A 144,179-nucleotide genomic window follows, 5' to 3' on the forward strand; every position below is an offset into this window, starting at 1 on the left:
CCATTGTTCTAATTTCACACGCTGTTCTTTGCACAGCCAGGGGCCCTGGCCGGTGTGAAACAAATCTAGAGAGCTTTGGGAATTTGCCCCGGAGTGACATGAAGATCGGGGCGCGGTGCGGCCTCTCGTTGTGACCCATCGCATTACTGAGGACATTTTGCTACGATGGCCCCTCGGCTTCATCGCTTCCCAAAGAACCCATGCATTCGGGAAAACAACAATTCCACCGTTGTTGTCTGGACATTTTAAAGCTCCGAAGATTTGTCCCTCGCCTTATTGTGCCTAAATCCGCCATCAAACATTCTTGTCTATGATAACAATCGCTTTTATAACGTACTGCCTTCTTCAGACCATCAGGACCGCACAAGTGTAAAAGCGCATGTTCTCGGGGGTCCGTAGAGACCCTCCTCCGACTCCGACTCTAGTTCGGTTTCGTATTTCGAATCGAGTCGTGGAGAAGGGAAGTTGTTGTAGCTCGAGTATAACAGTGTAGCTCTCTAACTCGCTCGCTATGGCGGAAGTCGGCAAGTCATTCCGACTGTAAACAAGGGGGGGTTTTAAATCGGGAGTGTTATTTTTCAAGGATGACGGTAGAGTCGGCGGTTGATACGCATAGGGGCGATGGTACGCTGATTGTATGATGAAGGTGACTGTGTGTTTTGGGAGTACGCGAGTTATTGTACCTTGCGGAGATGGGAATTTACCGGTGCGAGATCTGGTGGAGAAGGCCATTACCCGCTACAAAAAGGCCACAGGAAAGGTAAAGTAGAATTTATCGATAATCGACCATACCTGGACCGTTGTCTGATATGTTAGTTAGCCTGTGTTTTAATCAGCTATCACCTCTCAAAGGTGTGACATTTTTGTGGGTAGCTAGCACGGCCTCTCCGCCATGTTGGATCGTAACTGGGTGATCCCCCCTTTTCTACACAAGAAGAGTTTTGACATTTAAAAACTTGGGCTATTTTTGTCGCCCGACAATACGTCTAAATTGTTTTCGCACAGCCAAAAATAATTGCTTGGCTGGTAGGGTTGTAAATTATTTCTTTAGCCCCTACACCAGTAGTTAAATAGCATGCAGAATGCAGGCTTGTTGAGTGAGCAATATAGCATCTGTGATATGTTTACATTCATTTGTGGTATCTAGGTCACAGGTTGTATTGACCCTTGACCTTGATTTAGCACCTGGGTGTGTAGTGCAGGTAATCTGTAGTTGGTAATCCTGTGTGTCATTACATCATTGGATTTAAAGTTTATTTACTTATATGTACATAGGCTTAGGTTTGCTTAGTCTATAATGACCAGTAATTTGTACAATGCATTTATCCAGATCAAAGTCTGTGCCAATTTTACCTGACAGGTGTTAATTAAATACGTGCATTCAGGTGTCATGACAGTGCCATGACTTCAGAAGAGGGTGCACAGAAGTTTAGCAGGGCTGTCCTCATCCTAAGTAATACCATCCTTCTGAAACTCTGCCGTTGCATGTGAACTTTAGGGATAACAGTACCTGTACATGTAGCCTATACAGCGATTATTAGGCTTAGTTGCTGGCAAACAGTGTCACCAATAAATCTTCTTTGCATCTGAATTTGGGACTGCATGATTAGCTCCATTTTGAAGTACTTATGTACTTTCTTCTTCATACATGTATATAATTTATGCTGAAGACACCCTTTTTTGTGACAAGCACACATACTGTTCATGTACATACACTGCTGTGGATGTCGGCACATGGAAGTTGTCTTCTTGCTGTAGACATTCATCAGGGCTGAATCTCCCAACCCATCCATATCATTTTGAGACCTGTCCATACTCATATGTAATTTTCACAAGATTGATGATCCTGATTTTGAAATATGGCTACATCTGTGTCACGGTACCTACCACCCACTGGACCCACCCCAGCCCCTGACCTCTTCTCCCAACCCTTCTCTCTCTCTCCCCTTGTTTTAGTCTGACTAAGCACCTTGGCCTTTAAGATTCCTGGCATGTGGTCATTTCCTCTGCCAAGGCTGGCTGTACCATTAACCCTACAGCCTTTGGATGTTGCTAATTTGTTCTGCAACTCCTGAATGAGATATGAAGAATACATAATAACATTTGGGAATTTTACGTAACATGTATGTGTAAGAAAGACAATAAATCACTGTATTTTCCAATGTAAAGAGTGCGAACATAGTTAGCCAATACCTGATACCCCTGTCAATTCACTTATTTTTTCTTTACTGTACATGTACATCTAGCTGATATTGTCCTGTTGTAGCAGGACCGATGTAGTAGGAACAAAATTTCCATCCCCCAATTTAAATACGTATACATGTAGTGTGATTGTGTTTCGGGTTCAGTCTGAGAGTTACGACATGACTGTTACAGTTACATGTACGGTGTATTTTCACTTTGTCCATATTGTTACAGTTTGTCCATATTGCTACAGCTACATGTAGAGTGTATTTCTACTTTGTCCATATTGTTACAGTTACATGTACGGTGTATTTCCACTTTGTCCATATTGTTACTGTTAAATGTAGAGTGTATTTCCACTTTGTTCGTATTGTTACAGTTACATGTGGAGTGTATTTCCATTTTGTCCATGTTATTACAGTTACATGTATGGTGTATTTCCACTTGGTCCATATTGTAGTACTTATTTCTGATGTACGTGTTCATACACATGGAATGAACATCAAACTAAGCTTTCCAACTCAGTCTTGTGAAACTGTCGTGGTCAGCCCCCCCCCCCCTCCCCCCCCAGAAGTTCTGCTCGTTTTCCTTCCATTACCCTAATGCTGGGCGGTGTCATATGAGTAAAATATTCTTGGGTAGGGTGTAAAACACTTAATCAGATAAGTAAATATGAAACTGTCTGTCATGCTATGTACAAGTACAGGTTAACAAGCTGGCCCATGCATTGTACAGCTATGTATCTATGTCTGGGCATGCAGACTGTAATTTACATGTATATGTACAGACAGTGCACCCTGTTTGAATTTGTGTTTTATACATCAGGACACTTGCAGTATCTCTGTTGTGAGTCATTTGATTTTTTTAACATTCATGTAAAGTCAGAGTAATGGGGAAAGTTAAATGTCACATCTGTGTCAAATGGAAGCTGCACTGTTTCAATTACTGTGTGTGGATATTTAAGTATTATGCATTTGTACATGTAACTACATTTATATGGTGAAACACTTTACATGCAATGTAGTTATGTACAAGGCCTATATTGGATTAAGGTATTGCTGACAGATATTGCTGTACTGTGGTTAATTTCTAACCTTGCCAGCACTCCAAATCAATGAGCGTTGTAGTGCTGTGGTGAAGTGGGCTATTAAATACCTGACATATTCTAAATAATTCTCCTGCAGTGATTAATGATTTGTGATGAAATATGCACGTACATGAATGTGTACGGCTACAGGAGATGTTTTCTCAATCTAGAAAGAGCATTTATATGAAATACATGTGTATCATTCATTTTGAGCGAGTTTTCTCATATTATAAAGTCAAGTGCGTGTATAATATACTGCTTTCGGCATGTGTAGATATTTATCATTTAATACATGTTATGTACGTGAGGGTGGAAATACATTGAGTAAAAGAAGAACTATTTTTCATATAGAGCAGTATTTTTATGGGTTCAGGAATTTTGACAAAATTTTCACAAAACTAAACAAATCAAATTTTTTGGTAACTTTTCTCAGAAATGACGTCACTTTATGGCAACCTAGACAATATCTTTTATGAAAAGTTATGTGAAGTGTGACTTACGACGTTTTGTGAAAGCGGTCTCGGACCTTTTATTATTATGCATGATGATTAATATAATTAATTATAGTGTTCAGGTATGTGCCTGTTTAGAAAGCTAATAACGGTACAAACATAGAAAAAAACAGTTGATGCTGTAAGTGGAATTATCCTGATCATGCTTCAGAGTAGATATTAATAAGACTGGTGAACATGCACACTAAAAAGCACAGTGAAAACACCATGAGGCGGAAGGATTAGCATGTAAATATAGTCAAGGATGCTTGAGCAGTGAAGGGGAGAAGACATGTAGTAAGTTTTTCCTTATTCAGAAGACACAGGTGATTGCTGGATGAGAAGATAACTCAGGATTACGTCTGTAGTTATACACATGTACATGTAACCTGTGTGCGAGACAGCCTGTGACTTTAGTACTGCATATGTACCAGTACCAACAGAGGTGCGAGTAAAATCATTGAGTGGCATCGGGCAGGGAGGCTCCATGTGTCACCGGCTGTTATGTGTTTCCTGCGTACCCTCCTCCGCTGGTTCTCCACAGGGATTCATAGTGTATGTATAAACACACTAACAGTAATATGATGACCTTTGTGCCAGGTGTTTTTCTCTCTAGTGGGATGGGGAGCAGTAACTGAATACACCTGTACATGATAATGCATTAAATCTTAGGAGTAACAGTAACACCTCCATGGTCAGCTGTAGTTGTCTTAAAGGTCTGTTTCCTGGGAGAATTAATTGTGAAAGGACTAAATACATATAGTTTGCTGATCAGGGATTTGATCTGGGTGGACCTTCATGTGATCGTTTGAATATTGAGGGTAAAATTTGCATTCATGACCTTGGCAGCCATGGTGTCCATGTACATGCAGCCTAGAGCTGCTTGAAAAACAATTTTGACAAGGATATGATGGACAAGGTCAAGTTGTATCCAATTGTCTGAAATTGATAAATAGATGGATTTTGAATTGTCATTTTTACAGCAGATACAGGCACATGTAGACGTTCTAGTCTAATAATATGTCATTTGTTGTTCTAAAGTACAGTGCCTGTTAATGTTTTACATTTAAATGTAGAACCACATGTATGCATGTAAATGGAGAGGTCTCATTAAGAATCCGAAAAAGGTCAAAACTGAAATGTGGATATATCTGTTTCCACAAATCCTTGACTTTGATGACATTTGCATTCAAAACAGACGCACCTCTATGCAGTGTCAAGAAAACATGTATCCGCTTTTTGCAGTATGCTGCTGGTGCGTTAAGATGTAAAAGATGGTGATGTTGAAGATGTGGAAAAACTGCACATAGAATTCAGTGATGTACAGATACAGTACCTAGCTGTTATCAGGCAGTCGTGTGTAACAACTGCACTAACTTACACTATCATCAGAATGAATTTCCCCAGATGTTTATGATGTGACATCAATATACACGGTATGAAAGATCATGTAGGCGCGGGTGCATGCGTTGTGGACACAGTCCTGCTAAATTCTGAGGAATGATAGATCTGCACATGAAGTGGATTTCTACATTTATCACCCCAGACAAGTACACGTACATGTGTGTATGCATGTGATGACTTCCACAACATTATGCACATTTTAAGGGCTGCAATATCCTGTGCATATTTTGTAATAAAATGTTCTACATCATATGAACAAAACTGTCATTTGCTGATCATTTATTTAGAGAACTGCGCAGAATTAATGTAAAAGTGTTAACATTGCCCTGAAAATAGAATTAAAAGTAAAGCTCCATGTGTACAGCTATTCTTGTACATGTGAAGATATTTTAGATTTCCATGTGCAGTTTGTATATGTACTTGTATGCCATGCTGTAGGTACTATATGTACATGTACACTGTGCTGAAGTTACTACATGTACATGTATGCCATGCTGTAGATATTACATGTACATGTATGCCATGCTGTAGATACTACATGTACATGTTTGCCATGCAGTAGATATCACATGTACATGTATATGTATGCCATGCTGAAGGTACTACAGGTACATGTATATGTATGCCATGCTGAAGATATTACATACATGTATGCCATGCTGTAGATATTACATGTACATATACATGTATGCCATGCTGTAGATACTACATGTACATGTTTGCCATGCAGTAGATATCACATGTACATGTATATGTATGCCATGCTGAAGATATTACATGTACATGTATGCCATGCTGTAGATACTACATGTACATGTATTTCATGCTGAAGATATTACATGTACATGTATTTCATGCTGAAGATATTACATGTACATGTATGCCATGCTGTAGATACTACATGTACATGTATGCCATGCTGTAGATACTACATGTACATGTATGCCATGCTGTAGATACTACATGTACATGTATGCCATGCTGTAGATACTACATGTACATGTTTGCCATGCAGTAGATATCACATGTACATGTATATGTATGCCATGCTGAAGGTACTACAGGTACATGTATATGTATGCCATGCTGAAGATATTACATACATGTATGCCATGCTGTAGATATTACATGTACATATACATGTATGCCATGCTGTAGATACTACATGTACATGTTTGCCATGCAGTAGATATCACATGTACATGTATATGTATGCCATGCTGAAGATATTACATGTACATGTATGCCATGCTGTAGATACTACATGTACATGTATTTCATGCTGAAGATATTACATGTACATGTATTTCATGCTGAAGATATTACATGTACATGTATGCCATGCTGTAGATACTACATGTACATGTGTGCCATGCTGTAGATACTACATGTACATGTATGCCATGCTAAAGATATTACATGTACGTGTATATGTATGCCATGCTGAAGATACCACAAGTACATGTATGCCATGCTGTAGATACTATATGTAAATGTATGTCTGTTGTAAGATTGCAGTTATGCATGATTTGCTTGAATGCATTGCAGAAATGTTATTTATGAAATAACTGCTTTGTACACATGTAGAACGTGCCACCAGTGCCAAGATATTATGTACATTCTGCATAGTTTTCCGTTAATCTGATAAAACATTCAGCCCTTACCCGTCAATCCGACCATATTTATCTGACCCCCAGACATCAAGACATTGAGTAGATATATTTATTTGATCGGTATTTTACGCAGTACTCAAAAATATTTCACTTATTTCACCACGGCGTTATGGTGAGAGGAAACTGGGTAGAGCCTTGGGGAAACCCATGACTATCCTCAGGGTGCTGGCAGACCTTCCCACGTACGGCTGGGGAGGAAGCCAGCATGAGCTGGACTTCAACTCACAGCAATGGACATTAGGTAGAATTTAGGGGGATACATTTGTATAAGTGTTATCCCTCATATATATATATATATATATATATATATATATATATATATATATATATATATACATGTGCATGTATTTGTCATGTTTTTATATAGTGTGTACAACATTCATGTTGTCTGTTGTATACAGTGCACATCGTTATGTTCTCATGTCCATAGATTTACAGTGTATACTGTATGAATCAGGTTGTCATTACTGTAAAATTAATACCGCAATGTATATTTCATTAATTTTATGTTTTTTTTTTAATAAAGAGATAGTAAAGGAAACAAATAAAAGAAAATTGAAATGTTGTGACAGTGGAATTTCAATAATAAAGCAGACGTTTTATTGTTGTTGTTTTTTCCCCCTCAGCAATCTCATTATTCATTTTCCTTCATTTTAACCTCTCTATGGGGTTTTAACTCCATGCCTCCCGGCCCCTACAGCAGGCTTTGGGTACACAAGGCCAAGAGAACTACTAGTACTTGTTACCTAGTTTCTCAACAATTTCTATTTTTACTCTTGCTTTGTATGTTTCATTGGACTTTTGCGAGAAGTTATTTCAGTCCCAGCCTTTTAATTTTTTTTTAAATTCCTATCTTTTTCATTAACTAGAGTAAAATAGAGAACCATGTACAAGTAATTTCCGTACCACCCTACCCAGTTTTTTCTAATAGTTTTGGGTTACCCCAACAAAGAATTCCTTTTAAGGATGGCCTGAGTTAAAGTACTACTATTCTAAACTGAAAACCTGCTATATATTCATGGGTGACAGAAGTGCCCTTTTCAGCACTTTTAAACACAGTCACATATTATGCGTAAATGTGTACATTGAAAAGATTCAGTATGTTAGCCATCTGTAATAGAAAAACCATCACAATATTTACATGTCATTGCTGTAGTAAAATCCAACCATCTGTAAAATTCATATTTTACCGTACTTGCTTTTCATGTGGTTTTACATGTAGGCCGGCTCTGCCATGAAAAATTGCGCAGTGAGTAAAGACAATACCATCTTTATTTTGTGTTTCAAGGGCGAGCCAACCTTGAAAAAATTCATACAAGTAAAAACCCACCTATTTACTTTGTTCAATCGTTATGGTTTTGTGGATTTTCTGTTTTTTCAAGACTTTCTGATCACATGCATGTAAATGTGTGCAATAGGAGGCACATTTTTTATGACAGTCCACATTTCCTAGCAATTAATTGATTTTTATTTTTATACCCTCCGATGTTGAGGAAAGATGCATTCTTCACATAAAACAAAGATTATAATTGATGTGGCCTATTAAGCACTAAAGGCTGTGACTAAGTTTGAGAACATACATGTAAGAACAACCATTGTATAAACATACAATGTAATGAGTGCATACCTAGGTGTATACGTAAATAGTTTACACTATCATCATGGAGTATGTTATGGTGGTGAGTCGTAGACGTATTAGATCTACTGTGCATATACACATGCAATACATACGCTGTAGGTTGTTAAATACAGTACTACAGTGTATGTATATGTATTATTAAGCAAATGTTGTCATATTACATGTACAATGTACATGTGCTTTGTACAATTCTACCCAATGTCCATTGCGGTGAGTTCAATAAGCCATAAGTGGGAAGGTCTTTCAGCAACATGCGGATGGTTATGGGTTTCCTGTGGGATCTGCCCGGTTTCGTCCCACCATAACGCAGGTCGCCGTCATAGAAGCGAAATATTCTTGAGTATGGCGTGAAACACCAATCAAATAAATAAATAAATACATGTGCTTTGGCAAGACCAAAGGAAAAATGTAAGCTTTGGTGAGGGAGGCGGGTGGGTGAGGTGGGATGCGGGTGGGTGAGGTGGGGTGTACATCCTGTCAGAAGTAGAGTATTCGTGTTTCAAAAGACTTCCTTATATTGTAAGGTATTTCAGTATACATGTATAGATACATTTTAGTCGTGCCACAGTGGTACAGTGATATTGTGGTATGTGGCGGAAAAGACCTACAATGCCCGTTTTGAAGGAAGGAAATTATTAAATAGCTTTCGACAAAACACTTGAAGAAACAATAGGTGTTTTTAAGTAGGGGTCTGGCACCTTGCCAGGGATGGGTGATATATAGGCTGGTATTTACTGTAATGTTCTGAATTAATTACATTTTACCACTGAAATTATTTTATGATAAAGGGTATATTTTACCCATGGAATAGTTTGGAATCTGATGAAGGGCATTTGCTAAGGTGATGTTTTGTATTAATTTTGCTATTTTGCGTGCATGTCATAGATGTTACACCAGACTGAGATTGTGGCTTCTTTAGTATACGAAAACACAGATACTGTACATTATATATTCGCTATTTCCATCGTTCATTTTGTAAATCAGATTTATGTGTGTAACCTTTTTACTGTTCAAAATATTTCGTGTTACCAATTGTTCAGAAGAGCAGCTAGATTGGACGTACATGAATGTGAACACCTAAATGGTGTACTTATTAAATCAATAAAACAGATTCACTTTGGAATAAGTCTGTGTATGCACGGTTAAGTACACTGTAGTAAGTGACATGAATGACATTTACTTGTAGCAGCTAGCTGATAAATTCTGTCATTCAGTTTCAGGTGGTTCTACGCTTGAAATAAATCCTTTTTCTAGGTTTGTAATTTTGTGATTCATTTGGTTTTCTCTTTCATGCTTGCCCCTTTGCTGGCGTTATTTTTGCCTAACTTAGCATCAAAAAGCCACAGCATGTAAAGTCAAATGAGCAGCAACAACACATAAAAAACAACAACAACACATATACAATACTTAACTAACAAATGCTGTTTGATGAAAGGACAGTCTGACTGTATTGATTAAGCATTTCATTAAAAGGAAGATCTGATTAAGCGCAGTTTGCCATTGTCAGCCAGATGTGGTTTTACCCTAATGCATTGATGTTTTTTAAGTAATTACCCATGGTGAAAAAAAAACATTTGCAGTATTAAGTACATGCAAGCAGTTTGCAAGGTACAAGGCACAGACCTACATTGTAACTCGATTGTTACATTTACTGTGCTGGGCCCAATCATTTGTCCTACTCCGATCTATACATTTGTTGTTTTGTTTTCTGTCTCCAATTTTTGGTAAACACTGAAATATCTGAGCTAGAATTTACACAAGGTGTCTTGTTAATCTTCTGGGGGCTGTTTCTCAAAGAGGCCTTGATGTCATGCCTCCTTGGTATGTATGACTTGCATAACGTTACGACCCCTTTGAGAAACAGCCCCCTTACTGACAAACGGCATTGGTGAAGAAAACAGTCCTCCCAACGTTATTGCGTAGGAAAATGTCTATTTTTGATTCACTGTCAGCGATGTTGTATCTCTTGGATTGTATAATTTAGAACATGGCTACTCAGAGTGAGTTGTTCATTAGTGTCATATCCCCAATTTTTACATATGTTTCTGTGGTAATTGTGTCCTGTATCATTATTTCTATATATATATATATATATATATATATATATATATATATATATAGTGGCAGACTTTATGTTCAGTTTAAACTTAGAAATATGTGTTGAGGTTTTTTAGAAGGAAGAATAATATACCACTGGGAAAATGACAGCTTCAGCAGAAAACTAATATATTGTGACCTTTATTTGCCTCTAGAAATGCACTTTCTTAAGGCTATTTTTAGGGAATATACAGTAGATGCATCTACATGTAAATATACATTCACTTGGACAGAGCTGTTCACATGCATTTAGGGCTTTTAGAGAGTTTCTGTCTTCAGGATAAAATTACTTCCTCAAAACAGGCCTGAATAAAACACCATGCAGGGACGAAGCGTGGATCTTCACAGGTGCCGGTGGGTTTGGGGGGTTGGGAGTGGAGATGCGAATTCAACAAGAGTGGAAGGACTATCACAGTCTGTTAGGAGAGGGTGCAGGGGCCACCTAGGCCCCGGAAGCTCCGGGATATTAGATTGCCGGAGAAAGAATCTGAGGGATTTTGAAGTTTTTCAAATGCAGATTTGGCCAATGTGTACACATTCATTTCCACGTTAAAAAAACAAAAAACAACTTATGTTCAGCTTAGGTGGGGTTAAAAACAGGCTGTCCCTGAATGTATAGTATTTATTGTCATGGGTTGCAGAGTTACAAACAGTACAAGTAAAAGTGCGGTATCTGTCTTGTCCACCAGACAGAAGTCGCTACTGCTGTCTGCACGGTACGATTTTAGAGAGGTAATTCTGTAAAACACGCCGTCTTTCACAGGCCACAGTATGGAATGGTTCACTAAATAGGCCTATATACTATTTAGAAATTGAAATATTGGTCTATATAGGCTACAGCAAATATCTGTGGGATGAATGTTAATGGCTAGGTAAGAGATATAGGCTAAAATATTTTTTTTGTCAACGTGAGCAAAACATTTTTGCCTCACATGGGGGGACCACCCTCCCCCCCCACCCCCTGCCCAGCCTATGCCCCTGCCCTTGCCATGGCTTGGCATTTCAGTATTACCCTAATTCTTGTAATTTTTAGGGCAGATATTACATCTAGTTGTGCTGAAAGCAAAGAATTACATTTCTCTCTTAGTTTGTTTTAAAAGTAAAGATATGAATTCTTATATGTTGTTCATTAAATAGGCTAACCATGTGAAGAAAAAAAAATAAACTAAATATTGCTGCTGCAATTACAATTGTATTTGCTGACCGGGTGTCCCAAAAATTTAAAAGAATTTGGTACACTGTCAGGTTTTAACTATTGAATTAGAATCCGTGTAACTAGATCTGGCCTATCAGGATACCGTTATCAGAATCCCAATATCCGGATCTGGATCCAAGGGGTTCCAAATCGTGAGTATTAGCATCCAGATTTTTACCATTAGAATGTGAATACTCCTTCATAGCCATGTTGTTTTCAGTAAGGTGAATGAACACAATTTACAAGTATGCCTCCTGGTGATTTGCTTGTATGGATCTTCATGTATCAATACACGTGCGTACATTGTCTGTGTTGTTGTTGTTGTTGTCAGCAAATGTCATTAGCCCTGCACATGAAAAAATCCTTGTGACGCACAAGCAAGGTAACACACTGTACATGTGGGGTAGACGTTTGTGTATTTTAAAACCCTGGGGTTATATAAATAGACCCTGAGTGATAAGATTAGGTACATTGATAGAACTCGAGTACTACACTTAAAACTTAAAAGGGGAAGGAAGTGGTAAGTGAGTGTTACAGTCCACACATACATGTAGTTGTACATGTGTACATGTTATATATAGTTTAGTCAGAAGTACTGGTACATGTAAATATATGTAGCTTGCATCACATGTACATTCGTAAATTTATTTTCACATCATTTTTAGTGGGCTTTTGTACATGTAACTTGAAGTAGTGTGGTGAAACTGCATACATGTACATTGAATTGATATTTTACTTGGAAAAATACAGTACCATGAAAAACATGAATCGTAGAATTGTAAACATGGAGTTTTATTTCATCGAACTCTAGATCTTTAGCAGTCGCTGTGAGTTAATTTTACAGTAATGACAACCTGATTCATACAGTATATACTGTAAATCTATGGACACGAGAACATAATGATATGCACTGTATACAACAGACAACATGTACACACTATATAACAACATGACAAATACATGCACATGTATATATATATATATATATATATATATATATATATATATATATATATATATATATATGGAATAACACTTACACAAATGTATCTGCCGAAATTCTACCCAGTGTCCATTGCTGTGAGTTCAAGTCCAGCTCATGCTGGCTTCCTCTCTGGCTGTATGTGGGAAGGTCTGTCAGCAGCCTGCGGATGGTCATGGGTTCCCCCCGGGCTCTGCCCAGTTTCCTCCCACCATAATGCTGGCTGCCATTGTATAAGTGAAATATTCTTAAGTAAGGCATAAAAACAGCAATCAAATAAGTAAATAAATCTAGATCTTTACACATGAATCTTCACCATCATTTATTTTTTACAAGCATTTTTGCATCCCAGGCCTTCACATGAATGTGTCATATGTTTCTCTGAGATCTTTGCGCAATTTGCAACAAGGAAAGAGGATCATTTTTGAATGGTGATAAAATTTGAGTTTTGATCACTTGCTGTCTTTGACTTACGAGTGTAAAATTTCATCCAGGATGTTAAGTTACAGATTGAGATCCTTGTTAATATTAAAAAATGGTTTTGATTTTTTTTTTTTTGGACAGAATTTAGGATGATATACATATACTGCTGACAAAATGTAAGTTCCAGCACCAAAAATAATATTTTATGACCCTTACTTGCCTCTGAACATGCACACTTCCTTATTTGGGGGAAATTTGAGGTGAAATACAGTGTATTGTATGCTAGTTAATTTTTGCCCCTCCTGTTTGATCAAGGGGTCTGTTCAGTCAGGCTTGATCTTCCTGGCCTTACAAGTGTTTCAGATTCTACAATCCTGCCCAGCTCTGCAACACTCACACACATTCCCCAAAATAGCAGACCTCCCTCCTAACATCAAACAAAAGTCTGGAGTTTGGCTATAAACAACAGTCAATTAATCAAGCAAACATCAAACCACCAGCAATTAAGGCAGCATCCCATACCCCCTCCCCCCCCCCCCCTCCACCCTTGTGTATACATGTCATTAATCAGTCAGGGTTTTACCCTAATGAAAAACACCCCTGATGTACTGACATGAGTTGTGAAGGGCAGACTAGGTATAGGCCACCATCTGTCATCACAATGGCTGGCATGGGCCCTTGACCCAGGGGAATCCTGATAAGGCTTGTTGGTCATCCCCTAGGATTGTGCTCGCTGTTGAACCATGACATCAGACCCCTGGAGTTGGGGTGGTGCCAGGGTGGGGGGCTAGAGGTCATGTGGTTGCTAATGAATATTGGATACCCCTTGCAGATTTAATCCCATTACACATGTTGGAATGTACAATACTGTACCATAAAGCAAACATGCATGCATTATTAGTTGAGCTTTTGTGTCAAATAGTACAATTTTGGGAAATGACTTTAAAATTGACAAAAGAATGTTGATAGCATTGTCAGTGCACATGTACCAACACACGTGAATTGTTCCAAGTTTGCTTTGACTGCATGACCCAATGTTCTCATGGAAGCCGATCCACCATTGAGGTGTAAGGCTCACTTTAATACACGTATCATTTTTAAAGTCTACAGACAAAAACTCTGCATCTTCACCACGTTTCTAACACACATGACATCATTACTCGAATCTAGCATTTGAGTGTGCAATCTCATTGGTCAAGAATGGATCAGCTGAGGTGAGAACATAATTTTACGCTTGAGGCAAATGAGTCAGTGACAACCCCAGATTTGAAATATGGATAATATATGTATGTATTTGTCTGCTTGTGCATGTAACTCTACAAATACAGTGTATTTTGATCACATGTAACTCTACAAATACAGTGTATTTCGATCACATGTAACTCTACAAATACAAATGTTACACAATATTCTGTTTTTAAAAATTTTGGTCTAATATCTAATTAACATGTAGGGCCCACCATGTGAGCCACATTTCATATTTAGACTTCAGCTTTCGGCTTATTCACTAAACCTGTCGATGACAAACGCTGACTTAATGCATGTATTTCATGGTATGTCAAATTAATTTGCTACCTGCTCAGGTCAGTGGTGCATGTCAGCTTAATTTGTTGAAATCTTATGAGAACAAGGGGAAACAATTATGAACTTACACGGATGTATACTGATTAGAATGAGCCATGGGCAAACTGTTCATGTAAGTCAAAAGTAAAAAACTTCCTATACATGTACAAGTATGTGTTATTTACCTCTTAGATTTCTGGTCCTAAGATTCATACTTGTTTTTTTTTTTTTTTCACATTTGGTGAAATTGTTATTGTAAGTAATTTCACCCACATCAAAGAGGGAGTGAGTGAGTGCTTGGTGTTAAACATCATACTGTACAATTTTTCCGTCATATGACGATGACCCATATACAGGAAGAGCCAGTTAATGTTTTGACATCTCCAGATAGGTTGTACATGTTATTTTGCATTTTATTATGGGATTAAATTCACTGAACAATATCTGAAGTCTGTAAAGTATCTGACCTGATAGGCAGATGTAAATTTCTTAACATTTGCTCTCCATGAAAACAGTGTTGTAACTTTACGCATGTAATTTGACAGACAGGCATGTGGAACACACAATTAGGGTGGTGAGATAAAGGTTAATGGAGGTTATTAACTGATTAAATGTGTCCATGCACTTTAGAGATTGATATTGTGTGCATTTAAATCTTAATTAGAACTTTAGAAAATTTCAGTTTTACATTTTATATTATTCATGTATTTATACCGAGAAGCATTGACCCCTAGAAAAAAAGCGAAGTAGTTGTGTAGGTACAAAAGGTTAGGTTGGTGAAATCATGTTATCAAATGACACGCATTGAACTCTGATTTCTGTGTAACATACCTGTACTTCAATCATGTGATTTCTAACGGAGAGAAGTTGACAGTTGATCGAAAGGAACGCAGAGAGTTCGCAAAACTCAGTGTTAATCGTAAGTCTTTGCTTAGTAATGAGGAACAACCATTTGGAATGCGGAAAGACACAAATTATGAAGTTGTGGCTGATTGTAGAGCTCGTTCAGATCCTGGGATAAGTTGTGGCTGATTGTAGAGCTCGTACAGATCCTGGGATAAATTGTGGCTGATTGTAGAGCTCGTAGGGATCCCAGAATAAATTGTGGCTGATTGTAGAACTTGTACGGATCCCGGGATAAGTTGTGGCTGATTGTAGAGCTTGTACGGATCCTGGGATAAGTTGTGGCTGATTGTAGGGATCCTGGGATAAGTTGTGGCTGATTGTAGAGCTCGTACGGATCCTGGGATAAGTTGTGGCTGATTGTAGAGCTCGTACAGATCCTGGGATAAGTTGTGGCTGATTGTAGAGCTAGTATGGATCCCAGGATAAGTTGTGGCTGATTGTAGAGCTAGTACGGATCCCAGGATAAATTGCATGTGCAGTTGGCTAAGAATGTGACATTAGACTGAGTGTGGGTAAAAAGCTACCTGCACATTTGTAAATGTGTATTAAGAGAGCATGTCTTTTGCCCAGGTAGAAGCCTGTTTTACATACATGTTGACGGCAGATCTGTCTGTATATCCCAGCATGTGGTGTCAGTCTGATCGGCATGTGTAGAATCTACACCTACATGTACATGTATGTACAGTCTGCCTCCCTTCCCCGAAACCAGATTACCCAGGTCATGGCTAACAAGCTCTGTACGTTAATTGCGATATAATACAATGTTTCCTGGGCTGTGGGATCACAGGTTAGTGCTCTATATGTTCTGAGACTCCAAGCAAGAACCGCCCAGATTGTTTGTATGTACAGTTCTAAGCTGTTGTTTTGGGACATTGTTCGCGACTACACTGTTCATACATGCTCGTGTATGAAGAGATTGCTTTACCACAGAGTAGAGATCCCCCAGACTACAGTTATAAGTTACAGTTGTTTTGGAAAAGTTTTCGAGACTACGTTAGCTGTTCACGTGTTGTTCTACCACAGAGAAGAGACTGCCCAAACTACAGTACTGAACAGTCAGGTTGGGACACCACAGTGTTAAAGACTGCAGTGTTTATGTGTTAGCCATCGTTTTACCATAGACCATAGGCCCCCCGATCTACAGTTCTTAACCGCCACGTTGGGACACCAAAGTGTTAAAGACTGCGCTGTTCACGTTTTAGTTTTTGTTTTACCATAGAGCAGAGACCGCCTAAACTACATGTACATGTACAGTTCTAAACCGTCACGTTGGCACACCAAAGTGTTAAAGACTGCGCTATTCACGTTTTAGTGTTTGTTTTACCATAGAGCAGAGACTGCCCAAACTACATGTACATGTACAGTTTTAAACCGTGACGATGGGACATTACAGTGTTATAGACTACACTGTTCACTTGTTTTACCATAGAGCAGATCATTTTTTAAACCATCAGGCTGGGACACCATAGTGTTATAGACTACATGTATGCTGTTGACGTGTTAGCAGTTGTTTTTACCATAGAGCTGAAGCCGCCCAAACTACGGTTCTAAACATTCAAGGTGGGACACCACGGTGTTGTAAACTACGCTCTTGACGTGTTAGCTGTTGTTTTACCATAGAGCAGGGGTCGCCCAAACTACAGTTCTAAATAATCAGCCTGGGACACCACGGTATTTATAGACTATGCTCTTGACGTGTTAGCTGTTGTTTTACCATAGAGCAGAGGCCGCCCAAACTATTAAACATCCATGCTGGGACACCACTGTGCTGTAGACTACGCTCTTGACGTGTTAGCAGTTATTTTACCATAGAGCAGAGGCCGCCCAAACTATTAAACATTCAGGCTGGGACACCACTGTGTTGTAGACTACGCTCTTGACGTGTTAGCAGTTATTTTACCATAGAGCAGAGGCCGCCCAAACTATTAAACATTCAGGCTGGGACACCACTGTGTTGAAACTACGCTCTTGACGTGTTAGGAGTTGCTTCATCACAGTGCCCAGCCTACAGTTCTAATCATTTAGACTGGGACCAGTCAAGTTTCAAGACTATTCTCAGTTCACGTGTAGGGGTTGTCTCTACCACACAGAAAAGACAACAGTTACAACAGGAACTCTGTGGTTTTATATTCGTGTTGCTGTCAGTTATATATATATATATATATATATATATATATGTACTTGTTCATGTATGTATATATATAAACAGAGGGTGTTAAGAGAATGTGCGTGTACATGGATGTGGAGATTAACCGTCACTTCCTGATAGAGATGGCACGTTCAGTTGTGACAGAAAACTGACCAGAAACAACGATTGTTGTCGTGGTAACAAGCACTTAAAGTCTGTGTAAATGTAGTTTATGTACAGCATGCATAGAGTTGCAGTTGTTTCTTGACCTGGACATTCAGAAGAGATTTTGACTGGACGGTTCAAGTACATGTGGGAGAAAGTGTCCATACTTTAACTAAATCAGAGCAAGCGTATGTGGATTGTACTAGTCATTTCTAATGTGGATTTTTCTCATTCTTTCATGTGGATACTTTGCAGAGAAAAGGCAACTTGTGGAATTTGGGAGGTAAAACCCATTGGGAATACCCTTGTGGATGAGAACGTATTACAGAGTCCTATTCAGTTTGATCTTTGGTTGATTCATGGAGTGGATGTTACCGTAGCAGAGAAGAAAGGCCACAAACTAGAAAGCTCAACAAGTGTTGTTGTTGTTGTGCATAGTGTATTCAATTCCTAATGTCGAATTTGTTCATTTCGTGAAAATTAGTACATGAAAAAAAAAGTAAACGGCAGTTGTGGAAGCAAGTCTGTGGATAAATTCGTTTTATGGAAGTCACTTTCTCTTGTATTTCATTTAATGAATGTTAATTGCCTGGAAGAAAGACGCATGCATTTTTTTTTCTGCGGGAATTTTGGAATCAAGACATCTGTACATGCCCATTTGCATGGTTTGGACCTCAGTTTTGTGTCCATTTGAAACTGTCAGATAATGAAAGTTGTGTTGTTGTCGTTCTTAACATGTACCACAAAACTTTTCTGTCAACCATTCTGCGACAGCCATCATTCTGTGTGTGTACAGTACTCAGAGGTCACAGAAGTCACAGAAGTCACAATGGCTGCTTTCGGTTGTTGACTTGTTCCGTACAAGCACAGAAGCTCAATTGTCTGTAGCCAATTTGTGTCCAGGGGAGAAAAAAACCTGTGGTAGGATGACCTTTAGGAAGCTTCTAGCTAGTTAAGGATCTCACCCAGTACTGGAACTCATTTGGTGAGTGGCAGACAACATGGCTGCCAGGTCCAGCTTACGGGCCTACTGGAAGTCTTTACAAATGGAGGTAGGTTTGTGTGCTGTGTTATTGGCAAAGTGTTGATCTTTAGCTCTCAAAGCCCATGTGTTGATTAAGAGAAACAATGTTATTGTTTTCCTGAAATAGGTCATAATGACTGTTTCATCAGTTGATGTTAATGTAATCTACATTGTCAGGATTACCCCCTGGATATGACGGGTTAAAATCACTCTACACTCAACTGTGTGAGCTGTTCAAAAGCCGTGTTTAAAGTGTTTATTATTTTGCACACAACACCAACCAACTACATGTATAATGTATATACTGTACCGTACATGTTGTTGAGTGCGTACTTGTAAACATTGACATGTACACGTGTGTCAGATGGCAACTTTTTTGTGAGGAGATACAGAAGTGCATAACAAAGGTATGGTAATGTGTTTACATGTATGGTAATGTGTTTACATGTACATTGACTTGTACTTGTAAATATAGACCTGTCATAGTTCTTTTAAGACGGTTATGTCGGTCTGTCTGGTGGTCGGTTGGTCGGTCGGTCACACTTTGCATGTATGTCATCCACGTACATGTATCTAAAATTCTTTAAAACATGGGCCGTTAACTTCAATAACGAGGAGCCTAAACTTTGAAGATTGGGCTTTTTAGCAGGATTTTGCAGGTGCTGTGAATTTGCTCTTCACCACTCTCTACGTGTATACATGTACAATGTAATTCACCAAACTGTATCAGTTGACACGTACAGGTAAATTTGTGTATGAGTTTGGTGTACATGTATGTGTATACATGTGTACTATGGTCCACATCATGTACATGTATTCTTGAGTATAGCGTAAAACAACAATCAAATAAAAAGATAAACAAATCATATACATGTACAGGAATCAGGTGTACATTTATACACATTATGTAGGACATGAAGGTGTGCTTCCGTGTACCTGTGGACATATAAGTGTGATGTGTAGGAATCTTAGAGGACATTTGGAAACGATGTATGTTTTAGATGTCCATGCATGTGTATGTGTTAATTAAGTGTAAGAGGGCTTGGGTGTGTTGCTGGCAGTGATTAGGGCAGCCTTTATTAGTATAAGAATCTGAGGTATTTGACTTTTGTAACCAGCGGACATTGCCCTACATTGTTCACATTGTGGACTTCAGACTCTACAGAGAATACTTAATCCCACAATCACAGAGCACTGGCCTGGCAGATGCTGAACATGTAGACTGTATCTGTATTATTAGAGACCATTGGAAATTGTGAGAGTTAATATCACTGATCAAGGAGATGTACGTACTTAAGATTTAGGTACATAGTACATGTAGATATATATATATATATATATATATATATATATATATATATATACACACACAAAATGTGTTTAAATCTTAATAATACCTCAGATTTCCTAGTTTAGTGTCATAGAAGGTCAAGAAATGTTGTTACAGTAGTGTGGGAAGCAGTACGGCCATTTTTCATTCCCTCATCCCCCCCCACCCCCGACAACAAAAAACAAAAAGAACTTTAGACATGTAATACAATTTAATGGCGACTAACAAAATGAACGCCCATGCATACACATGTGCACTGCAGACTGTTCAGCACATAAAACTATAATGGATCTATGTGAAAAATAATAAAACCCTAGTAAAAAATGATTTCAGGGCATCTCTGGCCGTCCAGCATCCCAGAGCTGAGGGGCCTAGACAGGCCCCTGTACCTTCAGCTTTTTGTGCTGGGATAGTCTGCGGACGACTGTATCAGTTTCAAATTGCTTCCAAGGCACCTGTGTTCTCATATTCTCAAAACATTGGAGGGAAGGTCTACTAGCTACATTTACCTGCAGATGGTTGTGGGTTTCCCCTCTGAGCTCTGTCTGGCTTTTTACCACTATAATGCTGGCCACTATCATATAGTATAAGAGAACTATTCTTGAGTACTGCATAAAACTCTAATCAAATAAATAAACACTCTCGAAAAACCATTATAGTGTAAGTGTACATATATACTGTATGTGCACAGTTTTGAGTCAATTTTTTGTGACATATCTCTTCTGTTGTGTATGTGTCTGGTTAGAATTACACTATCAGCTTGTCATGCAAGCAGGTTTAAGGACATTTACAGGTATCTCATTAACCTTTGGTGTTGTCTCAGTTTTCTGACTTCTAAATTCCACCCATCCTGCCCATGATCATGGGGACGCGATTGTCGATGTCTGGCATTTTAGTGATGTCTAACTTCTTTTCCCCCTTCGTTGTAATGATGGACACCATGTCAAAAACAGAATGGTGTTACAGTAGAAACTGATAAATTGTGACATTGTGCAATGATCAATTTTTGACGTAGCAATGGCTTGAGGTCCAACTTTACATTGGCACCACCTCACGGTGCAATGGCTTCTGTCTGGTGGAAACGCTACACTTATATGTCTACAAGCCTGGAAATAATTTATAACTTGATGCAAGACATACATGGAATTTATTTATTTATTTATTTGATTGTTGTTCTACGAGTACTCAAGAATGTTTCACTTATACAATGGTGACCAGCATTATGGTGGGAGGAAAGTGGGCAGAACCCACGACCATCGGCAGGTTGCTGTCAGATCCTCCCACGTACAACCAGATAGGAAGCCAGCATGAGCTGGATTTGAACTCACAGTGCCCACGTTGGTGAGAAGACCCTGGGTCATTGCACAGCATTGGCATGGTAACCACAGAGTCGATGTAATGGCAAATCCTCCAGGTGTTCACATTATCAAAAAAGTTACAATGTTATTTACGTGGCAGCTTTGGCCAGCACCATTTGGTGCAGGAGGTGCTAATAGTCCCTGCCCTGCTGCTTACATGTGTTTCAAGGCTTGGTACTACTTCGTATATACTGCACATGTGTGGTGTTTCAGCCTTAGAGTGACAGTTCGACTTTTTACATCGATTCATATCATTATTATTAAAGATCTACTGTATGTCTGGCCTTGTTCAGTTCAACTTTTTTCTATACTTTCTATACTGTACATTTATATGTATCAGTGAATATTTGAAGTCCTAAGGCAGTACATGTATCAGGTGATCTGACTCCACCCCCCCCACCCCCCCCACCCCCCTTAGCCCTTAAGCCTCAGGTTGTACATGTACCTGTTAACATGTTACTGAATACCTGAGCCCTGACTCCCCCAGGTGAGAGTCCTTTAACTCTGCACAGGTCTCTCTTTGAACTAGACAATGCGCATGTATAAAAACTAGTATGCTTTTGTTTTGTCATTTTGAAAGAATTTCAAGCACCTGCCTTGTTAGGTTTACATGTTGACATGTATGTGTGTGATGCGTATGTAAATTTAAGCTGTGATTTCTAGATTTGAAGAAGCTACTTGGGTTCAGTATGTTGTGTTTTTCCTCTAGTTCTGATTGGTTTCCTCCAGGCTCTGTCTGGTTTCCTCTAGAGTATGTCGGGTTTCCTCCTGATTGTTTTCCTCATTTCAGAAGCCTGATACATGTATGTTGATAAGAAATGTTCTAGAAAATGGTATAAATTTCTGATGTAAAAGGTAATTATATGTGTATGTACATGGCCACTAGATTTTCTGCATTGGCCAACTTATATACTGAGAGTACATGTGTTGCACGTAATTAAAAATACATGTGTTCTAGATAAAACATTCCTTGAATGACATACATGCATGCCTAAGTAGATGAAGAAAGCAGTAACAGTTACACACTGATTATGAACAGTAGACTCAAAGCTTGGGCCATAGGCCAGTCACCACCAGCGCACAGGTGAGCATGGTGCCATCCATCAAGCTGGTGTCACACTTACCTGTGTGTGTACCTGTACACTGTGAGTGACAGGTGACCTCTTACTGTAGGATGATACTAACATTACTCAGGACCTCAAAAATGGGGTCAGCTGCCATTAACTTCAGCTTAGCAGCTGAGGCTCCACACGGGTGGGTCACACTGAGGTATGTGTAGTGAACTGGCACACACATGAACATGTTTGGATGTTTTTTCTCTGTAATGTGTTATGGATTGTGTAACTTTTGGCAATTATTATGACATGTACAATGTAAATGCAGTACTGGGAGCTTTTGCTTATAATATACATGTATGTATATATAAACAGTGTGTGTGTGTAAAGTTGTACATCAAACTGGAACATACACAGAATGTATAGAGACCAGTTGTTAGCTCTGTGCTCTAAAAAACAGTATTGTTTACAGTGTGTATGTACCAAGCTAGAATGCGGATGTGCGCGTTTTGACAATTTTTTTCTTACGGGTATTATTTACAAAACAAAAATCTTTGATCAGATTGCTAACAAATTAAGATAAGGGAAAACATACAGAGTATATACATGTGTATATATGTATGTGTGTGTGTGTGTGTATATATATATATATATACAAACACACAAAGTATTTCTCTCCGGCCGTAAGTGGGAAGGTCTGCCAGCAACCTGCGGATGGTCGTGGGTTTCCCAAGGGCTGTGCCCGGTTTCCACCCACCATAATGCTGGCTGCCGTCGTATAAGTGAAATATTCTTGAGTACGGCGTAAAACACCAATCAAAAAAAAAAAAAAAAAAAATCACACAAAGTACATACATGAACATATGGTGATTGTGTGAAATTAATTCATTTCTACCATGCACTAGGTGCATGTTGTGAGTAATCACCCCAGTTAATCATGATACAAGTACATTTGCTGTAAATGGGATCTAGTTTTAATTGAGAAGTGAATAGCTTTTCTTCGATGAAGTAATAAATGTCGTACACCCGTTATATACTAGTCCAAATATTCTGACTCATACTTGCAGCATCAGCGTAATGACCTAGGAGCCTCTCACCAGTACGGTCGTTGCGAGTTCAAGTCCAGCCCATGCTGGCTTCCTCTCCAGCCGTAAGTGGGAAGGTCTGCCAGCAACATGTGGATGGTCGTGGGTTTCCCCCCATGCTCTGCCTGGTTTCCTCCCACCATAATGCTGGCCGCCGTCGTATAAGTGAAATATTCTTGAGTACGGCGTAAAACACCAATCAAACAAATCAATCAGTCAAACTTGCAGCAGCTATTGTGACAGGCCTAACGGCATCCTGCAGACTTAGAGTAAGAAGGTGTTTCATTTGACAAAATTAAGAGTTTCCAAACAACGTTGCTGATGCTTAATTATCCACTTTGTCCTCTTGTTTTAACTACATTTGAGCACCTGTAGTTTTTCTCTCCTCGTCTACAGTCTTATTTCTCCCTTGTTTATCCACAGTCAACGATATTTTAACAAACAAAGTCTCCCACACTTCCTCTCTGTTCAGGCTTTCACTCTTATCATGATGGTTGCCAATGTGTACGCACGAAGTGCTTACATCACACGCGTCGTGGACATCTTTAAGTCTTCAGCATGCCATTAGGCCTATCACAATATCTGCTGCAGGGGCCTCCATGGCTCAGTTGGTTTGCGCGCTGTGTGTTCAAGTCCAGCTCATGCTGACTGTACGTGGGAAGGTCTTGCAGCAACTTGCGGATGGTCGTGGGTTTCCTCCAGGTTCTGCCCGGTTTCCACCCACCATAATGATGGCCACTGTCGCATAAGTGAAATATTCTTGAGTAGGGCGTAAAACATCAATCTAATAAATAAATAAATAAATAAATATCTGCTGCAAGTCTGAGTCAGAATATTCTGACTAGGTGTATACATGTACATGGTTACGCTGCATTTAATACCCTCTTACATACATATACATGCCTGTGTTTATTTTTCCCAACTATTCTGTGAACAATGAAGGCACTTTTACCCACATACATTTAGTGGGGGTACAAAAAATCCTATTTTCATAAAATTTTTGAACAATTTTAGTTTTGCATTTTGTTTTCTCCTGTTTTGAGGCACTCTATGCAGAGAAAATAGACAAGGGAAAAGGTAATAGGTTCAAAATTCAACAGAAAATAGAGAAATAAAGGAGATACCCAAGTTTTTAAATCAGGCTAATGTGATTTAGTATTTGACACGAAAAGAAAGAATCGCCCAGTGTCATATTAATGCATGTACACTCTGTATGTGACTGTGCATGATCAGTGAGGCTCGAGAGTGGGTTTCCACCCACCATAATGCTGGCCACCCATGTACATGTCTATGTGACTTCACATGGTCATTGAGGGTGGAGAGTGGGTTTCCACCCACCATAATGCTGGCCACCCATGTACATGTACATGTGGCTTCACATGGTCATTGGGGCTGGAGAGTGGGTTTCCACCCATCATAATGCTGGCCACCCATGTACATGTGTATGTGACTTCACATGGTCATTGAGGGTGGAGAGTGGGTTTCCACCCACCATAATGCTGGCCACCCATGTACATGTCTATGTGACTTCACATGGTCATTGAGGGTGGAGAGTGGGTTTCCACCCACCATAATGCTGGCCACCCATGTACATGTGTATGTGACTTCGCATGGTCATTGGGGCTGGAGAGTGGGTTTCCACCCATCATAATGCTGGCCACCCATGTACATGTATATGTGACTTCACATGGTCATTGAGGCTGGAGAGAGGTTTCCACCCACCATAATGCTGGCCACCCATGTACATGTATATGTGACTTCGCATGGTCATTGAGGCTGGAGAGTGGGTTCCCACCCACCATAATGCTGGCCACCCATGTACATGTATATGTGACTTCACATTGTCATTGAGGGTGGAGAGTGGGTTTCCACCCACCATAATGCTGGCCACCCATGTACATGTATGTGTGACTTTGCATGATCATTGAGGGTGGAGAGTGGGTTTTGACCCACCATAATGCTGGCCACCCATGTATAAGTGAAATATTCTTGAGTATAGAGAAAAACATCAATCCAAAAAAAAAACATGGGCCTGGGAGTCAAATCCAGCTGTTGGTGTACAGTACATGTACTGTACATGTACTTAAACTTAGTGAAGCTGGTTTGTTTCTCCACCCCTAGTGGTCTATCTGTGAGATGCTAGTACAAACTACAGTCTACAAGAGAATCACATTGTACTTGGGCCCTTCACTACACAGTTAAATTGTAATTTACAGTTAAAAAAAAAAAATAAACACCTTCCACCAGTGTACATGTACATGTGAACTGGGGAATTTGCATATTTGTTGAACTAAGGCAAAGATATTGTATGGGCACATTTTTCGTATTTGAGTACATACCAATGTTGTACCAATGGTTACAGTTTTTAGGATCACATGGCCCTGTTGTTTTGGTGTACTTGTATACATGTGTGAAGTCTGCCAGGCAAACTATTTCACTGACCTCTGACCTCTGGGGTTAAGCTGACCTTAAATGTTTTTCTGTTGTTGATGTAATGATATGTACCAAAACAAAATGGCAGCTTGTCTGGATTTTTAACTGACAGGTGATAAATATAGCTGGTAACAGGCCAAACTGGCTTAGCAGTATCCTGGCACATTCCAGCAGAGGTCAGTGCAAAGAGACAATCTTTGTTATTGGATAGAAACAACAGGGACTGGAGACAAAATTCTGTCTTTACAAACACTACACACAATGTAGATACCTACAGTATAGGAACAGCTGCTGATTAGACAATACAGTAGAATTCAGCTATTAATTAAGCCAGGGTTTCATGTGTGCATTAGAGATGTAGTTTGTCATGAGCATTTATGCAATGTGCAATAGGAATTAGCATCTTGAGGTCAAAGTTTCCAGCTTAGTGATGGAGACAGAGAGGGATATTAGGGACAGATTTCTGCGTTAAGAAGCATTTAAGAGATAGGAATAGTAACACAACCAGAAATTACGCAGTGGACCTTGTAGACAGATTTCTGGTGAGTATTGATGGTCTCTTGTCCTTGAGGAAATAGACTTATCTATAACAGGTCAGGAAAGTTCACTATGTCCTGGCAAAGAGAGATCAAGATTTTTGGACTTTGAAATGAACCAGCAATTTTTGCTCATCCACAGTCTGACTTCTGGCCGTTATTACATGTGCGTGTATTCTGGCCTAACGTCTATACATGTATGTGTGCAAAATTTCTATCTCCAATAGTTGTTTATATTCAGGGTATTGCCTGGCATTGGAGACAATGTAATACTTTCAATACTAATGCTTATAAATGTCTGTGTACATGTATGTATGTTATAGTCAAAGAATTAAACTGGGTCTAGGTACAAGGTACATGTATAAGATGTTATTGCAGAGAAAAAAAAGGCTTTGGATTTGCATTCTCATTGAAATGTACCACACTGTACAGATGCTAATTTGCAATGTAAGATTTCATGTCATTTTACACTAAGGTCCAGCTTGAAGTTAATGACCCATGTTAAATGTTAAGACATCAAAAATTTGAACAAGCGACAAAACAACAAACTGACAAACTTTAAACTGTGAGAGTTACTTTGTCAAATTGTAAAACGTTACATATGAAACAAATAATTGTTGGTGTGCATATGTATACTTGTGAAAATGGCAGAAATTTACTGAAACATGATTTTACCATTTCCTAGGGAAAACTTTCCCAAGAAAGTATAGACAGTCAGGTCAACAGGTGTGTGGAGATGTTATTTTTAAGATATAACTACATGTAGGTAGTAGAGTTGAATAAAGTTCTGTTGGTTATGTTTTTATGTTAGGAGTATTAAGCTTAATTAACCTAATTAAATTATTTAATGCAGTAACCTTTTTTGCAGTATAAGCCATTTACACACATTTGATCCGTATCAGACTCTACAGAGCTAATAACGTTGTTTGTGTGGCTTCTCATAAAGTATTCATACGGCCTGCTGTATTTTGTCTGTGCTGTAAATTTTCTTCCCTGGACGAGCTGTGCCGTTCATTAGTACATATAGGTAATCTTACATGTAGTGTCCCTAGTGACAGAAATATTGATTTACAGGTAAAGTATAAAGTTACCTGTACTTGTTCTTTCTTACCCGATTGTATTACGCATGTAGGTTCTTGTGGATGATATACAAGTACATTTGTACCTGTGCGTTTGTGTACCTGGCCTTTATACAGGTGTGTTCAGCATTTACCTGTGGAAAATGATAGTAGTTAAGATTCCAGGGATGTCTGTCCTGGTCCATTAGAATTTTGCATACTTTCCTGAGGTATATAGTTGTTTACATCTACAAGTCTGTGCATTATACATGTAGAGTGGTTCAGCAGAATTTTGAGTGAGCGAGTGAGTGAGTGAGTGAGTGATTGGGGTTTAACGTCTTGCTCAACAATTTTTAAGTCATATGACGATAAAGGAATTCTTACGGTGTACATAATGTACCTCCTTGTCGCAGGACGCATTTCCACCACTCTTTTATGTAGTGCTGCTTTACTGAGACGAATTACTGAAGGCAAGTAAGCCGCTCCGCCCGAGCCATTATACTGATACGGGTCGACCAGTCGTTGCACTGTCCCCTCCATGCTGAACACCAAGCGAGGAAGCCACGAGGATTGCGAGGATTGATCCTGGATCTACCGCTCCCGAAGTAGACCAGCAGAATTTTGATTGTCACCGTCCATTTAAAAATTATTTTATGCAATCACAAGCCAGCAAAAGCAGTAAATTTTGGTGATTCTCTGTTCTGTAAGAAGTTGCATGGAGTGGTGTTGAGTCTCTAATAGACATTTAATCTGTTAACTTCAGTCTGCATGTGTTTGCCAGCAACCCAGGGATGATGGTGGGTTTCCCCTGGGTTCTGCCCGGTTTCGTTCCACCATAATGCCTGCCAGCCATCATTGTATAAGTGGAATGTTCCTGAGTATGACATAAATGACCAATCAAATAAATAAACACGTGTGACAGACTTTTTGCCAACTATGAATGATATGTTGTGATGTTCTGTCTTCAGCCTACGGAGTACTGGGTAACTGTACACAATGTGAAGACGAGTGAGGATGGGGGTATCCTGGACCCTGACGACCAGGTGTGTGCCGTGGCAGATGATCGAGAACAGGTTAGACAATCAAACATTTCCTCTTTAGTTTGACAGGTGACACTGCAGTGTTTCACCTGATGCAGAGGTTAGTTTGAGCTTAAACTCTTTTATCGCTAAAGGTAAAAAATATCCAACTGTATCAAGTGCTCTGTCTAAAATGTTACGCAATGCAGTTTGATCACATTGACAACAGAATAACATGAGCATCTGTCATAAAAAAAAAATCGTGAAAAGTTATTCAGAGTGGACCAGCGATGACAAAAAGTAGAGGAGCTGTAAGATAACCTAAAAAGTTCCTTTATTTACGAAGACTTGCCATTTATGCCGCAGGAAAACAGCGAGACATGTGATCGATGAACTAATGTCAGCAAAGGTTGCCTAACATTTTTGACCTTTCACAAGATGCATTAGGACTGTTTTTACCTTTAGGGATAAAAGAGTTCGAACTTGAAACTCCCCTATTGTCAAAATTCCCCCAGGTTCCTTCAATGTTTTAAGGCTTTGGCGGCAAGAAGTTGTGGACAGGGCTGAAATGGTCATTTTGATGCACTTACATGCAGTTCTTTGTTGATCACTAGCCGTCGGTCAATATCACATGTAAATATTTAAACTCGCTCAGAGAAATTTTATCTCCCATTTACAGTCAAAAGCCAGTGATTTGTTCTTGGCAATAATCATCAGAATAATTTACACGGGGGAAAAGTTTTCATGTTTTTTCCATTGGACACCAGCACATATGTGTTTATCGTGTATGTTACTTTCAAGTTTGATAAACATGGAATAAAACATTTGCTGAGACTGTGTATCAACTATTATTTGCCAAGTACAGTATATGCATGAATGCACATCTATACCATGCATACCAGTTCCTATGACCTTATTCAAAAGGGGCCACTGTCACAAAGATGTCATGGATGTTTGATATTGCACATGTAGGACAATGTTAGACAATGTTACATTAAAAGACCATATTCTGGTTGTGTTTAGCCCATGTGTTAAACATGTGTGTAAATCAGCTCATTGGCTGTCATCCGAGGTCAAGAAGGTCACTCAGAGATCAAATTCCTTTTCCCTCATGCCAGTGTGGTTTTTAGAAAACATTTAGACTTTCAACAATTTGACCATTTCCCCCTTTTTCATAGGAAAATTTTCATTCTGCTTGAACTATGACAAATGGAAATGTGGAATTTCAAAAAAATTTAAGAATTCACTTTTACCAGATAACACCAACAGAGTTGCATCAGTGCATTAATCATTGATACAGCTGTAGATCATATGTAAATGAATTTTCTTTTAGGATTTCAGTTTTTAATGTACATGTGTACATGTAAAATTCCGCCTTAGTGTGAAAGACAATTTATATTACTAGTACATAAATTGTTGTAGCATATTGACCACTTACTTTGCATCTCTGCAAAGTCATTAACTAGTACAAAAATTGTGGTCATGCAGTATTGTCTATTCCTTAACATACATTTAAGGAATTTGAGTTTATTTATTCGATTGGTGTTTTACGCCAATCCCACGACCATCCACAGGTTGCTGCCAGACCTCTCCATATACGACCGGAGATAAAGAATTTGAAAAAGTGTATACAGAGCATATGCAGTAAATGTACATGTACATATAAGAAACTACATGTTTACAAGCAAATAAATGTCATAAAGTATTCCTTTTGGTGCTGGAACATTATTTTAACAGGATTTCGTCCTACAGGTACATCTACTTTCCAAATTAACATTAAATAAAACATTCTGAGAGCAACAGAGCACTAAGAATCAGCCATAAAGTACAGTACATATTTATAACTTAAAGTCATCTTAGTACGGTATGCCGTTCTGTGATACAGAGTAAAAACCTGTAAGAATTTCAGTATTACGGATGTACATGTACAAGGAGAGTTAGCCCACACCCTGTTGTAAAGGTGTACTTCTGAATCATTCTCCTGGCTAAGGGCATGTCTACAGGACCCGGGGGTTAGGACGTGGGATAAACTGAACAGGAGACATATCCTGAACCAAATCTGATAGAGGTGTTAGAGCTCAGGTAGAGCTCACCTCAGGTGCACATTCTTCTTTGAAGTCTACATGTACGTTACCTGGTTAATGCCTTTACCTCTCTGTCCCTGGCAGCTCTGTCTACTGTAGGGTCGTGTTTGATATAGACAGTCCACTCTGATATGATGAACTTTTTCACCTTTCTCACCTGACAGTGATTTCACGAATGAATTCACACCTGACCATATTGATTTCACACCCTGTACCTTCATAGATGTTTATTTTCTCACAACTCTCCAATTACATGTGTTTGTGAAGATCCATACGGAAAAGATGTATTTCACACTGAGATGTAAATTCATTCTTAGAGGTGCCATTTTCTGTATTTATTATTTGGTGCATTTCACACTGCATACATGTAGCACATATAAATGGGCATTTTCATGTCTACAATGCATCCAGCATGCATTCTTAACAGCCATGTAAGTTTACATCTATGTATTTATGTATTTACACTGACGTTACCCTTTTTGGTTGAGACATCCAAGGAGCTTTATACTGGAGAATTTTAAACATGAAAATTTTGGCTTCTTTGGGCAATTGATTGATTTCAGCACCTAATTGATTGATTGATTGATTTATAAGAATGTTACAGTTAACACTTACTGTAAAAGTACATGTGCAGTGTAGATAGATATAAATACTGTCCCAGTTCTTCAAACATTTCAACCACCATGAGGTCCACTATTATGAAATATTCTGAGAGAACTACGGGGTGTAGAGAAATAATCTGCACAGTTTTATGAAGTTTCCACAAACCCAAAATTTTTGGCGTAATTTTTGTAGTATTTATATGCATAAATTCCACGGGGAAAAGTGCTTTAGAGGTCAAAAAGGTTGAAGATTTACAGTACTATGTTATTTGTTTGCCGTACTTTATATCTACCCCTGCTACTGTGACAGACACAGTAAAACCGTGCACTCGGCATGACTCAGATAGTGTTGAAATCAAACGTTTCTGAAATTAAAGTTTTGAATTTCTGCCACTCTTTGTTTTTTAAGATAATCGCATACTTTGAGGAGCAGAGTGGTCCACCAGTTCCCCACAACGGAGGTGATGGTGCCAGTGCCAGTTCGGTTGGTACGTCCAGCCCTGATATCTTCACCGGAGGGGAGATAACTGTGATCCACTCTGATGTAAATGATGTCGTTGTCACACCGGGAGACCTGTCCACAGGTAAAATGCACTTTGTTTTTGTAAACATTCATGTAACACGTATAATAATCTCACAGATAGCATCAAGTGTTGTTCAGGTGGCGCATTATCTCTACTTAAGCCATCTGTACGTCCACATGTAAAACAGTTCATCAGTCACTTGCTAAAGGTCTGGGGCCACATTCATATTTCTCACAAGTTTTTTCGCAAAAGTCATTGTCTAGTGTCTGGTGCCATGAGGCGATATCATTTACAAGGAAAGTTGTCAATAATTGATTATGAGGTTTTGTGAAAGAGGGCCTCGTACTTCACACCTGGCACTCTGGTTTCCTCCACCAATGAAAATGGACGTCAGCATAAAATTGAAACATTCAAGTATGGCATTAAAATAACAATCAAGTATATAAATAAATAAATAAATAAAGCTCTCCTCAAGCTTATGTAGTTTATATGCTGCGTATGAACCAACCCTAGCGGTTTCTGCAGTGGTGAAAGCGGAAAATTTCTCTTTGATGATTGGCTGATATTCGCAGAGATAACTGCATGGAATTATCAATTGTACTATCCCTATCATAACAGCTGGTACATGAAATGCAGTAGCCTTATGTTTATGTCAGATCAGATCAGTGAGGGTCAGTACAATTGCTGGATAACCCTGAAGAGTAAACGAGTCATTGTTAGTGGAGTAGCCCCACATGTTGTTGTAGTTTACTAGCCATCTTATACTGACTGTAAAGCTTGCACTTTTATGACTTTTTAAGTTTTCTTCAAAGATTTGCTGGTTGTACATGGACATTAATTTATTTGCTCGCGTACAGGTGTAATTATGTATGTATACTATGTTGTAGCAGTAGAGCAAAAAAAAAAAAGTAGGGCACAATAATTACATGGTCTATGGTAAAAAAAAAGTAAAAGGTCAAGGTCATGGATATACAGGTTGGAAAGCTGCAAATAAGCTGATATCTTTTGCCTTCAGATTGCATTGCAAATGTGTATCTTTTATCTCACATCTGTAGAGTTATAAATTCATGATAGATTTTTTTAAAATGGCATGTACGGAAAGAAAACCGGTATGAATCCCTACATGTATTTTAAATGTGAACAAACAAAAGTAGATGAGACAGCAGTTGTCATTGTCTGACACCTTTGTCTGACCACGAAGTGCGTGTTTGTACCATTGTTTATTGAAGGCTTTGCTCAGTGATTAATGATCTCACATTCCCCGCTGTAATTTGTGTGTTGTTTAAACGTAGAAGTCATGAGATTTTGACCTTAAGAACACATAGTATGTCCGCATTTTTGTTCATCTTGCAATAAAGTACACAAAAGTGTTTCATTTTTTTTTTTCATTTGTGTTTCATTTGGTTTCTCACTTGATGGCATTTCATTCTTTAACCTCATTGTTTACATCATGATATTTGTGCAGTATGTTATACTGGTATTTCCTACAGAATTGCCTTCTTCAGGACAAAAAGTCTACATGACATGAGGATGATATAGGCTAACCCAATATACTGGTCATCACCTCTTTTTTTTTTTAAAGTAATTCTTCTAATCTTTAGGACATCCAGTCTTCCTGTATTACCCAATACACATGTACATGCACCAGGAATACACGGTTTTTCTTTTCCTATCTGGTTAGTTCATCCAATAAACAACATATACGTATCTTTACTATTCTGAAAACACTGAGAGAGAAATGTAAGTTTTTGCTTTCAGGTCTACTTATATGTGTCCTAAAAATTCAAACAATTATGGTAGTTGAATTAACATGCTGATGACAGTACAACTGCAGAACTTACACAATAATGTTTTTATTAATGGCCTAATGTTAATTAATGGCATTGTTAATGATGTACATGTATGTGTACATATAAATGTACACATGTACAGTGATATTTATTTATTTATTGGATTGGTGTTTTACGCCGTACCCAAGAATATTTCACTTATACGACGGCAGTCAGCATTATGGTGGGAGGAAATCTGGCAGAGCTCGGGGGAAACCCATGACTATCCGCAGGTTGCTGGCAGACCTGTACAGTAATAAAGTAAATACATGTACATGTAGTACATACACAAGTGTACAAAGCTGCACGAAAAATTCTCGACTGCAGAGTTAAGGCAGTCAGTCAGTCAGTCAGTTAACCAATATAATCTTTTAATATAAAATATATATATTTTACATGCCTGCTTGACAATTACAGAAAACGTTGTAGTTTAATATGTGCCTAAAGTTAAAGTTATTATACATAGAGAACTCAGATGCAAATGGTTGTTGGTCACCCAGTCCAGTATAGACTGGCAATTCTTGTGTATATTCAGATATCAAAATCCTTTTGAAAGTTCTGGCAGTAATGTAAACATGTACGTGTATATAGATTTACAGTTACCATATGAAAGAATATATACATGTAAAATAGATTTATTTATTTATTTGCTCGTTTACGCCGTACTCAAGAATATTTCACTTATATGATGGCGGCCAGCATTATAGTGGGTGGAAACTGGGCAAAGCCCGGGGGAACCCACGAGCATCTGCAGGTTGCTGGCAGACCTTCCCATGTACTGACGGAGAGGAAGCCAGCATGAGCTGGACTTGAACTCAGAGCGACTGCATTGGTGAGAGACTCCTGGGTCATTACGTTGCGCTAGTGTGCTAACCAACTGAGCCATGGAGGCCTTGTAAAACAGAATTCAACTATGTGAATTTTGGGGGATTTATTGAAAACATTCCTCTCTGCATATTGTCCAATCATTTACCTGCATGACCATTTTTTTTGTCGTGTCTATTACCAGGGTCAGCGTTGACTGTCCGCCGTGGGAGCGAGCCCGCCCTCAACAATATCGGTCAAGACGAACCTCTCCCAGATTACTCGGACACGGCTACATTCCCCAGGAAGGCCAAGAGGTGGTCAGCCATCGTGACTCCGTCCTCTGGGGTTCAGTTCACATCCACTCCTAAGCGGGTTAGTCTGTCTGACAATATGCACATTCATCTTTGTAGACATTCACATATTACAAGTTACATATATGTGTTGCTTCTCAGAGGGATAGTCGTGTGAGTCTATATTTTAACAAGGCACAGCACTTAACATTTTCTGTCTACAGTCAAACATGTCGTTTGGACTTTTTTTGCAATGCAATTTATGCATACAATTATTACGAAAATAATAAAGACACTAAAATGATGTTGTTTTGTCACTAATGGTGTGGGTTTCATAATACTGTGCAAGTCATGTCCTTACATCCCATAATCCTCGCATAAAATGTTGCAAAATATTTATTGCAGAAGCAGTTGAAAAGGTTGAAGAATTATTGTCAATAACAATTACAATGTCCATCTCATTATAACATCTTTCTCTATCAGGAAAACGAGTCTTCTGCTGACAATAGCACTCGCAAAATTCCTCTTCGAGTCAGAGGAAATGGCGAAGAGAAAAACTTATTTAACCGATTTGCTCGGGATTCCTGGAGGCAGTCGCTTAGCAACCAACCAAATATGTTCAAATGGTTAGAGGCTCAGGGCAGGCAGGAGGACAAATTTAATCAGGTAGGTTGACCTTTGATGCCTACAGGAAATTAGATTCACCTGACTTGTATGGCACTGGAATGCAAGGTGTTTCAAAACAGAGATGCCGTCTGAATATTCTCTGCAGGCCCCACCAACACAAAGTAGTATTAGATTTCAGTCACACTTAGTCTTAACTTGTGGAATAATTCCTAAACTTAGTTTTTAACTTAATTGCTAATTTTTCAATTTGTCAGGAAAGCCTTGGCCAACTCTAAAAGTATTAAAATAAAAAATTCCTGTAGTAAATAACAACTTCACAGCAGGGAATTGTTTTGAAGTTAACACGAAGTTTGATGTGAAAAGTCTAAGTTAGCTTGATTATCCTGGAGTCAGATCTGATACCCAGCCCTGTTGAGTAGTTGCTTCCTGGACCAGAGACAACACCTATTCCTTGCCCATCTGGCTTTTGTCCAATGAAATTTCTGCGTATTTTGGGGGCATTAGGTCAGATATTTTAACTCCTCACATTTGAAGTGATGATTCGGAGTGGTGTAAGAAGGGTTGACCTCTCCAGTCCAAGTGAGATTTAGATGCTTCAGATCTAGAAAAGTACAAATCAGATTTAACCACTTCTAAATCTGACTTAAACTTAAACCTGGGTTAAACTACACAAGGTACGCAAACATGTAGATGTTGTACGGTGAAGTAATTTTAGAGAGATTTTAAAATTTGCACAAGCTTAGATTGCCTAATGACCCAAGACTCTCCTCCCCTTTTGTTTTTATATTTTTTTCATGATAAAGGCAAGTTTGGACGAAATTTGGAAAGCCTGAACCTCGATTAATTATTTGATTATGACCAAACTGGCAAAATTTCTAAAGTTTGGAATGTTCAAGTATATTACTGACTAACATGTAACAGAAGTGGTTAGTATGCTGGCACAGCACAGTGACCCATGAGCCGCTCACTGGTGAGATCACTGTGAGTTCAAGTTTGGCTCATGTTGGCTTCCTCTCAGGTTGTGCGCACAAGTCTCTGCCAGCAACCTGCAGATGGTCATAGATTTCTCCCTGGGCTGTGTCCGGTTTCATCCCACCATAACACTGGCCACAATCGTACAAGTGAAATAATCTTGAGCATGGCGTGAAACTTCAGTCAGATAAATAAATAAATAAAGAAAAGAAAAGAAGAGACGCTTTAAAGAGAAGTCGATGAAGCATATAATTTTCAATACTATTCCGCTCATGTTTATGATTCTGAGAGTTTTACTAATTTTAGGTGTTTTGCGATTTGTGTGGGAGATGGGATGAAATCATGAAAGTTTTTGCATCAGTTCAATAATTTTTTTAATATTTGATATTTTATGAGCTTGATTTGCTTCTTCAAATACACTGTTTTTAAGGGCACAATATCAGTTTAGATACAGCAATTCCTTTGGATCATACATGTACGGTCTTCATTCATGTAGTTATTTCTGATATTGCCAGAATCTGTTCCTCTCGAGCTGAATGTGTTTGTAATTTCATACATCCCAGGGGTATTCATTTTGTCTTTCACAAAATCTATAGTTTGTGTTTTTCTATGGGTACATGGGTTCATGTGTCTCATTTCTGAAAGTAAAGGAGATGGGAGGTGGCATCCTCTGGAGCCTCACTGAAGACATGTTCATGTGCATCTGATTGGTTGACACTGACATAAGGCCAGCACAAGATCATAGAAACAGCTGTGAGTCCAGAAACCAGGCAGATCCTTACTTTGTAGTCATTAGTAGCCAAATAAACATGGCTTCCTGAGTGATGCTGCCCTCAGGCTCTTCAGGGACTCATTAGAGGTGTAAAAATAGAAACATGTGTAAAGAGTGAGAAAGGGTCTGGTTCTATAAGACCAGTTCATTAGCCAGCCCTGTCCCATCTCTAAAAGATATCCCCCTCCAACCCCCCCCCCCCCCACCCTGGTGCCCTTCCTCATGGTCATCCTTCACTTTCCCTTCTCCCCTCACTGTGTTCTTACTTTATGTACTCAAACATAAAATGACATACACTTTCTCATTAGTTCATCCATAAAGACAAATTTAACCAAAAAGTTGTGACAAAGTGTTACATAGAACACATCTAACCAATATGCCAAAGAGCAGGATGTAAAATGTGCCAAGTCTGTCCCTTTACTCACTGTTTAATGTTTTCATTGAATCATTGAAAGTACATTGACTTTGTTAAAAGGTTTTCAAATCATGGGATAATAGTCCTGAAAAGGGTTTTTAGGTGTTGAATATCACATTGCATTATAGTTGAAATGGATTCATAAGCTATCAAAAAATAGTATACATTAGTGCCTTAAACCTGAATAGCCCTTGAAAGTGGTGGAAAACATAAGATATTAGGTCCTTGAAAGTGCTGGAAAACATAGGATATTAGATCCTTGAAAGTGCTGGAAAACATAGGATATTAGATCCTTGAAAGTGCTGGAAAGCATAGGATATTAGGTCCTTGAAAGTGCTGGAAAGCATAGGATATTAGGTCCTTGAACATGCTAGAAAACATAGGATATTAGGTCCTTGAAAGTGCTGGAAAGCATAGGATATTAGGTCCTTGAAAAACATGTTCTGTCCTTGGGTGGAAACCCTGCTTGCATATGTGAGAAATATGCGAAGAGATAAAAGAATTGTTATACAATCAACTTTGTTGGTGGGAGAGCCAAAATTGGGGAGGGAGCTTTCCAGTAGGTTAATGTTTCTGACCATTAATTTAAGATATGCATAAAACGTAGGGATTATTAAGAAATATAAAAACATATATCCCTCAAAAATAAAATTTTGGCTTATATTTCTTCATTTTCCTTACAAGCATATTCTTGGGTGTGCAGCACTTTTTCACTTGTAGCTTTTAAAATCGTTCAGGAAATACAATTCTGCGCTACTTCTAGCTGAGAGATATCAGTCTGTATCAGCCTGTTGACCTTCTTGCCCCTCTCTTCACCTCTACCCCTCTCCAGATGCTTTTCATGTACCCCATGGACTCCCCTGCCCCAAGATAAGGCCCACTGACAGTTGATGGGGTGTGGTCACCAAGATGTTGTTCAGTACTCACTGACCCCTTGGGTATCTGATAACAGACCTAACACCTCCCTTTATACCAGAGATAACAAACACAGGGTGCATGTTTACCAGAATTGACTTGGTATCAGTGTGAAGTTCTGTTTGTGGGATCTGTGGTTTTCCCCCCAGATCTACTGATTAGAGAAGAGAGGGCAGAAAACTGACTGGACCTTACCTGTATTAAGAATCTTGTTTACTTAGGAGAAATCAGCCTATTGAGGCTAAAAATCAAAAGTTTATTTTACAGTGAATGTCTCGGAGATAAAAGGATGCACTCACACTTCTACAGGAAAGTGTTTTTTAAGATAAAGAGTGTACTCACTGTGTAGGGTATACAGCATTGGATGACACCCACGCTTGCATTTGGGACATTTTTCCTCTACATGTACCGTATACTGATTTCATAAAAAAAACTTTATTCCAGCTATGGCACAGGTACATGTGTTTTCATTTGTGTTCATCTGGGGTGTTAATGAAAATTAATTCTAGGAAAGAATTGCGTAACTTAATCTTTCTCTATTCTCAGCTCATTCGTCCTCTCTGGCCATATGTGGGAAGGTCTGCCAGCAACCTCCAAATGGTTGTGGGTTCAAAGCCCCCCCCGCCCCCCCCACCCGGGCTTTGCTCAGTTTCCTCCCACCATAACGCTGTCGGCGGTCATATAAGTGAAATATTCTTGAGTACGACGTAAAACACCAATCAGATGAATAAATAAATACACTATTCCTCTGAGACCAACACACCAATCATAAATTAAATCATGGAATAGTTTAAGTATAAATTTTGATCTCCAGACATCTGACAAGTCTGATATCTCTGGCATTGTGATCAGCATGCTAGAAGAAGGCTGGTGCAACGCATGCATTAAAACACAGTTCTTTTGAAGCAGTAGTATTAAAGACCAGAGTTGTAGAATTCATAGAGTGTCCTTAAGGGCAAAAATCGTGCAGATACACTGTAATAGTGAAACCTGTTTTTTCTGTTTCTGAAAGATACCTGTCTTTACACATGTTTCATTTGTGTGTACATGTACTAAAACAAATTACAGAAAGGACTGAATGACTCTTTAATTATCCAGCAATTAATTCAGATTCAGTTTCCTGTCTTCTGCCTGGTGATAAAGGGCAGTCTGTATTAAAGTTCTCTTAAAGCCAGAAGCTGAAGCCTCTTTAAGACTAGGGGTCCAGTTAAACGTGGACCAGATGTTACGGTTTCTATGGTAACTGCCTGGTTTGATGGGGAGTACAGATAGTTATGATGATATAAGTATGTGTATACAATTTAGATGTAGGTATACATGGTCTTAAGGTTGTATGGTTGATATGCTCACTACTATCCATAAGCTACATATAGTGTAGTATGTACATGCGCATGTCATGTGCAGGAATTCGGATGAGCTGTTAGTCCTTTTTTTTTTTTTTTTTTTTTTCGTAAGAAGTCAAAATTCTTGGATTCAAGTACCAATTAAATATTTAGACTATGCTGGCAAAGTGTCATACATTTCGTACATGAATGGACGAGGGATAGAATTAAGGCATAAATATTATTGCTAGCATTTTTAGCAGTGTTCTATATTTAGAGACTGGTGATTCCCACTGCAGCTCTGTCTTTAAGCCAGTGACGAACTGAAAAATTAATCAATTAAAAACAATTATTCCAATAACTGTTACTGTAAAGTATGCAAAATTTTTGCCTTTACAGAATCCTTGAACTAAGTGACTGTGTTGACCACCTTTCTTTTCATTCTAAAGTGTGTGTGTGTGTATATCTGCTCAAATTTGTATGATTTAATATGCTATATGAAGATGCCAGGTGAGCTCCTAAATGCCAGCGTCTATTACGTTAATGTATATTATCTACATTATGTCTTATGAATGGCTAAGAAGAGTATGTTGATCCAATAAATATGCTGGCAATGAAAACCATTCTGCCGAAGACCACAGCTCTATAATATGAGTAATAACTTTATGTCTTAAGCAGGCTTTATAAAAGAAAAAAAAAAGCGCAAACATAACAATCCTGAACGTAATTCCAGCCCAGTGCTCAGATTAGGATGATACATGTACATTTAGATTTCTTTCTATGTTTTCTTTATAATGTAAATGTAGGTAAAAGGTCGATTATTGGTTGACCAATGGATTATCATGAATTCCATTGGTACACCCACTGTAGATTCATTGATCGGTTGATTGATTTTCTTATGTAGCGATGGCACCAGTTTTATGCGTGAGAAATCAAAGTCTACCAAAGCCTACCTGTGGCTAATAAGTGACAAGCATTCCAAATGAAACACACTTTTATATCATAATGTTCACATAGGAAAGTATCTAGCAAACTTCTTGTATGCAAGACTATTCCACTCTGATGACTTGCTTTTTAGCAGTATTAATAACACTAAAAGGAGAAAGACAAGAAAGCTCACGGATTCCTTGGAGTTATGCCTATTTTCACTGAAGTTTAGCATTTTCTAAGTCACACATTTTGCTTGAGATAATAATTGTTTTGTGTTTTAATAATTTTTACAGAATGATTAATGTTTTATCAGATTATGTTCGCAACTATTTAAGGATTTATGATTAGTAATGAAAGTTACTTGTTACAACCAACCAAACATTACAGTATAGGTGAGGTACAGTATTAGTGGTATAAGCTCAGGATGTGGATGAGCTAAGCTCAGGATGTGGATGAGCTCAACACATTTTTACTTTACATCTGGCAAGGAACAAGCTAGGGTAGTATATTTATGTAATGGCCCAGTTCTAGTTGAGAGAAAGTTAGTGTTAATGTAAATACCTGCACAGCTTGATGAACGGTGAAGTCCAGAATCTGGGTAACCTGCCAGAGAGTGAACAGCATGATGTGCCAGGGAGAAAACAGTGGTACTGTCAGGACAAACCATTTACACACCTTCTCACTGTCAGAGGTGTGGGGTAATCTCTTGTGGTACCCCAAGGGGAGGAGGGAGGGGGAGGGGACAGTAAAGTCAGAATATACCCATTGGCATCCAGAAAATTACTTTGCCGCATGAACATTAGAAAGCTGTTAAATTCATTAACATAGAGCCACAAAGTCTTGTAGAAGTTCCCTTGCCTATGGAAATAATGCAAAAATTTTTATGTTTCAAAAGAAAGAGAAGCCTGCAGGAGTGGATGATGAGAACAATTACCGGATTGTGCAAAAATCTTGAGCTGCTGCAAAGTGAAATGTTTACCTATCTTTAGAAAAACAAACCTCTCGGCAATTGGCCATTGAACATTTTTTTCTGTTTTGTATGCTAGTGAAATGTGTCAGAGTTTTCTTGCCTGGACTCCAGGGGTAGTACCTTCACAGAGGCCCCGCGGTAAACTGTCTTTGGTGTCAAGTTTCTAGCTGTCCAGGAAGTCAAGGCTTGTTGGTTACAGTAACAGCAGGGTTTTCGGCTCTGATACCTGTCTTCTGCTAGAGGCAGAGTACAGGGTACCTCCATTTAGATTTCTTCATGTTGTATCAGCAGCAGTACCTGTACTTGGTAGATCTGCTTGCACCGCTGTAATAACGCACGAATGGACTTCAGTGAAGGGTGCTTCAAACAAGCTTTGGATTGTGGTGAAAACTTCTGTAAGCAAGCTCTGGGCAGTTTCTGGCAATTCTTGGAGCAGTGAAAACCCTGTTGAAGAATATTATCTGCATTTCCTCTCATATGAACAGATGGAATTCAGGGCTAGTTACTACAAGTTTAGTACAGGGAAGATGAACTGGCCCGCATTTCAGAATCAGCAGTATTAAACCACAGAAAGAATACGATTTGTATCTCTGGGAATGGAACATCTTGAAGAGAGCTGAAAAACAAGCTTTGGATATTGGTTGTAAAGATATTGCTTCTAGAGGACAGGTTAAACCAAGTGGCTACAGAAGGTTTTTTGTGTATGTCAAGGGTTCACATATATAGTGGTCTCTACCAGTGCATGGTCTTTGAAGATAACTTCAAACAGTCTTTTGAACTAGAGTTCAAGGAAACTTTGACGAAGAAGAGCGAGTGTTTAAAAGGGGCTTTGGACTTGCTGGAACCATGTTGTGGAAGGTACATGTACATGTATATGTATATATATGGATATGATCAGACTGCTGATTCACCAGTAGCAAATGTCTATGCTTGCGTGGCTATTGAAATAAATCATGAATTAAGAAAATCAGGGTTATTGTTTTCAGGTAATGCGGTTTCCGTTATTGTTTGTGTGACTTTCAGAATATGTTTGTGTAGCAATCTCAGAATAACTACACCAGTTCTTCGGCAGGTTTTTTTTCCCCACAAGTGTGATGTGCTGTTTTGCCTTTTTTTATGTCCTACGAAAGCACACCTGTTACTTTGAGTATATCGGTATGTCCTGTCACAGTTTTGCTTTCTGTGCAATAATTGCTCCAGATATTGTTTAATTGTGATGAAATCTCATCTGCAGATTGTTGTTATGGGCCCTCAGATCAAGCTTTACAACAGACAACTTTTGTACACTTAACACTGACCATAAATTCTGAATCTTCTTCCAGGGTCAGGTTGAAAGGTCAGAACCTGTTGGAGGTCTGGCAACTTCAGGGAGCAGCGAAAGTGACCAATCCCAAGAGAGGCCGTCCTTGTCTCAGAATGGTACTGCGGAGGACGGCAGCATTTACATCGTTCTCCCAAACAGCGGAGGTCCCCTCGGTATACATGTGGTGCCAGACTTTGATGAGAATGGGAGGTGAGATTTATGGGAATCTCTGTAAGGTTTCATTGTCTTGCATCTAAGTATTCGTCTTCGTGTTAAATTTCTTGCAAACCTCTTTGCCATCATTTATGTTTTTGGGGGTTTTCATAATGTTGAATTGTATGTGTTATTATTTATTAGTATTATTATTATTATTATTATAGTGTCACATTTTATTATATTTTTCAAGCTCTTGTGAGGTTTACTCATAATGGTCATAATACTGCAGCCAATCCCTCAAAGACATAGCTTTAACACTAGTTAATTAAGTCAAATTTCAAATATCTGTGGCTGACTTTTTGGCACTGGAAATTCTAACACATTGGCCTTGAGATAACATGGAAGAGACGGTCAAAATGTTCATTTTTACTCAGGAGAAGACTCTAAAATCATATTTTAAATTTTGACTTATATCAAATCTGGCTTTTTGGAATCGGCACCTGTTGTTCATGTTGATTCTCAATTTAGCATCACTTGTCATGCTCCAAACTCTCCATCTCTCCACCAGTGATATGGGCCTCATGATACAGAGTATAGAGAAAGGAGGACGAGTCCACAAAGATGGCCGAATGAAAGTCCAAGACAGAATCGTTGAAATCAACGGAACTCCGCTCATTAATGTCAATTTCGCAAAGTAAGATTCTTCTTAGTCATCAAGGACTTCTTCTTAGTCATCAAAGATTTCTTCTTAGTCATCAAGGATTTCTTCTTAGTCATCAAGGATTTCTTTTGGCCTTTTTAGATATAGGGAGATTTTATGAAATAAAATGATTCTTTTAATGCCAACATGAAATCTTTTTTTGGATGACAAATGAATCAAACTTCACCAACAACTGAGCCTGTATGATGGGGGAATAAACCTTGACTTTATAAGAAGTGATAAATTTCCGGTTAAATACTGTAAACAAATCTAGCAGGGCATTGTATATGTAATTTGTACTAGATAACTTACATGCATTTAATCTGTAGTTTTCATGATTCCTGCTCAGATTTTTCTCCAACATATATGAACATTTGCTGTTTGTATATTAACATTTGCTGTTTATATATTAACATTGTTTGGTGGCACTGTTTGTAAGGAAAATCTGTATGAAGATGGAAAAGCATCAGGAGTCATTTTTCTTCTCTGTTTTTGGGAAGATATATCCATATACATGTTTTGTGGACAAAAGACTTTGATCAGCATGCACAATTCTCATGTAAAAATGAGAATTCTCAAGAATTTTCTTGAGAATAAAAAAAGTCTCAAGAAAAATCTGCCTTTATCTATTTTGACATTTGTCATTTCTTTGTGTTTCAGAGCGCAATCAATATTTAAAAAAGCCATGCAGTCTGATGAGATACGGTTACGTGTTTTGAAGCGTGATGCTCCACCCCTTCCTAAACAGCCGCCCCCAGTATTACCAAAGGGAAGGTCGTCTTCAAGGAACAGTAATCTTCCTTTACGACCTTCACCTTTGACCTTGCCCAATACGACAGCGCAGGAAGCGTCGTCGGGGAGGTCAACAGACTCTAACAGTGATAGTGACACTCAGAGGACAAGTTCCTCAGCAGAAACCGTCAATGAGAGAACACCAGCTAATTCGGGGACAGACAATACTGTGTATAGTAGTGATGGAAACAGCCAGTCCAAACCCAGGGTGCCAGCGCCAAGGCATTCTGGGAAAAGTGCTCAGAGCGTTAGTTTTAACACGAACTCAAACGGGAAAATGTCCCAGCAGAGTCGGGCGACTATGCCAATCAAACCGGGCCCGCCTATCAAGGCAGGGGGCGGGGGTCCAGTGGTGAATGGGACACGGAAAACGCCCCCTGTCCCACCCGTCCGTCATCCATCCACCTCATTATCACCGTCATCATCGTTAACTTCCACGTCATCCAGCCACGAGCGCGTGCTGACCGCTCCCACGAACACTCGCAGAATAGGCAAGAAAATCAATATACAACTCGTTAAAGGTACGTTTGCAATCATGTATTCTGAGTGCTTTCTGAGATTTATACAAATAATGTCACAAAGGGGAAAATTTGTCAGTAACTTATCAAGGTCAGTGGTTTACCCCACTTGCTCTCCTGTTTCCTCCACCGCTAAAACTGACCACCACCGTAGTAATGAAAAATTAGTGAGTATGGAGAAATAATATTTAATATAAAACAATATAAATATATAATAAATAAATTTACCCTCAGTGTTTGCAAACAGAAAGATTTTTTCATGTGCATGTTCCGTTAGGTGCTAGGAAATGTATGAAAAAATAAGACAGATTTTTTTTTTTTCAAAATTCTGTTAATAGTTAAACAGGGAATAGATGTGTAAAGATAGTAAGTGAACAGTTTATGTCTTACCCACTTTTGGTAATTAACTAATAAAAGTGAATTTGTGTCTGTATTTTGCTTAGTTAACAAGAAGCTGTCTTGTTTCAGGTCCCCTAGGGTTGGGATTCAGCGTTACCACTAGAGACAACCCTGCCGGAGGAAACTGTCCCATTTACATTAAGAATATCCTTCCTAAGGGTGCGGCCATCATTGATGGGCGTCTGAAGTCAGGAGATCGACTCCTGGAGGTGAGTCACACGGGGAAATGTGTCATTAGGTGGTGACCATGCATACAAAGAAAATGTGTACAGGATATCACACAGTGAAGGTTGAGTGAGTGAGTGCTTGGGGTTTAACGTCATACTCAACAATTTTTCAGTCATATGACGACGAAGGAATCATTAGGGTGCATGCACGTGTAATGTGCCTCCTTGTTGGAGGACGGATTTCCACCGCTCTTTTATTTAGTGCTGCTTCACTGAGACGACTTACCGAAGGCAAGTAAGGCGCCCCGCCCGAGCCATTATACAGATACGGGTCAACCAGTCGTTGCACTATCCCCTTCATGCTGAACGCCAAGCGAGGAAGTTACAACTTCCTCTTTTAAAGTCTTAGGTGTGACTCGATCAAGGATTGATCCTGGATCTACCGGTCCCGAAGCTGATGCTCTACCAACTGTGCTATCCGGGCCGGTCAGTGAAGGTTGAATACTAGAAATATTTTATGAGTGAGAGATGAAAATGATAACCCATGAGAGACAAAGCGCTATCATATCCAGATTTCTGGGGTATTCAGTCTTCACTACGCAGTATTCTGTTTATTGTTTATATTTTGACATTATCATGGTTTTGTGTATTTGAACAAGTTAAGCAATATTTTTAGCTAAAGACCTTGTATATAGCACGCCATTGTACATTGTTGCTTGACATAGGAATAATAAAGCTGATTAAACTTTTGATATTTTGATGTCATCCCGCGGAACTCCGATTACTCCGAACTCCGTCATAAAGCAAAATGATTCTTTCTTGATGTCATGGCATCTAGCTGTGAAATATTAAAAGGGAATGAAGAGAAGTGAGTGAAATGTCACTTTTATCAGTGAAGCACGTTTCATCTTGATATGAATAATGGTATCCACTTTTTTAGCTGTGATCCATAGATCAATAAAAAAACAAAAACAAAAAAAAAGACAAAAAACAGAGCAAACTGTTTATCCCTGTTTATCTTACTCTGGTGAATTTGAACTGAAATGTTTTGCTTTTGTTACAAAGTTGTAAATAGTTTCATAGTGGAAATATTCTGCTTAAATGTATACCTTCAGTGGAACGTTACTGTCTGAAAGTTGAAGACATGAAAACTGAAGCAAAGAAAATAAAAAAAAAACCTTTTGGGAATGATTTACACATACATTGACTTCAAAATGATGTCCCTTTTTTTTACGTTTTTTTTTTTTTTTCAGTCATTTATTTCATCACCTTTGTGTTAATTTCCAGGTGAACGGCGAACCGATGACCGGGAAAACCCAAGCAGAGGCTGTGAATATCTTACGTAACACCAAACTGGGCAGTTCAGTCCATATCGTGGTCTCCAGGCAGACAGACACTGCAGATGACATGTTCAAAGTTCCCAGAGAACTGGTCAGTGGGTCTCTTTTGCTCTTATCAAAGATAGGAATAGATTTGTGTGCAATTTTGACGCTCATGCCTTACTAAAATTTGTTCCATTGGTTGGAAAACTGTAATAATGGCCTTAAAAAGCACTAATTGGTTTGCAAGGAACACTTATGACTAAAACTGTTAGTTTGAAATGAACACCTGCAACATACATGCATGATCACATAAAGTCATTTGGCCAAGAACATAAAATAAAAAAGTCACACCAATGTACTAAATGGTGATAGTGCGGGTCTCACCCACCATGTCACAGAGTGCCACAAATTTAACGGCGTGACAAAATGTACCAAAATAAACAGCTTATGGGCCATAGTTCAAAAAACGGACATTCTGTGATGAAATTAACAAACTCAGATTCTGTCCAGTGCATTGCTGTTGTTAACCCTAAGTGTACACATCACATGATGATGTACTGTTTGCATTGTCTGGAAGTTGACACTCCACTTCCTTACCATGTGTCACCATACATCACCTACATGTAGGCAAGGGTGTAATTCGCATTTGTTATGATCTGCTCACTTAGTCAGAATCACTGAAGCAGAACATTGGGGGGAGGTTATTGGTAAACCAATATGTCACGTGATTTTTCTCATGGTATTATCACAGTTAATTGAAGTGTACCCAGCTGTGAATGTGATACCAATCCAAGGTCCCAAACAACAGGTTAATTCTTTGTGGGTATAATCGAAAAAGCAATATTTGCTCAGTAAAACTGGGAAAAGTGTTGTAAGAACATTTGCCCCTGGGGCGTTGGGTTTTGTTGTACCTGAAAGTGATTCTTAAGCTTGTAGTGGCGGAAATGGGGCCTGTTATATTTTGTTGTTATCTGTACGGTGTAGTACTCTGTTGGTATGAGGAAAACTGCACGTGTTTTGACAGTGTCAGTTGTGCTATATACTATTGTTACCACCCACACACTTCGTTTACTCACGCCCTCCAGCTGTGTCCTGGTAGTGGAACTAGCAGGTCATGTCAGATGAAAAGTTGGTCGTTTTACCAACAGTTAGAGATGTACACATGGCAGAAACAGATTGAGAGACGAAAATATTTTTTTCTCTGCCTGAATTTTTAGTGTTTGTGGTAGCTGGAATAATTGTGTGTTTCTGAAATAAATACATTCCCATTCCTTTCTCAAAAAAATTTTGAAGAACAGAATTGGATAAAGAGACAGGCATATTGTATTTAAGTAAATGTGCTCTGTATTATAGTACACATACATTCATGAAGTGAAAATATCAATACAGGTCAAAGGTTAAAAACTGTCAATGTAGCTTAACATTTTAGACTTTGGTCTACTTGTAGCCAATATGTTAGGTGGAGAAATTTAAAATCAGAACAACCAGGGCGTACTTCGGTAAAAAGTTAAGATGGAAATGTGTTCACACCATGCACATATAAATTGTAAATTGGTTGACAGGTTTACATTGCACGCTGTGTCCGTTTTGAATGCCTCTGTTACATGTGTATTACAACAGTTGTGTAGAAGTCCGAGGTGGTTATTAGAGCATTGTGTATGTCAGAACGTAGTAAGTAAATGTACAGCGAATAACTTGACATTTTGTCTATTATAAAGTTGGACATATCCTACTGAGAAAATTTAAGCGCAGCATTAAAAGCAATAGTTTCTGACATTTGTTTGCCTCAAAACAATGCAAAAAAATTTTGGGAAAAACATTGAAGTCATTTACGTTAATATGTATCAGTAGTGTTTCTCACGACATACATGTAAACATACACATGTAAACATACACATGTAAACATACACATGTAAACATACACATGTAGCTGTCCATGTTGTATTCTGCATGTATGCAGTTTATTTCAGCTTCTAAGTACACTCAACAAAAATATAAACGCACAGACCAAAAAATGCCATGTTAAAATAAATTCTCATGAAACATTCTAAATGTTAGATGAAATACAGCATCACCTTGCTGGGTGTGTATTTTCAGGTGTTGTTTAGTTGCTTTTAAAAAGGAACATCTAAATGATATTGATGTTGTACCTTTTTATTTATTTATTAATTTATTTATTTTAATGTTTGGCGTTGTTTTGAGCTTGTCGTCATTTTTTATTTTTTTGGACATAGGTGCGTTAATTGATGTTTTAATCTTTATTGTTTACTGTTAGTTTGACAATTAATGTGTCCATCTTTTTTTAAAACGTAGTCTCTTTTCTTGGCTTGATTGACTAGTATACATAGAGTGTAGTATGTTTTATGTGTTTTTTGTATTTGTGTTTTATTTTCATGCACTATATGTACCTGTAGCACTGGCAGAACAGTGTGAGTGCAGTGTTTGTTTTATTTTAATTGAGCTTGTAAAATGCTACATTTATTTCACAGATTTATGTTGCTTTTGTTTCCGTAGCAATGTTTTACTGAGGGTGATCAACATATAAACACTGTAAATCTTCAACATCTTCACCTCTAAAGCCCCTTTTCCAGTGTAATTTATGTGTACAATTATAAGGAAAATGTGTTTGTGTCACTAAAGATGGAAACTTCATAAACTGTGCAGATTATCTCCCTGCACCCCATAGTTTTCTAGGAGAGGCTCAAAATGTATGAATGGTAGTGCTGTTAGGTACTGTTGTAACATACATGCTTACCATAACTCTTCAGTCACCACTGAGACTGAGATCGGTTTACACACACAATTAATTTATTAAATTAATTTGGCCGTTTATTTGAAAAGGTATTCCATACAGTACAGTGGTCAGAATTTTCTCATAATACTGTTAGCGAGCTAAAATTCACACGTGGCAGTGTTGCTCATTCTGCCTCACTCTGAGAGTTTTGTTGATCTTAAAAAGATGTTTTGAGGTTTGTTGGGAAGGATTCCTTCTGGAAATATGTACGTTTCTGCACCAAAAGTAATATTTTAAGACTTTTTATTTGCTCCAAAAAATGCATTTGTTTGGATGAAATTATAGATCACTTGATTATACTACATGACTATGATTCAGTTTATGGTTAAAGGTACCTGGTTGAAAGAACCACCTCCATATTTCACAACCTGTACTAGATAAAGCTCCTGTCAATAGTGATTGCTTCTTAATCAAGAACTGCATTCTAACATTCCTAATCAAGAACTGCATTCTAACATTCCTAATCAAGAACTGCATTCTAACATTCCTAATCAAGAACCGGATTCTTACATTCCTAATCATGAACTGCATTCTAACATTCCTAATCAAGAACTGCATTCTAACATTTCTAATCAAGAACTGCATTCTAACATTCTTAATCAAGAACTGTATTCTAACATTCCAAATCAAGAACTGGATTCTTACATTCCTAATCAAGAACTGGATTCTTACATTCTTAATCAAGAACCGGATTCTTACATTCTTAATCAAGAACTGGATTCTTACATTCTTAATCAAGAACTAGATTCTAACATTCTTAATCAAGAACTGCATTCTAACATTCCTAATCAAGAACTGCATTCTAACATTCCAAATCAAGAACTGCATTCTGACATTCCTAATCAAGAACTGATTCTAACATTCCTAATCAAGAACTGCATTCTAACATTCCTAATCAAGAACTGCATTCTGACATTCCTAATCAAGAACTGTATTCTAACATTCCAAATCAAGAACTGGATTCTTACATTCCTAATCAAGAACTGGATTCTTACATTCTTAATCAAGAACTGTATTCTAACATTCCAAATCAAGAACTGCATTCTGACATTCCTAATCAAGAACTGCATTCTAACATTCCTAATCAAGAACCGTATTCTGACATTCCTAATCAAGAACCAGATTCTTACATTCCTAATCATGAACTGCATTCTAACATTTCTAATCAAGAACTGCATTCTAACATTTCTAATCAAGAACTGCATTCTAACATTTCTAATCAAGAATTGCATTCTAACATTCCAAATTAAGAACTGCATTCTAACATTCCTAATCAAGAATTGCATTCTAACATTCCAAATCAAGAACTGTATTCTAACATTCCTAATCAAGAACTGCATTTTAACATTCCTAATCAAGAACTGTATTCTGACATTCCTAATCAAGAAGTGCATTCTTACATTCCTAATCAAGAACTGCATTCTGACATTTCTAATCAAGAACTGCATTCTAACATTTCTAATCAAGAACTGCATTCTAACATTCCAAATCAAGAACTGGATTCTGGCATTCCTAAACAAGAACTGCATTCTAACATTTCTAATCAAGAACTGCATTCTAACATTCCAAATCAAGAACTGGATTCTGGCATTCCTAAACAAGAACTGCATTCTAACATTTCTAATCAAGAACTGCATTCTAACATTCCAAATCAAGAACCGGATTCTTACATTCCTAATCAAGAACTGCATTCTAACATTTCTAATCAAGAACTGCATTCTAACATTGGACCTCACTGGTCAAGGACTAATTTTTATTCAGGACAGCAAATTGGAAGGTAGTGACAAAAGCATTATCTGTTATCCAATGGACAGGCCTTTGAGCAGTGATGCTGCAGCTTGTTGAGGTCAGGTGGTTTGTCAGGTACTTAGGGAAGGGCAGTGGTTTTCATGAGGCTCTGACATCTTTTACCTATATATACCCGATCATTGACATAAAATGAAATATACTTGGATATCACACAAACCCAAACCAGATGAGTGAATGAATCATCATGCAGTTAGATCCATGAGTTTGCAGTAATATTTCAGTTTAAGGGAAAGAAAGATGTACAAAAATGTGAAAACCCTTTCTAAATCATTGCTGTGGATTATGGACCCAGGAAGAAATGCAACTTTTCAGTTGTACATTTAGTCAAGTATGCAATAAAGTGAAAAACTTTTCACATACAGTTCCTCCAAGTGAAAGTTGTTTTCATTTTATTGTACTTAATTACAATTACTATACGTGTAGTTGCATTTTTATGGGAATTTGCTTTAATTTTATTTGAACGCTGCTTTTGTTGTTGTTTTGTTTAATTTTGCTTTGTACATTGTGGGCTTCTCTTTTCTCTCTATCCTTGCTGTTGATGCACTCCTGTCTGCGCTTACCTCCCCTTGATGGCAGAACGATCAGAACACCTGTGTTAATCTGCAGCCTCCTGACAAAGTGAACAACAACGATGACACGGTGCCAACGCCACGCAACCGTCAGCTGCTGGAGCTCGATATCCCACTGAATGACACAGGATCCGCAGGGCTGGGCGTTAGTGTGAAGGGCAAAACGCAAAACCTCAACGGAAATGTCTCAGATCTGGGTATCTTCATCAAGGCTGTCATCCATGGTGGAGCAGCATCAAAGGTAAAACCTGCTGAGTCATCAATATGGCTGACGCACATCGGTGGTAACCTTGACATAAATATACCTTTGTGCATTTTAGTTCCATTGGCTTGTTTTTGTTGATTAATTTTTTCGGTCAAAATTTCTGCATTTGGTGTACAGAAGTTTATCTCTACCAAACAAATAAGATGTAATACTTGAACATGTACATGTAGTGTACTTTATGTTAGGCCTCACCAACAAAGGGAGATAAATATCATAATACTTGGAACTTCAGTGCCAGCTGCCTGCTTCTTAGATCACACTACCAGCTATGGTTATTCATGATTTGTACTTGTATTCTCTTTGAAATCACTCTTACTGATATTGAAGTATGTACATGTAGGTACAGGGCACTGTTGTTGTGTGATTTACAAGAATTGCTTCCCTTTGTAGAGGGCAGATGAACCCATCATTGGTGTCATGTGATTTTTGTTGTGCACCAGAAACTTTAAGGGGGGATAACTTTGTTTATTGGAAATGTTACATAGCCTTTTTTTATTTTTTCACGGGCTGTGTGTTCCTGTAGAATGTGTTGATATATGGTGTCATTTGCCTGCTGTTATACAGGATGGCAGACTGATGATCAATGACCAGCTTCTGGAAGTGAATGCCAAGTCACTGGTTGGTTTGTCCAACACCGATGCCATGGAAACGCTCAGGAAGGCCATGCAGTCGGAGGGCATCACACCCGGATTTATAAACATTAAGGTGGCTCGTAAAATCGGTGCCCCATCCCCTTCCCCATTCGGAGAGGAGGAAAGAGAACTGAAAATAAGATCTGTATCTGAGACGTCGGAATCATCAAACGTGTCCCGTGTGGAAATGGAAGCAGGGCATGATGAGAGTTCGGACAGTTTCGAAGTGAGCAGTCTAAATGACTCTCAGAACCACAGTAGTTTACATTATAACAACAAAGCGCACCAGGACTTGAATAGCTCCCAAAATGTGTACATAAACAACAACAACAAACCTCTCAATCCCATGTTAGATCGGTTACGTAACAACGGAGGGAATCGTAACGAATCCTACAACCGAGCCGTACACGAGAGTATGAATGACAGCAGTCTCAGTAAAATATCCTCGCTGGACGGCAGCATGTATGGCGAGCAAAGGCCACGGTTACCACGTAGCAACAAGCTGACCTCGCCCACTGTTAACTCTGTCTCCAGGGAAACGGTCATTATAGAACAGGATGACCCCTATGCTCAAGTTCAGGTAAGGTGTTACCACCTTTAATTTCTCCCTTCCATTTGTCTTGGTTTAGAAAGTTTGTCAATTGTGTTTGTCTGCTTTGGATTTTAGTGTAATGGCAGTGTCTCCTCTCAGGCTGGTTACGACCCCTAATGACTCATTGTCGTCAAATGATTGAAAACTTGTTGAGTACAAGGTATAACCCCTTGCATACGTATATACTCGTCTTTAGAACTGGCAATATCTTGGTGATTTTCATTTCTCATGGAGCCTCTGGTCAAACGTTTGCTAGAAGGCCGGTGGCTGACACTGGTGTCCATCTATCTGTACATAACACGTCGCGGGAAAGAACGTCCGTAACTTTCTGTGGGTAGGTTGTTCATCCAGGTATCCCCCAACAAAACTGATTGTCATCATGGATGAGTGAGAAATTATGAGTTACCCTATTTCTTCGACCTTTTCGACCTCCACAATGACCAATATTATGTAGGGTGTAGAGAAATCACCTGCACTGATTTATGAAGCTTGCATTTTAGTGACAAAAAGAAATCATTTTTGATTGTCAAAAATTGGCTTATTGGGTTAAACTATTTTCTGCTGTTTACACTGTCTGGTGTGAAGCTCCTTGTTAAACCAGTCGCGTCGCGGGCTCCTGTGGCACGACTCATGAGTTCTTCGTTAGCCACAGTATCTGACATTGCAGTCGAATATTTCAGGTCATTATGATATTGAAGTAACAATTATACGAAGTCAAATCAGTGTGCCTACTGAAGCCTTTTACAGCCCTTTTTGACAAAATACCAATATGTATTCATCCACTCCATAGCACTCTAAAAGAGCTTGCTGTTTTGTTTTGCAGAAGTTTCCTCAGGGCTCCAAACTGCGTCCTCACTCCACCATTGGCATCATGAGGACTAATTCCTATAGCTCAAGCTCTCAAAGCAATGAAGATGGTCCAGAGGGCAGGGCACCGTCACCGCCCGAGTGGCTAATGGAATGGGATAGGAGACGTAGCCAGGCTAAGGAAGACCCACTGTACGTGAGCTAGATAAGCATTCATTCTTATAAATAAATACAGCTGCTGTGAGTTCAAGCCCAGCTCAAGTTGCCTTCCTTTCCAGTCGTGACTGGAAAGGTCTTGTCGGCAACCAGCGGATGTTCGTGCGTTCACCTACAGGCTCTGCCCTCTTTTCTCCCACCATAATGCTGGCCAATATATCCTTGAGTACTGCCTACCACACTTCTATCTTTGTGGTTTAATATTTATTTTTAGCGAAGGAATCATTTTTTTTTTTAACAAAGCCAATGTCATCTTGGATCAACTTTATTAAACAAGATTTTCATGTGATCTACTACAGAAGTCCTGGTGTCGACCCAATGAGAGCCTTCCAACGAGAAGGGTTTGGCCGACAGAGCATGTCTGAAAAACGTAAGGTGAAGGCAAGCATCGACCCCCGAGGGAGCGAGTATTATCAACGGGCTAAACAGGCTCAGATGAATCATCATAGAGGTGAGAAGAATGATAGAGGAAAATTATTATAAAATTATTATTATATTAATTATATATATTATATATTATATTACTGGTAAAATTATTATTACATTTTTTTTTTCTGAAAACAGGGTTTCTTTGACCATGAAAAAACCTAAAAGGTCAAGAACTCCTTTTTCATAAAAAAAAGCCATGAATTTTCCTTTCTTTCAACATTTACAAGAGCATATGTAGAAATGTTATTATGACATGATTAAATCTTGATTTCCCTATTATACCATTCCTCTTCGGCCATACATGAGAAGGTCTACCAGTAACCTGCAGATGGTCATGGGTTTCCCCCGGGCTCTGCCCGGTTTCCTTCCACCATAATGCTGCCCATCGTCGTATAAGTGAAATATTCCTGAGTACGGCGTAAAACACCAATCAAATAAATAAATAAATTATACCATTCTGCTGGCAAAACATGAAGGTAGAAATTTTACTGGTGCAATATTTGGTCTTCAGAATTTGTCATCTTATGTGGTAAAAGTCATGGATTATTGTCAGATTAGGCCCTGAAAAATCCTGAATTTGGCCAACCCTGTGAAATGTTACGTTATATCTGATGATCGAAATTTTCTTTTTGTCCGCATTGGCATAAAACTTTGTTACATATAGCAATGAAGGTGATCAAGTGCATTTTGTGTACTGTGAGTCTTTCTTAAGGATCAGGTGATTTGTGATGTGTTTCAGTGGAAGGTCCATTTTTTTTAAAGCAGAATTTTAATCAGTAATACAGAATAGACTTTTGTTGTTGTTGTTGATTCCTTCCAAACAACTGTGGGACTTTATTTGAATGGGCCAGATTATAGCGGTTCTACCGGACACTGGGATAGGCTGTCATGCACCTGTTACTGTGGGTCTACAGGTGTAAGCTGTTCAGGTACATGTAAAGATATGCACTGTAGTGCTAAGACCCTGCCTCCCAATGGGGGTCCGTCTACCCCACACCTGTTGTCCTAAGCTACTCTTCATATGGTAGTTTGTGAACAAGTATACTGATGTTCTGTGAAACGTATTCCTGGAATTGCACTCTGAGAGATGTAATTGTATGTACCGTATGGCATTCTGTTCCTTGTATCAAGTTGTTGGCTTCAATCTTCATTGTTTGGAGTCAAGTATATGAATATGTATTGTTTGTCTGTCAATTTGTTTGTTTGGCTGTTCATTGTCATGTTCCAGCTTATTTCCAAGAAGGATACAATCTTTCTATCTGTCTCAAAGACTGAATCTCAGCATTGAGTACTTTCATTTGAGCACTGAAAGACTCTGAGTCGAGCATTGAATACTGTCATTCAAGGATTGAACTCTCATTTGAGAAGTGATGCATACACATATAGCGGTTCAGTTGAGTTAAATTATGGGACTGTCTGTCTGTCTTTCTCTTCAGAAGTGAAAGTTCTTGGTCTCATTGATTACAGCTGTTTTGTCATGTTTCGTGATAGGATGAAGATTTGTGGTTCTTTATGTCTGTCTGTCAGTCTGTCTGTAAGTTTGTCATAGTTTACCTGTGTATTACGATGTACTTGTTCCAGTGGATTATGGGTATTATAATCCATACGCCCTCCAGCAACGCCAGTACGAACAGCGAGGTCCGTACGAATGTCGACGGTCCGCCTCCTTCCACGCTCCAGGTCAGCCAATCAGAGCATGAGCAGTGATCTGTGTCATTTTCTGCATCCCCTCAATTTTGGATTTCATTGTATTGACTTGATATTTTTTGAACTTCTATGTTTCTGATTTCTGAGTTTCGATGTTGTGGAAGTTCAGCTCGTGAAGTTTGCACGCGTGTTGTTTCTTGGCATAATTATTTCTTTCAACAGCTTGACTGGATTTGAATTTTTAAGTTGTATTTTAATCAGCTGCATTTGGAGATCATCAGTTTTACTTTACAGCATAAAGTATTTACAGCCACTCAGTTCCCCCTGCACGATAAAGCCATTGTCACTTCTTGTCAATGTTATTTATGTATTAAACCCTCTAAATAGAAATGTTTTTGTAAAGACCTGTAGTCACCTTTTGAAAATGCCTGTGGTTTCTCAACTTGATATTTTACCATGTACTTCCTCTGATACTATAAAGATCTAAAACACAGAGAAAAGATCCATTAGATAGATACAAACAACAACAACTATCCAGGACAGTAAATTATGACCATTGCAGTTAATGTCTGTCTAACTGTATATCTACATATACTTTTTTCAGTGTGTTCACAGTTCTGATAAATCATCCCTGTCAATCAATCAATCAATCGATCAATCAATCTACATGTTAAGTCTCATGATAAGTCATTCATCAGTTTTCTTCGTGTAAACTTAACTTAGATGTCTACCTGTAGTTACCTAATAAACCCAGCTCTGCCATCTACCATGTTAATTATTGAAGTAGCTAGTAGAAATTTGTTTTTCCCGTGATGTGATTTCCGGTCAGAACAGCTAGTGGTGGGAACACTTCACCATGTGTTAAACGCTGCGGGAGCCGCGGCGGGAAAAATCAGCATACTGCTCATGTAGTCTGGCATTTCTGTACATGCCACAGATGGATACAAATACAGTGCCAACCAAAATAAAAGGTCTCGCTGACATGATACCAGCTCACCTCTAGCACACTTGTAGCAGGTTAAGAGCATTCTACTGACATGTAGCAGGCCTATCATTCGAATGTAGGACATCAACCCCCCCCCCCCCCCCTCCCCACCCCCTGGGAATTTTCCCCTCTAGACTTTTCCCCTCCTGGACCTTACCCCTCCCTATGTATCTACATGTATATATGATCAGTGGGAAATGTAAATATGATCTTCTGAGTAAGGTCTCTTGTAATGAATACATTCACAAAATTCAGGTATTTGTCTTCATATGGTGAAGATTTTAAGGCCTCTGTAGCATGTCAGGGGGTCAAAACAGTCGGTTTTTTATTTTCTTATATTCACAAAATTCAGGTAGTTGTCTTCATATGGTGAAGATATTATGTTGATAATCAAAGTGAAACTTCCCATAAAAATGCAGTAACAAAACAGTATTGTGATTAAAGTCTTATGAATAGACCTGTGTTCTCTAGAATCTGTGTTAAGTCATTAATCTTTACACTTAGGCTAATCAGTTCTCTGTCAAGGGATTAACCCAAAAGCCAGGTATACTGGCCCCAGTCATTTTATTTGCATTGGTGGTTTACCCCTCGAGACACAATAATCTCCTGCCTGTTGTTTCAAATGATAAAACATCTGTTTATCATGAATAAGCTGTCCGTTTATTTTGTCTACCGTTTTTTTCCCATATAAGACCTACGTTGTACCAACTGATTGCCTTACAAAGTGTTGATTTAATTGAACTGAATGCCACACATGAAAAAAAAACTGCTGCAAATTTGCCAAAACTCTCCAGTTTGTAAATTTTTTAAATGTTTTAATGACTAAGATCCATTGTGACTATGGATAATAGAGGACGGACCACAGATTTTATCAGATACATTCTTATATAGGTGGGGAAAATGCCCAGAGGGGAGAATGTCGGGGGGGGGGGGGGGAGGCGATGTCCAGATGGAAATGTCTGTACCCCATCATTCACCTTCAACTGCTATGAGTGTGGTTAGTGCAGTTGCGTGTGTTTATGGAGGCTAGCCACAAGCCCACTTGTAGCAGGATTCCACGTATAGGTATCCATGTATATGGATGCCAACCACTAGCTCACCACCAGCCCACCACTAGCCCACATGGGGCTGGTGTCAAGCATTCCACTACCATTCATCTAGCCTTTAAACTGTTGGTCTTGTCTGGGGGGATACAAATGTATTAGCCTGACCTGCTAACTGGATTATTCTTTTAGTGCTACACTGTTTGTTAATGCCTTGTAAATGTATGTAATCTTCACCGTTTTTATACATACATGTACATATTTGATGTACTCAATATATTACCTGTAGCTCTTTTTCTTTTTTTTCTGTTTTTGTCACATGTATGAACTCTTAGCATGAGGGCCCTAGACCCTGTATATATATATACACTGCACCCTATGATTGACAGTCATGTAATGATATGCATATTTTGCAGGCACTACCCTCCCTAGTCCCGGGCCGCTGACACGCGCGGGCTCTGCAGAATCTTTGCTTGGTCGCACTAACACCTCTTCTGTGCATGAAGACAGTATGTAAACACCTGGCCTACTCAATTAACACTCACCTGTTCAGATGACACTAACGAGCTTGATCACCTGGCCATGATTTCTGAAAAAACAAAAAAGAAATAGATAGAACAAAGTTTTGTGTACAATGTACCGAATACCATCTTATCTCCTGCATTTATTTACCCAGCCTTTCACAGTCACCCTGAGTATTGCATGCTCTAGAACAGACGGGTGATAAGTTGGTGAGAAATGATCTGAAGTTATCTATACATTGTGAGTGATTTTGTCTCATGATTTTTCATCAGTTTATGAAAAATTCTATGAAATTATGGATGATTTACTGTAAATCTGCAGAATTCTGAATCTGTTAAATGTTCATGTAGGACGGTTGAAACAGTCTACACCACCTGGATTAGAAAATAGCTGTAGGTGGGACTTGCTAATCAGAAATCGTGGCCAGATTTCCGGTTCATTTTAAAGTAAAAATGACTAGTTACCCCCTTCTGCATCATGCGTCACTATTAAAATGTATGCCATAATGTATTGCATAAAACTTTAAGATTTGTTTGAATTCCTAATTTTCACCTTCTGCATCATGTGTTACCATTAATTTCATTTTCATGTTTTCTTCTGTTTTTTTTGCTCTCTTTATTTTTCGTGCATCATACTGCACCTGTATATTGTAAAGAGAACGACAGCATGCACTTTTGCATTTGTTCAAAATATTATCATCTGAAGTCGTGAATGTTTCTTTCTAAACTGAAACTTTGCCACTCAGTCGTGTGAACTGTATAACATACATATGCACTGGCATTTTTCAAATATTTCCAGGCACTCTATCATTCCTGATTAAACCACTACAACGTTCACGTGTACACCCATTTATCATGTGCAGTTTTATATCTCAAATTGATATTTATTCACCACGTGTGGTTGCTTCTTATATTTAGTAAACACATTTTATCACCCTGTGGAGTATCTTTTTTGAGCTATTCTTAACATTTTAATTCCTCTGAGAATAGACTGGATTCTAGTAGCTAATGCATCTTTAATAAGTCAAGTATTTCCAATAAGATACATTCTATGAAGAATACATTGTAGGTTTCTCATTGCCCAATGTTACTATATGCTCCTGTATGTCAATATGTTGTCATTCTTATGAAAGGGGACATAACTTGAGTAGTTTAGTTATACATGAATGGTGTTGAGAGTGACCTCCCTTTGTCCTTTCATCAGCCACATACAACCCAGCAGTCATGGGCCCGACACTAGGGATGAAGAAGTCCAGCAGTTTAGAAAGTCTAGAAACGGCCATGCAGGACGTTGGCATGGACAATGATGATGACCTCTGGGGTAGAGGGCGCCACATGCGTAACCGGGGATGCAATGAGAGCTTCAGGGCTGCTGTGGACAGGTCATATGACCCGACCAAACTGAATATTCAGATGGATATTGGTGAGTTTATGCAAATTTGACTGATATTGTAGATACATAGCCTCTCCCCACTTCACATTGTTTCACATTAGTGATGTTAAAGAGACTTGGAACACAAACTTGCTTTCAAAAATTGGATTGTAAGAGGGCTTTGTGAAACTTATTTCTTCTGTACCATCCAAAAAGTTTGTTATATGTATATGTATTTTTATATATATTTATTTCATAGTGTGTTCACACAAATTTTGTGAAAGGTTGATCTGCCCTACCTTAGAAATGAAGTAATAAAATGCATTGAAATCTGGAGAAATGTTTTTTTAATAATTGAAGGTGTGTTTGATTCAGGTTTTCAACACGTATCTGATGATGACAATTTTCCATTTAGAGTTTAAAATGCAACAACAAAATAATTCTTCAGTATGTTGACCTGAGAGCATTTTGATGCAGAACAGTAGTCATGCCTGGTGTTAAACTTTAGATGGATAATGGCTAAATCATTTTGGTCGATGTTACCCTTTAGTCAGATGTCAGTCTTTCAATCATTTGTCAGCCTTCCTTCTCCTGTCTGGGGGCCTCCCTGGCTCAGTTGGTTAGCGCGGTAGCATGGCATAATCACCCAGGAGCCTCTCAGCAATGTTGTCCCTATGAATTCAAGTCCAGCTTATGCTGGCTTCCTCTCCCACCGTACCTGGGAAAGTCTGTCAGCAGCCTGCAGATGGTCGTGGGTTTACCCCGAGCTCTGCCCGGTTTCCTCGCACCATGATGCTGGCCGCCGTCATACAGTGAAGTATTCTTGAGCATGGTGTAAAACACCAATCAAATAAATAAACAAATACTCCTGTCTGACATTGTAAGTGGGAGAGTCTCGCACAGAAACTGTAGGGTGCTTAATTAGGAGTGTGCAGTGTTGTATGCATGTACCTACTTGTTTTGTGTTACAGTTGAGGAGGACTCCAGCGAGAATGGTTCTCTGCACCCGGGCAGAAGGACAGGGTCTTCGCGATCCTCCGTTAGCAGTGAGACGCAGGACGACACGCTTAAACGTAAGAAGAAAGACAAGGAGAAAAAAGGAGGAATCTTCAAGGGTATTTTTAAGTAAGTAATGTTTGTTGGTCATGTGATGTATAGATATATTCTCGAATCCTGCAGACAACGTCAAATATGTCTGCTGAGTAGGTTATCTCCCTTTGTTGAGTTGTTATTACAATGGTCATATCGCCTGTACTTCAGTCTTCTGTGAGCACCGGCCCGGATAGCACAGTTGGTAGAGCGTCCGCTTCGGGACCGGTAGATCCAGGATCAATCCTTGATCGAGTCACACCTAAGACTTTAAAAGAGGAAGTTGTAACTTCCTCGCTTGGCGTTCAGCATGAAGGGGATAGTGCAACGACTGGTTGACCCGTATCAGTATAATGGCTTGGGCGGGGCGGCTTACTTGCCTTCGGTAAGTCGTTTCAGTGAAGCAGCACTAAATAAAAGAGCGGTGGAAATCCGTCCTGCAACAAGGAGGCACATTATACGTACATGCACCCTAATGATTCCTTCGTCGTCATATGACTGAAAAATTGTTGAGTACGACGTTAAACCCCAAGCACTCACTCACTCCCTCAGTCTTCTGTGCTGTATTGATGGATCTTTGCAGGATAAATTCATTACATGGTGACTCAGTGATAGGATACGCAAATATATGGTGTCATTAATCCACATATTGTGCGAGGCATCTGTGACGATTACCATATATTTGCGTAGTCTATCCCTGAGTAACCATGTAAACTGATAATATTTGTATATTTCTTCATGAAAGAAAACAAAAAGAAGTATAACAGTTCTTCATTTAGATGTATGTATGTTTCAGTCTTGCATTACCTGGGGGCGCTTCACTTTTCTCCACCCACAGATCTGACCTGCATTGTAGAAGTGAATATTCTTGGGTATGCGGGGGCAAACAACAATTAAATAAATAGATAAATAGATAAGCATGTCTTTGACTATGATATATACATTAACCCATTCTTTTAGTTCATGAAATACCTTTAAATGTTTACAGCCTTGTTTGACAGTGTTCACCATCATTTGAATATTATTTTTCTGTTATAATCGCAGATTTGGTAGAAACAGAAAAAGCGTAGAAAACCTGCGCGCGTCTCCATTTGAAAACAATCGTCCTCCCTCCACCACTGATCATGAGTGGCCGAAACAGACAGCTGATTCAAGAGAGAGAAATCCCGCAGCTCGACCCTCCCATCAAGAACAGGCCAGGTTGGTGACGGAAACTAGTGCTGTATTAGACGTGAACTGTACTAAGACGGGTTATAAAATACACAATCATTTCGCTGAATTCACATGAATCTGATTGATATGATATAAATTCTGAGTGTTTTAAATTGCTCAGTCTAGCTCTCACTGGTTTGGCTGTGGTCTTCAGCCAGGATGTTTCTGATATGCGTACCTGGGGAAAACCAGTGTCCGATTTCTTTGCCCAGTTTCCTCTACCTTCAGACAGAAACCTCAGTTGTACAAGTGACAAGTTGTACATTGGTGGGCCTTGACCAATAAGGCTTCATCTGCTAATCTACAAATCTGCCTGGTTATCTCCCACCATAATGCTGACCATATCAGTGAAATATCTTGAGAACACATAAAAGTGCAATCAAATGAATAAGTCTAACAAACATTTATGCTTAGCTTAATCTGACTCAGCTATAGTCTTGTGTTAAGAGGTTTGTCAGGCACCTAGCAAGGCTTTCTCCCACCATGTTTCCTCTAAGCAAGGTTTCTTCCCACCTCTAAGCAAGGTTTCCTCCCACTATGTTCCCTCCCACCGTGTTCGCTCTAAGCAAGGATTCCTTTCACCATGTTCCCTCTAAGCAGTATTTCCTCCCACCATGTTTCCTCTAAGCAGTGTTTCCACCCACAATGTTCGCTCTAAGCAAGGTTTCCTTTCACCATGATTCCTCTAAGCAACATTTCCTCCCAACATTCTCCCTCTAAGCAATGTTTCCTCCCACCATGTTCGCTCTAAACAAGGTTTCCTTTCACCATGTTCCCTCTAGCAATGTTTTCTCCACTCAAAAACCTGACCTCCATCATGTACATATAAATATTTTAGGTACATGTACAACTACTGTATTTCAAGTTTAGTATATAAAAATGAACATTCAGATCTTAAAATGATGCTGTTGATTTGAATTTTTTTGACAAGAAATTAATTGAACTTAATTTCTTGTCAGCTTGACAGCCTTATGAGATGGATGAATCAATCAGAATCAAGCAAAGTGTGCAAAAAAAATAGTGAAAAATGCTAAACTTTGGGTGAAGTGCAGTATAGGACATAATTGGCTGAACAAATAACCAAATATGTTAACTACATGTATGCTATAATATCAGTCAAGCCTCATACGTAATTGAATCCTGTTAATGACATATGTTTTCCTGTTTGTTTCTTCATCAGGCTGGAAGACCATTATCGCAAACTTCAGGACAAACAACGTCACAATGGAGCATGATATACAAGGCAGGGATCGCCATAACAACTACCACTACAATCAACAACAACAACAGCACCACGAACAACAACAACAACAACATTATGGTTACCATAGCCACCGGGAAGGGCACGACCAGGAGAACCGTGCGCCAGAGTTCAACCCTGACCGAAGCCTGCAGGAGCTGCCAGTAGGAACGCGCGCTGAGCGTATACAGCAGATCCGCGCGGAACACCAGCGCAAACATCGGGAGCGGCACGGCCATTACCCCCTGGAGGAACAAGAGGAGCTTTATGAGCAACAACTGCAGAGAGAGGAACGCAGGGTACCTATACACGACTGGGTGGGCTCACACTTTATCATCCCAGCATGCTCCTGCGGGGTAGACATGGGGTTAGAGCATGCATGGGTAGTGGGTGGGACCTGGCCTTGATGTCTTGAAACAGACTTAAATTTGAGCGAGAGTAAAAGACAGTTTGTTTCTTTCAAATGTGGTCAAGCCACTCAGCTCTGACATTCTCTTTTGAACATTTACAGAAGAAGTAAAGTATTTGACCTAAAATTTCATCTTAAAAATTGGTTTGACCTAAAAAGTTCATTTCTAGTGTCAGATGATTCATTTATTTGTCTGATTGATGTTTTATGCCATTGTGTCAATTGAAGGTCATAAAATATCATTTTGAACTTCTTTTATATGGTATGTGACCAAACCTTCAAAGGTTAATAGAATTTTAAAAAATCTAAACTATATTTCTCATCTTTTTAATGCTCAAACTTAAGTGCGTTTCGTGAATCAGGTCATGTTGTGCAAGTGTATTGAGAGCCTCTCCAATATTAAAGTGTGGTTATCTCCCCCTGACAAGTCATGACATGTTTCTGACTCTAGGGATGGGAAAGATATGACAGCTTCTAAATCATTTTGTTGACTTTTATTGAGGGTATTTGGGAAGCATAAACACCTTAAACAATTTAATGTTTTGTCCAAAATGATGTCAAAGGGAGAGTCTACACAGGGATTTGTTTAGAAGTCAGGCCTAAAGGTTACATTTGCCAGCGGATCTAAGGGAGATAACCACATTCTAGGAATGGCTGTATGTATGCATGTAGTTGCAGCTTATATGTTACATGCCAGAATGGGCATGTAGAGGGAGCTGTCATTATTTCACCCAGAGGCAAATGTGATTAGGTGATGGTCCTTACGTGTGATTATGTATATTAAATTATAGTTACCTCTTAATTAAATGCACAGTGCTACTGCTGTAACTAAACTGGCAAGACTGGAGAAAGTCAAAAAAAAAAATAAATAAATAAATAAAAAAAATAACTGTAACGTATAACTCATCTGCATGCTTGGTAGGCTAGTCTCTTTGTGCTTGCAGTTTGTCCTTTTATTTGTGAAAGTCTTCAAATTGAAAGTAGTTTTCATTAGCAATATATCAGGTGCTAGGTTTTTAATTGCATGTGGGTTTGATTTGTTTGTGGGGATTACATGCCAGATTTCCTAAGGCCACAGTTGCATGTATTTTGCCTGTTTTGTTGTGATTGCGGTGGTTTATTTATTTATTTTATGTACTCAAGATTATTTCACTTGTACGACGGCGGCCAGCATTATGGTGGGAGGAATTCGGGCAGAGCCCAGGGGAAACCTACGACCATCCGCAGGTTGCTGAAAGACCTTCCCACTTGTGGGCGGAGAGGACTTATGCTAACCCTCTTGACTGCTGTGGTGTTTGAAAATGTCAGCCATGATATCTTATCTTTATCGTTGGCTTGGCTTGATAAGTACATATAAATGTATAGTACACCAGCACCAAAATTTCTTGCAGTGGTGTGTCAGATTTGTGTGAAGTGACTTTTCATGAGTGTGAAGTTTTAAGAGCTACCCCAGTCAGAATGCACTTACTTTCAGGCTGTTTTGCCTGAGTAACATTTATGAAAAACTTGTCCATGTAATCGGTACCAATTCGCAGTGCATTCATACTTATAAGGCATAATGCTATTTTCCAGCTATGACGAAAGAATTGCCTGAATTTTCAATAAAACACTTGATGTTCTATTAAAACTTTTCTGGGGGCCTCCATGGCTCAGGTGATTAGCGGGCCAGCACAGCGTGATGACCCAGGAGCCTCTCACCAATGCGGTCGCTGTGAGTTCAAATCCAGCTCATGCTGGCTTCCTCTCCGGCCATAAGTGGGAAGGTCAAACAGCAACCCGCGGATGGTCGTGGGTTTCCCCCGGGCTCTGCCCAGTTTCCTCCCACCATAATGCTGGCCGCCATCGTATAAGTGAAATATTCTTGAGTACGGCGTAAAACACCAACCAAATAAATACATAAATTAAAACTTTTCTGTAGGAATTTCAAAAAAGTTAATGCGGCTGTCAGTCTATCTGGTTATCCCAGCAGAAAGTATGCATGATGGATTTACATGTACAAATCAGATTTTGACATCTTCCTGTAACCATAGTAGCCAACTTGTTACTGTGCAGTATTTTCTGAGTGCAAATCCAGCGGTTGCTGTCTCAGTCATGATTCTAGGAAAGGGGGTTGCCAGGTACTGTTGGCTGTACCATTCTTACAAGTTTCTGTCTCGACTTAAATATTTAAAGAATTTTTAGAAGTGTATTAATGTAATCTGCTCTGTTCGGTTTCCTCCGCCAATAAAACTGACTGTAAATTAAAAATTCTTGAGTAGGGCGTTCAACAACTATCAAGTAAATAAATAATCGTGTAATTGAAATAAATAAATATAAATAAATGAATGGATAAATAAATGGATAAATGAACACCTGTGATTGAAGCTAAAGTTATGCCAGTGAATATTGCACAACTAGTGTTGTGACGTGTGGACTGGCACAAACAGCATTTTGTGTCACAGGGTTGAGGTCTCTGTTTGTTTGGTTTCAGCGTTATGGAGAAACTAAGGCCCCGGTGAACGCCCTGGAGGTACCCCCCAGGCAGAGACATGAGGAGCCTCAAGACCACAACTCTACCAGGTATGAATACTCCAGTTGGAATTTATTTATTTGATTTATAGCGTTTATTATTATTCACTTATACAACTTAAACTCCAATAAATAAATATATCAAAGTTTGATCCTAGCTGAGCTACATGTATGGAAGAGCTTGTCGGTAATAGAGTGAGTGAGTGAGTGAGTGCTTGGGGTCTAACGTTGTACATGTCTGTAATAGATACATCAACTTCTGTTCAATACATAAAGTATTGAAACATATACCTAAACATGGATTCTAACACAAAATAAAAAGGAATGTGAAGAATGCCTGCTGCTGGATGGTCTTGTGTGTTTAGATTGTCGACAGGAAACCTAATGGGATGGCCTGCTACTCACTCTGCCTTGACAAGTATATGCATATCCTGAGATTCCAATACATTCACCAGTGATGATAGTGAGTTGGTACATGTACTCTGGCTATTTTTCCATATACATATATACTCGTTCAATCAGTCAATCAATCAATCTTGTTTTTCAGCAGACCATCTAGTCGACTTGGTTTCTCAGACAACATCAATTACAGCCATTACCAAAACCACGATGAGATACAAGATCAGCTGCGGAGACACGACTACTATGTGGATCAGTACACGCGGCATCAGCGCCCCAACCAGCCCCACCCACCCCATCCAGGCCACGGCCGACAGCTCCAGCCAATCGGACCTCCTCTCTCAGGTCGCCATGGTGAGACACGCAGGCAGCCTCACTCCACATCTAACATGCGCGCCTACACGCCGATACCACAGATGTACACCCAGTCTCATCACCAAGGTTACAGTCAGGGCGGAGTCCACCAGAGGTCAGTGTCCTACGACGATTATGACGACCCCAGGAACGCGTATCGGGACCCTCAGCCGGCTGGGTACGGCTACACTCAGAATCGACAGCTCAATCCTAGCTCAGCAAAAGTCTGACGCTTTTTTGACGTGGTTAGTGAGTCACTGCAATGTGACATCACATGTGTTGTTGCATTACTAAGTTGGCACGGAGTGGCTTTCAGAGAACGCTTCCAGCACAAACCCCGGGAATACAGTACGCAGAGTGAAAGGCTCCACCATTGCTTCAACTGTATTATACTGCTGGAGTAGTGGTGATGTTGTTGTCTTACGGTGTCATCAGCAAATTCCCGGATTCTGTGCAAAAAGGCCTGGTTTCAAGAAGGCACCAACAACGGATTGTACTAATTCATCAAGCGTTAAAGTTTGCAATCCTTGAGATTTCTGCCTTCAGTCTTCTCCAAGAGTTGAACACTAGCTAGCCCTGCAGTACATAGATATAAGTAAGCTGTTATTATCATGCATTGCTGAAAAAAGTGCCCCAGCCATCGTGTTTGCTAGAGTAAAGTGCGGCTTTCTCCACAGCACTCATCGCCACCACAGTGCCACCTGAATAGTGCCTTAAGAATGTGAGGCAACAGTTATGCAGTAGGTTTATGTAGTCTGACTAACTGTGTTGTCATGATTGCAGTAATGACTGACAGCCTACGACATGAAACATGCTAATGGCTGCCTTCAGGGTTGTGTCAAGGTCAGGTTGTGTTAAACAATGTCATGGTCATGTCATGCCCTTTGACCCCAGTGCTAATCTACAGGGTTGATTCGCGGAGTGAACCTCCGTTGGAAAGTAACAAGACCTGTTTCAGTGTGCATTGGTTTCACTTTCGTTTTCATCATATTACGTGTACTAGTACCGCTTACATTAATAATCAGTGTCTTATTTTTCACACAACACAAAACATTAGCAACAAAATTGAAATTAATATATTACTGAAATCATGCAAGAGAAAGTTGCATTAATTAACAAATCAAGGCATTGCTGTTACCTATGCTTATGTAGATTTTGTACAATTCGATACATATCAAATGGTTACTTAATCATGTTTTATCATGCATTGCAACCTTGTACATGTAAGTTTAGCATGTACAGTTCACAATCACTGTCTAGTACAAAAACCAGTCATACATATACATGTAGATGACTATAGTTTAAAGTATAACTGTTTGCGTGCTAGACACAGCTTGAAGTGATACATTTTAGTTACATGCATTAATTACAATACATAATCAACAGAACTGGCCATTGTAGATTACTCAATTAATATCTGTCTCTGATTTGTCAGCATAATAAGGATGATACATGCACTTGTTCCTGTTACATGTAACTTGACCATAACAGGGAAGATTGTAGGATTGCCTGATAGGAAATGATTTTAACGTGGAAATGCGCGTTATTTTTGAAGAAATGAGAATTTTCTGACTACTGTACATGGAGCATTATAGCAATGCAGAGATACATTCATTTGTCACATACATCTATATGTAAAGTAAATTGTATGAAACTACTGACTATTTTGTTCTTAAAATACTTTGGTTTCCCTGTTAAATAGTATTATGCGTATGTTCTAAATCCCTTTAAACCGTAGTGTGAATCCCAATAGAAATTACAAGTTGAGTCCACTAGAGAAATTGTATATTTCAATCCTGATAGAAATTAAAAGTTAAGTCTACTAGAGAAATTGTATATTTCAATCCTGATAGAAATTAAAAGTCAAGTCTACTAGAGAAATTGTATATTTCAATCCTGATAGAAATTACAAGTCGGGTCTACTAGAGAAATTGTATATTTCAATCCTGATAGGAATTAAAAGTTAAGTCTGCTAGAGAAATTGTATATTCCAATCCTTATAGAAATTACAAGTCAAGTCTACTAGAGAAATTGTATATTTCAATCCTGATAGAAATTACATTTGGGTCCTCTAGAAAAATTGTATATGCTTAACTGATATTGCAGTGATGGTCTATCATCTTCAACTAAGTGTTGAAGGTGGTAGGTTTTCATTACTAAGCCATCTATAGATGTACAATTTTCCCAGTCAACCAGTCTTACATGTACGATTTCTTTAAGTGCTAACCTGGAATTTTAATAGCCGTCGGTCTCACATGTACCTAGTGTAAATTATGTTACATAAGGTGTCCTCCATACAATTCTAAAACTTGAGTCTTAAAGCAGTTGTATTGAAACTAGAGTGCTTCAACATGATACATGTGTAGTGCACAAAACTGACAGTTTCACATATACCAAGATACATGTGTAGTACACAAAACTGACAGTTTCACATATATCCAGATACATGTGTAGTACACAAAACTGACAGTTTCACATACATCCAGATACATGTGTAGTACACAAAACTGACAGTTTCACATATACCAAGATACATGTGTACTACACAAAACTGACAGTTTCACATATACCCAGATACATGTGTAGTACACAAAACTGACAGTTTCACATATACCAAGATACATGTGTAGTACACAAAACTGACAGTTTCACATATGCTAAGACACATGTACACAGTGCTTATACAGGAACAGTTACTATCGTTCTTTTATTCGCATGCTGTCTGATTATGAACATAGATCATGTATACTTTGTTTGTCTACTTTTGGTGTATTTACCATTTTTCCATTCTGGTACACTTCTCAAGGTACACATGTTATGTACATGTTCATGTCACTTCGTGTGAAACCAGAAAGAGCATCCAAAACAAGCCCATACATATCAGATACTTAAAATGCAGCACTTATTTTTTTCTTTTCTGTTTTTTTTTTTTTTTTCACAGTTTACATGTACATGTATATGCAAGTGAAAAATTTAGCTCAAATTTTGATTCATATTTTTATTAAACATTTTGTGGCATCAGACATGTTCAATAACTTATAATAAGGTAGTTACAAAACTATAACTTTTGCTCAGCGAAGAGGTAATCAAAATTCCAAACATGAAACAAGAACCAGGAAGGTACACGTATGATGTATTGTGGCTCTGCAATAATTTTTTCTCATGTTTCACATTTTTTTTTTTTTAATGTTGAGCAATCTTCCTGAAATAGATGGTTGTGACAAACAGGAAATGAACATCTTCAGTCAGTCTGGTGTCGTCTCTTTCTGTGATAAATTTATCATTTTGACTTTGTGATTTTTCATCTTTGACTTTAAACGGTCATTTTTCTCTATCTTTTCTAGGTTAACATCATGAGTTTTTGCCTGGCCAAAAACAAATTTCAACCAGTATAAAACAAATATTGCCTGTCCAAAACAAATTCCAGCTTGTTCAAAATAAATTTTGGCTGCCCAAAATAAATTTCAGCCTGTCCAAAAGCAAATTTCATCCTGTCCAAAAGACCAATAGATGGATCTCTGGCTCTATATGATGATGGGAATGAGCGAAAGAATCTGAAGAAAGTTTTCAAATTCCATCAGATTTCTTCCCAAGACTTGATATACACACATATACAGTATGTAGGATATGGGGTTTGTTGCGTGATGTAGAAGAAGTGAGCTTCATTTTAATGTTTTCCATTATGACTGAAATCTTCACACCATGTTGCCATTTTGTATTTTCTTCCAAACGTTTCTGCCCGATATGGCCTAAAATGTTAGGAATGAAATGAACATTTCCATATATCTAGTTAATATTTGGCTATGAAGACGGGGCGGACGGTCCATCAGGGTTGAGTTCAGACTTGTAACATAAAATTGATCAAAGATCCAAAGTGAAAAGCAGTGTTACAATTGTAACAGTGTACTGCTCAATTGTATTAAAATTTATCGTTTTAGACTTTGTCACCAATATAATTGGTGAAGTGGCTTTGTGTGTTGCCAGACAAATTTACAACACAAGTCAATTACCTCAAGGTCCAATCAGTCTCACAGCTCAGTTCAAATTATCAGTCCGACTGGAGGAGACACAGAGGCATGTCTTTGTTGATCATAAACTCAGAGTAGAAAGGCCAACTGCAAAATACAGGTCAAATTCCTGTTTTATTATGTCAGTGAACTGCATGTATTGTAAATTAGAGCCTGCAGATGTTTTATTTTTGTCAGCTCTGTGTGTAAGCCTGTCTGTAATATTAAACCCTAGCAATGCAATCTTCACAGTGCAGTGGTGTATAATTACATGCATTGTGTGTAGGTTTTTTGTACGTGCCTTAAAGTAAAAGGGCGATTCAGCATTTTGTTTCTTGAAAACCATGTTACACTTTTGTAACAGATGTCAATGGTTGTGTGCTTAGAACTGCCTTTTATTTGTGTTTAGTCACGCAGGTCTGCAGGCATACATCTGCATATCAATAAGCTAAACACTTACTTAAACATATACATGTAATTTTACAGTGTATGTAACTCAACAGTTATTTGGGCCTTTCCTATCATGAAAGTAAGTATTAGAGGTCATATTCTTATTTCTCATTGTATCAGCTCAATCTTGGGTTAATGTTATTTGAAACGCAGTAGGTAAGCTCAGCCATACATGTAATGGGTAACCATTGAAGTTACCATTGAAATAAGTGTAAGTCCTGGCAAAATAATGTAATGGGTAACTTAGTTACTATTGAAATAGATGTAAGCCCTGGCAAAACAATGTAATGGGTAACTTAGTTACTATTGAAATATATGTAAGTCATGGCAAAACAATGTAATGGGTAACTTAGTTACTATTGAAATAGATGTAAGTTCTGGCAAAACAACGACGAAACATTGTCAGCAATCATCCTCCGTAGGAAATAATGTCCCTTATAAGGTTATGGCAGAGACTCAACATCCACTGCTTTTGCATTTTTATGAATGACCTCAAAGTTTTCTCCAAATCTATCCAAGAATTTATCTTGGTTTCTTCTATATCAGTTGCGTGAATACATTAAAGTGCATTAATTTAGGGCGATGCACACTGTATATACATGTAGATGTCGAATCCACATCATTTCATGTTAACCTTCATTTTACATATATCTATCTCACCTATGTTGAAAGTGCTGAAAACAGGTAGTCCAAATAGATCTAATTTTCTATTTCACTTGGGCAGAAGGACAGTGAGCCAAGTAACACTTTGAACTAACCTTTCATGTGTACTCTCATGAGGGATTGACATACCTGGTACATGTGCATGTGTTTAAGAAGTAAGATCAAGAAGCTAGCATATGTGTACAATTTCTACATGTGACCACTTTCTTAAAACTGCAAGGCCAGTATGTGTTAATCTTTTTGACGTATAGTCTTTCTTGACTTTGTTTTTGTACACATTTGTGTGCATTACCAGAAGGGTGTTAAGTATATTTAGAAAAACTTGTGATCAATTGTTTTTGTTGTTTTACAACCAACCATTGGATATCAACAGAAATTGTTGTAATTCGGCAGGTATTCTTTGACACATGTACGTATACGAGTCAGTGTCAAAATGTGCATGTCTAACAATACAGTGCTCCAGTATCATAAAATTTTTAGGGAAAATGTTGTGTGAACTCTTCCATCATGTGGGTGGTCCCATCATGTGGGTGGTCCCAACGTGTGGTCCAATCATGTGGATGGTCCCAGCGTGTGTGGTCCCATCATGTGGGTGGTCCCAACGTGTGGTCCAATCATGTGGATGGTCCAATCATGTGGATGGTCCAATCATGTGGATGGTTCTATCAGGTATGTCGTCCCATCATGTACGTGGTCCCATCATGTGTATAGTTCCACCATGCGCATGGTTCCATCATATACATGGTCCCACCATTTACATGTATCTGGTCCCATGGGGTTCACAGGCCCCAAATGCCATGTGCGCATAGCCACACATAAGTAGGTATTACTGTAATTTGCGAGTTCCACAAATGTACCTCATGAACTTTGATACTGCTTGCTGTAGCGTTCAAAACAAGTGCATTAGGGTTACCATAAATTTAGGTACATGTAACTGAGAGTTCTATACATTTTCAGATGTAGACCATAGACTTCTGATACTGCTTGCTGTAGCATTCAAATCCAGTGCTTTAAGGTCACTGGCATACAGGTATAAACTTCAGCACATACTGTATACATCCGATGCAGGTCATTATACATGTACATTTTGTTTTTATGTTATCTTGGTATGACCTTTATCATGTTGCCAATGTCCACTAATATATAAATATAATTAGTAACATTGCCAGTATACCGTGCACAATTACACATACCTTTTATACATAATTTTATCTTTTGATGAAAAATGTTTATTTTTTTTTTTAAAATACAACCCGTCCTGTAACATTTAAAAGTCGCTTGCGAACTACATCATGTATAAAAAATTATTTTCAAATTTAAATGAACATTAAGGCTGTTCCTTTCTCATTTCTTGTTTCTCAACTTTTGAAATAAGTGTAGGCTAGAGCACCCGTTCTGTGATTCAACACTATATCAACTAGTGTTACATTTTAAGGTGTTGTGAATCTAAATGTTACTCTTTGAAGACAGTTTATTACGCTACCATCTGGTATGGGGTTTTTTTTTGCCTTAAATCCTAAGCCAATGTATGTTAATGTCAACTTTTTGAATTTGAAGCACTTTTGTCGTTTTAGAAACAAAAACTAATTTACATTCAACTGTGGCCTTTAAATAGCGCGCATTGTTTTTATACTTATCCACACCATCTGCCTTATCTCAAACTTATACTTCATGGGTTGTGACACTTCTGCTCTGTCTGTAATACTTTGTATACCTGATAATAATCCCTTGCGTCGTAGTTGAAATACTGCACCAGCATTACTGCTTACTTGTATACATTTATCATGTGACCTGAAAAGGATAATGCCTGCATTAATTTTATTCTGTAAATTCCGTGTTTTATCACTTGTACATACTGCGGTAGGGCTGTACATCACTGTGGCCTGATTTCATGTATTTAGATGTGTGCTTTGCATTCGGGACAGGCTATAATTATCCCAATTTTTTATTTGTCCAGCAGTGGTAGAGAATGCATGGTACATATTAAGATACATGACTATACGCTTATGCGACGGAGAAATCAGCCGCATGCACTGTACATAATATATAATTATTTACATGTATGTACGAAACATTTCACAGACTACCACGATTTTCTTGCATGTGATTGGTGGTCACTGGAAACATTTGTTCGAGGCTCAATGTCAGCTAGCATAGATTTATAGCAGACATTAGGCTTTATGCATGTGTGTTCATCATGAGTTGTCTGCCCTTGGACAACTCTGTACAGTAATAGATCCATGTATAATCCTAACAGGTGTTTAATGCCATTGATATTATGCACATTTTTTTTTTTTTACATAAATAAACAACAATGCCAACTTGATTTGTCTGTATTTTGAGTTATTTCTGCTTTTCCAGGCTCACAACAAGTATATTTCCTCTAAAGTGGGACCTCCACTTTTAAAATTCATCTGACAGAAATTTTGCAGATTACTACTCTTGTTCACACGTCATTTTGAAGGAAGTTCATTATTGGAACTGCTACATATATTCCTGTCCAGGTTTTACCAGCTACAATTATTGATCTTTCATTGATCCCTTACAGTGGGTGCACTTGTCAAAACTACTGACAAATGCCACTTGTGTGGAACACCCTAATCTATAATTTTGCTACCTGTCCGACCCAAAATTTTCACTTGTGCAATGGTGGCCAGGTTTAAGGCTGGAGAAAACGGGAGTAAACCACCACCTGATTACCCAACAATCCTCGTGATTTATTTATTTATTTGATTGGTGTTTTACGCTGTACTCAAGAATATTTCCTTTATACGACGGAGGCCAGCATTATGGTGGGAGGAAACCGGGCAGAGCCCAGGGGAAACCCATGACCATCCGCAGGTTGCTGGCAGACCTCCTCGTGATTTAAAAACTGTGGCCAAACCAGCACGACCTGGATTTGAGTCTGTGACCTCATAGGCTGATCGGCGGAGGAGAAATTATGACTTCAGCAGACTGAGCAGGTTGCTCATCAATTTCTAAATCTGGCCAGGTCAACTGTGATTAATTCTAGACTAGCAATAACCTTCTTTGATATACGTATATATGTATGTACAGTACAGGCATAGTATTCTGTCCCCTGTTTTCAGTAAAACTCCAAGGAAACCTCCCACATTATCAACAAACACAATCCTTGAGACAAAACATCATAAATTCGACAAACACAAATCATCAGATGCTCATGAAATTTATTTTTTTTTTTTTTTTGCAATGAAATGTATGTGGACGCCATTTTTTATCAAAATTTCTTTTCCTCTGTTTTAACACACATATATATTTAAATAATCCAACAAAGTTTGTAATCTCTGTATAAGAACTGATTACACCGGTGTAGGACCTTATTAAAGAGTAGAGAAGCACATAATGAAATAAAGGATATCCCGAACATTACCATTATAATATTACAGATCGTATTGTTTAAGATCATGTCCTTGTCAAAATCTGCACCAATCATTTGTAGGGTGGATAAAAGAGGGGAAAAACCACACAAATCTAAGATTAATATCTTTTTTCCAGGGGCCATTTGCACAAATCGATTGTGGGCTAAGTTGATTGCAACTACCATGGTAAATAAGATCCCCCTACCATCGCTTTGTGCATCAAGCCTCCTGCACATTATGTACTGAAACAGTTTAGCTGCTCTGAATACGCTGTATATTGTTGTTGTATACCAAAGATTTGTAAATCTGACAAATGTACAAAAACCACAAAAATCTATGTAAAGAGCTAGAATGCTATACCTCATATCAACTGTGTGCTGCTCAGTCTTGTCCAGTGTGGCTCGCTGGTACACAGTACATTGTGGCTCGCTGGTGGTCAGTACAGTGTGGCTCGCTAGTGCACAATTCAGAGTGGCTCGCTGGTGCACACTTCAGTGTGGCTTGCTGGTGCACAGCAGTTTAACTTCCTTGTGTACAGTTCAGTGTGGCTCGCTGATGCACAGTGCAGTGTGGCCCGCTGATGCACAGTGCAGTGTGGCTTGCTGGTGCACAGTACAGTGTGGCCCGCTGGTACACAGTACAGTGTGGCTTGCTAGTGCACAGTTCAGTGTGGCTCGCTAGTGCACACTTCAGAGTGGCTCGCTGACGCCCACTGCACAGCACAGTTTGACTTTCTTGTGTACAGTTCAGTGTGGCTCGCTGGTGGACAGTACAGTGGGGCTCGCTGGTGCACAGTACAGTGTGGCGTGCTGGTGCACAGTACAGTGTGGCATGCTGGTGCACGGTACAGTGTGGCTCGCTAGTGCACAGTACATTGTGGCTCGCTGGTGTACAGTACATTGTGGCTCACTGGTGTACAGTACAGTGTGGCTCGCTGGTGCACAGTACAGTGTGGCTCGCTGGTGGACAGTACAGTGTGGCTCGCTGGTGCACAGTACAGTGTGGCTCGCTGGTGGACAGTTCAGTGTGGCTCGCTGTTGCACAGTACAGTGTGGCGTGCTGGTGCACAGTTCAGTGTGGCTCGCTGTTGCACAGTACAGTGTGGCTCGCTAGTGTACAGTACAGTGTGGCTCGCTGGTGTACAGTTCAGTGTGGCTCCCTGGTGTACAGTACAGTGTGGCTCTCTGGTACACAGTACAGTGTGGCTCCCTGGTGTACAGTACAGTGTGGCTCCCTGGCGTCCACTTCAGTGTGGCTCACTGGTGGACAGTACAGTGTGGCTCGCTGGTGTACAGTACAGTGTGGCTCGCTGGTGCACAGTACAGTGTGGCTCACTGGTGTACAGTACAGTGTGGCTCGCTGGTGTACAGTACAGTGTGGCTCGCTGTTGCACAGTATAGTGGGGCTCGCTGGTGCATAGTTCAGTGTGGTTCGCTGGTGCGCAGTTCAGTGTGACTCGCTGGTGCACAGTTCAGTATGGCTCACGGTACAGTGTGATACATTGATTTACACCATGTGGCTCACCAATGTGCAGTGCGGTGTGACTCACCGATATCTTGTACTTCAGTGCACCACACTGTACTGTGGAAAAATTACTCTGTACACTATGCTTCATAATATTGGGCCACGCAATGCAGCTGGTAGGCAGTACAAGGATCAAAACTCTTCTGTACTGTACTGGGATTTTTCTGTTCAGTGACATACAGTGACCATACAGAGTAGTGCACATGAAAGTCTTGCAGACTGCTTCTCCTCTGGGGTAAGAAGATCAAAGTCTTCTTGCTTTACTTGCCTTCATACAAAGCCCAATGTTTTCAAAACTTCAAGTCATAATGCTGTCACAAACAGTGTCAAATCCTACATCACGCACGGACAAAATATCACTTCAATATCAAATCCTACATCACGCACGGACAAAATACCACTTCAATATCAAATCCTACATCACGCACGGACAAAATACCACTTCAATATCAAATCCTACATCATGCACGGACAAAATACCACTTCAATATCAAATCCTACATCACCCACGGACAAAATACCACTTCAATATCAAATCCTACATCACGCATGGACAAAATACCATTTCAATATCAAATCCTACATCACGCATGAACAAAATATCACTTCAATACAAAATCAGTACGAGATTCACACAATGGCGAGCATAAAAACGTCACCTTTGTCTTTGTCAAACAATAGGAATGTATGAGCCACTGTTTTCTGGACAAAGTGACCACACATGGTCTAAAATTCTGGAACTCCAAGATTAACAGATACATTAATAAACATAAACCATACACCAAACAAGACAGAACAAAATGAAAAAAACATAATGCGAACCTGGACTGAAACATTTCAAAAGTTTTACAAATAGTACAAGTGTTTTGAAGTAAAGAATATATACATATATAATCTAAAAAATGTAAATACGTGTAGCACAACAGTCAACATCAAGGGAATCAGTACTCTTAACTTTCCCAATTTTACAATTTTCACAAGAATTTTCTCCACTGTTTTTCATTTCTGGGTGGACGTTTTTTTTATCTCTTTTTAGCTTTTTTTAAAATCTTTTTTGTATATCATCAGTATATGCTACAATATTTATTAATCTTCCTAAAACAAAAAAAAAACAAAAAAAAAATAAAAACTTACAAACACACAACCACAGCTTATAAGTTTAAATGTTTTTGTCAGAATAGATAATGATAAGGAAACTTACAGCGAACATGTACCTAGCTAACAGTAATTGATGAGATTTAAGCTTGCCAGAATATGTGGCTAGGATATGCCTGGTATGTACTATTATTTGAAAACTTGAAATCAACTAATAATGGCATCCACTTAGATGTGGTCCATTTCCTGTAATTCTAACTTAAATGAAATCGTCATTCTTCAGAAACATAATCAAGCAAAGTGATTTTTACAAGAGAGTTACCTAAAACGGATTTCACGCCCTTTCACGCACTTTCATGCCCGTAAGCCGATGAACAGGACGAATTAGAATTCTTCTGCTTTTCTTCTGAATGAATCTGTGTAATGCTATATTATATTTAATGCACCATGCATGCAAGAACACAGGTACAAAGATCAGAATCAAAAATAAATGCCTGCTCTAGAGCTAGACAAAGCAAAACTCAAATACAAAATTTAAGCCTTGTCTTAGCCATAATGCCGTTCAATTTTCTGCGCGTTGTGGTTGATGGTGTGTATCTTCCTTAAGGCAAACGTCCCTAATGTTTTGGGACGGCCAGTTGTTTCTCTGCCCAGGGAACACTAACCTCACCCTTATCACAGCTTCCCTTGCTGACATCACAGCTGGATCCTTGTGGACAGCAATGTCTGTGATCTGAACAACACTGGGCCTGAAACAGAGATGACAGTGTCATAATCTGAACAACACTGGGCCTGAAAGACAGACAACAGTTTTTGGTGATCTGAACAATGCTGAACCACTGAGTCTGGCACAAAAGACCACAGTGTCAGTGATCTGAACAATGCTGAACCACTGAGTCTGACACAAAAGACCACAGTGTCAGTGATCTGAACAATGCTGAATTACTGAGTCTGACACAAGAGACCACAGTGTCAGGGATCTGAACAATGCTAAACCACTGAGTCTGAAACAAGAGACCACAGTGTCTGTGATCTGAACAATGCTGAATCATTGAGTCTGACACAAGAGACAAGAGTCTTGATAATCCCAACAACACTGGACATGAATTTATTTTTTTACTTATTTATTTGATCGGTGTTTTACCCAGTAATCAAGAATATTTCACTTATACGGCCAGCATTATGGTGGGAGGAAACTGGGCAGAGCCTGGGGGAAACCTACGACCATCCACAGGTTGCTGGCAGACCTTCCCACGTATGGCCAGAGAGGAAGCCAGCATGAGCTGGACTTGAACTCACAGCGACCGCATTGGTGAGAGGCTCCTGGGTTATTACGATGCACAAGTGCGCTAACCAACTGAGACACGGAGGCCCCCACTGGACCTGAAAGATAGACAACAGTGTTGGTGATCTAAACAACACTCAACAATTGAGTCTGGCACAAGAGACCACAGTGTCACACCTCAATGGCCAGGTACATGACAAATCTCAATGGCCAGGTACATGTACCTGACAAACCTCAATATCCAGGTACCTGACAAACCTCTATGGCCAGGTACATGTACCTGACACACCTCAATGGCCAGGCACCTGGCACACCTCAATGGCCAGGGGCCTGACAAACCTCAATGGTCTGGTACGTGACAAACCTCAATGGCCAGGTACCTGACAAACCCAATGGCCAGGCACCTGACAAACCTCAACCGCCAGGGACCTGACAAACGTCAATGGCCAGGTATACGTACCTGACACACCTCAATGGCCAGGGACCTGACACATCTCAATAGCCAGGTACATGACAAATCTGAACAATACTGAACTACTGAGTCTGACACAAGTGGTGGAGATCTGAACAGCACAAACAGAGACAAAGACTGACCAGTAGACAGATTGATCCCATTCAAGTTTGGTGTTGTACTCATTGCCACTGATCTGAACAACATTGAACCACTGAGTCTGACACAAGTGCTCGTGATCTGAACAGCACAAACAGAGACAAAGACTGACCAGTAGACTGACTGACTGATCCTATACAAGTCTGGAGTTGTACTCATTGCCACTGAACAACATTGACTTACTGACTGATCTAAGACTGATCTTACGGACAAACCTCAATGGCAAGGTACATGACAACCTCAATGGCCAGGTACCTGACAAACCTCAATGGCAAGGTACCAGACAAACCTCAATGGCCAGGCACCTGACAAACCTCAATGGCCAGGTACATGACAAACCTCAATGGCAAGGTACCTGACAAACCTCAATGGTCTGGTACATGACAAACCTCAATGGCCAGGTACCTGACAAACCTCAATGGCCAGGCACCTGACAAACCTCAATGGTCTGGTACATGACAAACCTCAATGGTCTGGTACATGACAAACCCCAATGGCAAGGTACCTGACAAACCTCAATGGTCTGGTACATGACAAACCTCAATGGCCAGGTACCTGACAAACCTCAATGGTCTGGTACATGACAAACCTCAATGGCCAGACAACTGACAAACCTCAAGGGCCAGGGACCTGACAAACGTCAATGGCCAGGTATACGTACCTGACACACCTCAATGGCATGGCCAGGGACCTGACACACCTCAATGGCCAGGTACATGACAAATCTCAATGGCCAGGTACATGTACCTGACAAACCTCAATATCCAGGTACCTGACAAACCTCTATGGCCAGGTACATGTACCTGACACACCTCAATGGCCAGGCACCTGGCACACCTCAATGGCCAGGGGCCTGACAAACCTCAATGGTCTGGTACGTGACAAACCTCAATGGCCAGGTACCTGACAAACCTCAATGGCCAGGTACCTGACAAACCCAATGGCCAGGCACCTGACAAACCTCAACCGCCAGGGACCTGACAAACGTCAATGGCCAGGTATACGTACCTGACACACCTCAATGGCCAGGGACCTGACACATCTCAATAGCCAGGTACATGACAAATCTCAATGGCCAGGTACATGCACCAGACAAACCTCAATATCCAGGTACCTGACACACCTCAATAGCCAGGTACATGTACCTAACACACCTCAATGGCCAGGGACCTGGCACACCTCAATGGCCAGGGACCTGACACACCTCAATGGCCAGGTACATGACAAATCTTAATGGCCAGGTACATGTCCCTGACACACCTCAATGGCCAGGGACCTGACACACCTTAATGGCCAGGGACCTGACAAACCTCAATGGCCATGGACGTGACAAACCTCAATGGACAGGCACCTGACAAATCCAAATGGACAGATACCTGACAAACCTAATCGGCCAGCTACCTGACAAACCCCAATGGCCAGCTACCTGACAAACCTTAATGGCCAGCGAATTGACAAACCTCAATGTTCACGTGCCTGAAAAACCTTAATGACCAAGGCCAGTTAGTTCCAGTAAGAAACCTTTGGCTCTGTAAGCCATCAACAATCCTCCCAAAATTCCAATGGTACAATATAAAATTCCTCAATCTTTTCGCATATGAAAGAGAAATTTTCAGCGCTACTTATGCATGTTTTTAACTTGATGATGGAGACAGAACTACACTGGTTAGACTGGATAATTTCAGGGCTTCACAAAAGTGTAACATTATCAGTCTACACAGAATAATGCCCTCACAATTTGCTTGAATAAACACCTTGCTAACATACAAAAAATTACAGCAAATATTTACAAAACAAAAAACCTGTCAACTATACCTTTGGAAACGGACAGCAGCCATACTGACCAGAGGCCAGCTTACAACAAGTGCTCGTATCTGGACACTGGGATTGACCGTCTGGACACTCAATGTTCTTTTGTACAGACTTGACAGATGGTCTGGCAGGCAGTTTGGTGACCCATGGAAAACTGCTGTGGCCCCGGATGCACTTCTCCTCCTTCACATCACAGGTAGTGCCAGTTGGACAGCAGTGGGTGTGGTCAGAGCAACACACAGCCTGTCAATCACAGAAGGGTTGGTATATGTATCTAATCAACCACCATATATGTATGAGGCAGAAAAAAAGAGTAACATTTTTTTTTACAGCGTTCATGAAACAAGTTAGTGTATGGCCATTGTAAATGTTCAGGATTAAGGCTAAAAATACAGAAATGGAAAAAAAAATGTTGAAAACAGTGTATGTTTCCTTTGTGTGGCATATTTTTGTATTAAACTTTAGAATCCCTGTAGTGCATATTGTTTGTTTTCACTGGAGAATTTATTAAACTCATGTCAGGTACAAATCGCAGTGAATATAGAATCTACAGACGTTCATATACTGGTGGTTAATCAAAGTGGACGTTCCAGGTCACTAATGGAAAGGCCAAGTCCCAAAATGACGTTTAAAGTGACATGATTGCCCAAAATCTGGATTTTCAAACACATTTTGATTGTGACATCTTAATGAATCACACGTATTGAAACAAAAAGTATTCATTGAGTATGTAGCTTGTACAAGCCCGGAGAAATCCTGCCTTTATTCAAATTCAACACGAAGAGGTCAGCCCATTTTGCCTCATTAAAACTCAACTGGAAGGGCCCGAAGCATATATGCAGCGTTTGGAAAGTCTCTGTCAAAACAAACATGTCAAGTGAGGTACATGTGGGTGACAGAAACAATGACAGTATACTGCCCAGCTTAAGTTCTCATTTCTTGGCATTCGATGTGAAATTAATACGTAAGGTTCACCATTTACATTCTATGCTTGCTTGTCAACTTGTCAAGCTCTTTTTTTATGCCTCTTTCTCTTCGATCTTGTCACGAGCGAGCTGTAAATCCTCTTTTTATGCGTGAAACTCAAGCATGTTTGTTTAGATATGAAGTTTACCATATTTTTTTTTTAGTTTTTGTTATTATTAAACATTCACTTAACGTACAATGCTGGGAGTGGGATTAACGACAGCTTGTAACTTTTAATTCTTGAGAAATATACCTATTAATTATGCTGTTCTGCAAAAAACGCAGAAATACCTAATATTTGAGCTGGATGCCCGGGAGAAACCCACGACCATTCGCAGGTTGCTGTCAGACCTTCCCACGTATCGCAAGTATATAAGTTGTCTATAATTAAATATGCTGCACTTTGGTAAAGATTGTTCATATATCCAACATGGGTATGGACTATACACTGCTTCTTTGTGCACAATCTCTGGCACAGACCACTATCCCCCCACCTTCACTGTTCTTTACACCTGTCCCGATAATAGTTGTTCTGACAGTACTCAGTCAACATGAACATCAAGAGCCAAGCTCACTAAATTTGATTCGTTTATTTAATGGATTTCACCTAAAACTTAACTGTTTCAAAGTGTTGTATTTTGCTTGATTCTGACTGATTGATCAACCTTATAGGGCCATTTAAAGAGTTCTTCATGAAGTTGGATTGATTTCTTATCAGAAAATTTTGAGTGTTAGCATCAACAGTATCATTTTAGTGCCTTTCCTGTGCCTATTTAGTGCAATTTTACAGGCCAAACTTATGATAAAATACAGCACCTGACCATTTTGAACCCCTTGGATGAAGATTGATACGGTTATTTGTACAAAATAAACTTTTGATTATCTTCCATTGGAGAAATGAAAGAAGAGCACCTTACGAATGGAAACAATTTTGTACCTTTTCTTGCACCCTGGTGACTCCAACTGATTTATTCATTTATTTGACAGGTGTTTTATGTCGTACTGAAGAATATTTCCCTCATATGACGATGGACAGCATTATGGTAAGAGGAAACTCGTCAAAGTCCGGGGGAAAGACTCAAATTAACCAAAAGCTCTCCTGGAACACAAGAATACACCGTACCTTTGGCAACGGACAACATCCATACTCGCCAGAGGGCAGTTTGCAACAGGTGTTTCCATCTGGGCATTCTGACTGACCATCTGGACATTTGATGTCCGTCTCAGTTAGCTTGCTGACCGGCCTGGACAAAGGCATCTCATGCCAGCGTATTGTACTGTAGCCTCGTAGACACTGGCCCTTACTGACATCACAGGTTGTGCCTGAGAGACAGCAGTGGATGTGGTCAGAACAACACACGGCCTACAAAACAGATTTTGTACATTTCAGTGAAGTGCACTGTGTACGTGTGTATTTTGGCTTCCTAGGTTCATTTCAAAACTGCCGTGAAACATATCCTCTTCAGTCAAATTTAAATTATTCAATAACCTAAATAAAAATATTTTTTATGCATAAGAATAGGCTCCTCTGCAAAAGTCTGAAAGTACCAGAAATAACTAAATTTATAATCAAGTTTGAAGATTATTTCATGTATAAATATTAACAGCAAAGTAACTTCAAAGAAATTCATTTAAACTATCTCAATATTTCTACTTCAATTATGCCATCCTTAGGAGACTTAATTAAAGTCAAAATACTGAAATCGCCAAAATGAATTTCTTCGGGGTTATTTTGTTTGTATATTATTCAAAGCTGTTCAGTGGATCAACTATATTTGACTTAAACGTTTGTGATGAGTTTTATGGGTGGGGAAAACCAGAGTCACCCATGTAAACCACCATCCTTGCCCAAGTTATGAAGATGTGATGCACAAATAGGCACAGCATACTAGTATAAAACAAGTAGTCTTCAAAGTTAGGCTGCAACAAATGGCCGTCAACAGCTTATCTTCACCATATACAAAATACGCAGTCCAAGGCCAGGTTTGAACTCGCATCTTGTGTGTCATAGTGATTGGAAGGCATACACATCAGCTCCTCGGTCAAACGTCAATTCCCTTTCCACTATTTAATCTTTAATTTTAATAATACATTATAGTTTTACCTTTGTCAATGGACAGCATCCATACTGACCAGAGGCCAGTTTACAACAGGTGCTTTTATCTGGACACTGGGACTGACCATCTGGACACACCACACTGCCAACACTTGCTCTCGACAGAGCAGGCTGTTTCTTCAGCCAGGGGGTGCTGATCTCACCTCTGTTACATTTGCCCTGACTGGTATCACAGGTTGTGCCTGAGGGACAGCAGTGGGTGTGGTCAGAGCAACACACAGCCTGTCGAATACAATACAAGAATGAACAACATGCATAACACTACTATCTCAAACAAAAGCTACATACACGCACATAACTGCAGCAGGTTCGAAATGTGACATTACTGATGATTTCTACCCACAACTGACAGCTGTGTAGAACTGCAGACAAGCAAAGAATTTAAGCCAATGTTACCTTTGGTAAGGGACAGCATCCATACTGACCAGAGGCCAGTTTACAACAGGTGCTTTTATCTGGACACTGGGACTGACCATCTGGACACACCACACTGCCAACACTTGCTCTCGACAGAGCAGGCTGTTTCTTCAGCCAGGGGGTGCTGATCTCACCTCTGTTACATTTGCCCTGACTGGTATCACAGGTTGTGCCTGAGGGACAGCAGTGGGTGTGGTCAGAGCAACACACAGCCTGTCGAATACAATACAAGAATGAACAACATGCATAACACTACTATCTCAAACAAAAGCTACATACACGCACATAACTGCAGCAGGTTCGAAATGTGACATTACTGATGATTTCTACCCACAACTGACAGCTGTGTAGAACTGCAGACAAGCAAAGAATTTAAGCCAATGTTACCTTTGGTAAGGGACAGCATCCATACTGACCAGAGGCCAGTTTACAACAGGTGCTTTTATCTGGACACTGGGACTGACCATCTGGACACACCACACTGCCAACACTTGCTCTCGACAGGGCAGGCTGTTTCTTCAGCCAGGGGGTGCTGATCTCACCTCTGTTACATTTGCCCTGACTGGTATCACAGGTTGTGCCTGAGGGACAGCAGTGGGTGTGGTCGGAGCAACACACAGCCTGTCGAATACAATACAAGAATGAACAACATGCATAACACTACTATCTCAAACAAAAGCTACATACACGCACATAATTGCAGCAGGTTCGAAATGTGACAATACCGATGATTTCTGCCCACAACTGACAGCTGTGTAGAACTGCAGACAAGCAAAGAATTTAAGCCAATGTTACCTTCGGTAAGGGACAGCATCCGTACTGACCAGAGGCTAGCTTACAACAGGTGCTTCCATCTGGACACTGGGACTGACCATCTGGACACACCACATTGCTAACGCTCACTCTGGGCAGGGCAGGTTGTTTCTTCAGCCAAGGGGTGCTGATCTCACCTCTGTTACATTTGCCCTGACTGGTATCACAAGTTGTGCCTGAGGGACAGCAGTGGGTGTGGTCAGAGCAACACACTGCCTTTAAAACATAATCAAATATCAGTAAATTTGTCCATACTTCGTACAAGAAGCTTTGCTTGCTGACTTCAATTCAAGGCCGCTCAATGAGGTCATTTAAGACAAAAAGACTGTATGCTCATTGAAGACTCATTCACACATACCAATCTGTCGAAACAACTTTCTCCTTTTAAACATTCAACAAATAAAGGTCATAAAATGGCACTTCTATTGCATATGGCTGACAATACCTGCCTTCACAAAGCAAAAGCTTTCAAAACAATTTTTTACCATCAACAGATCTCTCAAACTTGGGCACATAACATTTTAAGTCTACCACATTAAATGTTGAAAATTTGTACCAACTAAACCTACCTTTGGTAAAGGACAGCATCCATACTGACCAGAGGCCAGTTTACAACAGGTGCTTCCCTCTGGACACTGAGACTGACCACCTGGACACACAACATCCTTCTTTAGAGTCACATTCACTTCGTTACCCAATTCATTTTCTGTCAACAGAACTTTGTTTTCTGTCATTACCTCTTCTTTTTGTATCAGCTTTACATTATTTTGAGTCAACTGATTTTCATTCAGCGCTAACTGTATTTCCTCCTCTGTCAACTTAATTTTTTCCTCTGTCAATGTGATTTTGTTTTCAATGAGTTTATTTTCCTCTTGCTGCAATTCGTTTTCCTCCTCTGTTAACAGTATGATCTCTTTTTTCAGGTGGTTAGTGTTGTCTTCATCAACAAGTCTGGCAGGTAAATGAACAGCTAGGGGAAGCTGTTCTTCTCTGCGGGAACACTTCTTACGCCGGAGGTCACACCTAGATCTCTCAGGGCAGCAATGCAGATGATCTTTGCAGCAAACAGCCTGAAGACAAATTTAATTACTTATTTTAGTGATGATTCATGACGTGCAATATTTCAAGTGAATTCAACAAACGTTTCACAAATATGATGACTGGTATTGGTAGAGGAGATTTGTAGAGGGGCTAGTTGTGAGATACTGGAAACCACACAAATATAAAATTAACCTCCTGCCTTCATCTCACCTGATAGTGGACAAACCTCCTGACTGCAGCTCACCAGATACTGGACAAACCTCCTGGATGCACCTCACCAGATACTGCACAAACCTCCTGGATGCAGCTCATCAGATACTGGACAAATCTCCTGACTGCACCTCACCAGATACTGGACACACCTCCTGACTACACCTCACCAGATACTGAATAAACCTCCTAAATACAGCTCACCAGATAGTGGACAAACCTCCTGACTGCACCTCACCAGATACTGGACAAACCTCCTGACTGTACCTCACCAGATACTGAATAAACCTCCTAAATACAGCTCACCAGATAGTGGACAAACCTCCTGGAAGCAGCTCACCAGATAGTGGACAAACCTCCTGGATGCACCTCACCACATACTGGACAAACCTCCTGTATGCACCTCACCACATACTGGACAAACCCCCCGGATGCAGCTCACCAAATACTGGGCAAACCTCCTGACTGCACCTCACCAGATACTTAACAAACCTCCTGGATGCAGCTCACCAGATACTGGACAAACCTCCTGACTGCATCTCACCACATACTGGACAAACCTCCTGAATGCACCTCACCACATACTGGACAAACCTCCTGGATGCATCTCACCAGATACTTAACAAACCTCCTGGATTCAGCTCACAAGATACTGGACAAACCTCCTGGATGCACCTCAACAAATACTGGACAAACCTCCTGACTGCACCTCACCAGATACTGAACAAACCTCCTGGATGCATCTCACCAGATACTGGACAAACCTCCTGGATGCACCTCACCAGATACTGGACAAATCTCCTGGATGCAGCTAAAAGATACTGGACAAATCTCCTGACTGCACCTCACCAGATACTGGACAAACCTCCTGACTGCACCTCACCAGATACTGAATAAATCTCCTGAATACAACTCACCAGATACTGGACAAACCTCCTGGAAGCAGCTCACCAGATAGTGGACAAATCTCCTGACTGCACCTCAACAAATACTGGACAAACCTCCTGACTGCACCTCACCAGATACTGGACAAACCTCCTGACTGTACCTCACCAGATACTGAATAAACCTCCTAAATACAACTCACCAGATACTGGACAAACCTCCTGGAAGCAGCTCACCAGATAGTGGACACACCTCCTGACTACACCTCAACAAATACTGGACAAACCTCCTGGATGCACCTCACCACATACTGGACAAACCTCCTGGAAGCAGCTCACCAGATAGTGGACAAACCTCCTGACTGCACCTCAACAAATACTGGACAAACCTCCTGACTGCACCTCACCAGATACTGGACAAACCTCCTGACTGCACCTTACCAGATACTGAACAAACCTCCTGGATACAGCTCACCAGATACTGGACAAACCTCCTGGAAGCAGCTCACCAGATAGTGGACACACCTCCTGACTACACCTCAACAAATACTGGACAAACCTCCTGGATGCACCTCACCACATACTGGACAAACCTCCTGGAAGCAGCTCACCAGATAGTGGACAAACCTCCTGACTGCACCTCAACAAATACTGGACAAACCTCCTGACTGCACCTCACCAGATACTGGACAAACCTCCTGACTGCACCTTACCAGATACTGAACAAACCTCCTGGATGCAGCTCACCTGATACTGGACACACCTCCTGACTGCACCTCACCAGATACTGAACAAACCTCCTGGATGCAGCTCACCTGATACTGGACAAACCTCTTAACTATGAACCTTATCAGATACAGGACAAACCTCCTGACTGCACTTCACTAGATACTGGACAAACCTCCTGACTGCACTTCACTGGATACTGGACAATCCTACTAAATGCATCTCAACACATACTGGACCTCCTGAGCCTCCTAACTCCTAACCAGATTATTGACAATCTTCCTGACTGCACCTCACCTGATACCAGAAAAACCTCCTGCCTGAACCTCACCGGATACAAGTTTTCCCATAATAAATTATCAGACAATCCTACAACTAGCTTAGGTTGTAACATTATTTTGTGTTTTACAGACAAGCCAACACTAACAAATCAAAAAATGGAATAAAAATAAAACTGAAAATACTTCTTTTTTTTTTTTCGTATCCAGTCCCCTTTATTTTTAATTTCCTGTGTTCAAGGCTTTCTGTTCAAGTTGCCCAACAGGAACAACTGCTGGAAAAGTCCACCTTTCTGACAAATTAGATGATTTTTCAGTTTTAGTTTTATTACCACATTCTCCAATGAGGCTGAAAAGAGATTCATTTCACCTATAAAACAAAAAGTTAAATTAGTGTGGCCTTAAATCAACCCAGTGAGTTTGTGTAAAACTACAAGCAGACCTAGAAATGAAAAGTGCGCGATTGCTTTCACTTGCAATCGCGCGCCCCTTGCTGTAAAGTGTTCAGTATTTATTTCATTTATTTCAACCAGATTTTGAAACAAAAATTCCATGAAATGTCCAGACAAACTCGTAACGAACATATGTAGGTTTGCTCATATACAGAACAGCCGACAATCTGGAAGCTTTGCAGCTTTGAGAAGCGACACATGCACACTTAAAATGTTATGAACTGGAAGACAGTATCGTGATGGCGTCCATCGTAACTGAGAGAGGCAACATGGGAAATTTTGTGAATTTATCCACTTTTCTGGGGTGGAATGCGAGTGACATTGGCTAAGGCAAGAAAGATGTACAAGGGCCTGTTTGGTGACTAAAGTACATTGTAGAACCTTCAGAAAATACTCTGATAAAGTCGGAGCAGACAGTAGAATCCGCGGGAAAGCATGTGGGAAGATCAACACATACATCAACGAGACAATCTATGTGACAAAGCACAATGTCACCTGGCGTTTGTCGTCAACAGTAATATTATATGGGTGTGATAGCATGGCGTTTGCTGTTACAATCACAAATATGTAGCATTGGTATTTCTTCAATAAATGTGATTTTTCATTCATTAAGTACATCTTTTCCTGTGTCTTTGTGTATTGCTAAAAATTCATACATGTCCAGTTGGGGATGGTCACCAACAACAAACAAAACGATTAAATGAGTTTTAATTATTATGGTTAAGGCTTGTGGTGCTGAATTTAAATGAGATGTTCTTTACGCATTGATCATCCAAGCCTTGGTATCTCTACCTATGAGTGTGTGATTATTTAATGATGTCGTAGATTGAGATACCAATTCACTGTGTACTTTAGCTAAAGCCTCGTCCAGGCTATCCAACATCACTCAACTTATGTTGAATCAACAAAAGTCAAGAGCAAGTTTAATGCTGTTGAGGTAAGTTGAGTATCCTGTCCACCCTACACATCAGATGGGTCAACTTTGTTCAACACTGTTGACGGGAGTTGAACGATGTTGAGCTGTATTTTTTCGATAAATGAGACACAATGGTGATCCGCCGGAAGAATCGTGTCTTGGGTTTATTGCCTGAGCTTATTGCCATGGCTGTTTGGTGTAGAAGATGTATCATCATGACACCAGTTTCTCTCTTTTGTCACCATTTTGCCCACGTCAGATGCTTTAAGATGGTCATGTTATTTCTACATACCTGCTGATTGGCTACTTTCACTCAACTTGACTCAACTTGTTAGCAAAAAATACACATGCACATTTCCGATTCAACCGTGTTGGATAGTGTTGAGTGTTGTTGAACGAAGTTCAGGAACCCGTCCAGACTACGCAACACGTCTCAACCTGTTCACTCAACTTTAAGTTGACTCAATTTATTGAGTCAACAAGAGTTGAGTGATGTTGGATAGTCTGGACAAGGCTTTAGACTACATGTATTTGAGGTCACATTTTTTCCACACAACAGAAAGACAGGTACATGTGATTCATGTCTGCGCAGCTCCCCTTAGTTCACGACATGGAGCGATTTACTGCTCCCAAGAGACTCCCCTTAGCAAACTGTGCGCAGGGATTCCTCACTCCCCTTCCATTTCATTATTTCAAGGTCTGCAGAAGCTTTGTTTAGTTTGTATTTTACCTTAGGGTAAGGGCAGCAGCCATAAGCCCCTGAGTTGAGTTGACAGCAGGTCTGCCCTATAGCACACTCTGACCTCCCGTCAGGGCACATGACCCCATCAGAACTGGCTGGCTGGGCAGGGTTTACATCCTCATGTTGTGAAAAATACAAAGTGTCCGCAGCGGCCTGTATGACTAATATCGTCAACACACAAAACCTGTACATCTGTAAAAATAAAAACAAGAAAGGACTATCTGATTAAATTTGGCTAAATTATTATAATTCACCAAATTTCTCCTGAGAACAGAAAATCATCAGGCTGGTCTACTGGAAAATTATAACATTCATCACTGACAACACATTGAGAGCGTATCACCTTCAACCTTCACATCTGTTGAACATAAATTTGCTTTGGGAAATTTGGACTAGATGGTTGAATGTTGACGCACAGGTCAGTTATAAAATAAAGTTATTGATGCTGAACCCGTTCAACAATTTCCAGGCTTGACCAGGAACTTCTGCAAAGACCTAGTGAAGAGATAAAGGAAGTGGGCAACCATAAGGTTATTTAAATTTCATGTCACCAGAAGAACAATAAGACAGAAGCCTATAAACTATAGAGTATAATGACCTTTAGCGGCCAGGCTTCTGGCCCATGTACTTGGACAAAAGGTGGCAGGGCTTGAATGAACGGAGACATCGAGAGCCTTTTTTACATGGCCAGTGTGACTACTGACTCAGTGCCCTATCTTAAAATTCTGACATTCATCACAACACCATCCATTCCTATCTCTCATAAAAACAATGTGTGAATTTCAAACTCCAACCTCCTTCCCACCTTTGTTCATTTCTATGTCATTCTCCAGTTGCATCTCAAACACTGTATTGCTAATTCACTACCCTAAGCTACACAACTAATTAACTTGCTGATCTTTTGGTGACATTAACCGACAGAACATTGGAAGTACTGAACTGCTTTCGCCAGCCTTTCAAAACATCCATGACCTCTGCCTGAATGTGGTTTCCAAAATAAAACTGAGCTCTTGCATTAAGAATGCTCTGAAAATGATTACATTTTCATTGCCGTCTGTATAGGCCTAACTTCAATCTTGATAATTCCACTCCTCAGGATGGAAAGACCCTTCTAATGTAGTTCTGAACTCTGGGTGCCACATGGGTGGACCTCACTGCCGATTTTCCTGAGAGGTTGGGATGGATTCAGTGTTACGATGAATGTCAATATTGAGCTCATTTGATGTTGAAATTCTTCCATGGACTGATAAACCTTACTTGTAACTAAATTAGGCTATGTAAAGTTTGTGACTGAATTTCGGTCAATTTTTTTTTTTTTTTTGGCTAACACCTACTTTCCCTGACTTCGGTACAATATTTAAATGTGACAAAGTCTGTCTTAACTGGTGCATTCCCTGTCATTTCGGTTATGCTGAATTGGACAAACTAATCTAATTCATTCCAGCTTAGTTAGCAGGTTAGCAAAAGTTGGTGGTACAGTGAAACAACAACAACGACAGAAATGCGCCGGTTCAAAGGTGTGTAGGATGAGAACTGGGCGTGTAAACGTCAACCATGTGACTGTTTAACCTCCCATGGTTTGCGCTCAGCTTACCACTGAAGTTGCACAATCAGCATACAGCTCAATGTTCTCTCAAACGCTTTCAGGTTACCTTTCACTTTCGTCCACGCTGGAAATGAAGAATCACGTGAAGACGAGTACTCAAAGTCATGTGACGATATTAAGCTTCGGCAGAGTTCGGTTATTTCCGTTGAGACGTCCACGCCTCGGAGCATCTCTGATTTATGCGACTTGTCCCTTCGACTTTTGCCACGTTAAATATTAAGACTGAAGTAGAAAGACAAATAAATAACAATTTTAATTTAAGACATAGTTATAGAAAATAAGAAACTAGAATTTCCAGTTCATCCATATACTTTTCATGGTATTAAGAAATTATAATCTTTTTAAAAAGTAGACTGGTTCTAACTTCGAACTGATATTTGTTGTGATATTTTCAAGATTTATTACGGGGCAAATAACGATGACCGTGTGTATTTGTAGCCAAGAAATTGTGCACTACCACGTTCTCTAAAATTTACTCCAATTTATGTGGTCACGCAACTCATATCAATATTTGTAAGCGTTTCATTCGTATATGTATGTATTCCGTTTTGTAGCATAGTGATTATGAAGGTAAATTATATACTTAAGTATATATGTTTTAAGTTCAAAAGGCTTTCTCAATTTACTGGCGTACTTGCAGCTGTTTATAAAAATCCATATGTAGATCACTAGATTAATGTGACATACAAGTACAGATATACATATAAATGCCTATAGCACATGCAGGTCAGAGTACAGCAGCCACTTTTATTTTCCTTCCAGGTTAAATTTAGCTAAATGTTACCGGTACTGTCAGTGAGTATAGAAAGCCCTTTTCACAAGAGTGGTTTTAGTTTAGAGCGTGAGTGTAAAACTGGGAAATAAACATTTAATTCTAAACAAAATTATTTTAAAACAAACAGGTTGACTGCCATACATAAATTTCTAGCGTTTGGTCCACAACATGCTAAGATCAACTTGTACATATGTCAGAATTAAAAATTGTTTACATGTCCATGAATGCTATAGCTTTATGTCCCTTAAAGTTCCTACCACCTAAAAGTATGTGAAAATTTTCAACAAGATGGCCAACAAAACAGCAGAGACCTAGTAATACCTATATAGTGAGGACGACTGAGAGGATTTGTACGTGTCTGTCGTTACCATAATGTTCGTGAGATATTGTCCGCCATTAATTAATCGGATCATATACACCTATCCATTGCCCCATTGTAAGAGCTCACAGTATGGTAGCCAAATATACAAGTTGAAACGTGTAATGATCTCTCGAGAGGTTTGGGACATTTGTTGACCACCAACTGTGAATGGGGATTAACTTAAAAAGGTCTCATGGGTGTCTTTTAATTGATTTGTTTTCACTTAAGTCTATTGAGCGATGACCAACTCAGAAAATGTACGAGGATGTTTCAGGCGCGTGAACTGAAATTCTACTACAGTTCATTGAAAGTAATACGGACCTTACAAATAGAATGTACAGTATTATAGATTACTTACAAGAATTACATTTGAAATGCCTTACATATCGCATGCCGTTAGGATACAACGTTTATATAAGTGTATGCATCGCGACAACAATTATTCAAACACTGAGGTATAAAAAAATAAATTCTGAATCTAGTTCATTAATGGATTATAAATTTAGAAGCCAGATACAGACAACAAAAATTATAATTTGCTATGTCTTGAACTACCATTTTTGTGGCCAGTAAACACTTACATGTAATTGTAGTTTCATTTCAACTTAATTATTAATTTGTAATTGTTCCCTTCAACAGCTATATCTATTATTTATTTATTTCATTGATGTTCAACGCCATACTCAAGATTTTCCCCTCATACCACCATGGCGGTCAATTTTATGGGTGGTGTCCTTAATTATCTGGCAAACTTCCTGATTATAGCTACATATGTAAATGCATCTCACTAATGACACTGAAATTAATATCTTACTAATTCATCAACCACTGCCTTTTATTTCGAACATTGATAAAATATTCAAATATTCAAATGTGAAAATATATATTTATTTTTAAAATCTATTTTCTGAGATGAAATATTTTGTCCAGGCACACTTCGGTGAACGGTTTCCTTGTTTATTTATTACTTGTATGTACGCATAAAAATAGTCTCAAAACCGGCTATGTACAGCTTCAGGGCTTCACTTTCCGTAAATCAAATTTTATTCTTTCATAAGATTGTTTCTACATTCCACAAAAGATGAAATTAGCGTAAACCCGTCTACTATTTGCCTTTCCAGACAACTACGCGTACAGTATGATTGCCGTATAATATATGTATGAATGATTTATTAGAGTATTTACAGTTTGACCGCCATATGAACTAAATGTCTCTGTCAGGAGTATGCCTTGCGTTATTGTCCGCTTTCGCATCTCACGAAATATTCTGATGCTGGCAGGAGTGTGAGAGGATTAAAAAAAACACCAGTGTCAGGAGTTTAAGATAAAATCTTCCTGTGGCAGGAGAATGGGTAAATGCGTAACATTAATCAGATGCAAACCAAAACGCCCGTGTCAGCTTGTTCTTTGCAACGTTTGCGACCGACAACTTGTAAACAATTTTAACTCATAACCATTTTCTTTCCATTTACTGTGGAGCTTAATTCAACGTTTCTATCGCCTTCGTCGGAGAAGGAACAAAATTGAAACTCTGCAAGGAGTTTACAAAAATGTCTGTCACTGTCAGGAGATTTTATTCATGATAAATGCCCTAAAACGCGTAAAAATATTTTGACATTTTTTCGAAGTGTATGTAACTTTTTTAATTACGATTTTGAAATAAACATGTACTGTAAAAAAAGACATACTTGAACATGAGTTTGAGGTAAGCTTTATTCCGCAAAACGACATGTGTTTATGATTACATGAAGTAAATATTTAAGTCAACTCCGCAGTGCGTCCTTTAAAAAAGGAGACTATGACAGGAGATCGCACAATAAAAGACTTAAAAAATACCAGAACTTAGTTTCTGATTTCCGTGTCCTTTTGACTTGTTATAATACCACTAAGTTTAAATAATTCTTATTAAGTTTAAAATCAAAAATTACACCGAACCAGCCTATTTAGAAAGGAAACATTTTGTGACTAGTCGTCTTTTCTGTAGAACATATTTTTATGGTAATGTTGTGCCAGGGCATCAAATTCTAACACCGTCAGGAGTACGCCATCCCACGTGACTTTGTGTTGGTAAAAGCTCATGCAGCGCTGAAAAGCATGCAAACTGCTGTTAAGCGTTGAGAGGGAAGGAGGGGTAACTTTGACGGCCGAACAAAAGAATACGATCCATCCTAGCAGCTGGTAAGTCACTTGAGAGAGGTTGGAACAAAGAAATATGAAGATCCAAACTTGTCTCTAAATTTGTGAAAAGGAAATTGTTTATTCTATTTTAGCCGGTAATATTGGTCCGGTTGCTGTACTTGTGAATCGATGAACGGAATCATACGCCTTTGTGGGTTATGTTACCAATACCGGCACAAGCTTGTTTTTTTCCCAGAAATGCTCGGTCTTCTCGAAAATACCACGCGTTCCCCTGTTTGTCACGATGAGAGTTAAAAGTCACCACAAAAAAAAAAAAAAAAAATCGGGATTGTTCTGGCTAGATTTATATTTGAATTTAGAAAACTAATACTGGGTAGTTATACGTGCAGTGTGGAATAGTGAGTTAAATTAACCTTCCAACATCTGTCGCCACAACTTCCTTGAATATCACGATTTTAAAATTTAACCTTCCGACATCTGTCGCCACAACTTCCTTGAATATCACGATTTTAAAATAGCTCCATGTTGGATAAAATTTATTTATAATTATTTTTTTTTTTTTTACAGCTTTGACAAGTTGATACAGGTAGTAGTTTTAACAGATCTTACAATGCAGGTTCATGCAAGAAAGGAATACTTCATGCATGTTTCATTACATTAAACAGCTAGGACCATTTTCTTTGATGTTACCTCAGTTACACATTGAAAATCTCTGGATTAAGCTTATGTGAGATTAAGCTGCGGATGGTCATGTGTTTCCCTTGTGCACTGCCTGGTTTCCTCCCACCACAATGCTGGCCGCCATCGTATGAAGTGAAATATTGTTCAGTATGGCGTGAAACACCTTGAGTAAATCAATAAATCTGGATGAAGCTTTGTGATATTCAGTGGGCTTGGAGCATATTTTGTAGACAATTTATTTGCATATGAAGAGTGGAATTAAATATGATGACTTCAGATTAAAATAAACCATGTTCTAGTGAAATCATACATTAATGAAGTAACAACTGCTAGATAACATATCTCATAAATTACTGTAATCCTGAAAGGGGAATAATGCCCTTCCTCCAGTGCAGTATACATATATAAAATAAAAATATAAAATATTTGGCACTGATATACGCTGGTGCACAATTTTGAAGGTTTTTAATCCTCCATTCAACGTCCCCTTTTCGAAGAACAGTGATGCTTTTACCTAATGAAGGGTTGGCTGAAGTGTTATGTGTTGCGTGCAGTAATTATGGAAAAATTCAGTTAAGTCTCTTTGTCTGAAGCCTGCATAATTGAGTTTGTTATACATGAGGGTTGAAGCCTAGCCTTTGGTGTTAATGTTATGACAGTGTGCTGTAGCGAAGAGAGGAGTGTGTAGGGTTTGGTCTTGATGTGAATGCATGACGTATACAATATATCAATTGTGTACAAAATGATGTCTAGTTATATACTGTAATAGTAAAGTATTAAATATCATGTTGTGTAGCCCGGTGCCTTGGATAGGCTAGGCCATGACATGACACATAAATCACCAATCCTGCATTTTCACTTTCTACATAAAGTTGCATTTCTGTGATCAAATGACAGAGCAATTGTGTATGTATGTTTTGGAAAAATATAACAGGATTTCCTGTTTATATGTTAAAGTTCGAGAGGATATCAAAAGCCAAGCTGCGTTCTTTTTGTCTTTTGAAAATATTTGATACAAAGCAATAGTCACTTCTGCAGATGTGCATGTCCAGGTAATTAGAATTAGGACAGCATTAGTGGAACATTTCATGCTTAATGGTTTTTGTTTTTGTGTGTGTGTTTTCTTTTTGTAAAGACAAAAATATGGCTAGCCATATGTCGTCTACAGAGCTTATCTTCACTGATACACATTTAGCGGTCAGGTATGACCAGATGACCCACACTTGTCAACATCTATTTAACAATATTCATTATACATGCAAGTAATAAATGGGTGAGTGAGTACTTGAAGTTTAGCGTCGTGTTTAACAATTTTTCAGTCATGTAAGTAACGTACATGGTTAATTTTATGTTTAATACCAGTGATACAGTTATGTCCAGTCATGTCAGTGTTAATTTTTTAATCAGTATCATAAATCCATTTTTTGTTATGGTTACCTGTCAGAAAATTTGTTCATCTTGCTCAAACATGTTCAGTCCATGGTCGGATTAGATCTGTATCACCAAGTTTGAATACCAGAAGCCTGCATTGTGAACTCTAGTGACAGCTGTCATTTCCCAAATATTCGTAAGATGTAATTTCAGGCACACTGCAACTGAAATAAGACTTTGCTTATGCTGGTCAAGCTTACAGTTTGAAATGCTCTGTTATCCATCTGCTGCCAAGCTGTGCATATTGGTAGTTTGCACCCCCCTTTTTCAACCGCCTAATTCCATGTCCCAAGCTATAACAGAGGCCCTTGGCTATGAATGCCCTGGGGTGTGGAAATCGACTTGTTACACAGTGACAATATTTCAGCACATGAATGTAGACGTAAGTAGCAGGGACAAGAGTGAGTGAGTGATTGGGATTTAACGTCGTGCTCAGCAGGGACAAGAAGTAGCAGCTGCTCTCACCATGTAGTACCTCTTTGTGTTTGTGCAACATAGCTGTGTACAGCTGCAAGTATGCATTAACCTCATTTTCATACTCTGGAAAATTCCAGTGGCGTAATGTTGAAAGTGGAATTTCTCTAAAATTCCAGCAAAATGCCTGTAAATGGACTAGCCTATTTGTTATGAAAAGCCAGCTGTATATTTGAGTTTGTGATGTGGCTGCACAGTTAAACGTCATAAGAACTAAGGGAGATATGGTCAAGTATGTATGTATGAGATGAGGTAAATGCATCTGAATGAGGATTGTGTTCATGGTGAGCAAAGAATGTCACACCGGCATCAGCTGATAACGTAAATACCTTAATAACCAACCATCTTAATTAACGGTCTGCACATAATTAAAATCCAGTCTGTTAGGAGAACCGCAAAGCTTTGTAAGTGACGTACGCTTATGGTCATTAGCCAATCAGGCAGGAGCTCTAACCTATTCCAATCAGGTGTTCCTGTAGAGTCTTGTTTGTAAACCTTTCTCCCTGATAAGTGCTGAAGAATCCCAAATCAGATTGATTTGATTAAGTATTCTGTTTTTTCCTGAAAACTCACTTAAAAGATGTATGTAAATGAGACATTACTTCTGGTGTTGAAGTGCACGTTTCCATTATTATAATCATATCGTCCTCACTACATTTCAAGCTAACCTGAAAACACCTGTCCAAGATGAAAAGAAATCTCAGAATGTGGCATATTAATGGACTTAATCATGGACGAAGTTCAGGTCAAACTGGTTAGAGACATCAGTCATTATCTTACATAAAATAGAATTTTTACCCATCCTCTTCTGATACCACGTAGCATTTGATGTCTAAATATAGACTAATGTTATGTAATTACTGACAGCAACGTGATCGTGTTTTCAGCCATTTTGTATAATGGGCGCTTTTATTTCCTTAAACTTAGACAGATTCAGCTGTTTTACAAATAACTGAATGCTATGTTCTTGTTAGTTAGAAAAACAACATATTTCGTGTTAAATATAAACTTAACAAAATTAGCTTTTTGTGCTCACATTACATGCAGATCTACTGATATCTTGTAATATAGAAATTATATTTCTATATATATCATTTACCGCCTGAAACTTGGCCATTGGGAAGACACCTATTATAGTTAAGGGATCTTTCCCTAGTTTTTCCAGTTCATTACAGCCAGCCGATGTGTACAACCATTTTCGGGTAAACACCTCATGGCTTGAACCATTTAAAACATGATTTCGAAACTTATTGTCACACTTTAACAAATTTATCATGGTGGCTTCCTGTCCGGCCATATGTGGGAAGGTCTGCCAGCAACCTGTAGATTATTATGGGTTCCCCCTGTCCTCTGCTCGCTTCCTCCACCATACTACTGGCTGCCGTCGTCTTAAGTGAAATTTTTTTGAGTGTGGTGTAAAACACCAATCACATAAATAAATAAATAAATAAATGAACAAATTTATGTAGAAAAACTACATATATTTGATTTCACAAACCTGCAGCCGCTTTTAGAAGGTGGTATGGTATGTGTAATATTATGACAACATAGTATTTTGAGTAATTCTAGACCGGTGACGTCTAATAAATTGCAATTAACATCAGATAAACTGCATTCTTTTTACCTAAATTCTACTTAAGCCATGGTGCAAGGGGGCGGGTAATTTGCTTCTATTTATGCATTTACATGAACAGTTAGAATAATACCCTGAGGTATATTGACAAGAGGCCATATTTCACGGTCAAGAAATGACCACTTGTCAGCTATCACACTGGTCACTGTTCTTTTTTTTTCTCTCTGTGCTGTAGGCCTTAATTATAACAAGGGCTATCTGTATAAAGTCAAATTATAACCTAGAGGGGCTTGTAAATGGTAACTATGCAGCTATTCGAAAATGTTCTGGATTTGCATCCAAATATGTACAGAAACCCAAACAAACGTTTCCATGGTAATTTTTGTTTATGAAACTTTGTTCAGTTACTGTATGTGTGCTTTTGCCTCGTGCTGTATCAGTCGTTCTCTTATCATTGCAGAGAAAATGGCGGATCAGGCTGATCTCCACCACTCCTTGAAGAGTGGAACAAAGCGGGAACACGAGATGGCAGAGAAATCCCCTTTCATACAGAAGATAATCCATGGGAGGATGAGCAAAGAGTTGTACAGGATCTTCCTGGCAGACCTCTACTACATTTATCAGGCTCTGGAGGAAGAAGGGGAGAAGAATAAAGACCATCCCGTCTTTGGACCCATGTACTTCCCTGTCGAGCTGAACAGATGCCAATCCATAGAGAAGGACCTAGCGTACTACTACGGCAGTGACTGGAAAACCCAGATCGAGTGTACTCCTGCCGCAAAGGCCTATGTGGAGCACATTCACACCCTGGGTGAGGAGAACCCTTCTCTGCTTGTTCCCCACTCCTATGCCCGTTATTTGGGGGATTTGTCTGGTGGACAGATTCTCAAGTACAAGCTACAGAAATGTCTTCAGCTTCCCACAGCTGATGAAGGCCTGTGGTTCTATGAATTTGACGACGTGTATGACGTCAAGAAGTTCAAGTCATTCTATTCATCCAGGATGAACTCTCTTGAAATGCCAGCAGAAACCCGAACCCTAGTGGAGGCAGAGGCCAAAAAAGCCTTCAAGTACAACATCGACCTGTTCGCTGAACTTCACCAGATTGCGCTGTCTATGCCAAATGGTTACATTGAAACAGAAAAAGAGAAGGAAGCTAAAGCCAAAGTCACGAATGCGAAGACAGAAGAAAATGGGAAGGTGGCCGAAGAGAAGGATCTTCATCACACCCTGAAATCGGGAACAATGAAGGAGCATCAAAGTGCCGAAAACATGCCTTTTATTAAGCATATCATTCATGGACGCATCACCAGAGAGATCTATCGTCTTTTTCTGGCCGATCTCTACTTTATCTATGAGGCACTTGAGAAAGAGGCAGAAAAAAACAAAGATCATCCTGTGTTTGGGCCAATGTATTTCCCTGTGGAAGTGAGCAGAGTTCCAGCTCTGGAAAAAGACTTAATATTTTTCTTCGGGCACAACTGGAGAGGTCAGATTCACTGCAACAAAGCTGCTTCTGCTTATGTGAAACGCATCCACGAGCTTGGTGAAAGTGATCCCGCATTGCTTGTCTCTCATGCTTATGCCCGCTATCTCGGAGACTTGTCTGGCGGGCAAATACTCAAATACAAACTGCAAAAGTCCATGAACTTGGATAAGACCGAGGAAGGAGTTCGATTCTACGAGTTTGATGAAATCGATGACGTGAAGAAGTTCAAAACTTTCTACACATCAAGGATGAACTCCCTCGACGTTGACGCGCCAACTCGCACCAGGATTGAAGAGGAAGCAAGAATGGCGTTCAAGTATAACATAGACGTCTTTGCAGAGTTGGACCAGATTGCTTCCGAAATGCCCAATGGATACAATCTGAATGCCAAGGGTAAGTCTTCTCCCCAGGAGAACCCACCAAAATCTGCTGAGGAACCAGACCTTCATAAATCCTTGAAATCTGGAACGATGAAAGAGCATCAGAGCGCAGAAAACATGCCCTTTATCAAGCACATCATCCACGGAACTATCACACGCAAAATCTACCGAATTTTTCTGGCCGACTTGTACTATGTGTACACAGCCCTGGAAGAAGAGGCCACTCGAAACAAAAACCACTCGGTCTTTGGCCCAATGTACTTTCCTGTTGAGCTCAGTCGCAAAGCCACAATAGAAAAAGACCTAGAATTTTACTACGGGAAAGAGTGGCAGTCAGAGATCAAATGCACTAAGGCAGCTCAAGTATACGTGGACAGAATTCGAGAGCTTGGTCAAAACGACCCTGCACTTCTGGTCTCTCATGCGTACGCGCGCTATCTTGGAGACATATCGGGTGGACAGATCTTGAAGTACAAACTACAGAAATGTCTCAACTTGTCCAAAGAAGGCGAGGGTGTCCACTTCTATGAGTTCAGTGAGATTTCAGACATCAAGAAGTTCAAAGGTTTCTACACTGGAAGGATGAACTCTTTAGAAGTGGAAGCTGAGGAGAGAAAGAGAATCGAAGAGGAAGCTCGGATGGCTTTCCAGTATAACATCAGATTGTTCGCAGAATTAGACGACATTGCCAAAAACATGACGGATGCTTACGCAACTCGAACCAAAGACAAATCTCCCTTGGAAGAGCAACCGGATCTTCATCAGTCACTGAAATCTGGCACGATGAAAGAACATCAAAGCGCGGAAAACATGCCGTTTATCAAACAGATCATCCACGGTCGTATCACGCGAGAGAGTTACCGCGTGTTCTTGGCGGATCTCTACTTCGTGTATAGAGCACTTGAGGAAGAAGGCGAGCGAAACAAAGCCCATCCAGTCTTCGGTCCAATGTACTTCCCTGTAGAACTCACACGGCTTCCATCCATAGAAAAGGACTTGGAATTCTATTATGGTGAACACTGGAAGAAAGCTATTACATGTACCTCTGCAGCTCAACAGTACGCCAGAAGAATCCGCGAGTTGGGTCAGAATGACCCGGCTCTATTGGTGAGTCACGCTTACGCCAGATACCTAGGAGACATATCGGGGGGTCAAATTCTAAAATACAAGATCCAGAAATCTCTCCAGCTCTCGGACGGTGAAGGTGGCGTGGCGTTCTACGACTTTGACGAGATTGACGACATCAAAAAGTTTAAGAGCTTCTATACCGGTCGGATGAACAATTTAGACATCGACCCAGATACCCGAAGCCGCATACAACAAGAGGCCAAGGAAGCTTTCCAATACAACATCCGTCTTTTTGCAGAGTTAGATGAAATCTGTAACTCAATGCCAAACGGGTACCATCCAGCCAAGACGAGTGAAATCCTAGAAATGTCCACTGGATCATTGTCTGTGGTCACCCAACCAATCTTGGGAATCAAAGGCTTCACATTGGAGCGTCTTTGGCAGTGGATGATGTTCTTGCTGCTGGCAGCGATTGTGATAGACTTTGTGTGATGTGCAACAATATAAACTTTGCTCACAGTGACAGCGATATTTATAAACAATGAAAAGTCAAAATTTAAGTATTCCGTAAATAAATTAATGTTAAAGAAAGCAACGGCTAAGGGTCATGACTTTGGAGCCGGAAACATCAGTATGAAGCGAATATCTGCACATTAATTTGTACTGCTTAGTGCAAGTGTTAAAATTTTTTTCAGGCGTGATTGTCAATGGTCTGTGATGTGACTTTTCATTCGTTTAAAGTTTTAGAATGCAGTTTGATTAGCTTTGTCCACGCACAAGTTTTCTCCCTGAAATTTTGATTTCACTTTTGTGCATGCATACGTCTAAATTATTTTGTCTAGCCCAGGTATGTCCTATTGCTAGTGCTAATCATGTCCAGTGTCAAATCCATGGGAGAAAGTATCTGTACAGGCACGCTATTTGAGCTTGACTAGTCTCTAAAAAAAAACCCTTCAAAAGAGTGCCATTGGACCGGAAACAAATTCATTAGTGCACATATTCTCAGCTGATATGATCAAACTTTTCCTTGTTTTTTATGTTAAATATACCAATTGCATTATGTTCATTTTAGACATAAGCTTTACCAAAGCCTGTTTTTTTTTGTTTTGTTTTTTTTAATTTATTTTTTCTGTTCAGTCGTTTATAAACTCGCCCCTGTTTTCAACCATATATATACACAGCAATCGTAGAAAGGGTAGCATGTCCAGATATTAAAGTTACTGTTCCTGTATACCAATTGTGTTCTGGAAATTAGTCACTGCGCGGACTGATATTTTGACATTTTATGTTTAACTACATGTATTTGGAGATGAAGGGAATTTAGATAAGGGAACTGAAGTTTTTAGCGTGTGGGCGCGATGTAATGACCTATGAGCGTCTCACCAATGCGTTCGCTGGAAGTTCAATCCAGCTCATACTGGCTTCCTCTCATGGAAAAGTCTGACAGCAGCCTGCTCATGGTTTTGGGTTTCCCCCTGGCTCTAGCTGTCTGGTTTTTTCACAGTATTGTTTGCCGCCGTCGTGTAAGTGAAATATTCTCGAGTACGACATGAAACACCAACCAACTTTCTCAATCATGTGCATCAGTTCTGAATTTCCATTGTAACGCTCAGATTTTAATATGTGTAGCCAATACCTTTTTTGTGACCAAGTATATTTATTTTTTAATTTATTTTAATATATTTCTTTTTACCCTATTTATGTTTTCCCTTATTTTTGTCTCTGTATGCATGATCAACAAACTGGGTTTACCAAAGACTTGAGATAGTACTCTATATGTAAGAGTACGTGACACTAAGGCAAATCAGTCCTCGTTCATATGCAAGCTTTTCAACGTCATTTCAAACCGTGCAATCGTCATAAATAACTTTGTCTATTGGCAGTATAATCTTAACGCCATGTCATCGCTTTTGCTTGTATACAAATACTCATTCTGTGTTAACTGTGTTGACATTTTACAATTGAGGTTGCATCCTGCATGAAATCCTATAAATGTACTGGTACAAGTGTACCTAATTATTAAAGAACACATGATGATATTAAAGAAGTGCGTATGTCACTACCAGAATATGTTGACTTTGTGTATGGTCTACTTTGGATGACCTTTACGTACTAAATGGGAAGTGCGGACAACACTGTATATCATGTGCATGTACATAAAGGCCCATGTCAAGCATGTATGATATTTTGATAGCCCTTAGCATATACACATGGACTGTAACCTATCTGCACTGAACTGCGAAGAAAACTGCCGGATGGTGTCAAGTTACAAGAGAGGATTATCGCAGGCTGATGTCACTCCAATTTTTAGCGCACTGAATTAGTACACCCCTTTGTCCAGCGCATCTACAATGAACGATTGGTTGGTAGCCACTGGAACCTCATGTAGACATTTGACAGGATTGTTTGTTCATTACTGCAATATAATTAACAGACGTATGGTTCGTAGAATAAAACCCGAGCAGCGACGACAGTGGAATAGCTGACAAATGGTCAAACTTTACCTGTGAAATAGGACCTCTTGTCAATTTACCTGGATCGGGGTTTTGTTCTAACTGTCCACGGAAAAACATTCCCGCCAGAATGTATTGTACATACAACTCCACCAACCTAAGCGTTCAGATCATAGTTTAACTGGATACATGCAACAGTAAAAGACTTGCCTTGCACTGTTGTCCAGCTCAATTAGGTTACGGTGCTGTGCTTCTCTCTTGTGTGTTACCGGCTTTATTTCTTATTTGTATAGTTTCTTACATTCCCTTTTGTCTTTGGGAGCTAGTGTTAAACGTTGTTTTGGAAATGGATCTTGCGCTTATCGACTTGGAACGCCCTTTACGGACTACGAACGGTATATGAATGTCGGACATGACGCTTATCTTCCTTCCGTCATTGGGACTTCTTTAATCTCAGCTGTGGGCTTCTAACATGGTGCTTGTACAGTTCAGGGCATGATCGTGAGGTTTCCTTTCCTACAATATATCAATGTTCGGCTTTACCTTGCATGGGTATTTACGCAGTAGAGAGAAAGATGTGTACTGGAAGCTATTGTCGATTTCTGTTAACCAGTCGCCTACATTAATCTGTCTGTAACAACGGCCATACTCGCTACCAAAATTGGCTTCAGTCTATGGCATCCAGCTTGTCACTGGTGTTTTGAATAATTATGACGTCATCCAAGGCAGTGTGTTCTTGCCGTCGAACCGAGCTGACGGACTTTAGAAAATTGTTCTAACTTCATTTTCCTTGCAAGAGTATGGACTTCAGACATAATCCATGTGCAGAGTTTGTGCTGTCACGGACTAAAGGCAATTTTGGGAGCGAGTATGACAGATTTTAAAGATAGCTGAGTATAGGCGACTGGCTAATAGAAATAGACTATAGTCATTGTATACACCAAGTGTTTGATTCCGTCAAATCTCAACATTCGACTTACATAAACATGACTGGGTGCACAATATGAAGCAAGGTTCTGTGTTTTTTTTTTTTAAATCCAGCTACTGATGGGATTCCCTTAATCACAGCCTTCTGCAAATGAACCGCATCTTCGTATACAGTCGAGAATACGGTGCTGTATAAATGGTTTCGTTTCGCCCTGTTTGAGGCTCCGGAAACCTCACCCGACGGCGTTGATGGTTCCCGTCGTCTGTGGTGTTCTCGTGAAATCAGATTTCTCTGGATTGACCTAGAAATTCAAGACCGTGTCCAGAGAGTTTTGTGAACTTCATCTACAGGGTATTTTTCCTTTTGGATACATTTTTCCCGTTAATGTTCCGGTTTATGGGTTTGAGGAACCACTGGGGCACAAACTGCCACATTTCTGTAGGTAACCGAAACACCATCGAGAACTGGATTTAAGCCTGCGGTCTTATTGGTTAGCGTTCGAATGACTGCAATGAAAACAGTGCTTTCATATCTTAAACTGTAACTATGAGCTGCGATGTAATCTTTTCCGCCCGTAAACTATACAATAAGGTTAGATTCAAGTCGAATTTAAATATCTTTACCGACCACGGGCGCGGGGGAGAGACACGGGAGACCTTATGAAGCGCTCGTTCTTAAGCGTAATGTAACAATAGCCGTGTCTCACAGGGTTGACCAAATATGGTTTCACAATACATCGTACCTGTAATAAAGGGGTCAGGTAAACAAATATAGCAAAATTTTGAGAAACATCATAAAGGGATAGTGTAAAAATATTGCTTTTTAGATGGGTGTTTAGACATAAATCTTGCAGTGCACCGTTTCTTCACCATATTGCATATCCCAGGTGTAAAGACGATATATACAGTGACTTTTTTCTTGAATGTAACTGTTTTTCCTTAATAAAGAAAATATCTTTTTTACATAGCAAAATATTTTGTTCGAAAGAAAATATATGGCTTCACACATTTAGATAAATATATCCTTAAAATGAAAGAAAAAATGAAAGTATTTCTCAACAGTTTCAGGAGAGGTAAATTGACTAGAACGTGCTTACATGGTGGTTCGGAATAGGCCATCTATCGAGCTGTTTTACAGGTGGTATAGGTATTATTGATTTATTTATTTATTTATTTATTTGATTGGTGTTTTACGCCGTACTCAAGAATATTTCACTTATACGACGGCGACCAGCATTATGGTGGGAGGAAACCGGGCACAGCCCGGGGGAAACCCACGACCATCCGCAGGTTGCTGGCAGACCTTTACACGCACGGCCGGAGAGGGAGCCAGCATGAGCTGGAACTCACAGAGACCACATTGGTGAGAGGCTCCTGGGTTACGCTAGCGCGCTAACCGACTGAGCCACGGAGAACCCACATTGCTGTAGTAAAAAGCGATAGCACAATGGGATAACGTGAGAGCGATGCTTGATCTTCTCTGTGCTACATCTTCTACCAGTTTATCATCACTTAGCGCGACAGCAAATCATAACAAGCATAATCCATAACTAGCTATCACAAAATCGTATTTGCGTATCGTATTGCATTATGGCACATGACTAACTGTTTTATCGCAATATTGTACTTTATCATTGCCCGGTTTCCTTCCACCACAATGCTGGCCACCGTCATATAAGTGAAATATTCTTGAGTACGGCAAAAAAAAAAGACACCAATCAAATAAAATAGAGTAAGTGAGTAAGGGCTTGGGGTTTAATGTATTTAACAAGTTTTCAGTCATATGACGACGAAGGAATCCTTAGAGTGCATGTAATGTGCCTTCAAGTTGGAGGACGGATTTACAAAGCTCTTTCATCTTATGTTGCTTCACTGGGACGCCTTACCGAAGGAAAGTAAGCACTATCCCTTCATGCTTAACGCCAAGCGAGGAAGTTACAACTTCCTCCTTTAAGGTCGAAACATATAGAGGATATTGCATTGAGAAGGTTAAATATCATAAATATTTTTCAAGAGAGAAGTGAAAATGATAACCCACAAGACGCGAAGCCAGTGAGATATCACTTTCATCAGTGAAGGAGAACCCTGACATTTCACCTTTATATAATGTCTTATCATTGTGCAATCATTGGCAATGTGAATTTCTGTTTCTACGCCTATACAGTAGATTCAGTCCAAACACCCTTTTTGAAATACATCACACGCATTTCATACAGGCCTACAACGTAACGTAAAGTGTATCATAACTTTTTCTCCAGGGCTAAAAGAATAGGACCTAAACCCTCGTGGCAAGCTCGTCGTAAAAGGCAACAAACCTAGAGCTCTGACGTATGGGCTCTTTTGAGAGAATAACACTTCTGGTTTAAACGTAGTATTATCCTCGATTTAGGCATAGCACCCAAGTTTGTTCCATTCGATGCCCAGTAAAGGCATCAAACATGTCCATGTCAACTCTGATATTGACTTGCCGATGTTCGGCGGGTGTCCTGCATACTTGACTCCATATATTTTGACAGCGTTGTCTTAGCGATGCTGTAGTTAAATTTTTAAAGGATGATTTCTACCATATTAAGGAATTTTATATAATTTAGTTTTCAAATCTGAGCGTGAGTTTTAACGGCGTCTGTTCCGTGTTTGTTTTTATTTTGAATGTTTTTTATTCTCATGTTGAAAGAACAGGTTATATAGAACAGTGAAACGTATCTCTCCTTGGTCTCATATGTTCTCGCTACATTACTGCATGTGGCGTTACACAGTAGTTGTCTTCCTTTTTAGAAGTAATAGGTTTGCCATTAGTAAAACTGCCTAAAGTTAAAAATAGAAAGTTGAATTTGACACACTTCCGAGACGTACATGTATATTTAAACTGCTTAATGAATCATCCTTAATAATAAAGAATATATCATTATCTTTTGATAAACAAGTCCGGCTGTTTTCCCTTCCTGTAGCATGATCTAGTGCTTAATGGGTACGGTATTTTTATGTAGTCTCATATCTGGTAGAACTATATAGTATGTGTTGTGCGCATCAGGGGAGACAACTCTACCAATGTGCACAATATTTTCATTGACTGGTCGTGAATGTTTACAATGAACAAGACTGAACGTGAACAAGCTCAGACGCCAGGATGTCAACCAAAATATTTAATAATACCACTGAGGTGGTATAAACTAGAATACATTTTTTCTACCTCCATCATTATACTATTTTTTTTATCTTTGAAGGAAAAGACAACTCAAAAGTAAGCACATTAAAAAAAAGAAAAAAAAGAAAGAGGAAAGCATTGCAAGATAAATTGCATTAAATCTTGTAACTCATCTTGTTAAATGTTACTCATATCGTTAAATGCTTTGGACATGCGTAAATGCAATCAATTGAAGTTGTATGAAGGTTTGCGTCATGGGCCTCCCAGCCAGCAACACGCACTATCATGTTTTCTATATATTTACTTACATGCAACATACTTGTGAACACTATCACTATTTAAGTAATTTTTTTACTCATGGGAGATAACGGCTATTTCAACAATAATTTGTAATGGAAAAAGCCTCTTGTGAAGCGAGAGAATCTATTGTGTTGGCTACATGGTTCATTTATTTATTTGATTAGTGTTTTATGCATTACACAAGAATATTTCCCTTATACAACGATCCGCAGGTTGCTGGAACACATAGGGCCAGAGAAGAAGCCAGCATGATACATGGTTCATAATGCTCATGACAAAATTGTAAAAAATCGAAGGCACTTAACTCTCTTTCAAAAGTATTTTTAAAAAAAGTAATAACAAGAGTATATTACAATGTAATTTTCAGATGTGCATCGTATGAGCCTTACTTCATCTTTGAGCCTATTTGTTTCACTTGAATAGATGCCAAAATGACAACTACTGAGTGATCAGCTTATACAATGTTTCCAGTGTGAAGCTTTTATCACCATGCTTTATTTCATGAAGCTATATGATAACATTTAATTGATGATCTGTAGTTCTCACTGGGAATATAAAAACTTAATTCTAGCATATCTAGCTCAGATTGACACACTGACGCATCAACAAAAGAAGTTTCAATGCCATCTTTTTCTTTATTCATTTACTTCATTGGTATTTTAATTACACTGTACTTCAAAACTCCATACATATAATGCTGGGTCATAGTTTTGGGTGAGGATGTCTTCAAGGACAAGAATTTCATATACATAAAGCTGAGTCATTGACTGGTTGAACGGCCAAGAATTTTGTATATACATGTATAATCTTTGAACAAGCCTACTCGGACAAGAATTTTGTAAGACATGTATAATGTTTGTCATATGTACTGGTGGAACAAGCCTACTCAGACAAGAATTTTGTATATACATGTATAATGTTTGTCATATTTATGGGTGGAACAAGCCTACTCAGACAAGAATTTTGTGTATACATGTATAATGTTTGTCATATTTATGGGTGGAATGAGCCCACTCAGACAAGAATTTTGTGTATACATGTATAATGTTTGTCATATTTACGGGTGGAATGAGCCCACTCAGACAAGAATTTTACACATACAATGCTATTCTTAAATGGAATAAACTTAACCTTGAAGAAACATGACAGCTTGATATATATACCTTCTGATTACTGCTCTCAGACAAGTCAAAGGGAGTCAAAGGTTTTTTAATGCAAGGCCTCGCATCATACAGAAACTTAATTCTTACAAATACACATACATGTATTAAATACAGCTTGGTACATTTTGCAACACAACATTACAAAGTACAGTTTGATCATATATGTAACCCTTGACTATAATTACTTGGGCTGGAAGGACAAATTGATTATTTAAAACTTTTTAAATAGTCACACATGTATGATCATAGAATAAGGGTGAATATAGTATACACAAAAAACTTCTTTCAGAGGCATATAACAGCTGGCAGAGTAATATTACCGAATGTGTATATGGATAACAATTTTGATTTATTGGTCTGCAATATTTCAATACATGTACATAATAACATTGATGTCAAAAGCAGAGTTAGATGTACTTCTTCATATGATTGGGATTTTACAGCGTACTCAATAATTTTTCACTGTTCTCCAGCGGCCAGAATTGTGGTGGGAGCAAACCGGGATCTGCAAGAGGGAACCCACGACAATCTGCAGGTTGCTGCCAGATCTTTCCACATGCCACCGGAAAGTATGCCAGCATGAGCTGGATTTGAACTCACAGCATCGGATTAGTGAAAGGCTTCTGCTAATCACTAGGCCAAGGAGGCTTCACAACAATGTTAGAATGTACATCAAAAACATGGAAGCACATTGTACGCTAACAAATCAGTGGTTGTGGTTCATACATACAAACCTTGTAATCTCACACTCTATACCAACACCTTGTCAAAGAAAATTTAAATATCAAACAAATACTATTGAAAAGTATGCATTTCCTAGCGGGTGCATGCCATAAAAAAAATTTTAATATGTAAGTTGATAAATTATAAATAAAAGTCAGCGCCAAAATCTGCTGTGGACGACTCTATTTTCCCTAGGAACTAGTCCTGAAGTCTTCTGCGTTAGGAGGAGAACTGCCGTCGGAAACCGCCGAAGTGCAGTTTATACATTTCCGGTAGAGCTCTTCTTCCCGGAATGTAGCGAACAATTCAGTTCGTTTTTCACTTGATGATCGGGAAAACGGAATGTTGGACGTAGGTTCCAAGTTTACACGAACAAGCTGGCAGTTTTAAAGACTCTCATTGGCTGAGAGGCAACACACCCCCAGCATAAATTACGGGGTGTTAAAGAAGGAGGACAGGATGGACTCAGCGATTTGTGCCAGCTTTGCTGTTTTCAGGCTTTACATGTATGGCGAGAAAAAATTGCAAAATTATGCAACAGGCACCACCAGATAGAAAAAAAATGTGCTCTTTTCAGCTAAGTGTTTTCTTCTCCTATAACAATTTTTCAGTCATAAGGTGTTTGCAGTCAATTACTGTGTCTTCTTGTAGCAGGGCGAGTCCATGCTGTTATTGTGCTGTCACCACCAAAGCACAAGCCAAAGTCTTGTTTCCTTGCTCTGACCTCTCAGTGCTGAGCTCCCTTGACTTCAATATGACCAGACCCAGGTTTGATCCTGAGTCTCCCAACTCTGAGGCCAATGCTGTTACCATTAGGCCAACGAAACTGTCGTTATCACAAATGCCATTTAGGAGGTACGTGGGACCAAACTGGCATATTTAGTCTTACTCCAGACCAGATACACATAACTAATGTTTGTGTGTGAGTTACACATAATTACAAGAAATGTAACATTTCGTCCATTATTCCCCTTAGCTGGGCATTGTGAAAAATGACCCCATGACCCACCTACATACAAAGGGACACAAACCCAAAGATATTACAACCACTAATGTGATCACTATAAGCACAAGTCAAGCTCATGGTAGCTTCCTTTGTGGGTCGTATGTGAGAAGGTCTGTCAGAAACCTGCAGATGGTCATGAGTTTCCCCACGCTCTGCCCTTCCCCCATGATGCTGGCTGCTGTCGTATAAGTGAAATATTCTAGAGTATGGCGTAAAACTTTACCAATCAAATAAATAAATAAATACCATTACAATGTCAATAAAATAAAATTTACATCAAATGATGAGCCATCAAACAAGAAAACCTTAAATAGAACAATCCTACTACAACATCAATAAAGCGCCGGACAAAATTCACATCAAACAAAATTATATTCCATGTGATGATATTACAAAGGAATGCTAATAAAGCACAGACCAAAGTTTACACCAAAAGATAAGCCCTTAAAAACAACAGGGAATCTTAAAACATGGGAATCTCATTATGTAAAGCACTGATTGAACTTTATGTCAAAACAAGAAACTTTTAATCCATGTACTCACATTATCATGCCAATAATGCCACATGTAAACAGGGCATGAAACGATTTTTTTTTTTTTTTTTTTTTTTTTTTTTTTTTGATTGGTGTTTTACGCCGTACTCAAGAATATTTCACTTATACGACGGCGGCCAGCATTATGGTGGGTGGAAACCGGGCAGAGCCCGGGGGAAACCCACGACCATCCGCAGGTTGCTGACAGACCTTCTCACGTACGGCCGGAGAGGAAGCCAGCTTGAGCTGGACTTGAACTCACAGCGACCGCATTGGTGAGAGACTCCTGGGTCATTACGCTGCGCTAGCGCTTTAACCGACTGAGCCACGGAGGCCCCGGGCATGAAACGAGAAATACTGTGTAAAACACCAGTCAAATAAATAAATCAATCAAGAAACCTTTAACCGATGTAACCATATTACCATGCCATTAAAGCTATAGCTACATGTAAACAGGGCACCAAACGAGAAGCCATTCAATTAAAACTGAAACCTGGCTTAATACAACTTATGCTGTAATAATGTCAAAAAGGCATGGAGTCACTGTATATTAAATGAGTAATCATTATAAAAGAACTGAGTAGTGTGTAACATACTGCAGAAGAAAATGTTTACATTCCACTGGACCTTATATTTAACTACATTGCTCAACAATATTTTTGTATTATGAACGGTGGGGGCCTCCGAGGCTCAGTTGGTTAGCACGCTAGAGCAGCGTAATGACCTAGGAGTCTCTCACCAATGTGGTCGCTGTGAGTTCACGTCCAGCTCATGCTGGCTTCCTCTCCGGCTGTACGTGGGAAGGTCTGACAGCAACCTGTGGATGGTCGTGGGTTTCCCCCGGGCTCTGCCCGGTTTCCTCCCACCATAATGCTGGCAGCCATCGTATAAGTGAAATATTCTTGAGTACAGCGTAAAACACCGATCAAATAAATAAAATCAAATAAAAATATTATGAACAAATTCTTGGAAGTCAGTTTGATTTGTTATTTCAGTGGTGTACGATATAGAAAAAAAAATGAAAATGTGGTCCCATTAGTCCACCTTACAACATCCTAAAACAAACGAAATTGGAATACCAAGTTCTAAAAATGATCAAACTAGCCAAGCTAGTGCTTCCTGAATTCCTCTGCATGTGCTCAGCACGCAGAGAGACGTAGAAATCACACAGCCTTTCCCACCAAAATGAAAAGACTGTTTAATGCCATGTTCAAGAATTTTTCAATATCGAGGTCAGATTTACAGTTAATTGCAACCTTTGCCACATGTGAGACTCACATATGCAAACCATGTTGGTGCAAAACTAGTGTGCTTCAACAAGACTTTGCAAATGCTCATGCAATTGTCGACGACAGCTAGTCGTGGGAATGTGGTAAGTCCAGGGAACATGGGAATTCAAGGGAATATGGCAAGTCAAAAGGAACATGGGAATTAAGGCAATTCAAGGAAATATGGCAATTCAAGGGAACATGGGAATTCAAGGGAACACAGGAATTCAAGGGAACATGGGAATTCAAGGGAACATGGAAATTCAAGGGAATATGGCAATTCAAGGGAACATGGAAATTCAAGGGAACATGGGAATTCAAGGGAACATGGAAATTCAAGGGAGTATGGCAATTCAAGGGAACACAGGAATTCAAGGGAACATGGCAATTCAAGGGAACATGGGAATTCAAGGGAATTTGGCAATTCAAGGGAACATGGAAATTCAAGGGACTATGGCAATTCAAGGGAACATGGAAATTCAAGGGAATATGGCAAGTCAAGGGAACATGGCGATTCAAGGGAACAAGGGAATTCAAGGGAACATGGGAATTCAAGGGAACATGGGAATTCATGGGAACATGGAAATTCAAGGGAACACAGGAATTCAAGGGAACACAGGAATTCAAGGGAACACAGGAATTCGAGGGAAGATAGTGAATTACCAGAAGTTCCCAAATCAAAAACAGATCTCTCTGCCAAGTCAGTCACTATAATAAAGCTTGGCAAAAGATCACATGACAATCATAGCCATCTACATACTTCCAATTGATGATCCTGCTCACCCTTCCACCCGCCTCTCACCCCCCAAGTTATCACACTGTCAGACTGTCCCTACCCCTGTTGTTCCTGTGACAAGATGGAGGTTAGCCCAGATCCAGAAAGCCATGTGCGGTGTGAGCAGAGCTGTGAGGACTGAGGAGACCAGGTTCACACTGTGGTTGTCCAGAAACCTCACTCCACTGATGTCATGAACGTCTTCACCAGGATGTTCCGTAATACACTTCCTCTTTTCGGAATAACCTGCCACACAAATTCATGTCATTTATTTATTTCACTGCTGTTATATGCCCTAATTCAAGAATTTTTCACTTTTATGATGGTGGTCAGTTTATCGGTGGAGGAAATATGTGTGTTTAGGATAAACCAGCAACTTTTGGCAAGTTACTGATGAACATTTTAACGGGTATGAACACATATGCATACCGTATTGGTGGAAGACAAGTGCTTCAATGAATCTTAGACTGTGCAAAAGGCCAGGGCTCAGTTTCACAAAGATGTCGTACGTCTATGATAATCGCACACATGGGAAAATAGTACAGTAATAGTGACATACAAAATATCGTACAACAAATTTACCCCAAAAAAAAAAAAAAATTTTGTATGCCGCCTTTATGAAACTGGGCAAATGCCCAGCACCAAGATCCCACCAGGAGTAAGAATTGAGAAAATGTACAAAGTTCCTGCCTTATGCCAGGATTGACGCATCACCGCATCTGTCTCAGAGCTGCACAGGGAATCTACAAATTTCCTGCTCAGGTCTGTCATACATTTATTTATCTTATTTCTGCGATTGATGTTTTATGCCGTACTCAAGAATATTTCACTTATACGACTGCAGAAAGCATTATGGTGGGGGGAAACCAGACAGAACCCGGGGAAACCCACGACTATTCGCAGGATGCTGCCAGACCTTCCCATGTACGGCCGGAGAGGAAGCCAGAATGAGCTGGACTAGAACTCACAGCCACTGCATTGGTGAGAGGCTCCTGGGTCATTACGCTGCACTAGCACACTAACCAACTGAGCCACAGAGGCCCCGCCAGTCATACAAACAATGAACGCATCGTGATATCAGAATAGTCAGCATGGTCAGAGAAAGAGAATCTAGAAATTAACTGATCTGTACTCAAGTATATTTCATTTGATGCTATGACAAGTATGGACTGTTGAAAACCAGAAAAAGGATTCAGAATTGAAAACCATGTCTCCATGGTCAAAAACAGTTAAAGGATACAGGGAAATGAATATCTAAAACAAAGATTATGTTTCTAAGTCAAATGAAGAAAATTATACCAGAATTTTTTTATTTTCTTCTTTATTTTTATTTTTTGGGGTATTTTTTTAACTTGTTGATTTTATGCCTAGTTTTCATCAATGTTAGGATTTTTGGGGAAAATACGTCTTCTTGGATCTTGCTAAGGGTGTAGCAAACTGCCTGAGCTTGGTAAACCGTGGTCGCTATAGTGACAAACCCAGCGTTTTTAACTGATCAGTCTGCACCATTCTGTTTTCTGCCGAGATTTTCTTAGTTCAAGCAAACAATGCCTTCATTCATAGACATTTCCCTACGTTCAGAGATGGTTTTTGTGCCAGCTTTAGTTTTTTTCAAAAAGAGTGAGATATGAGATATAATAAGAGTGTCGAAAATATGACAAGTCTATTCCAACGAGCCGCATTATAAAGATGATGTGATTAACTGAATGCTACAAATCATATGCATGCTCTGGCCTTGTTTCTCGCATGTTTGGAAAGTGTTTATTCAAGCATATTTTGAAGGCATCATTGTGTGAAGACTAATAAAATTATACTCTTTATGAAGTCCTGAAATTGGCCAATACAGCCACTGTAGTTTTGTCTCCAAAATTTAAATATAAATGTGTATAAATTGCCGTGAGGAATTAGGGTAATACTCAAATTCATCCTAAAGTCCTAAAGTGCACTACAAACCTGAATACTGCAATGTAGCACCAAGGAATGAGTCAATCACGGAGCCTAGGAAACCACTGGCCCCGCCCACCAAGATGATTGGCCACTGAGAAGGGCTGTCTGAGAGATGATTGGACTTTGTGCAAAGGAGGAGGGTAATATAATAGGTCACGCCCACCACTAACCCTCCCAACAGACTACTGAGGAGTCCAACTAATGTCACACCACCATTAGTGCCTGAAAGTAAACAAATGAAAGCCGAATGGGAAAAAAAAAAATACATGAACATTAAGAAAAAGTTTTAAAAACAATAAACACAAAAATATTTCTTAAAAGATTATTTGACTTATGTTTTCTACATCCTACTAAAGAATAATTTATATAACATGCAATCAAGTTAATGAACAGACCTGTTTGGAGGTCAGAAAACACATGTCAGATCTACGCATTCTAGGCCTCAAATTGTACTCAATGATCAAAATCCTTCTGGGCACCCAGACAACAACCTTAATAATGATCGTACTGTCCCCATACATGTACATGGAATCAAAATATTAAAGCCTAAAGGCTACGTCAAAAGGTACTATAAAACTAAAAACAAACAGTATGATTTTAAAGGAAATGAAGAAAGATACACCAAATAAATTAGAAAAAAATTCCATTTTGCAGGCATATTTTTAATAACTTCTGTATTTTATATAAAGGCAGCAGGCTAGTTAATTTCCAGAATGACCCCTGGGGTCTTAGGAAAAAACTGTAGTTAAAAGTCATTTTCATGCACATTTGTACATTAGGTCACATCATATACTTCATAGTAAGAAATAAAAACCAAGCATTTCCTGTCTCCTTAACCCTAACCAAGCTGTATTCTCATTAGACAGAAGATGATCAGAAAACCTTAACCGTGCCACTGCCGTCAGATTTTCTTCCTCTCTCACAATATCTCAATGAGACAGCAGGGTTTTCAATTACCTTTAGGGACTTTGCTAAGTGTTGTGATGAGCCGCGGTGACCCTCCCCCGAGCACAGTGCCGATCTCAGACGCCCATGTGTCTCCGTTACAGCACGCTACAGCCCCCAATACTGACATGGACAGCCATGAGGCCACATAGTGGGCGCGAAAATCCACAACTGTCTCCACACTGCCCACATCTATCACATACACCAGGGCAAAGGTAGCAGGAGCGCTGCCATTACAGAACACCTGGATCCAGTTCCTCTGCCCACCTGAAAGTGACAGGAGCGAGTGATTGAGTGATGCTGTGAAGGATTGGGATTTTCATGATTGACTGATTTATTTGATTGGTGTTTTACGCAGTACTCAAGAATATTTCACATATACGTTGCCGCCAGCTCTGCATGTGGTGGTAGGAAACTGGGCAGCGCTCAGGGGAAACCCACAACCATCTGCAGGTAGCTGGCAGACTTTCCGATGTATGACTGGAGAAGAAGCCAGCTTAAGCTAGGTATTTAATGACGCATAAACTAGGTGTGTGTATGAACAGTACTTGGTGATACTGACATCTCGCTCTTCGTGCTGACAACACTTTCTATGCTCAGTTTCACCTGTTACAAACTGAGAATAACTACGATGAACATGTCAAATATTAATACAAAATATTTATACCTAAAAAAAAGCCATTTGCCTTCACATTTACATGTAGAATTATTTATGATGCATTACATCACATAAAGTTGCTGATCAACCTCTATCAGGTTGATCTTTAATTCATATATATACCGTATAAACATGTAAATAACTTGTTTAAAGAACAGTTGTTTAAACGACCTGTTCATAACATGAGCTTACCTGGAGCTTGCACATGGGAGCTGCCTCCTTTTTTTTGCTACAGCTTCCTAATATTTATTTTCTACAATATCCACGCCAGTAGATTACTTAACTTTTTTTTCTTCTCCAGTTGTACGTGGGAAGGTCGCCAGCAACCTGTGGATGCTCATGGGTTTCCCCGGGCTCTGCCCCGTTTCCTCCCACCATAATGCTGGCTGCTGTTATACAAGTGAAATATTCTTGAGTACGCCGAAAACACCAATCAAATAAATAAATAAATACTAAACTTTTTTTTCAGTACATGACGGGATTTTTTGCATGCCTGTGAATGTTGTTTCCAAAAGTGTTTCGATCATTTCACATTGATGACTCTTTGTAGTAAACCTACAGTAACACTGTGTGCTGCCTCACTGGAATATACACCATGCCTGATTCACCGTATACCACTGTCCATTGTTTGGCTTATCTTCTTATTTAAGCTGAGCCCTTGAGCGAGAAAGCACCTAGATTACTAATATTATAGGTTTAGTTGTAGATTTAGTTCTTAAACTTTCAGTTTTTCAAGTTTATTTATGACTGTATTAAGGACTGGCTGTCTTTGTTTACCAAGTAACCTTTAATAAAGCCACTCCTAAACCTGAATCAAGAAAATCAAATATTCAATAGAAACACCTACCTTCCTTAAAATCCTCTTCTAATTTTTGCTTTTGACGACTTCGGAATTTTGTGGCCTTTGAGGATGTGAGGAAGAAGGCGATGATAGAGGCAGAGAAACACAAACTGCTTATTGTCATGAGAAACCCTACCACTGAGGCTGAAATGTACAACAGACCGACTAAATATTAATCATCATTTCATGACTAAACCACAGACCCCCTCAGGCTTACTGCTTCTGGGACCTTGGTGCACAGTTTTAACGTTCACCGATACGGTATGCATATCGCCACACATGGCAAAGTTCATATTTACCTGTAAATCTTCAACCTTTTCGCATGTTTGCAAGACGTTTATTCAGTCATTATTCTATGTTGATTGATAAAATTATATTTTTTGTGAAGCCCTGAAATGGCCCGATCCTATCAATGTAGTTTCGTAACCAAAATCGAGTTAAAAATGTACATAAATTGCACTAAAAATTGCTCTTTCAGATGCGAAAAGTTTGAGGAATTAGCATAAGTACCTTAATAGTCAATGGCTGGATGTTTACCTATAACTGGTAACATGTATAAATATCACTGCCATTGTAGACCTGAATGAATAATGTAATTAGTCACAATTAATCAATCAATCAATCAATCAATCAATCATGGAATCTCATTTTGTCTCTGTATCTGTACAAAAGATACTGTGAATTACTGTGAAGATGTATAATGTATATTCAAATCCCAGTAACAATTTTGAGTGTATTTATCATTCTTGGGGTCAGTTGTTCAAAAGTGTATTAAAGTTATGTCAGGCTTAAATCTCAAAACCAGTCTCAATCTAATACAAGTAAATGATACTTAATCTGGACTGAAGTTAACACTGGCCTTAAGTCTTAACACACTTTTGAACAAATGGGCCATGATTTCTTAATAATGCCATGCTCAATAATGTTTAAGCTTTATGATGACGGCCTGTACATTACGGGTGGTACATATGGGACTTGACATGTTTCATTTACTTATTTTGTGTTTTACGCTGTACTCAAGAATATTTCACTTATACAACGGCGGTCAGCAATATAGCGGGTGGAAACTGGGCAGAGCCCAGGGGAAACCCACGACCATCCGCAGGTTGCTAGAAGACCTTCCCACTTACGGCCGGAGAGGAAGCCAGCATGAGATGAGCTTAAACTCACAGCGGCCGCATTGGTGAGAGGCTCCTGGGTCATTACGCTGTGGTGGTGCGCTAACCAACTGAACCACGGAATTTTAATAAACATGTGCAGACAAACTTTACGATGAAATTCAAGTTTAACCTCCTGCGAACTTCATGTGCATTAGAGAGTATCGACAATGATTTATTTCCATTGAGGCAAGGGGAAGAAACTGAATACAAACATATTTGTATTTCGTTTTAGAATGCATCACTGTCTTCTTCTAATATAAAGTGACTAATAACATCTCTTTACTATGAAAGAAAGTACTTTATAAAATACAGCATATGTTCAACATATTTTTCCACACTTGCTCTAATGCTGAAGAAACTCAAAGAATATGGTGGCAGCAGGAAAAAATGTGTGAATACAATGTACCTGCTACAGCCCCTGAAAGACTTAAGCTTTTCCTTCGTAGTCCCCACCCAGCCAAGATCAATGGCAGAAGACTCGAGGCTATCCATCTCCAGGGTCCTGGGGCTTCTGTTGTATCTGAAATGACATTTTTGGAGTTTGCATTTTATATCGACCATGGTGATATACATTAACGATAAAGATTAAGTATGGGTCAGATGACAGATTATGAATCATTTTCCATAAAAATATTTTGATTTATTTTTTTTTTTTTTCGATTTTTTGGAACCTAGTAAAAACATTTGAAACTTTAAATTCTATGGTGACCATTTCGGAGCATATCTGGACCAGTGACATCACATTAGGCTTTCACCACACAGACAGACTGCTAGATTGCATCATTCGAGATGTATATACATGTACATATAGAAAACTATTTCATGTTACTGAAACCCTTTAGGGACCACATACACAGACCACTAAAGAATCTGATGTATTTAAAACGAATTCACTCTGTTGGAAAAATTGTACAAAATAAATCGCATTTTTCCCCTGCACAGTACTTAATGATCTATCATCTGTTGTATACTTTCATTTTAGTCTTTTCTTGGCCTTTAATAATGGACAGAGAAAATTATGTAGAGCCTGTGGTAATTCAGCACGAATTTTCAAAGTACATATAGCCCAACCTCCCAAATTTTCAAACAAAAATCTTCAACCCAACTAAGAAGAATTCAAGCATAATGATATCAGTGCTGACTAACCTGTTAATATATGTATGCTTGCGGTTTTACAACATATTTAGCAAGTTTTCCGTCATATGACAATTTATTTATTTATTTGATTGGTGTTTTACGCCGTACTCAAGAATATTTCACTTATACGATGGCGGCCAGCATTATGGTGGGAGGAAACCAGGCAGAGCCTGGGGGAAACCCACGACCATTCGCAGGTTGCTAGAAGACCTTCCACTTACGGCCGGAGAGGAAGCCAGCATGAGCTGGACTTGAACTCACAGCGACCGCACTGGTGACATATGACAATGATAAATGTTAATAAAAATACAAGTGCAAATAATATTAATGAGATCAGGCAGACAAACTAGCTCAAAGGCTATCTGAGCTCTCCTTTCGTAGAACGAGAGTTCACTATTACTTGAGCCCACATGGAAAATTTTACTATCTTTACAACTCAAACACGCCCACATGTTTGGTATACAGGTATTCCCTCAGTCATCCAGAGTGCAGGTAAAATAAAGGCATCATCAGTACATCATCTTTTAACAGTAATACAGCCATTTAAACGTCTGAACTTTCAAGTGGCAGCAAAGTCCTCCATGTTTTGAAATCGAAATTTTGGCAAATTCTGAAGCGGGTTGTTTGAAATATAGACTGTTAACCACAAAATCCAATGAACTCATATATTTCAAGGAAATGAAAAAAAAACAAATTCTCACTAAAAAATTTTCCAACTATCAACATGTATCTTACTGAGCACTTTGGATTTAAAACAAGGGGGATGTTGCTCAATTCAAAAGATTAAACATCTGGATTAAAAGATGAAGGCTTTGATTTATCACACTTCGGACTGACACAGGGGATCAGTGTCTCCTGAACATGATGATGGGATTGAGTTGTAAAGGTCAGTGAAATTTTCTGCATGATATCAAATGATAGTGAACCAGACGGCTAGCTAAAGAGAGCCTTTCTGCTAGGACAAACCAGAACAAGCCCCTTTTTTTCTTTTTTTTTTTTTACTGCAAGTGAGCCCAGGGTCATAACCTTAGATGTTACAAAGATGTCACTGAGTTAACCGAAAATTCCTTTTGCTGAAAAAAAGATACTACTCATTTAGTTGTTTGCCTAATGTTTATGAATGTTTTCATGCACTGTGGAATGTTGTAACTGAGCAATGGCTGTCAGAGCCCACCTGTATGAAGCCCACAAAACGCTACGAGCACGTAACGGAAATGTCGATTTAATGCCTACATTGTTGATTGCCATGATCGTTACTTGCACATTGCGTTATGAGGGCAACATACGAGCGGCCCCGATTTATGGAAAGAGGAAACCAGAGTGGTCATAGTAACCCTCCTGACCGAAGAATGCAGCCAGACTAACAAGAGTTGGGTTCGAGCCTGCAACCTCACAACCGTCATGACTGTCAGAACGAGGTCTGCATCACAAATGGTCCAGTTACCGAGACACAGCTATTACCCTTCCGGATCATTACGTGCAAACCGATGCCTGGCAGCGTGTGAATTCAGAAGTGTTTTCAGACAAATGTGTGAAGTTACCGAAATTTAGGTAGTAGCTCCTAAAAGCGATGTTAGAAACCCAGCATATCACACTTAAAGGAATGACGAGTAGTAAAATAGGAGTGAGGGAGTCCATTTTGTTTGCATATTCTGTCCCTGACATCAACAAAACCAAACAAAATCACATAAGCCAAAGATATCTTAGCGTCAGGACATGAAACTTAAATAAGCGTAAAAAAAACTGTCAAGGTCTGATGTCATTTTGGAAGAGATATGTGCCATAGAGAAGCGGTAAACAACAGTTAGCATCTACCTCGTACCCTGCTTAGTTTGAATGCCATTATGCATGCAGAAAGGTACGAGATTTATTTTCTCTGCAACATACAGAACTACTTTACAGAAAAATATAGATCACAACCTTTTTTCAGTTTAGGTGGTATTACTGAACTTTTAAGTGCTAGGTTCTCAAAGGTTATAATTCTGTATTTAAAAAGTGTAGAGTTTATAACGTATGAAGTATTATTGAGTTGTAAACTTTAATTATGGCGGCAGCGATCCACGCGGTGAAACTGTACACACCCCATCACATGCATGTCACATGAGGGATGCCGGCAGAATCTCATGTGACTCTCTGGTTTTCTCTCCCAGAAATTTAAGTGTGCGGAAGTGAAAATCGGAGAGGGACGTACCAACTCGGGAATTGAAATCATTTTCAAGAAATCAAGCCATTCAAGGTAATATTTTAAAGCCCAGACAAGCTGTTCTTTGATTAATAAGACTGATGTCAATATGTTTTAAACATGCTGAATGAAAACTTTTGTCATAAGTTCCGACGTACCAGTCATTGCTCAAACTGTTGTTGTACTCATACTAGTACTGTAACAACCTGTATGGTTTCCTCCCACCATATAATAGAGTGAACTATTCTTGAAGAGAGCTGAAAACGCCAATTAAATAAATAAATAAATAAATACTACTATTAGTGAGATTTTGAGTTTGTCCTTTGGCTGTGGTATAAAAAAAATTCTTCAAAATTTACAGCATGCGTTGTTCATTCCTTGATTTGAAAACACGATAATGCAAAAACCGAATGGGAACTAATAGATTTGCATTCGACAGGTGGAATAAGCAAAAGCCTAACTCAATCTTGTGCAGTCTGTTGGCCTGCATTATGCTGTCAGAGTCGTGATTATCTTTTTACAATGCCAAAAGATAATCATAGTCCGTGAAGAAGGATATTTTCCTGTGATTTCATGAAAACAGTTTTAATTTATTTTGTATTATTTCAAAATAATGTATTTAAGACAACGGGAAACCACGCCCCGGGGCCAAGTCCCATATATACAAGAATACAAGTTACATACGCGACACAGTCACCATTATAGGTTAGATTCATTTTAGCATGGGCGATGAACTTCCAGACAATCAGGCTACTATTAAAGAAAAGCTAAAATGTTAAGTAAGGTTCATCCTACAGACAGCTGAAAACTATGCATAAAAATACTTCCATTTATTTTTTTCAGATTTTTTTTAAGAGTGTTGAAAGGCATTGAAATATTTGAATAGTAAGGTGGACATTATGAGCCTAACAGATGGTGTCAAGGAACTCTGATGTCACATCACATTTTTTGCTGATGTTCACCAGAAGGAAGGAATTTTTGGGAATCTTTTATCAGTAATCTTTTACCAATGGGTAAAAAACGTTATTCCAACAGTCAGAGTCGTGGTTAGAGTTGGAAAGCTTCCTGTTCTGTCAGAGTTCCTAAACACGGATAGTATGGTCCATAAAGCCCATCTTAGAATTGAAATGTTTGAATGCCTTTAACTCTCTTCACAAAAATCTAAAAGAATAAATGAAGATATATTTATGCATAGGTTTTAAGTGGCCTGTTTAGTGATGCCTATTTTGATTTGTAGAAGTCTTTTCCTTTAAAGAAATAAAGGTGAGGCTGCATGTTTGTGTAGATCTGTACTTTCTCAGGAGACACAAGATGAGTGCCTGACTGAGGTGCACTACTCTGAGTAAATATAAGGTTTCATAGCTCTACCAGAGTGTACCATAGGTAGAGGTATTCAGAACTAATTCCACTCAAATTATAATAAATGTACATCAAATTATAATAAATGTACATCTTTTTACTTCTTTGAGGGGCCTACGTGGCTCAGTCGGTTAGCGCGCTAGCGCAGCGTAATGATCTAGGAGTCTCTCACCAATGCGGTCGCTGTGAGTTCAAGCCCAGCTCATGCTGGCTTCCTCTCCGGCCGTACGTGGGAAGGTCTGTCAGCAACCTGCGGATGGTCGTGGATTTCTCTCGGTCTCTGCCCAGTTTCCACCCACCATAATGCTGGCCGCCGTCGTATAAGTGAAATATTCTTGAGTATGGCGTAAAACACCAATCAAATAAATAAATGAATTTTACTTCTTTGATGTAAAACTGGCATATCTCACTTTGAAGTAAGAAAAATCACACACATCAGGAAAATTCAGAGCAATGCCATGTTATCAACTGTTGCAAATGGTGTGCGAGCTTTTTCTAGAACTAGATACCAAGTGCTTCTGTTTCTGATCTGACATCACATGACCACTGTATGTTTTATAGAATAAATGAGTAATGTGACGTCATATGCGTGTGATCTTATGGTTCAAAACATAATTATAATAATATTCTAGCCGCCTTTAGGAATTAAGTGCATTTAAATTCTAGATGAAAGTTCTATTCCTAAAGTTAATATCAAGTTTACATATAGTGTATGTCAAGTTTACATACAGTGTGTGTCAAATTTACTTATAGATTATATCAAGTTTACATATAGTTTATGTCAAGTTTACATATAGTTTATGTCAAGTTTACTGATAGATTACATCAAGTTTACATGTAGTTTATGTCAAGTTTACATACAGTTATGTCAAGTTTACATATAGTTTATATCAAGTTTACATATAGTTTGTCAAGTTTACATATAGATTATATCAAGTTTACATGTAGTTTATGTCAAGTTTACATACAGTTATGTCAAGTTTACATACAGTTATGTCAAGTTTACATATAGTTTATATCAAGTTTACATATAGATTATATCAAGTTTACATATAGTTTATGTCAAGTTTACATATAGTTTATGTCAAGTTTACATATAGTTTATATCAAGTTTACCTATAGTTTATGTCAAGTTTGACACTCCCAGGTTAAATACAACCTTTATTCACAAATTTCTTAAAGAGAACATGTAACAGATTGCACAGTTGTAGGGGTACTCAATTGCAAGAATAGGAGAACATACTTACTGAACGACAGTAGCTCATTGTGTGAACAGTCATGTCCTACACGAGGAAAGTTAATACTGTAAGTTACTGGCCATAGGCCACTGGTTTTATACATGTACATGCAGTCTGGTTTTCTCCAACCACATAAAAAAGGTGCACATATAAAATAGACCCATCTCCTGAAAATGCATGTTGGTACCTTTAGGATGGCATTGAACACAAATATATCGATCAGTCAATTTGTCAGTAGGTTTCATCTCATTATATTGTATGTACAGTGGAGCAATAGGTGAGTTTCAAGTTTGAACTCTTTTGATGCTATGTAAAGGTAAAATTGGACCTGTTAGAAATGTTTGTAAATTAATTTTCATTACTGAATTTAGCCTACAGTTTAGCATTTTCAAGTAAAAGGTTTTGTTTGATGTGTCACTTGAAAATGTAACACTAGAAAATGCTGTGTTTTTGGTGACATTTGATTACCGTCTTTACAGAAATAATCTTAGGTATTGGCATCAAAAGTTCCATTTTAATGCTTTTTTGGGGTTCTGAAAGTGAAAGTGTATTTTGGCATACAAAACTTGATATGAAATACAGTAATTTTCTTATACATGTATGACCGGGCCCCGATAGCACAGTTGTTAGAGCATCCGCTTTGGGAGCAGTAGATCCAGGGTCAGTCGTATGACTGAAAAATTGTTAAGCACGACGTTAAACCCCAAGCACTCACTCACTCACTCATTCACTAAACATGTATGCTTTGGGGTTGTTAGTTCATTGATATTTTTGAGCTTAGACTGAAAGTGAGCTTTCAGTATGGGTAAAAAACAAGCATTGTCAGCATTTGAGCAGCACATAAAAATATATGCATAGTGGCAAGAGTTCATTATTTTAAGAACATATATTTTATAAGGTAATTACAAGTGCTTTCTCTTCAGTTCTTAAGGCATGTATGGGCGTGATACTGGGGACGAACCATGTTGAACGTGTGGATAGGGATGTGTATCAAGTACCTGCTGGCTCAAGGGTCAGGTACAGCTAAACTGCTGACTCGTTGATTTTCACCTACTTGTCTATGTCAACATTATCATATATACATTGATACGTAGACAAGATTGTTAAGAGTACAGGTAAATACAGGTGTGGTAATCAGTTGGCACACGGATCCAATGTACTTTTTTTATATATCCTTTAAATTTTCTCTCTCTGCCCCATAGGGTGCTGGGTGCCTTATAGACACTAAGGCACATCTTGGCCGAAACGTTTTTGCAAGCTACACAGGTGTCCATACATGTGGAATCAATGAACCTTGCCCTGCAGACATCTAGATCAAAGGGTGTGTTCTGGATCTTTGATTAGCTTGGCTATCTCTGATGGGGGCACTTACTGTATAGTATGTGAACTCATTGACACAACCAGGCAGAGTCACATACATGCTGATTATGGGATGGTTGGAGGTGTGGCCAGGTCATGTGATAGAATCACGTGATCACATGATCAAGTGAGAGACCATGTGGATGTCACAGTGCAAAGTGCAGGCCATAAAGATATTAATCAAAGCACAGGGTGAACACTTGTAAAAATGTGGCGTGTGTGAACATGGCAAGGAGTTAGGAGAATCAGTTACTGCGTGACTGTTTTGAACCTGATCTTAGCCTAATTTGTGTTGAGAGGAAGTGTCTTACTGTCACCTGAGTGGGTGGGATTTGCAAGCACATGACTGACATCTGACATGGATGTATGTTATTACAGTGAAGCACAAGACTCATTGTCATATGTCACGTTTTTTTCATTCATTGCTAGCAAATATTGAGCCTTAAATTGATTGAATGCAAATCCACACACAGGGCTTTAAAACAGGGCTTTCATTTTGGTAAATGAACCCACCATTTACCTTTTCCACATGACAGCAGAAACGTGAGATTTGTTTGTGAGGTGTGAAACTACCTGTATGTGAAGTAGGACCTAGCCTGTAGAAGCAGGCCTTTATACAATTCATGAATATGTTATGCCACAACTATACCAACTGTTTTCTACTCAATAGAAGGTAGAAAAAGACGACGTCCTACATGTATCATTGAAATTATTAAATATGCAAAAATTATGCACAGAGGCAAATTGTCTGGTTACTCACACAAATGAACACTGACATTCCTCAGATTGCAGGCTCTTTTCAAATTCTGACATTTTCTGAAATGTCCAAGCACTTCACAAAAATTGGTAATGGTCATTACTCACTGCCATGACTATTCTGTGGATCTTAAGTTTTCCTTTTCTCTTTTTTCACCTCTGCACGGTTTCCACCCACCATTATGTTGGCCACTGTCGTATAAGTGAAATATTCTTGAGCACAGTGTAAAACACCAATCAAATAAATAAAAAATGTAGAGGTAGAATTATGAGATTGTAAAGTAGACATTGATTTGATCAGGGGAGGAGACAATCATGTCTGGGAAATTTTAAAAGATATTTTAAAAGAAGTACTGTATTTTACATATGTGATGTTTGTTCTTAAGTTGACTGTAAATAACTGGTTTTTCGTCTTTATTTAAATGTTATTTTCACTTGCAGATGCTAGCATCAGTCCTCTGTGGCTGTCTTCTGGTGAGCTCAGCACTGTCAAGTACACTTTTCTTCAAACCGCATGAAAGGCCCGTAGAGAAAGTGGAAAATGTGGTGTGTCCAGATGGTCAATCCCAGTGTCCAGATGGAAGCACCTGTTGTAAACTGGCCTCTGGTCAGTACGGATGCTGTCCCTTACCACAGGTAATATTCCCTTGTATTCTTGCCTTGTCTTTTTATGGTTTAGTGGAGAAGCTTGCAAGCTGTACTAATTTAATCATATCAAATTAGGATTAAGGAATTAGTAAAAATGGACTACCCCCCTTTTGACTTGTCATCATCTCCAGTTGCAGTATCTCTTTGGTTAACACCAGTGACATAGTGGATAGAATGTATGCTGCATGAATAGTAAATCTGGAGTTAATCTGGAGTGAAGCTAAGAGTTAACTCGATAACCTTCGTGTACAGTACATATGTATATATACTTCCTTTCTTGGTGCCCTAATGCAGCTTAATGACCCAGGAGTCTCTCACCAATACGGTCACTGTGAGTTCAAGCAGCTTATGCTGGTTTCTTCTTCGGCCGTAGATGGGAAGGTCTGTCAGCAACATGCGGATGGTTGTGGGTTTCCTACCACCATAATGCTGGACCCCATCGTATAAGTGAAATATTTTTGAGTATGGCGTAAAACACCAATCAAATCAAATAAATCCTTTCTTGGTGCACAATGTAACAGGAATTCATAGTTTTGCAGGGATGCCATTGCTCAGACCCAATCATCGGCACACCTGACTTGATTACTCGAGGTGAAAAGCAAAATTTAACCCAGGCAAGATTGGCCTTGAATAACATTTTACCACAAAAATGAAAAATATAGCCTTTAGGTAAGAAATTCTTTCAGGAAAAGTAACCAGAACGTGCCTCGCCATCAAATATGATAGTTTCAGTGTTCTGTAGTACTTTAAGCTTTAGGAATCAGAAAAAAATCAACGTTTCGCACGTTTGGTTCTGTGTTATTTATCACCCCCTGCTCCTTGCGAGGAACTCGGGTGCTTGAAACTATGAATATTTCATGTACTGGTTGGACAACATGCCTGTAAATTGACTCTGTGGGGTGTTTTGTCTTGGGTTTTGTCTTCCAGTGAGGCAGCACTTCACAGTTCATACAAGGTGGTTGTTATACTGGTGTGACTGAATTATTGTTGAAAGTGACATTGCACGCCACGCAAAGGGAAAAGTAAATTTTTTTTTAAATGAAATGGCACCTCTCACAAATGCAGTCGCTGTGAGTAATGACCATATTCCATTGCTTTGTATCATAAAATAGGATACAATGCGGTCGCTGTGAGTTTAAGTCCAGCTCATGCTGGCTTCCTCTCTGGCCGTATGTGGGAAGGTCTGGCAACAACCTGCGGATGGTCATGGGTTTCCCCCAGGCTCTGCCTGGTTTCCTCCCACCATAATGCTGGCCGCTGTCGTATAAGTGAAATATTCTTGATTACGGCATAAAACACCAATCATATAAATAAATAAATAAATGAAATGGCTGAAACATTGAAAGCATGAAAAGTCCATGATGTTTATTCTCTGGGATTGGGAAGTAGACACTTAATTATCAATGTCTGGGTAACTGATTCATGTATATGTTACTTGTATGCATTAACATTGGCTGTTGGAAATTTTGCCTTTCTTCAGGCTGTGTGTTGCTCTGACCACACCCACTGCTGTCCCTCAGGCACGACCTGTGACACCAGTCAGGGCAAATGTAACAGAGGCCATAGTAGCATTCCGTGGTTTGAGAAGCAGCCATCAAAGCCCATTCATACAGTCACCGTAGGGAATGTGGTGTGTCCAGATGGTCAGTCCCAGTGTCCAGATGGAAGCACGTGTTGTAAACTGGCCTCTGGTCAGTACGGATGCTGTCCCTTACCACAGGTAATATTCCCACATTTCCAAAAACGTTATTTATTTATTTATTTGATTGGCGTTTTACGCCGTACTTAGGAATATTTCACTTGTACGACGGTGGCCAGAATTATGGTGGGAGAAAGCTCATGACCATCTACAGACCCAAAAACCTTACAAGCTTTTGTTTCCCCGACTGGTTTCTTCTCACCATAATGCTGGCTGCTGTCGCAGAAGTGAAATATTCTTGAGTACGACGTAGAACACCAATTAAAAAAATAAATAAATAAACAGACAAATTTAAGGTTAAATTTTAATATGCCACGTTTTAATGTCAGCTCTGCTTGTACAACATGATGTTAAATCACATATCATCAATTTAACTCATACGATCATCAAACTTATTTCCCATGATTTGCTCAGGTTCTACTTGAATTTCTGTAATTATCTGTTGTCATGCCCAGGCTTTACCCCGTACAACTCTGATCATTACATTACACCAGCCCCAATCTAAGGTCAGTTCTGGGTCAGGTTACACCTAAGACCTTAAAAGAGAAAGTTGTAAATTCCTCACTTGACATTCACCATTAAAGGGGATAGTGCAACGACAAGTTGACCTGTATCATTATAATGGCTTGGGCTAGGGGGCTTACTTGCCTTTGGTAAGTCGTCTCAGTGCAGCAGCACTAGACGAAAGTGGGGTGAAATCCGTCCTGCAAAAAGGAGGCACACTACATGTACATGCACTCTAAGGACTCCGTCAATGTTATATGACTGAAAAATTGTCAAGTACCGTGTTAACTACTAAGCACTCACTCACTCACTCTGGTCATTTTCATTTACATGTAAGGATGCATGCATTGTTGTTGACTGTGGGTTCTGTTTTTTCTAGGCTGTGTGTTGCTCCGACCACACCCACTGCTGTCCCTCAGGCACAACCTGTGATACCAGTCAGGGCAAATGTAACAGAGGTGAGATTAGCACCCCCTGGCTGAAGAAACAACCTGCCCTGCCCAGAGTGAATGTTGGCAATGTGGTGTGTCCGGATGGTCAGTCCCAGTGTCCAGATGGAAGCACCTGTTGTAAACTGGCCTCTGGTCAGTATGGATGCTGTCCCTTACCACAGGTAACAGTCCAGATTTGCAAACCATATGTTAGCCAGTATTTCTACATGATTAGGTATCATACAGCACATACATGCTTTTATATATCACTTATTTTCACTCCAGAAAGAACATTTTAAGATTCGATGTTAGTGAACTGGCAAAGCTTCAAACGTGGAATCTGAAAGATTTGATAGTCCATTGCTGACTTGCTTGTCATAAACCATCACTGCCTCTGAAGAATTCCAGCCTTGAATATTCAAGATTCCCCTGCTTCCACTGTTCTTGAGGTGTTGGCGTCAATTGTGTAAATCTTCAACCTTTTCAACCACTAAAAATAACTTCTTTCATGGAATTTATGTACACAATTATTATGAAAATGATGGCAAAATTGATTGGTTTGTGTCATTAAAGGTGCAAGCTTCATAAAACTGCGCAAACTATTTCTCAACACTTGCTGATTCTCTCAGAATGTTTCAAAATATTGGTTGTAGAGATGGTTGAAAAAGTTGAAGAATTAGGGTCAGTGTGATGTGGCACTTTGTCATACAGTCTTACATGAAGGTGGCTGAAGACCACTTGCCTTCTACCAAGATGACTTCTCACATATGGCAATGATTGCTGCTTCATATTTAAGTTTATAATTTCTGTTCTCATTAAATTGTTTCTAGTCAGATTTGACTTTTTTTCCTGCAGGCTGTGTGTTGCTCTGACCACACCCACTGCTGTCCCTCAGGCACAACCTGTGATACCAGTCAGGGCAAATGTAACAGAGGTGAGATTAGCACCCCCTGGCTGAAGAAACAACCTGCCCTGCCCAGAGTGAGTGTTGGCAATGTGGTGTGTCCAGATGGTCAGTCCCAGTGTCCAGATGGAAGCACCTGTTGTAAGCTGGCCTCTGGTCAGTATGGATGCTGTCCCTTACCACAGGTAAAACATATTTGTCAAACAGTTTCTAAATTTTCTGCAAGCAACATTAATTGAAACATTAGTATCTGTTTCATCAGTCAGTTTAGGACAAACAGTGTGCCTGCCTCCTGCATCACATTCCACCACGAACCACCCCCCACCCCCCAATCCCACCTCCACCACCCAATCCCACCTCCATCGCCCAATCCCACCTCCACCACCCAATCCCACCTCCACCACCACCACAACTGCCACCACCACACCACCACCTTAGAAATTGGCCATAAACTGAAAGTGGATGAATGTACCCCTTTTGCCCGTGGCATTACCACCCCTTGTGGTGACAAACTTACTTGTTAATATTCCATTCTGGGTGGAAGCCATTGTGACATCAAGAGTGATTGATGGATGAAACAGATGTGACCAGTGTCATGAATGTGTGTGATGTCAGGTTAACAATTGATTATATGATAGTCCAGATTTATCACTCGTGTTCTGGTGAATCAGAAGCTTTGTTAAAATGTTGTTGTTGTTTTGTGTGCGGCAGTTTGATATATCATTGTACACAGTATAATACATATGCAAATAAGCTTGCATGTTCAAATACCACTTTCGCCACAATATGGCTAAAGTGTTGCTAATGTGGCTTCCTCTTCAACCGTGTGTGGGAAGGTCTGGCAGCAACTTGCAGATTGCCATGGGTCACTGTACACAATTTAATACTTGTACAAATGAGGTTGCATTTTCGAATACCACTTTCACCACGATATGGCTAAAATATTGTTAATGTAGAGTGAAGCAATTATCATTGATTCAAATACCACTTTAAGTCGAGAAGTTCGTCAGGCACAGTGTACGTGGTGAAGGTTGGTGGTATATTCTTGGCGCTCTGGTTTCCTCCAGTTGCTGTGAACTCTGGTCCAGATCATGCTGTCTTCCTCTTCAGCCGTGTGTGGGAAGGTCTTGCAGCAACTTGGGGATTGCCATGGGTTTTCTCTGGGTTCTACCTGGTTTCCTTGCACCATAGAGCTGACCGTGTGGTATAAGTGAAATAGTCTTGAGTATGGCATAAAACATAGATCAAATAAGTAAATAAATGAAGAAACCATCCACCTGAAAAAATTTGGTCTTTTTGAAATTTGTTTTGGTGAACACTACAGGAACACAAGGGAATTTCTGTAATTTTTGTTTACTGGATAAGAATTGGGGTTGAGGGTAAATCCTGGTACATGCTGCTGTTGATTAATAGAGGATGCTTGCATGATTGTTCACAGTGGGTTCTTTTCTTCTAGGCTGTGTGTTGCTCTGACCACACCCACTGCTGTCCCTCAGGCACAACCTGTGATACCAGTCAGGGCAAATGTAACAGAGGTGAGATTAGCACCCCCTGGCTGAAGAAACAACCTGCCCTGCCCAGAGTGAATGTTGGCAATGTGGTGTGTCCAGATGGTCAGTCCCAGTGTCCAGATGGAAGCACCTGTTGTAAACTGGCCTCTGGTCAGTATGGATGCTGTCCCTTACCACAGGTAAAACATATTTGTCAAACAGTTTCTAAATATTCTGCAAGTAACATTAATTGGAACATTAGTGTCTGTTTCATCAGTCAGTCTAGGACAAACAGTGTGCCCGCCCCCTGCATCACATTCCACCACGAACCACCACCCACCCCCTAATCCCACCTCCACCACCCAATCCCACCTCCATCGCCCACTCTCACCTCCACCACCACCACAACTGCCACCACCACCAGTACCACCTCAGAAATTAGCCATAAACTGAAAGTGGATGAATGTACCCCTTTTACCCGTGGCATTACCACCCCTTCTGGTGACAAGCTTACTTGTTAATATTCCATTCTGGGTGGAAGCCATTGTGACATCAAGAGTGATTGAAAGATGAAACAGATGTGACCAGTGTCATGAATGTGTACGATGTCAGGTTAACAATTGATTATATGATAGTCCAGATTTATCACTCGTGTTCTGGTGAATCAGAAACTTTGTTGAAATGTTGTTGTTGTTTTGTGTGCGGCAGTTTGATATGTCATTGTACACGGTATAATACATATGCAAATAAGCTTGCATGTTCAAATACCACTTTCACCACAATATGGCTAAAATATTGCTAATGTGGAGTTATGCAATAATCTTTCATTCAGATACCACTTTAAGTCGTTTAGTTCATCAGGTACAGTGTACGTGGTGAAGGTTGGTGGTTTATGCTTGGCACTCAGGTTTCCTTCAGTTGCTGTGAGCTCTAGTCCAGATCACGCTGGCTTCCTCTTCAGCTGTGTGTGGGAAGGTCTGGCAGCAACTTGCAGATTGCCGTGGGTCACTGTACACAATTTAATACTTGTACAAATGAGGTTGCATTTTCGAATACCACTTTCACCATGATATGGCTAAAATATTGCTAATGTAGAGTGAAGCATTTATCATTGATTCAAATACCACTTTAAGTCAAGAAGTTCGTCAGGCACAGTGTACGTGGTGAAGGTTGGTGGTATATTCTTGGCACTCTGGTTTCCTCCAGTTGCTGTGAACTCTGGTCCAGATCATGCTGTCTTCCTCTTCAGCCGCGTGTGAGAAGGTCTTGCAGCAACTTGGGGATTGCCATGGGTTTTCTCTGGGTTCTACCTGGTTTCCTTGCACCATAGAGCTGACCGTGTGGTATAAGTGAAATAGTTTTGAGTATGACATAAAACACAGATCAAATAAGTAAATAAATGAAGAAACCATCCACGTGAAAAAAATTGGTCTTTTTGAAATTTGTTTTGGTGAACACTACGGAAACACAGGGGAATTTCTGTAGTTTTTTGTTTACTGGATAAGAATTGGGTTCCCGTTGAGGGTAAATCCTGGTACATGCTGCTGTTGGTTAATAGAGGATGCTTGCATTATTGTTCACTGTGGGTTCTTTTCTTCTAGGCTGTGTGTTGCTCTGACCACACCCACTGCTGTCCCTCAGGCACAACCTGTGATACCAGTCAGGGCAAATGTAACAGAGGTGAGATTAGCACCCCCTGGCTGAAGAAACAACCTGCCCTGCCCAGAGTGAGTGTTGGCAATGTGGTGTGTCCAGATGGTCAGTCCCAGTGTCCAGATGGAAGCACCTGTTGTAAGCTGGCCTCTGGTCAGTATGGATGCTGTCCCTTACCACAGGTAAAACATGTTTGTCAAACAGTTTCTAAATATTCTGCAAGTAACAATAATTGGAACATTAGTATCTGTTTCATCAGTCAGTCTAGGACAAACAGTGTGCCCGCCCCCTGCATCACATTCCACCATGAACCACCCCCCACCCCCTAATCCCACCTCCACCACCCAATCCCACCTCCATCGCCCAATCCCACCTCCACCACCACCACAACCACCACCACCACCAGTACCACCTCAGAAATTAGCCATAAACTGAAAGTGGATGAATATACCCCTTTTACCCGTGGCATTACCACCTCTTCTGGTGACAAACTTACTTGTTAATATTCCATTCTGGGTGGAAGCCATTGTGACATCAAGAGTGATTGAAAGATGAAACAGATGTGACCAGTGTCATGAATGTGTGCGATGTCAGGTTAACAATTGATAATATGATAGTCCAGATTTATCACTGGTGTTCTGGTGAATCAGAAGCTTTGTTGAAATGTTGTTGTTGTTTTGTGTGCGGCAGTTTGATATGTCATTGTACACAATATAATACATGTGCAAATAAGCTTGCATGTTCAAATACCACTTTTGTCACAATATGGCTAAAATGTTGCTAATGTGGAGTTATGCAATAATCTTTCATTCAGATACCACTTTAAGTTCGGTAGTTCATCAGGTACAGTGTACGTGGTGAAGGTTGGTGGTTTATTCTTGGTACTCAGGCTTCCTCCAATTACTGTGAGCTCTAGTCCAGATCACGCTGGCTTCCTCTTCAACCGTGTGTGGGAAGGTCTGGCAGCAACTTGCAGATTGCAGTGGGTCACTGTACACAATACAATACATGTACAAATGAGGTTGGATGCTCAAATACCACTATCACCCCGATATGGCTAAAATATTGCTAATGTGGAGTTAAGCAATAATCTTTCATTCAAATACCACTTTAAGTCCAGTAGTTTATCAGGTACAGTGTATGTGGTGAATGTTGGTGGTTTATGCTTGGCACTCTGGTTTCCTTCAGTTGCTGTGAGCTCTAGTCGAGATCACGCTGGCTTTCTCTTCAACCATGTGTGGGAAGGTCTGGGAGCAACTTGCAGATTGCCGTGGGTCACTGTACACAATTTAATACTTGTACAAATGAGAATGCATTTTGGAATACCACTTTCACCACGACATGGCTAAAATATTGCTAATGTAGAGTGAAGCAATTATCATTGATTCAGATACCACTTTAAGTCGAGAAGTTCGTCAGGCACGGTGAACATGGTGAATGTTGGTGGTATATTATTGGCGCTCTGGTTTCCTCCAGTTGCTGTGAACTCTGGTCCAGATCACGCTGTCTTCCTCTTCAGCCATGTGTGGGAACGTCTGGCAGCAACTTGGGGATTGCTGTGGGTTTTCTCTGGGTTCTAACTGGTTTTCTTGCACCATAGAGCTGACCGTGTGGTATAAGTGAAATAGTCTTGAGTATGGCATAAAACACAGATCAAATAAGTAAATAAATGAAGAAACCATCCACCTGAAAAAATTTGGTCTTTTTGAAATCTGTTTTGGTGAACACAAGGGAATTTCTGTAGTTTTTTGTTTACTGGATAAGAATTGGGTTCCCGTTGGGGGTAAATCCTGGTACATGCTGCTGTAGATTAATAGAGGATGCTTGCATTATTGTTCACTGTGGGTTCTTTTCTTCTAGGCTGTGTGTTGCTCTGACCACACCCACTGCTGTCCCTCAGGCACAACCTGTGATACCAGTCAGGGCAAATGTAACAGAGGTGAGATTAGCACCCCCTGGCTAAAGAAACAACCTGCCCTGCCCAGAGTGAGTGTTGGCAATGTGGTGTGTCCAGATGGTCAGTCCCAGTGTCCAGATGGAAGCACCTGTTGTAAGCTGGCCTCTGGTCAGTATGGATGCTGTCCCTTACCACAGGTAAAACATATTTGTCAAACAGTTTCTAAATATTCTGCAAGTAACATTAATTGGAACATTAGTATCCGTTTCATCAGTCAGTCTAGGACAAACAATATGTCCGCCCCTTGCATCACATTCCACCACGAACCACCCCCCACCCCCCAATCCCACCTCCACCACCCAATCCCACCTCCATCGCCCAATCCCACCTCCACCACCACCACAACCACCACCACCACCAGTACCACCTCAGAAATTGGCCATAAACTGAAAGTGGATGAATGTACCCCTTTTGCCCATGGCATTACCACCCCTTGTGGTGACAAGCTTACTTGTTAATATTCCACCCTGGGTGGAAGCCATTGTGACATCAAGAGTGATTGATGGATGAAACAGATGTGACCAGTGTCATGAATGTGTGCGATGTCAGGTTAACAGTTGATTATATGATAGTCCAGATTTATCACTCGCGTTCTGGTGAATCAGAAGCTTTGTTGAAATGTTGTTGTTGTTTTGTGTGCGGCAGTTTGATATGTCATTGTACACAATATAATACATGTGCAAATAAGCTTGTATGTTCAAATACCACTTTCGCCACAATATGGCTAAAATGTTGCTAATGTGTAGTTACGCAATAATCATTCATTCAGACACCACTTTAAGTCCAGTAGTTCGTCAGGGACAGTGTACGTGGTGAATGTTGGTGGTTTATGCTTGGCACTCTGGTTTCCTCCAGTTGCTGTGAGCTCTAGTCCAGATCACGCTGTCTTCCTCCTTAGCTGTGTGTGGGAAGGTCTGGCAGCAACTTGCAGATTGCCGTGGGTTACTGTGTACAATATAATACACGTACAAATGAGGTTGGATGCTCAAATACCACTTTCACCACGATATGGCTAAAATATTGCTAATGTGGAGTGAAGCAATAATCTTTCATTCAAATACCACTTTAAGTCCGGTAGTTCGTCAGGTACAGTGTATGTGGTGAATTTTGGGTATATTCTTGGCACTCTGGTTTCCTCCAGTTGCTGTGAGCTCTAGTCCAGATCACGCTGGCTTCCTTTTAAGCCGTGTGTGGGAAGGTCTGGCAGCAACTTGGGGATTGCCATGGATTTTTTCTGAGCTCTACCTGGTTTCCTTGCACCATAATGCTGACCGTGTGGTATAAATGAAATAGTCTTCAGCATGGCATAAAACACAGGTCAAATAAGTAAACAAATGAAGAAATCATCCACGTGAAAAAATTTGGTCTTTTTGAAATTTGTTTTGGTGAACACTACGGGAACACAAGGGAATTTCTGTAGTTTTTGTTTACTGGATAAGAATTGGGTTGCCGTTGAGGGTAAATCCTGGTACATGCTGCTGTTGATTAATAGAGAATGCTTGCATGATTGTTCACTGTGGGTTCTTTTCTTCTAGGCTGTGTGTTGCTCTGACCACACCCACTGCTGTCCCTCAGGCACAACCTGTGATACCAGTCAGGGCAAATGTAACAGAGGTGAGATTAGCACCCCCTGGCTGAAGAAACAACCTGCCCTGCCCAGAGTGAGTGTTGGCAATGTGGTGTGTCCAGATGGTCAGTCCCAGTGTCCAGATGGAAGCACCTGTTGTAAACTGGCCTCTGGTCAGTACGGATGCTGTCCCTTACCACAGGTAAAACATATTTGTCAAACAGTTTCTAAATTTTCTGCAAGCAACATTTATTTAAACATTAGTATCTGTTTCATCAGTCAGTCTAGGACAAACAATGTGCCCGTCCCCTGCTCAAGAGTGATTGAAAGATGAAAAAGATGTGACCAGTGTCATGAATGTGTGTGATGTCAGGTTATCAATTGATTATATGATAGTCAAAATTTATCTGTCGTGTTCTGGTGAATCAGAAGCTTTGTTGAAATGTTGTTGTTGTTTTGTGTGCAGCAGTTTGATATGTCATTGTACACAATATAATACATGTGCAAATAAGCTTGCATGTTCAAATACCACTTTCGCCACAATATGGCTAAAATATTGCTAATGTGGAGTTAAGCAATAATCATTCATTCAGACACCACTTTAAGTCCGGTAGTTCGTCAGGTACAGTGTTTGTTGTGAAGGTTGGTGGTATTTTCTTGGCGCTCTGGTTTCCTCCAGTTGCTGTGAGCTCTAGTCCAGATCATGCTGGCTTCCTCTTCAGCCGTATGTGGGAAGGTCTGGCAGCAACTTGGGGATTGCCATGGGTTTCCTGTGGGCTCTACGTGGTTTCCTTGCACCATAATGCTGACCGTGTGGTATAAGTGAAATAGTCTTGAGTATGGCATATAACACAGATCAAATAAGTAAATGAATGCAGAAATCATCCACGTGAAAAAATTTGGTCTTTTTGAAATTTGTTTTGGTGAATTCTACAGGAACACAAGGGAATTTCTGTAGTTTTTGTTTACTGTTAAATAGAGGATGCTTGCATTATTGTTGATTCTTGGTCTTTTTATTCTAGGCAGTGTGTTGCTCTGACCACACCCACTGCTGTCCCTCAGGCACAACCTGTGATACCAGTCAGGGCAAATGTAACAGAGGTGAGATCAGCACCTCCTGGCTAAAGAAACAGCCTGCCCTGTCCAGAGTAAATGTGGGCAGTGTTATGTGTCCAGATGGTCAGTCCCAGTGTCCAGATGGAAGCACCTGTTGTAAACTGGCCTCTGGTCAGTATGGATGCTGTCCCTTACCACGGGTAAAACATATTTGTTTTTTTTTCTAAATATATGTATATATTTTTTCTAAATTTTCTGTAAGCAACATTAGTACAGCTGTATCTGTTTCATCAGTCAATCAAGGGCCAACAATGTGCCCTCCCCCTGCATCAATGAACCATTATTGTGTCCACCAACCAAAATATAGATACTCTGTTCTGGAATAATGGAAATTGTGCTGAGACGCAGTAGTATTGCGAGACATATTTTGTGGAAATAAGGGGAGATAACCTCTTAATAGAGTGGCTCTTTATATTAGATTTTTATTTTTCCAGCTGCCAGCTTTGCTAAATTGTTATTTTTATCCAGTTTGACAAATCTACATTCCTGTTTTTCTTGTTTCATTGGGAAGTGGGTCATGGCCGATTTGAAACTTGTCTTTCCGTTGCTATGAAACATATGATGTGGGTTTTATCCAGTAAACAAAAACTACAGAAATTCCCTTGTATTCTTGCAGTATTCACCAAATCAAATTTCAGAAAAGACAAAAGTTTTTCAAATGTCTCATTTCTTCATTTATTTACTTATTTGATCTGTGTTTTATGCCATACTCAAGATTATTTCACTTATACTACGTATTCAGCATTATGGCGAAGGAAAGTTTCTAGTATACCTTTGCAGGGTTTGTGGTGCCTTGGGTTTGCACAGTCTTAACATTCAGTGAAGACCATTTGTTTTATCCAATATGGTTTTGGAAACCACCTGGAACACTTGGGTTTCCTCCACCAGTAAAACTTCCTGCCAATTCTTTAGTGTAAAGTGTTAAACAACAATCAAATAAATAAGCAACTAAGTAAATGCTGTTGTTGTTGTACTGTAGTTGTGTTGTCTTGTCTATAGGCTGTTTGCTGCTCCGACGGCCTCCACTGCTGCCCTCAGGGAACCACATGTGACCTGTCCCAGGGGAAGTGTAACCGTGGTGTCATCAGCCTACCCTGGGTAGAGAAACTGGTGGCAGCTGCCAGGGATCCTCCAGCAGTCTAATTGTGCTTGTCACCTGTGACCTGGCTTCATGTGAAGAAGACTGGCTTCAAGTGTAGGAGACCTGGCTTCATGTGAAGGAGACCCAGTACTTCAGACAAAAACCTGGTGGAGAGAAAACCTCTTCTGTTGTGAAAAATGTGTAACAAGTTAACAACAATCATTTGACATCCCATTCAGAAATTACCTGAATTCATGTTTTCATGAACATTTCTTGTTAATAGTGCATGTATTTACTGAGTTCACTGCATGAGGGGAAAAAATACAAATGTTTCAAGCTCATCTGGACGCCTAAATTAGACTGAATATTTGCCTCCCTCATATCCGTGCCTTTTTTTGTAGGTGTTTATATACATACGGTGACTTACATTTACTTCCATATTAGTTTTTAATGGTATTCATTGGCAACGAAATAACCATCATTGATTGGTGATTACCACCAGCCAATCAGTAAATTGTAGAGAATTTCAAATTGTTTGCTTTATAACCTCTTCATATTGTGACATCTCCACAGGTATATACCATCTCTTACCCTGATGATAAGTCCATCAATTTTCATTCTAGTTTGGTTCTAATCTATGGGTTAATACTGTAGGTTAATGTGATATTGTATTTAAAATTAACCAAGTACAGTGTTCAATACCAGCTTTTAAAGCAGCATTTTGTGCGTGTGTTATTACCACGGTAT

At 39.5% G+C, this 144,179-nt stretch overlaps 6 protein-coding genes across 11 annotated transcripts in view; 3 read left to right on the top strand and 3 right to left on the bottom strand.

The window, feature by feature from the left end:
* Positions 1 to 488: 488 nt before the first annotated feature.
* LOC135477691 (partitioning defective 3 homolog) lies at positions 489 to 64,595 on the top strand. Of its 3 annotated transcripts, none has more exons than XM_064757879.1 (19): positions 489 to 760; positions 28,785 to 28,889; positions 31,931 to 32,105; positions 34,884 to 35,053; positions 35,455 to 35,637; positions 43,217 to 43,407; positions 43,922 to 44,047; positions 44,714 to 45,366; positions 45,832 to 45,971; positions 47,217 to 47,360; positions 52,431 to 52,664; positions 53,253 to 53,900; positions 54,736 to 54,911; positions 55,235 to 55,386; positions 56,946 to 57,044; positions 60,765 to 60,983; positions 61,904 to 62,057; positions 63,066 to 63,221; positions 64,414 to 64,595. In XM_064757879.1, exons 1-19 carry the CDS (start codon positions 638 to 640, stop codon positions 64,466 to 64,468), a joined length of 3,903 nt encoding a protein of 1,300 aa, XP_064613949.1. In that variant the 5' UTR covers positions 489 to 637; the 3' UTR covers positions 64,469 to 64,595. The 3 variants fall into 3 exon arrangements, with proteins under 3 accessions (XP_064613949.1, XP_064613950.1, XP_064613951.1); XM_064757880.1 differs by lacking the exon at positions 56,946 to 57,044 and adding an exon at positions 59,456 to 59,548; XM_064757881.1 differs by lacking the exon at positions 56,946 to 57,044.
* A 12,788-nt stretch (positions 64,596 to 77,383) lies between these two features.
* Positions 77,384 to 94,212, bottom strand: LOC135477429 (progranulin-like). 3 transcript variants are annotated; one of them, XM_064757524.1, is made up of 10 exons: positions 94,183 to 94,212; positions 92,519 to 92,722; positions 87,851 to 88,351; positions 87,264 to 87,497; positions 86,856 to 87,089; positions 86,448 to 86,681; positions 86,040 to 86,273; positions 85,059 to 85,298; positions 82,973 to 83,212; positions 77,384 to 80,011 (listed from the first exon to the last, which is right to left on the bottom strand). In XM_064757524.1, exons 2-10 carry the CDS (start codon positions 92,720 to 92,722, stop codon positions 79,880 to 79,882), a joined length of 2,253 nt encoding a protein of 750 aa, XP_064613594.1. In that variant the 5' UTR covers positions 94,183 to 94,212; the 3' UTR covers positions 77,384 to 79,879. The 3 variants fall into 3 exon arrangements, with proteins under 3 accessions (XP_064613594.1, XP_064613595.1, XP_064613597.1); XM_064757525.1 differs by having other exon boundaries at positions 94,125 to 94,194; XM_064757527.1 differs by lacking the exon at positions 94,183 to 94,212 and adding an exon at positions 93,129 to 93,192.
* Positions 94,213 to 97,387: 3,175 nt separating this feature from the next.
* On the top strand, positions 97,388 to 105,445 carry LOC135477567 (uncharacterized). Its single transcript, XM_064757711.1, has 2 exons — positions 97,388 to 97,450; positions 102,031 to 105,445. The coding sequence occupies exon 2, from the start codon at positions 102,036 to 102,038 to the stop codon at positions 104,997 to 104,999; it is 2,964 nt and encodes a 987-aa protein (XP_064613781.1). The 5' UTR covers positions 97,388 to 97,450; positions 102,031 to 102,035; the 3' UTR covers positions 105,000 to 105,445.
* Positions 105,446 to 116,715: 11,270 nt separating this feature from the next.
* LOC135477888 (transmembrane protein 19-like) lies at positions 116,716 to 125,133 on the bottom strand. The gene is made up of 6 exons (XM_064758097.1): positions 125,030 to 125,133; positions 122,758 to 122,871; positions 121,198 to 121,335; positions 119,705 to 119,959; positions 118,754 to 118,969; positions 116,716 to 117,046 (listed from the first exon to the last, which is right to left on the bottom strand). Exons 1-6 carry the CDS (start codon positions 125,124 to 125,126, stop codon positions 116,847 to 116,849), a joined length of 1,020 nt encoding a protein of 339 aa, XP_064614167.1. The 5' UTR covers positions 125,127 to 125,133; the 3' UTR covers positions 116,716 to 116,846.
* Positions 125,134 to 129,661: 4,528 nt separating this feature from the next.
* Positions 129,662 to 143,870, top strand: LOC135477458 (progranulin-like). 2 transcript variants are annotated; one of them, XM_064757571.1, is made up of 10 exons: positions 129,832 to 131,018; positions 132,511 to 132,750; positions 133,613 to 133,846; positions 134,520 to 134,753; positions 136,025 to 136,258; positions 137,660 to 137,893; positions 139,572 to 139,805; positions 141,204 to 141,437; positions 142,258 to 142,491; positions 143,351 to 143,870. In XM_064757571.1, exons 1-10 carry the CDS (start codon positions 130,824 to 130,826, stop codon positions 143,492 to 143,494), a joined length of 2,217 nt encoding a protein of 738 aa, XP_064613641.1. In that variant the 5' UTR covers positions 129,832 to 130,823; the 3' UTR covers positions 143,495 to 143,870. The 2 variants fall into 2 exon arrangements, with proteins under 2 accessions (XP_064613643.1, XP_064613641.1); XM_064757573.1 differs by lacking the exon at positions 141,204 to 141,437 and having other exon boundaries at positions 129,662 to 131,018.
* Positions 143,871 to 144,013: 143 nt separating this feature from the next.
* LOC135478092 (uncharacterized) overlaps positions 144,014 to 144,179 on the bottom strand; it is a 4,969-nt gene continuing 4,803 nt past the window's right edge. The window contains exon 4 of the mRNA XM_064758363.1: positions 144,014 to 144,179. This exon is cut by the window's right edge and continues 136 nt beyond it. The gene's annotated coding sequence lies outside the window, so the exon portion shown is untranslated.

The sequence above is a fragment of the Liolophura sinensis genome, chromosome 11 (assembly GCF_032854445.1).
Source record: "Liolophura sinensis isolate JHLJ2023 chromosome 11, CUHK_Ljap_v2, whole genome shotgun sequence".
Lineage (NCBI taxonomy): Eukaryota > Metazoa > Mollusca > Polyplacophora > Chitonida > Chitonidae > Liolophura > Liolophura sinensis.

Bases quoted from the DNA above. Each gene is read 5' to 3' on its own strand.
- LOC135477429 (XM_064757524.1), bottom strand. From the start codon at position 92,722: ATGTACAGGTTTTGTGTGTTGACGATATTAGTCATACAGGCCGCTGCG. The intron at 86,682-86,855 runs GTAACATTGGCT...TGTATTCGACAG, and splicing joins GATGCTGTCCCTTACCAAAG to GCTGTGTGTTGCTCTGACCA. The intron at 86,274-86,447 runs GTAACATTGGCT...TGTATTCGACAG, and splicing joins GATGCTGTCCCTTACCAAAG to GCTGTGTGTTGCTCTGACCA.
- LOC135477888 (XM_064758097.1), bottom strand. From the start codon at position 125,126: ATGGACTCCCTCACTCCTATTTTACTACTCGTCATTCCTTTAAGTGTG. The intron at 121,336-122,757 runs GTACATTGTATT...TGTACATTTCAG, and splicing joins TCTTTCAGGGGCTGTAGCAG to CCTCAGTGGTAGGGTTTCTC. The intron at 119,960-121,197 runs GTAGGTGTTTCT...TGTCACTTTCAG, and splicing joins AGAAGAGGATTTTAAGGAAG to GTGGGCAGAGGAACTGGATC.
- LOC135477458 (XM_064757571.1), top strand. From the start codon at position 130,824: ATGCTAGCATCAGTCCTCTGTGGCTGTCTTCTGGTGAGCTCAGCACTG. The intron at 132,751-133,612 runs GTAATATTCCCA...TGTTTTTTCTAG, and splicing joins GATGCTGTCCCTTACCACAG to GCTGTGTGTTGCTCCGACCA. The intron at 136,259-137,659 runs GTAAAACATATT...CTTTTCTTCTAG, and splicing joins GATGCTGTCCCTTACCACAG to GCTGTGTGTTGCTCTGACCA.
- LOC135477567 (XM_064757711.1), top strand. From the start codon at position 102,036: ATGGCGGATCAGGCTGATCTCCACCACTCCTTGAAGAGTGGAACAAAG.
- LOC135477691 (XM_064757879.1), top strand. From the start codon at position 638: ATGATGAAGGTGACTGTGTGTTTTGGGAGTACGCGAGTTATTGTACCT. The intron at 35,054-35,454 runs GTTAGTCTGTCT...TTTCTCTATCAG, and splicing joins TCACATCCACTCCTAAGCGG to GAAAACGAGTCTTCTGCTGA. The intron at 45,367-45,831 runs GTACGTTTGCAA...GTCTTGTTTCAG, and splicing joins CAATATACAACTCGTTAAAG to GTCCCCTAGGGTTGGGATTC.